The sequence below is a fragment of the Scyliorhinus canicula genome, chromosome 7, assembly GCF_902713615.1.
Source record: "Scyliorhinus canicula chromosome 7, sScyCan1.1, whole genome shotgun sequence".
NCBI lineage: Eukaryota > Metazoa > Chordata > Chondrichthyes > Carcharhiniformes > Scyliorhinidae > Scyliorhinus > Scyliorhinus canicula.
In genome coordinates this window covers 42,138,750-42,254,977 of record NC_052152.1, presented here as the reverse complement: position 1 = coordinate 42,254,977, position 116,228 = coordinate 42,138,750, and the positions used below count along the sequence as shown (strand labels likewise).

Here is a 116,228-nt window from a genome sequence, read left to right as displayed (position 1 = left end):
AGTGAGAACAAACCAAGTTTATTCAACCTTTCATCATAGCAAAGGCCCTCTATACCAGGCAACATCCTGGTAAATCTCTTCTGCACCCTCTCTAAAGCCTTCACATCCTTCTGGTAGTGTGGCGACCAGAATTGAACACTGCACTCCAAGTGTGGCCTAACTAAGGTTCTATACAGCTGCAACATGACTTGCCAATTTTTATACTCAACGCCCTGGCCAATGAAGGCAAGGCTGCTGTATGCCTTCTTGACTACCTTCTCCACCTGTGTTGGGCTAGAGGTGGGGGAATCGGGCAGAGTTTGTGTTCCTGATCTTTGTACGGTGACTCCTGGAGGTGTACTTTTATGGTGGTGGTTGAGGATAGGTTAGACCTCTGTTGTGATGCTTTGTTAGTCAATTATTAATAAGCATTTTTACTAAATATTGCAAACTCCAATTATTACTAGGTATTTCTCACTTTCATGGCTGAAGTAGGTGGATAAGATAATGCTTAGCACCTATGGAATAATCCAGAGAGGAAGCAACAATTTTAACAAAGGGGTTAAAAAAAACTCAAAGTCAGCAATATTATTATTTTCAATGGGGTGACACATTTTGTAGCTTTAATTCAGATAATATTTGGATCGTGTCATACTTTCTTCGAATCTCTGAAGTTTCATGTTTTCTGATCATAGATGGAACGTTTATCATGTTCTGAGATCTGTAATGCAACCTCAGAATCTGGTGGGATCACTACTCCATCAAGAAAGTGTGTGTTCCAGCACCACCCTTCATTAGATGGTGAATGACTGCCTAAATCTGGAGGAGGGTTATGTGCAATGTTACATTTGTTTCAAGTACTGTTCTTTATAAAGGTTAAGCACTTTCCAAGAGAAGTGAGTCATCTAAATATTTATGTGTAATTAATGAATATGGTGCAACAGAAGACTGGACATTGAGAGAACCAATTGAAAGTAAAATGATTGTAATTTTCTGTGCAACGTAATAGTTTCACAGAAAGGTTTTATTTAATAATGATAATAATAATAATCTTTTATTGTCACATGTATGAAGTTATTGTGAAAAGCCCCTAGTCGCCACATTCCGGCGCCTGTTCGGGTAAGCTGGTACGGGAATTGAACCCGCACAGCTGGCCTTGTTCTGCATCTGAAATCAGCTGTTTAGCCCACTGAGCTAAACCAGCCTTGATTTCATCATTTTCATCATTTCATCATTCATTGATCCCAATTTTGTCATTTGGAATGATGAAATAGCAGACGGTATCAGCTAAAAAAAAAATCACAGAGATGTGCAAGGGCTGCAGAGTCGGGATTCAGGCGACTTTAATTCCCTGAATATTAATTCGGACAACATTAGAAAAAAGGAGAAGGAGGGGGAGAAATTTCTGAAATCAATTTAGCGGAACCTTCTTGGCCAGTCCTCATCCAACTGGAAGAGGCATTGATGGATTTGGTGCTGAGAAATGAGGTGGGCCAAGTTGACCAAGTGTATGTGTGGGGAACACTTGGGTAAAAGTGCTCATTATATCCTATGATTTAGACGAGCAGTGAAGAAGAGCAATGAGCAGTATAAAGTGGAACTTGTAGAATTTTCAAGAGGGTCTAAAGCGGAGATCTAGCTAAGGTAAAATGGAACCAAAGGCTGAAAGGCGAAACACAGTGCTGGAGAAATGAGCCATCTTTAGGGCAAAAGAAGAGTTTACAATGAAACACATTGTGCCAAGGCACAGGGCCCCAACCAATGGGGGAGGGTGGTGGAGGTGGGAAGTGGGGGGGGATTACCCTTACCAGCTGGACTCTGGTCTCTATGGGTTTCAGACAGAGCCGAATAGCTCTGCATTGGCTGATAGACTCAACAGAAACAAATAAACCTACCAGCAGGCAATGCAGGGCAACCTCAGATTCTGATTTGTCGAGTCCCCTTAGAGTGGGAAAACACTGGTGAAGATTGAGGTGACTAGGAAGGAGAGAGGCAGCAGTCAAGATGAATATTTCCTGTTTACTGGCGAGTTTGAGGAAATTACCAAACAGGAGCATAAGGAAATGAAAGATTTATTGATGTAGAATGAAGACTCCATGTACACTGGTCCCAGAAGGGCCTACCCACACCCAGCCTACACTTGCGCCGGGTTTTTAAGTCCTGATTTGCTCCCCTGCTGATGAGGGAGCTCCAGCCCTCAGCGGTGAAGTTTATACTCTATGACACTCATGGGGAGCCTAATCGACTAGGCCCCATGGGTCTCATGTATGTTACAACATTTACATAATGAACTTTTTGGCAAATTGTCAAAAAAAGCCACAAGGGAGGGACGTGGTGAGCCAGCGAACTGGTCTGGACACGGAAGCAAGCCATTGTCAAGTCTTGACCCAGTGGCGTGCAGAGGGGGGGGGGGGGGGGGGGCGACGGTGCATTGGCCCCGGGCATCCATTGGATGGGGGCATCCAATCAGAGAAGGAAAAAAAAATTTTTAAAAAATTTAAAATTTAAAAAAAAAATTTTTTTTTTAATTTAGATTACCCAATTATTTTTTTCAATTAAGGGGCAATTTAGCGTGGCCAATCCACCTACTCTGCACATTTTTTGGGTTGTGGGGGCGAAAGCAACGCAGACACGGGGAGAATGTGCAAACTCCACACGGACATTGACCCAGAGCCGGGATCGAACCTGGGACCTCAGTTCCGTGAGGCGGTTGTGCTAACCACTAGGCCACCGTGCTGCCCCAGAGAAGGAAATAAGATAGTAATTTTAAAATTTCAGCGGTGATAAATCAATTTTTGGAGGCTCACCACACTGCAGAGGCAGTTGTTAGCCCTTTATTCCTTTAACATGGTGTACCCTTTCTGTCTAGAGAAAATGGTCCTTCTCCCCATCCCCCCCACACGCATGCGCCTGATGTACGTGGTGCAACCATCAAAAGCAACAAGCAGACGTGGCTGTTCGTTCCAATTTTTTTCAATTAAGGGGCAATTTAGCGTGGCCAATCCACCTACTCTGCACATTTTTTGGGTTGTGGGGGCGAAAGCAACGCAGACACGGGGAGAATGTGCAAACTCCACACGGACATTGACCCAGAGCCGGGATCGAACCTGGGACCTCAGTTCCGTGAGGCGGTTGTGCTAACCACTAGGCCACCGTGCTGCCCCAGAGAAGGAAATAAGATAGTAATTTTAAAATTTCAGCGGTGATAAATCAATTTTTGGAGGCTCACCACACTGCAGAGGCAGTTGTTAGCCCTTTATTCCTTTAACATGGTGTACCCTTTCTGTCTAGAGAAAATGGTCCTTCTCCCCATCCCCCCCACACGCATGCGCCTGATGTACGTGGTGCAACCATCAAAAGCAACAAGCAGACGTGGCTGTTCGTTCCTGCGTTTCCTCGAGTCATAACTCGTCTTTTCTTCAGCTTTTTGTGCATCTAGATTAGTTCTTTTACCTACTCAGGTCAGTGAATAGCTCTAGAACAGGTGCAACTACGGTTTTTATAGGTTTTTTGGCGATATTTAATGAAATATTTACGTGGGATGTAGTAAGAGTGAAGCCTGGATGATCAGAGGACTGCTATGGCATTTAATCTCGGAATAGGAGACATTTATTCCTTAACATGCTAATATTCGAATACAGATACCACTAATTTGCAAGTCTATGATATAAATTGCACAAAATTATCAGTGGAGAATCAGTGTGAAATAATTTGATACGAAGGAACAAAGAAATGAAATATGGTTTATCCGTCTGCAACTGACCGATTGTTTACCATTTTCTTCCCATTTTCTCATGCGTCTTACGGTTTTTGAGATAGAAAATGAAATGTTACGAGTATTTCGTGTACAACCGAGTGGAGCACAGAACAGGAAAAAAAGAGGGCCAGAGTCGAAGAAGAGTCCCATCAAAGAGGGGCATTAGATGCATGGATAAAAAGAAGTAAAGAAGAAGTAGGAGAACCTGGAGAAGTAAAAGATGGTGTGGGTGCAGAGAAGGATTTTTCTGATACGGATTCAGCTCGGTCAGAACATAATACTCTCTCTCCTCAGTCTCGTTGTCAGGATGATGATCCATGTGAAGAAAATAAAGAAGATATTTGCATATTTTTGCAAAGAAGCGATTTTCGCTGTTTGAAGAAACCGATTCCAGATCATTTGAAGATGACAATATTACAACATGGCCCTGAAAGATATCAGAATAAAAGTGGTCCATTTGCTGAGAAGGATGGGAGATCATTTTCCAAACAGTGGTTTGATAAAGTTTCCACAAACTGAGAAATTGTGGAGAGAAAATGGTTGTTATACTCTCCATATCGGAGCGCATGCTACTGTTTTGTTTGCTTTTTGTTTTCAAAGGAGCATTTGTTGTCTGTGTCAAACTTTGGAAAGGAAGACGGTTTCTCCACTTGGAGAAAATTAAATCCAACAATACCTGACCATGAGAAAAGCCCTTCTCATAGAGCTCACATGAGGGAATACCTGAACCTTGTAGTTCGACTCCATCATTCAACTACGATAGATGCTGAACTTCAACAGCAAATGTCTGCTGAAAAGAAAAGATGGAAATCTATAACTGAACGGATTGTCGAGGTTATATCCTTTCTGGCAAAACAGAATCTGGCCTATCGTGGACATCGAGGAGAAGGAATATCTGGGTTATCAGAGCCAGGGGAGACAGTCAGTGAAAATACAGGAAACTTTCTAGCAACAATCAGACTTTTGGCCAAATATGATGACATCTTAGCAAAACACTTGCAGAGAGGGAAAGAGAAACCAAAAAGTGTCACCTACTTGTCCAACAGAATTCAAAACGAAATAATCAATCTTCTTGGTGAAACTGTCAAGAAAAATATAATTTCCGAAATTAAGGACGCAAAATATTTTAGCATAATGCTGGATTCAACTCCAGATATTGCCCATGAAGATCAGGTTTCTGAAATTCTGCGTTACGTTCATATTGATGAAAACAGAAAAGTAGAAATAAAGGAGACATTTCTGGGATTTTTTCAAGTCAACAAGAAAGATGCAGTCAGCCTGGTAAATAAAATTCAGGAAAAATTGGAAGAAGACAAAATTTCCATGAATGACTGTCGTGGTCAAGCATATGATAACGCAGCAGTTATGGCTGGAGTGAGAGGAGTTGTTCAACAAAAAATTCTTGAAGTTAACCCAAAAGCTGTGTTTGTGAACTGCGAGAACCACAGCCTCAATTTGTCCTGTGTCCATGCAAGTGAGGTGCAACCTGTTGTTGTTACATTTTTTGGCATTCTAGAAAAACTCTACTTTTTTTTCTTCATCTACTTCTCGTTGGGAAGTGTTAAAATCATTTGTCACTCGGACTGTGAAAAGACAGTGTGACACAAGATGGAGTTCCAGCCATGATGCTGTGCAAGTAATCCACGAAGAGTGTGACAACGTTATTGCAAGCCTTCAACACCTGCTGGAAGGAGAATTTTCAAGGGAAACTAAATCTGATGCAGGATCGCTACTGAACTCTATTCAACAGTTCCCGTTTATAGCTTTATTAAATTTTTGGTACTCAGTTTTATCATCAGTGGATAAAGTCTCAAAACGTTTGCAGGATCCGAAAATGGGGTTCCATGAAGCTTCTTGTGATCTGAGAGGACTTATTCATATCTTGAATTTGAAGAATGACGAAATTATCCACAATGCAATAGATTTAGCCAATGAATATTGTCAAAATTGGGGAATACCAATTGCACGAACAAGGAGAAGAAGAATAATGCCTGGAGAGTCAGCAAGAGATAGTGGACTGACGGCACAAGAAGAAATGAATAGAGTAATGGTAGAGATTGTGAATAGATTAAAAACTGAAATTGAAGACCGCAGTGTCCGTCTTCAAAGACTCAGTGACCGATTTTCTTTTCTTCTGAACTTGAATTCAGGAGTGATTGAAGATGAACAAGAAAGAGAGAAATTAAAAAAGGAATGTTCAGACTTTGCAAATTATTATGACAATGATGTGGTTGCAATTCAGTTATATGACAAAATTATTGATTTTGTGATGCTCCTTCGAGCTGGAGGGAATAGAGTTCCCCCTGATCCTAAAGATGCTCTGGAGTCTTTACTGCAGTACGGGAGGGATGTCTTTCCGATGCTGTGTGTTTCATACAGATTACTGCTTACAATCGCATTTTCAGTCGCAAGCTGTGAAAGGTCATTTTCAAAACTGAAATTAATAAAAACATATCTGAGGTCTTCTATGTCACAGGAGCGACTGACCAACCTGGCTTTAATAAGCATTGAAAAAGAATTTCTCACAGCTGATGTAAAAAGTGAAGTAGTTCAGGTGTTTTGTGACAGGAGGTATCATTTGGGGAAAAGAACTTAATAAATTTGATTGATTTATATTAAAATCGAATAAAGCGTTTATTTCATGTTTCATCTGTGTTTATATATTCAAAATGTTTTCCTTTCTCATAATATTTCTCAGTATATTAGGCCTTATACTTGAGTCTTTGGGGCATACAATCAAGATTTGCCCCGGGCATCACCAGACCTCTGCACGCCACTGTCTTGACCTAACCCCTAGGCTAGGACTCTGAAAGGCTGGGCAGGCCAAAGCCAGGTAGCAGGTTGTTGAGGTGAGGTGCAAGCCAACACCAGGGTCGGATGAATTGGCGAAAAAAGTCACGAGGGAGGCGGTGAGTGAGCCAGTCAGCCGGTCGAGATTCAGGGTAGCTGTCACTGAGCAATGAGGGGAACAGGAGTGACTCAACCCCCGAGACTGAGGAGGGCAAAAAAAGCCTGCTCTTTCAGAAAATTCATATTAATTAATATCAAGAAAGATCAGTTAATATGAAGCGACATGATTAATCTGGCAGCCAAATATGCTGAACATTGAAGGCGAGGCAAGAGGACGAAATTAGGCAAAAAGACAGTTTGGTCATTTTACTTTAAAAAGTTTGAATTATTGAACAGTGCACAAAATGCACATTCATCCTCATCCACCAAAAGTTTGGGTGAATTATCTGATGACATAGACTTGCCGATTCCAGAGAAACCACATCGCCTGAAAATGTGGATCAAGAAGTGGACTCTGAAATGGCAATGGAACTACAAGATATTTCTTTTGTTGAAGTGAGGAAAGAAACTTACTCTGAAGACTTTGCCTTTAGGCTAAAATCTATTCCACTGGGTATGATAGAACGTTTTGTAGTAAATAGACCAGTAAGCATGGGTAATATGGAAAATTTGAGAAAAGAGTTTGAGGTTGGAAGCCGAAGGCAGTTAGAAATCTTCATAAGTCCCATTTTCTGAGGGCAAGGAGAAACTGGAGGCCGGAAATTAGAAACTGGTTGATTTATTCGGAAATTTCTGAGGCAGTCTACTGTTATCTTTTCAAATTATTCCCTGACTCTAGAAAAGGGAAACAAGTATTCATCGATGGGTATTTGTTATGGGCCAGGGTTTAGAGAACCCCAAAGTGTATCATGGAGTTCATCTGACCCACAACTTTTAATAGATTGTGGTCATGGGGAGCACATAGGCCTACTTTACAGGTGTAGTGCAACAAAGAGTTACAGTACTTTTAAACTAAAACAATGCTTATATATGAAACCAGTTAACACTTTATAAACCCATAGTAAACATCTTAACAAATATCAACACCAATCATCCCCACAGATACAATATTCTATAAGTAACCCTTAATCACGCCTTGTAACATCCATAAGACAAAACACCCTTTTAACACAGAGATCAGGTTTAAATTCTCTACTGAGAGCAGTTATCACTTTGAAATCATCCAAATGATCTGGAGACAGTGTTTAGATTGCAGAGAGATCCTTATACAGCTACTTGCTTTTCCTGCAGCTATCCAGCTCTCAAAACGAAACTAAAAACACCTTGTAGCTGCCTGCTCAAAACCAAAAGTGAAAGACAGACAGCCCAGCTCCACCCACTCTCTGACATCACTGCAGCTATTCGACAAACACCCATTTCTTAAAGGTACTCGCACATGACATATTCTAACTGGAGAAATGTTGGAAGAGATATTGCTGATCATGAAGCTTCCAAAGCTCACATTAAAGCTATGGGTGTGTTCGTTCAAAGATGGAAATTAGCAATTGATTCTGCGTTATTGGCTCAGTTTGAAGAGGAGTGTTCTTACTGGAAGAGAGTGCTGAGATGTGTTGTTGTCACGGTCAAACTACTGTCTTCTTTGGGACTGCCTCAAAGAGGACATGATGAGTCATAATTATCAAGAGGTACTTTGATGAACTTTTCTCAGAAAATTTGATGAGCGTTTCAAGGAGCATTTGAAAAGTTATCAATATTGTGGCCCACGGAAGACCAACTTTTTAACGCACAGAATCTATGATAACTTCATCACTATAATCGCAGAGCGGCTCAGAAACCAATTCACTAATGAAGTCAAAGATATCAAATACTATCCCATAATAATTGATGTGAGTCATGTGGATCACTTAACATTAATTTTAAGATATGTGACCAGCAATGGTGAAGTTGTAGAGCGATTTATTTGTTTTGTCTGGCTACAAATCCACACTTCTGAGTATCTGGCGACAACGGTTTTGGAAATCTAGGTTTGGACATCAAAAATTGTTTTGGGCACACGGGGGAGGTCCGGGTGGGGATGGTCTGGGAGGCTCTGAAAGCAGTGATCCAGGGGGAGCTGATCTCCATACGGACCCATAGGGAAAGGAGGGAGAGGAAGGAGAGGGAGAGACTGGTGGGGGAGCTCCTGGATGTGGACAGGAGATACGCGGAGGCACCGGAGGAGGGGTTGCTGGGGGAACAGCGTAGTTTGCAGGCCAAATTTGACTTGTTGACCACCAGAAAGGCAGAGACACAGTGGAGGAGGTCGCAGGGCGCGGTATATGAGTATGGGGAGAAGGCGAGCAGGATGTTGGCGCATCAGCTCCGCAGGCGGGATGCGGCTAGGGAAATTGGTGGAGTGACGGATAGGGGTGGGAATGTAATGCAGAAGGGGACAGAAGTAAATGGGGTCTTTAGGGACTTCTACGAGGAACTGTACCGGTCAGAACCTCCGATGGGGAGAGGGGGGATGGAGAGCTTCATGAACAGGCTATGCTTCCCAAGGGTTCAAGAGGAGCTGGTAGAGGGGCTGGGGGCGCCGATAGAGTTGGAGGAGCTAGTCAGGGGGATCGGGCAAATGCAGTCAGGTAAGGCGCCGGGGCCGGACGGGTTCCCGGTGGAATTTTATAAAAAGTATGCGGATCTGGTGGGCCCCCTGTTGGTGCGAGCCTTCAATGAGGCATGGGAGGGGGGGGCTTTGCCCCCGACGATGTCGCGGGCACTGATCTCTCTGATCCTGAAGCGGGATAAGGACCCCTTGCAGTGTGGATCATACAGGCCTATCTCGCTCCTCAATGTTGACGCTAAGTTGCTGGCGAAGATCCTGGCCACCAGGATAGAGGACTGTGTGCCAGGGGTGATACATGAGGATCAGACAGGATTTGTCAAGGGACGGCAGCTCAACACGAATGTGCGGAGACTACTAAATGTTATTATGATGCCGGCAGTGGAGGGGGAGGCTGAGATAGTGGTGGCGCTGGATGCGGAGAAAGCATTTGATAGAGTTGAGTGGGGGTACCTGTGGGAGGTGCTGGAGCGGTTCGGATTCGGGGAGGGATTCATCAAATGGGTGAGGCTGCTCTACGCGGCTCCGATGGCGAGTGTAGTTACCAATGGAAGGAGATCGGAGTACTTTAGGCTCTACCGTGGGACCAGGCAGGGGTGCCCCCTGTCCTCCTTGCTCTTTGCACTGGCGATTGAACCTTTGGCTATGGCGTTGAGGGAGTCAGGGAGATGGAGGGGTCTGGTGCGGGGTGGGGAGGAACATCGTGTATCGCTGTATGCGGACGACCTGCTGTTGTATGTGGCGGATCCAGAAGGGGGAATGCCGGGGGTGATGGAGCTGTTAGCGGAATTTGGGGGCTTCTCGGGCTATAAGTTAAATTTAGGCAAGAGTGAGGTATTTGTAGTACACCCGGGTGATCAGGAGGAGGGAATAGGGAGACTCCCATTTAAGAGGGCAGTGAAGAGTTTCAGATACCTGGGGGTGCAGGTGGCCAGGAGTTGGGGGACTCTCCATAAGCTTAATTTTACCAGGCTGGTGGAGCAGATGGAAGAGGAATTTAAAAGGTGGGACATGGTGCTGCTATCGTTGGCGGGTAGAGTGCAGTCCGTCAAAATGACGGTTCTCCCGAGGTTCTTGTTCCTTTTTCAGTGTTTGCCCATCTTTATCCCTAGGGCCTTTTTTAGAAGGGTGACTAGCAGCATCATGAGCTTTGTTTGGGCGCATGGGACCCCGAGGGTGAAGAGGGTCTTCTTGGAGCGGGGTAGAGATGGTGGGGGGCTGGCATTACCCAATCTCTCGGGGTATTATTGGGCGGCCAATGTGTCGATGGTGCGCAAGTGGGTAATGGAGGGGGAGGGGGCAGCATGGAAACGGATGGAGAGGGCGTCCTGTGGCGATACAAGCCTGGGGGCCCTGGTAACGGCGCCGTGGCCGTTCCCTCCTTCGAGGTATACCACGAGTCCGGTGGTGGCGGCTACCCTCAAGATTTGGGGGCAGTGGAGGCGACATAGGGGAGAAGTGGGGGGCTCGATGGAGGCTCCGTTAAGGGGGAACCATAGGTTCGTCCCGGGGAACATTGATGGGGGATTTCAGGGTTGGCACAGAGCGGGCATCAGACAGCTGAGGGACCTGTTTATTGATGGGAGGTTTGCGAGCCTGGGGGAGTTGGAGGAGAAATTTGGGCTCCCCCCGGGGAACATGTTCAGGTATCTGCAGGTAAAGGCATTTGCTAGGCGGCAGGTGGAGGGATTCCCTTCGCTTCCCGCGAGGGGGGTGAGCGACAGGGTGCTTTCGGGGGTCTGGGTCGGAGAGGGGAAGATATCTGATATCTACAAGGTTATGCAGGAGGCGGAGGAGGCGTCAGTAGAGGAGCTGAAAACGAAGTGGGAGGGGGAACTGGAGGAACAGATCGAAGACGGGACATGGGCTGATGCCCTGGAGAGGGTTAATTCTTCCTCCTCGTGTGCGCGGCTTAGCCTCATCCAATTCAAGGTGCTGCACCGGGCCCACATGACTGGGACGAGGATGAGTAGGTTCTTTGGGGGTGAGGACAGGTGTGTCAGGTGCTCGGGGAGTCCAGCGAACCATGCCCATATGTTCTGGGCATGCCCGGCACTGGAGGAGTTCTGGAAGGGGGTGGCGAGGACGGTGTCGAGGGTGGTGGGATCCAGGGTCAAGCCAGGATGGGGACTCGCGATTTTTGGGGTTGGGGTGGAGCCGGGAGTGCAGGAGGCGAAAGAGGCCGGTGTGCTGGCCTTTGCGTCCCTAGTAGCCCGGCGAAGGATCTTGCTACAATGGAAGGATGCGAGGCCCCCAAGCGTGGAGACCTGGATCAATGACATGGCGGGTTTCATTAAGCTAGAGAAGGTCAAATTCGCCCTGAGAGGGTCGGTACAAGGGTTCTTTAGGCGGTGGCAGCCTTTTCTCGACTTTCTGGCTCAACGATAGGGCACGGGGACAGCAGCAGCAGCAACCCGGGGAGGGAAAAGGGGAGGGAAAAGGGGGGGGGGCCGACAATGACTATGTTTGTTTATTTAATTTTAATATTTTTAAAGTTATTTTGTTGTTCATTAGGGTTGGGGGATGGGGGGATGTGATACATGCGCCGATACGGTCTGGGGGTGTCACAGTTATTATGGGTTATTTTGTTGCATTTCATTGTTTGTCGTTATGTTTTATATTTTCTGTAAAAAATTCCAATAAAAATTATATAAAAAAAAAAAAAAATTGTTGTGGGCGTAGCTTCGATAATGCCAGAAATATGGTAGGAAACTGTTCAGGTCTACTAGCAAGACTGAACAATGCAAGACCCTGTGCATTATTCGTCCCATGTTCCAGGCACTCCTTGAATTCAATGTGCAATGCTGCAGCTGAATCCTGTGAGGGTGATGTGTATTTTTTTGACTTTGTTCAAAATATGTATGCCTTTTTTTCGGTTGCCTCGCATCGTTGGATTATGTTGCAATCACTCTTGGAGCAGGCAAGTGCAGAGCATTTGACGGTCAAACGAATTTGTGACACCAGGTGGTCTGCTCATGCAGATGCAGTTTTCACTGTGAAAATGAACTTTGTTGGTATAAAGGAAACCTTATCAGCTACATAAAATTTATGCAAATCATGTGTGAAAGTTGAAGCAGACTCCTTATCAAAGAAGTTTGAAAAGCATACAATTTCTGTTTTTACTGTTATGTGGAACCATTTACTTCAAAGAATTAATGCCATCTGCAAATTGCTGAAAAATGTTGATACAACTTTATTGAATGCTGCACAATTGTTAGCCTCCGTTAAAAGTTGTGTCATGAAAGTTAGAAATGACGACAACTCAGGGGCACTAACATTAACAAAATATATAGATCCCTCTGATGATGAGAAGCGTACAGGACACAGGAAGTTATTTTTTGATGAAACTAGAGACAATGAAATCACTTTAAAATGGAAAAAGAAGACCATCGTTGAGAATGGCAAGGATATTTGTGACACACTAATGGTGCAATTGCAGAGTAGAAGTGAATCTCTGAAGAAAACTGTTGATTTATTTTACATGCTTTTTGACAAAAGTTTGGATGAGGATGTTAAGAGCCATTGCAGTAAGAAATTAAGTGAATTCTACTAGGTGGACATAGACAGAAATAATTTTGAAGAAAAAGTGAAACAATTAGTTTATTTAATCGATAATGGTGAGCTCTATGCTTTGAGATCACCAACTGATTTGTACAAGATTATAAATGATGGTTTGCAGGCAACTTTCCAAATGTGGAAATCATTCTGATTTTAACAATACCTGTCACAAATGCTTCCAGTGAATGCCCTTTGTCTGCCTTGAAAAGACTTTGAAATTATTTGTGAAGTTTGATGAGTCAGGAACATTTGACAAGTTCAGAAATATTGACAATTGAAATTGCGTCTTTACAAGATTTTACCTACGATGATGCAATTGGTGATTTTGTGAAGAAAACGTATAGAAAAAAAGCTATCTAAATTGCCATGCCAACAAGGATTGAAGCAAGAAAATCTTAAAAATCTGTTCCTCTTCCATATTCTCGTGTTTAAATTTTGTTTTTCTAAATGGGCCATTGCTGGTCTGATATAATGGCTGCAACTGGTCACATGCTGATAGTTCTAACCACCGTCACTCTCAAGCCTGGCCTTCAGACAGTCTCGACAAGGCAAAGGACAGAATATCTTGCAGAAAGAGCCACTGAGAAAGGACTTGGGTTCACGGGACACTCCACTCACATGAATTTATGGCAATAATGGGCTGGATTCTCTGCCATTGTGATGCTCCATTTTGCCGGCAGCATGGGAGTTTCTTGACGGAGCGGGGCTGCCCCACAATGGGAAACCCCATTGACTAGCCGGCAAAAGGGAGCATCCCGCTGGCATGCTGAACCAGAAATCAGGTGCGGCGGGACGGAGAATCCAGCCCTATGTCTTTGATTTTGTCAGAGGAAGTTGGAGTAGTTTAAGTTAATTAAGGAGAGCCAGCACAGATTTCTAAAAGGTAGATTGTGCTTGATGAACCTGATTGCAGTTTGTGATGCAGTAACAGAGAAGGTTATTAAATGAATGTTGTCTATGTGGATTTTCAGAAAGTATTTGATAATGTGCCACATGGGTGGGTTAACAAAATTGAGACTCTTGGAATAAATGCCATTATCAGCTTGGATGAAAAAACTATTGACTTAAAGGGCAAAGCAGCAAGTCATGGTAAATGGTGCTTTGGCGGACTGGAGTATGGTTGAACATATAAACTTTGAGCAGGATTAGGCCTCTCAGCCCCTTGAACCTGCCCCGCCATTTAATAAGATCTTACGGCCCATCAAATTGATATTCAGATACTTAGCTACTGTGATCAGTCAATGACTATTTGCATTTCATGTAAAACAAAATGCAACAAGGCACACCTCAAGTGGTAAGTTAAATGCAAGCCACAGAAGTGCCAGGCAATGACCATTTCCGATAAGACAGGATCTAACCATCGCCCCTTGACATTCAATGGTGTTGCCATCGCTGAATCCACATCAACATCCTGAGGGTTACCATTGGTCAGAAACTGAACTGGACTAGCCATATTAATATTCTGGCTGCCAGAGCAGGTCAGAGGTTCGGAACCCTCGAGGCGCGTAACTCACCTCCAGACTCCCCAAAGCTGTCCACCATCTACAAAGCACAAATCAGGAATGTAATGCAATACTGTCCACTTGCCTGGATGAGTGCAGCTCCAACAACACTCAAGAAGCTGGACACCATTCAGGACAAAGCCCGCTTGATGGTTCCTCCTTCCACAAACATTCAATTCCTCCACCACTGACGAACAGTGGCAGCCGTGTGTACCATCTACAAGATGCACTACAGTAACTCACCAAGGCTCCTTATGCAGCACCTTCCAAACTCTTAACCATTACCATCTAGAAGGACAAGAGCAGCAGATACCTGGAAACCCTACCTCATGGACGTTCCCCCCCAAGTCACTCACCACCCCAACTTGGAAATCTATCGCTGTACCTTCACAGTCGCTGGGGGAAAATCCCTAACAGCACCGTGGCTGTACCTACATCCCAGGGACTGCAGCGGTTCAAGACCACAACACCTATAATCATTTGGACAAGAGTAATCTGGGTAAGATAAATGACTCATGCAAATGTCTGCACACTCCGACTTTTCTCCAGGATTAATTGAACAGCAAGCAGGTGCAGGAACTTTGCCTAATTTGCTATCTTGATCTCTCAACCAGTACTTAGACCAGAATTTTGTGCCACCACAGCCGTTTGTTGTGATTAACAAACTCAACATAGATTAATTAAATCCTCGACTCTGTATGGCTAATTACCACAGTGTACATTGCTGGCTTGTTTTAAAGTAATATTCATTCCTTCAAAGGCTATTACTTAAAATATATTGAATCTATAAGGGCATCACCTCCTAACCCAACCAATTCTGGCTTCTTCCAATCCGCCACCAAGTCAGGAACAGTAACAGAGGTGGAAATGACAGATCACTGGACAGGTTAGAGTCACCCATTCACATAAAAAATGGAGTATAAGGGATGGTACCTGTCATAATATACACATCAGTATATAATGGTGCAGACACACACTGACTGACACACTGCAAGATCAATCAACACACACAACACAGCAGCCAATCACCAGTTAGAGCACGCTCACTATAAAGACAGAGGGCACTAGTTTTCCCGCTCAATCGGGATGCAGCCTCTGAGAAGGAAAGAGCTCACAGGTCAGGATAGGCATAGGTCTTCAGTTTAATCTAACATAGTGTCGACCCACAGTGAAAGTATGTTCAACAGTTCCTAGCTTAATAAAATAGTGTTGTACTATTTCAAGTGTTGGTAGCCTGTATATGTTACTGCTAAGGTAATCACAGTCTCCACAGATCTAGAGTACCCAACACATCATGGTACCAGTACGTGATGTTAGAATTCGACCAGCAATCAGCCATCCTGCAAAATGGACAGCGTCTGCCCCCCCACCACCGCTCCGCATCACCGGAAACCTCGGGGCCAACTGGAAAATCTTTAAACAACGATTCCAGCTTTACCTTGAAGCCACAGACCTGGAAGCTGCTTCAGCCGCCAGGAAGATTGCTCTCTTCCTCTCCACGGCCGGGGACCACGCCATCCACATCTTCAACTCTCTCACTTTTAGGGCAGCACGTGGCGCAGTGGGTTAGCCCTGTTGCCTCACGGCGCCGAGGTCCCAGGTTCAATCCCGGCTCTGGGTCACTGTCCGTGTGGAGTTTGCACATTCTCCCCGTGTTTGCGTGGGTTTGGCCCCCACAACCCAAAGATGTGCAAGTAGGTGGATTGGCCAGGCTAAATTGCCCCTTAATTGGAAAAAATGAATTGGGCACTCTAAATTTATAAAAAAAAACTCTCTCACTTTTGCTGATGGTGAAGACAAATCAAAATTCAAGATGGTCCTCCTCAAATTTGACAGTCACTGCGACATCGAGGTGTGGTGAATGTGATTCACACGGGATTATAATCTGTGTCTATATTGTAAGTGCAGTTGCACTACCTGACCACCAGGGGGAGTAGCTCTGGGAATACTCGAGAGTTTGTACTGGGCTTCTCCCTTGGCTCCGCCCAGGATTCCTCCCCCGGGAGCTGCTGTATAAAGATCAGTGCCACAGGGTCAGCCGGCCAGTTCACCGAAAGTTCAACGGCTAACAGGCTGGCTCTGTTGTAAGTATATTAAAACCGCTATTCTAATCCTACAAGCACGTGCCCGTAGAATTGTTGGTTCCAACACGAGGTAAATGAAAGTTTCGAGCGCTATGTCTTCCAACAGCATTTGCAGGGTAAGGATGAACCTTTTCAATCCTTTCTCACCCACCTTCACATCCTTGCGCAGTCCTGTAATTACGGGTCCACCTCGGGATTTGAAACATGCATTTGACAACTTACTGTTGATTGAATGAAAATTCCGCCTGAATTGGATTGAGAATTGCAACAAATGGCTAATATTTTCAGAGACAGCCGAGGTAGCAGTGACTGCGCAGCTGAACATTTATATGTCATAAACTGATGCATTTTAATTATTTTACTGGTTATCTTCCATTTCTATGTGTCACATACACATAATTCAATAGTGGGCCGCTTGCCGTTCATTGGCGGCGGGATTCTATCTTCCCGCCGATTGTCAATGGGATTTCTCATTGTAACCGCCTCACGCCGCCGTGAATCCTGCTGGCAGGGGTCCGCTGCCGAAGGAAAAATTGAATCGCAATGACCAGGGATTTCCGGCCAATATTTTTATCACTAATAAAGTTAATAACATGGGATAAAGCAAAACAATTGACCGCATAAAACTATGGGAGAATTAAGTTCATGTAAAATAATACAAGAAAGTCACCATTGTCCCAGAGGACCAGAGGCTGCTCTCCCCTTTGAGAGCTAACAGGTGGTGGTTTAATCTGAAGGTCACCACAACTCAGGCAAGAGGCAAGGTTGAGAAGGCAGGGCCTTTATGGATAACCTCAGCCTGTACGGGAATTGAACCCTTGCTGTTGGCATTGCTCCGCATCATGAACCATGTAACCGACCACACAAAATAACAGCATTAACAACAGCAGATTTTCTGGCCATCCAATTGTTCGTTATCTTTGAGGCATCCAGTGTTTGCAAATTGGCTGCCCTGTTTACCTACATTAATGGTTTCTACAATTCAGAAAATGAATACATTGTTGTAAAATATTTTTGGACCTCCATAGGGCGCAATAGGGTTCTAATAATTGCATGTTCTTTTTTTCAGCTCATTAATAGTTGGTGAGCTACACTGGGCTGGTACTGTCCCAGGATTTCATAGAATCATAGAATTTACAGTGCAGAAGGAGGCCATTCAGCCCATCGAGTCTGCACCGGCTCTTGGAAAGAGCACCCTACCCAAGGTCAACAACTCCACCCTATCCCAATAACCCAGTAACCCCACCCAACACTAAGGGCAATTTTGGACACTAAGGGCAATTTATCATGGCCAATCCACCTAACCTGCACATCTTTGGACTGTGGGAGGAAACCGGAGCACCCGGAGGAAACCCACGCACACACGGGGAGGATGTGCAGACTCCGCACAGACAGTGACCCAAGCCGGAATCGAACCTGGGACCCTGGAGCTGTGAAGCCATTGTGCTATCCACAATGCTACCATGCTGCCCAAATTTCTCCTAGCTCCAATCTCCCCAGCTACATCAAGCTGTGAATGGCGATTGGGGCTTGTTCTGAGTCCTAACCCTTTCCAGGTTGGAGGCAGTGACCTTCTTCCACCTTCCCACCCCACACCCGACACACCCTGCCACAACAAGGCCGGGGCTGGGTGGGCCGTGCTCACCGGTCCACAGAACTTGCACCCCAGACACCCGGACACAACATTGCCAGATCAGGACGCGGACTTGTGCCCGGGGCTGGGGCCATCCCCTGGATGTTCGGATGTTGGCTTCTGCTTCTGTAGTGCTGACTCCCGCTGTGTTCAGGCACAGTGTCCATGCATCAAGGTGTGATTGGGATGCTGGACAATGAGCCCCACATGCTACATGGCCCACCCACCCACGGGGATCTACTTGAGCTGTGTGAAGTGCTCACTTAACCACGATTGCCAATTTCCTATGAGCGATAGCCTTCAGACACATGGCCAGAGGCCTCTGTGGTCAGTAGGATATATGGATGGGGCCAGATAGGCAGGGACTAGGGTTCCCCCCAGAATGGGAACATGCGATCCGGGGATTGGCATGGAGGACCCCCATACGGTTGTCCCCCCTCACCCCAGCATAGCCCCACCCCCGATACCCCAGCCCATAGGGGCCCAGTCCCAACCGGGGTTGCACGCCTTCCCTCCCCTGGTAGCCCCCGCCCGGCTATGAGGACAGGGACAGCAAGCCCAGTGCCCCTGGACGCGTTCTCTCTGAGCAGAGATGGCTACCCACCTCCTCGACTCCTCACAGAAACCCTACCGCCAGGTCACGTTTTTCAAGAGGAGTACTAATCGGTGCCAGCGTGACCACTTGCTGGGGAGGCCGCTGAATGACGGGAGACCGTTGGATAAGGGGTGGCTCCCGTCAATTGTATGGAAATAGGGCTAAAGTGATGATTATTGGTTTCTCGCCACGCTGCAGTGGAATTCCAATTCCGCCTATGGAAGCGGGATGCTTGCATCATAAACAGTTTGGCACCTGGCGCGGTTCTCGTTTATGGCCTCTCCCGCTATTCATGGCCTCGTCGCGCTCTCACTCGAGCAAAACAAGGCCATTGAATCCCGCCCCTTGTGTTCTGGCTTCAGTCCCCGTTCCCTCTCAGTGATTCTCGGCATGCTGGCCTTCCTTGCTCTACCTGTGGTGCTGACTGCAAGACGGAGGGGTTGAACTCGAGGGTGTGGGTGGTTACTGTCTCCAAACCATAGGACGGGTCTGGGTTGTCACCCTGCGCACCCTCCTCCCGGTCAGTGCCCATAGGGCCCTGGGGTTCACCTCAGAATGGAGGGCAGCTGGATTGAGCCCTGGCTGCCCCTGTGTCATCTGGCTCTGCCAACCCTGGCAGCTCCCCGATGTCTGCACCACGGTGTTGATGCCCTCGGCGATGCTCCTCAGTGATTGGGCCATGCTCTGCAGTGCCTCGGCAATGCCCACCTGCGACTGGGACAAGCTCTGCAGAGACACGGCCATTCCCACCTAAGAGCGGGACATGTATACAGCATCTCATCAAGGTCAGCCATGTACTGGGTCACGTCCCCCAGCGAGTTGGACTGTTGGCCGAGGCCCTCAGCCATGGCCGTCACTCAAGATTGTTGGCCTCGGCGCCACGCATTGCCGGCGGCATCTACTGCACCCGTATCCTCTGGGATTCTACCAATCAGCTGTGGACCTACTGGAGAGTCGCTGACATCTCCCTTAGCATGTCATGGCCATGCCCTAACGTCCTCATCAACACCAGGTAACCCTGTTCCAGAGGCTCAGCATCTGGCTAGGATCCAGCTGGGTCCTGGGAACCAACCGACCTCCAAATGCTGCCTCGTCTGGGGGGTTCCTGCCTCCAGCTGATGTGCATCAGCAACTATTTGCTGCTCACTAGAATGTGCCCCAGAAGCCTGACCACTAACATCGCTCAGTGACGTGCACTGGTGGAGGGTGGGGATGACAGCTGTGATCCATTGATGGATGCATCCTCAAAGCTCTCGTCCAAGGTGTTCTCCTGGAGGCGGGGCGGTGGAACCACCCTGGATGTGCATTGGTGGAACCACCCTGGATGTGCGTTGTCGTCGGCTGGAGGTCCTGTGGGGGAATGGACAGGTGGTCAGTGGGAGGGATGGGTCAGTCAGTATGGCAATAACAACTCACCTTTGACAGGTCTTCTGGGTGGGGCCTGGTGGATCCGCATCTCTCCGGTGTGCGCAGACCTCCACGTTGGTGACCACTCTGTCCTCGGCCATACCAGTCACCTCCAGAGCTCATTCTTCGAAGGAGATGAGGATTCTTATAATAATAATAATATTCTTTATTGTCACAAGTAGGCTTACATTAACACTCCAATGAAGTTACTGTGAAAAGCCCCCAGTCGCCACATTCCGGCGCCCGTTCGGGTACACTGAGGGAGAATTCAGAATGTCCCTGCCGCCAGTACGGGCCTTCTCCCGGCGATTGTGCGAGAGCTTCTCCTGCAAAGACACAGAGAGGGCATCATTAGCCACAAGCGTGGTTCACAGTGGTTTGGGGGGGGGAGCGTGCACGTGGAGGGAGGGAGGGTGAAGGGAGAGGGTTGTTCGTGCGGGGGCGGGAAGGTTTGGGGGGGGGGCGAGGTGTCAATTCACGCATGTGGCCCGGTTTAGGTCAGTAACCTTCTTGCGGCACTAGAGGTCTGCCCACCTGGTCGTGCCGCCCGAGCTTACACCCGCTGCCACCTCATCCCAGGCAGCACTGGATGCCCTGTGGCTTACCCTTCAGGACCCTTGAGGGAACAGGACATCCCTACTGGCCTCGACTGCATCTAGGAGCATCCCCAGGTCCGCGCCTTCAAATCTTGGGGCCGCTCGCCTCGATGCCATGGCTGCGGGCTGAGTGGGGTTAGTGCAAGTGCGGTTTATGTGCTGCTCGACCTTGTTAACTGGCGAATCGGCTGGCGAACTTTCATTTATGGCGTGATGCCTGTGGGGCTTCGTTAAGTGGACCAATTAACATTGTATTATGTTCTGAGGGCAGCACGGTGGTGCAGTGGTTAGCACTGCTGCCTATGACGCTGAGGTCCCAGGTTCGACCCCGAGCCCAAGTCATTGTCTGTGTAGAGTTTGGACATTCTCCCCATGCCTGTGTGGGTTTCGCCACCACAACCCAAAGATGTGCAGGTTCAGTGGATTGGCCACACTAAATGCCCCTTAACTGGAAAAAAATAATCGGGTACTCTAAATTAAAGAAAAACATTGTTTTACGTTCTCATCGATGTTCCAGAAACCTCCAGCTCCATCCCTGTACCAGCAACAGGACAGACCCACTAGAAAGGGTGACACTGTGATATACACGGCACAGTAGCACTGTGGTTAACACAGTTGCTTCACAGCTCCAGGGTCCCAGGTTTGATTCTCGACATGGTCACTGTTTGTGCGGAGTCTGCACGTTCTCCCTGTATCTACATGGGTTTTCTCCGGGTGCTCTGGTTTCCTCCCACAGTCCAAAGATTTGCAAGTTAGGGGGATTGGCCATGCTAAACTGCCTTTAGTGTCCAAAAATCTTAGGTGGCGTTACTGAGTTACGGGGATAGGGTGGAGTTGTGGGCTTAAGTACGGTGCTCTTTCCAAGGGCTGATGCAGACTCAATGGGCCGAATAGCCTCCTTCTGCAATGTAGATTCTATGATTCTATGATAGAGTCAGGGAGAATGCTCTGGGTGTGCTCAACATTGATCCCAGACCCCATGAAGTTTCATAACATCTGGTCAAACCTGGCCAAAGAATTAACCTGCTGATTATCACCGACCATCTCACTCAACTGATGAATCAGTACTCCTCCATGTTGAACACCGCTTTGAAGATGCACTGAGGGTGGCAAGACCACAGTACATACTCTGGGTGGGAACCTTCAATATTCATCACCAAGCGTATCTCAATAACACCACTACTGACCAATTTGGCTGAATCCTGAGGGAAAACATATGTTGGACTGGACCTGCAGCAGGGGGCGAGACAAGAAACAAGAGGGAAAATCCTCCCTGACCTTGTTTTCAACAGTTTATCTGTCACAAATGTTTCTGTCCATGAGACCATTGGTAGGAGTGACCACCACACAGTCTTGCTTCTTCACACTGTAAGGGCCCTTCATGTTGGTTCCCTTACTTCCCATTTCTATACATTTGGTGTTTTCATTTTGATTCATGGATGCTTAATTGACATATACCTTTAAGTCGAGCAAGGTAAGAAAGGAACTCAAAAGTTACAAAAGAGAACACTGCAAACTTTTGAAAAGCAGAACTCAGACTTTTCGGCATCCAAGAGATAGGTGGAACTCGGTTCGAGTGGTTGGCTAGTGGCCAATGAAATGGCCGAAAGGCTGTATCCTGCCCAGTAACAGGCCTTGATTGGCTCCAGTCTAAGTGGGATGATTTTCAGAGAGCCAGGAGAGGTACAATTGGGTCCTGGAATCTCAGAGGAAAGAAGCTTCTCGTGCTTTCTCCAGAAAAACTGCATAGTTGTACAGTGAAAACCTTGAACTGAAAACCTAGTTTGAAGGAAGGTGTGCTATGAGACAACCATCTAAAATAAAGACTTTTACCCATTTACTTATTATTTCACACCCCTCTTTTGCCCTCTGTGTTTGTCTCTCTAGTGTGTGTGTAGAGGGTGTGTAGTGGGGGGGGGTTAAGAATTGGATAATTCTCTGCCCAATCACGTTTTGTGAGTTCAGCATCAGACAATGGCGAATCCCCCCCCCCCCCCCTCAATCCCCGGAAATTGGTGCAGGTGTTCCACCACCATGTTCTCTTGGAAAATTAGGGATGGCAACAAATGTTGGTTTTGCCAGTGAGGCTCACATTCCATGAATACATTTTTAAAAACTTCTTTGCGTTGGGATTATTCCAGGCTGCAGCAGGTAACATCTCCGACATCTCACACTTCTCTGTACATTGTTGCACAAGGGAGCGTTCTGTGTGTAAAGAGAGGGAAATACTTCCAGAGAGAAGCAGGCGGAGTGAGCATGTGGCTTTACCTGGATAACTGTTGTATTTCTGCTGCAGGGTGCATCCTGTATCCAATTCCATTCCTGCCATGAAAAGGCTGTTATCCAAGTAACAAGTGACAGTGACAAAGATAAACTATCCCTCCTTGCCCTTCTTGACTTTCTGGAGCCTTTGATATGATTGACCACACCATCCTCCTCCAACATCTCTCCATCGTCATCCTGAGTGGGTCTGCACTCAACTGTTTCCATTCCTATCTACATAATCAGAACCAGAGTAACATCTGCAATGGCGTCTGTCCATCCCATTACCTCACGTGTCACTAAGCACTTATCCTTGGCCCCTCCTCTTTCTCATCGATATGCTGCCCCTCAATGACATCATCCAAAAAACACAGTGCCAGTTTTCATATGTATGCTAATGGCACCTAGCTTTGCCTCACCACCACTTCTCTCAACTCCTTCACTATTGTTAAATTGAAAGACTACATATCCGGCGTCTAGTGGTTGACGAGGAAGTATTTCTTCCAAAGAAATATTGGGAAGTCCAAACTCCATCCCCTGGCTACCAGATTATTCCCTTTCCCTGGCAACTAGATGATCTTCAGACATATATCCACGTTATCTTTAACACCATCTATTTCCAATTTCCTAATCTTCTAACTCCATGCCTGCCTCAGCTCATCTGCAGATGAAGCCCTCATACAAATTCTTTTTACCTCCAGGCTCAGCTATTCCAACAGACCAGTCTCCTATCTTCCGTGAACTCTCATCCGTGTTTTCAAATATCTCCATCTTCTCATCTGTCTCTATTTTTGTAATCTTCACCCCGCTCACAATCCTCGGCAATATCTGTGGTCCTCTTATTCTGGCTTCTTGTTCCTGATTTGAACTGCTCCACCATTGGCAAGCATGCACTCAATTGCCCAAGTTTTGTAATTCCTCTCCTAAGCCTCTCTTCCTACCTTTAAGGAGCCCCTTTAAACCTACCTCTTTTATTAAGCTTTCAATCATCTGCCGTAACATCGTCCTATGTGGTTTGCTGCCAAATGTGTTCAATAGCGGTCCTGTGAAGTGCCTTGAGAAGTGTTATTATATTGTGGGTGCTATAGAAATACAAGTTATTGCTGTAAAACTAATGGCTGGGGGTGGATTAGAGTGAGCTGTATCTGTATATTGAAGATTTGCTAAAGCAATCGGCATAAATGTGGGAAACACAATTTATATTTATTCGTTTCCTTATTTTAAGATTTAAGCTTTTTCTGGGCACTTGATTGTGCAATCTCCCCCATAACAGATCATTTCAATTTTCAACATTTAATACCCTTTATGTTGCTTGCCCCTCACAGTCTTGCTTTCATTCTGTTTTTCTTCACGGACTATGATTCATGTTTTACAACATTGATTTGTATGCAAAAACACCAAATTCATCGTTTATAACACACAAGTGGTCTTACTAAAAGTGACAGTGCCTAGCATTTCAAAGCGCAAAAACAAGAATAGAACACTTGTTTTAGAAGGGGCCGTCGAATAGAACAATATTTAAAGGTATTAATCAATGATTGTTGGCAGTATTAAAATACAGCCCAAATGGAACTTGTAGGACACGTCTGGTAATGTCTGGTAAAGGTTTGGTAATGCCAAATAGTGATGCTGTGACAAAGCAGGTTTTCAGTATTATGTTTATTCAGGTTAAATATAAACATTTGATCTTAACTTAGAAGAAATAATTACTTTAATAAAAATCACTAATTTCAAAATGTGATTAATAGAAATGGTCAGGTAATATACAGCAGAAAGAACTAATTTCACTTGAAAGACAAGCAGAGAGGAGCTCTCAATACGTTTTAGACTCAGAAACTTGGACTAGGTGGATCGAAGCAAATAGAAGGATTGTTGCTTTATCTCTAAGATCTCTGCACAGTTCTGTTTGGTGTACCACACCTAAAGAGGTAGCTCTGAGGTTTTGGTAAAGCGCATGATTTTCTTTTTCCCCTCGACTTTTCTCAGCTAAAAAGTGGAGGAGATGACTCATCCTGGGTTACAATTAATCAAATACTGATTTCCATCAGGACTCAGCTTGAACCCCATTGAAAACCTATAGAAGCAGATTATTAATTAATGAGTGGCATCATCGCCAAGTTCTGTTCTTTCCCCAAAAGTAAAATTGTCAACTTTAGGAATTTGGAACAAGATCAGAAAGTGCTGAAAACACTCAGCATATCTGGCAGTTTCTGGGGGTGGGGGGCGGGGCAGGGCGCGGGGGGGGGGGGGGGGGGGGGGGGGGGGGGGGGAAGGGGAAGAGTAGGAAACGGGTGGAAATTAAGTCAACAATTTGGGTGTTGATCTTCCTTCAGAAGCCATCTCAGCAGCAAACTGTGGAGAGCAATTGTGCAAAAACTTTTCACATGGACGATAGGAAAGGCACAATTTGATCACTGCTAAATAGCCCCACTTTCTTCCATTACGTAGCAGAAGTTTAATTGAGAGGAACTCCACTACGAGATCCTGAGCACAGGGGAAGACAGGGTACAGCAGTTTGATCCAGCTGCTTCTCCAGTAGTGCCACCATTGCTACTTCATAACTGTTCTGACAGCTGGACTTACTCTTCTTCACACAAACCCTCTAACGAACCTGACTAAGAACTGGAGAAGCTTGCTCACTCAGTTTTCCAAGTTTCAGTATTACAAAGACTAGTACAGGGGCAGTGCAACATTCTATACCAAGACCAATACTACACAGTAATCTGAAAAGTCATCACACTAGTTTTTAGAAATAAAATGTGGTTTGGAGGTTTTCAAAGTACAAATCTTTACAGGAAAAGCTTTTAGTTCAAAGATCATCTTTGGTGATTTTACTATTTTACTCTTCCAACACTGATTGCCGAATCCATTCCAATATGTGACAGTTCAGAAAGACGGATTTTAATTTTTCAGCCTTCGCTCAGGACCTTACTTGGATCTTCAAATAACCCACAACAAACAACTGGGATTCAATGTAATCTTCTTCATAATGAGCTGCTGTTGTTAGCAAGCCTGCTTCTACAAAAAAAAATAGAACATTGGCAGGATTTTGCTGCTTTGGGTCTCTGAGTAGCAACTAAGCGTCAGTAAACATTCTGAGGAGTGCCTCATTATATCCAAACAGTTTTCCCAATTAGACAATGACCATTGATAGAAATGTGTGGAATGTTTTTTCAACATCAACCACATTTAAAATCTTAATACAAAAACATGCAACTATACAGATAAAATGTCTAAATGTACAATATTCCACGGCATTTTACTATACATAGACACACAAAAGTTGTATCAGAACATTAACCTAAAAGACTGAAATTACAGTCTATGTTATAAACCTTCACAGCATTCCTGACAAAGTAAATTTTTCAAAAATTAGATGACTTCACACTGAGATCCTTAGAATTCTTAAAGTCTCATTCAGAGACTGTTCCACGTGCACCTCTAATTTGTGACCATTCTGTTGTTGACAAATTGAACCATAACATATTTGAAATGCAGCTTGACCACAAATAGTGCTGTATTGCTGCACATACTGTGTCAAGAAACATGTCGGAAAAATTTAGGAATAGTTTTACACCCTGGGGCTGCAGTGGTTCAAGAAGGCAGCTCACCACCATCTTCTCAAGAGCAATTTGGGATGGGCTGTAAATGCTCGCTTAGTCAGCAACCCCCACATCTCTTAAATGAATTGTTAAAATGCTACACAATTGTTAAGAATAAGCTGCCTGGATTGAGCTTGAAAATATTCTAAAGACAGCTCAGGAACACTTAAATGTATTGCTATTAAACAAAAGCTCTCATTTAACTTTATGCTCCTTTCCACCTTAAAGTATGGTACATTTTGCGGCGCAGGTCTCACAGTGTTATATTCATAACATTTCTATGATTATTCTTCAAGAAATAATTGGTGCTTTAACATTTTTAAAGGACCTCAAGGCCAATAATTGTGCTCTGGCGGAAGAAGTGGTTGCTGTCATCTCGAAATATTCTAAGGTTAACAGAATAGGTTTGTCTTGGTAAATCGTGAGTTATGAATTTTGATGCCTTGAAAGTAACAAGTAAGTAAATGTTTTTTGCTTTTGTAAACAGTCCAAGAAATGCAGATTTGCAAGGACTAAGAACAACTCTAACTATAGTATCTGAAAGCAAACTGCTGCGGATGCATGGAATCTGAGACAAAAACAGAAAATGCTGGACAATGAAAGTAGGCCTGAGAGTATCTGTGGAAGGAGAAGGGAACTAACGTTTTGAGACTGGATGGCAACGAGTTATCCAGACTCGGAGCATTAGCTCCCTTCTCTAGTTTCTGAACAATGAATTTCAGTCTTAGAAACTGGATTGGAGAAACTTTCATTTTCTTCAAATGATATTCTTCACACACCAATAAATTAGGGACATTTCTGAGGGAAAGTTCCACTTCAGATGCTTTCACCTCATTATATCAGTCATTTGATTTTCCTTCTCCTACATTATCTATGAACCCCACTCTGGGGTACTCAGAGACTTTTATTCCTGTCAGCTTCAGTTGCACTGTGACGATGATTCAAAATCAGATAAAGCATTTTATTGATTTTGAATTTGGTGGTTTACTTCATGAAAGTTGCTTTTCTTTTGCCAGTTAGCACCAATAAATAGTTTTGTTTTACTATCCAGTTTGCGGCTCGACATTTATCCTTTCGTTAGAATAGTAAAATATTTGGTCAGCGTATCACTCAATTCATGTACATGGCTTAATTCATACAGGCATTCAAATTTTTATTCAAAATCCTACATTTGCTCCATGCTCATTACATTTTTCTCACAACAGGTGTAGCCTGACACTTCATTCCGTTGTGGGTGGTCACACCTTTCAAACGAGAGGCCTTGAATTGAACCCTCATCCACATATGCCTCTCAACATTCGTTCCTCAATTAACAATAAAAATAGATGATTTGCTCCTTTAACTTAGCGGTGTTGGGACTTCACAGCCCACATTAGGAGAGTGACTACACATCAAAGAGCAAATCATTGGCTGTGAAATGTTATGGGAAATTCTAAGGGATGAATAGTATTCAAAGCACATTCATTCATTTTGTGAATGCCTAAAGCTGCAAAGGCAATGATTATAGGATTAACATTGAACTTCGGTTGAGATGTGTTCCAACACAACAAGTTACTTTTAAATAATGTCTTGGGCATAATAAAACATCCCAAGGTACTTCAGAGGAGCATTATAAAACAATGTATGACATCGCGCTGTGTAAGGACACGTTAGGTCACATGACCAGAGGTTTGGTCAAAGAGGTAGGCTTTATGGAGTATCGGAAAGGAGGAAAGTGAGGTAGCAGGGCAAAGACGTCTCGGGAGGGAATTCCAGATCCTGGGCCCTCAGTATCTGAAGAAACGGCCTCCTGTTGAGGAACGCTTAAAACTGGAGATGGGAGGGCAGCAGAGTGTGCAGTGGTTATCACTGCAGCCTCAGAGCGCCGAGGTCCCAGGTTCAATCCCGGCTTTGGGTCATTGCCCATGTGGAGTTTGCAAATTCTCTCCGTGTTTGCGTGGGTTTTGCCCCCACAACCCAAAGATGTTCAGGCTGGGAGGATTGGCCATGCTAAATTGCCCCTTAATTGGAAAAAATGAATTGGGTACTTTCAGTTTATAAAAAGAAAAAAAAACTGGAGATGGGCAGAGGTCAGAATCCGATGAGCTCAGACATCGCCGAAAGTTGTGGGATTTGAGCATGTTATAGGAATTGGGAGGATTGGACTAAGGATGGTACAGTAGCACAATGGTTAGCACTGTTGCTTCACAGCTCCAGGGTCCCAGATTCGATTCCCGGCTTGGGTTACTGTCGGTGTGGTCTGCACGTTCGCCCCATGTCTGCGTGGGTTTCCTCCGGGTACTCCGGTTTCCTCCCACAAATCCCGAAAGATGTGCTGTTAGGTCATTTGGACATTCTGAATTCTCCTTCCGTGTACCTGAACAGGAGGTAGAATGTGGCGACTGGGGGACTTTTCACAGTAACTTCATTGCAGTGTTAATTTAAGCCTACTTGTGACAATAAAGATTATTATTATTATTGTGTTATGGAAGAATTTGAAAACAAAGGTGAGAATTTTAATACCAAGGAACCAGTGTACGCCAATGAGCATTGGGGTGATGCGTGAACGGGACTTACTGCAAGTTAGGACACGGGTAACAATGTTTTGAATGGCCTCAAGTTAACTGAGGGTATAACATGGCAGCCAGCCAGGAGTGCATTGGGATAGTCAAATTTCACGGTAACAGAGGTACGAACGAGGGCGTCAGCCTTCCCTCCTGATTATATGGCCACCTGCCTCCTTCACCCCACCTCACAGCCTATTTCTGAGGGAGCGAGGGAGAAATTAATTCCACCCAAATAGACAGCAGCCATTTTCATTTCTCTGGCCCAGAAAGTGAAGGAGTAATTCACCATTTTCAGTAGCATTGAACGGTGCAACATTTATAGTGAATGCTGCATTCTGCAATTCCAACTTTTTTGTTTTGGTGTCAAGTGATGATATATCTACAGGACAAATGAATTAAGAACCTAGTGAGTTGAAATATCACAAAATATATTTGATATATATATTAACAGGTCGTAGTTAGATGTTCCTCCATGTATCCTCTGCCTGAAGCCAGGTCCTTGGCTTATTGTCCACTGATGCTTCATCCTCAGTCATTCACAGAACAGGGACTGTATTCTCCGATTCTGGGACTGTCCCCACCCTGGCATGGGAATGGTGGCCAGAAAAAATGGTGCAAAACGGCCACCGATTCCCTGTTTTGCTGGGGGCTAGCACGCCTGCAGCGGCCACGCCGTGCTACATGGCAGAGACCGCTTGCGGACCCGGCCCGCGAAATAGTGCCCCCCCTTTGGCCGGCTCGCGTGCCCCGGACCACTCCCCGCAGTGGCCCAGCCCCAAATAATGGCCCCCCACCCCTGCCTGCGGATCGGCCCTCCTGCGACTGTGGTGGTGCTGGACTGAGTCCACAGCTGTCAGGCCGGGTTCCCGACAGGCTGGGACCACATATGACCCATGCCATTTGGAACTCAGCCGGTCAGGGGTGGACATTGGGGGACGGGCCTCAGGCAATGTCCTGAACCCGTCGATACGTCATGTGGCATACATCTAGAGCATGCCGCTTTGGAGGGGGCGGAGCATCGGGAAAGCGGAGCCACCCCAATTTGGTCGGAAACTTGGATTCTCCGACCAATCGCCGAACGCGATTTCGGCGTCAGTGACCGGAGAATCAAACCCCAGGAATTGAAATGGGGTGGGTTTGTCATTATTCTGAACCACACACAAGGGGCGGGATTCTCTCAGCCCGGGGCTGGGCTGGAGAATCATCCGGGCCACGCCGCTCCGACGCCAGCACGTGATTCTCAATCGGCGCCATTGGCACCAGCGTGCTTGCCGTGGCACCGATTGGGGGCCAATCTATGTGGCAGGCCCGCTGATTCTCGGCCCGGCATGGGCCGAGCGGCCGTAGTGAAAACGCTGAGGCGCGTCGCGCCGTCCACACCTGCTTGCAGCCGGCGGGAACTCTGCGAGGAAGGGTCGTGTAGCGGCCTGTGGACGGGGGGTGGGCTCCTACCCCGGGGGGGGGTGGGGGGGGGGCCTCCGATGCGGCCTGGCCCGCGATCGGGGCCCACCAATCGGCAGGCAGGCCTCTCAGTCCCCCGTCCTCTTTTCTTCCGCGCCGGCCCCTGTACTCCTGCGCCATGTTGCGTTAGGGCCGGCACGTTAAAGGAGGCCACAGCGCATGCGTGCGTGGGTGCTGGCGCCACTGCACATGTGCGTGTTGGCGCCAGTGCCACTGCGCATGCGTGGATCCCGCGGCACCTAGTTCGTGCAGGGATTGGCAGCTGGAGCTGTGTGAACTGCTCCAGCGCCGTGCTGACCCCCTGTCGGGACCAAAATTACTCCTGTCAGCGGCCCGTTCACACTGTCGTAAAATGTGACAGCGTTTACGACAGCATGGACACTCTGCCGCGGGATGGGAGAATCCCACCCAAGCTATCTAACCAACTGAGCTAAATGGCCCTCTTTGAGACGTTGATGACTCCATTGCATTTTCATTTAATTTCAGTGAACTTTATGTATATCAAGCTTCGAGCTTTATCTCTTTGTTGGAATTTCCATGTTAGCCATAGCATTGTTTAAAATTCTTCGCCCACCAACTAGCAGAAGTAAATATTGAAGAGGTGAACCATCTGGGCTATGATAGAATATCTGAGTCACTTTTCTTTTGAAGATCTGGAGTTATACAGAGATTAACCTACTTTGTTTCTTATGAAGATAAGGCAATAGGCAAATGTGATGCAAAACAGTTCGCTAAATGGTTTGTGGCAAATACGTCAACGTATTATCCCCAGGCTGATATAAGGACTCTCTTTGGAAAAAAGACATTGAGGTGGCCAGAGATTTTCAACGTCATGCATTAATATCTAAAGTCCTTGGGCAGTATCAGGTTAGGAGCAACCAAGAGGAATCATCATACTTTCCTCAAATATTATTATGTGAACTAATCTGCTGAAGAAAATGGAAGTCCTAGATCTGGATTAAATGATGAATCTTCCTCTTAAAATTCTACTGTTAGCATTCACTTGTTAGCCATCGGATGACACCATCATTTTTTGGGTTGATACCTTCCACATGTCCAATGCTTTCTCATTAACTAGACAACATTGTATTATATATGCTGGCACCTTAGTTTCTTAATGGGATTTGCATATGTAGTATTGATCAACTGAGGTCGCATAAAGTAATTGTGATTGGCCTCCATAGAAGTTTGAGTATAATTCATTGGTGTGTGAAGAATAATATATTTCCAAGAATGAGAACAACCTAATTTTGCGTCCTCACTTGTCTCATATCACTCTTTCCTACGTTCATGTCTTCGTATATCAATGAGTCTCTCTGTGTTTCTCTTGATCTTCTTTTGCAAATCTGTTTATTTCAAAAGAAAACAAACTCATTATAAAATGTTATCCATAGCCTATAAATGTTTTAGCATTTCAGAAGGTATTTGTTCATGTGATAATTATAAATAGAACTAATTTAATATCTAATAAGAGTATTAATAAGAGCACTTTCCAACAGCACTTTGGGTGTACCTGCATCAGATGGACTGCAATGGTTCAAGAAGGCAGCTCACCACCATCTTTTCAAGGACAATTAAGGATGAGCAACAAATCCGGGCCTTGCCAGCAATGCTCACATGACATGACAGAATCATTTAGTGTTCTATTCTAATTTTTATTAACTTAATTAATGAGTAAAATACCACTCGGCAGTCCTGGTGACTGTAATGTTATTTCAATGTGTCAAACTAATTCTCAAAATTACCCATCCTTTCTAGTGATTCAGATGGAACTAATGATCATGATATTATCAACTGACAAGACTTTTCTATCATTAAAATTTCAGTATAAATACTCCATAATCTGGATATGTAAAATGAAGATAGTACAAACCAACTTACCCAGCAAACTAATATAAGGACAGTCATAATCAAAGCATATATCACAAGATTCACAATTATCGTAATAAGGACATTTTCACTGATGCTATGTTGGTGCAGACATGTTGCATTTCCAGCTCCTAAAAAAATAAAATAAATAACAAGTCTTAATTGTTTACTGAGTAAAGTAAATGAATGTACATCTGTAAAGCATTGCTTCTATTTTGTTGTATGGAAAACAAATGAAGGCCCACGTTGGCGCAAAATATATTTAATTCCAATAGTATTTACAATTATTGCAGCTCAATCAAAAGCTCTTGATTTTAGGAGCATATATAGGTACCATGTGCAGTAATTACAGTAGACGTGCTGTGTTTCAATGACTGGTGACCAAGGACTTATAACAACAATAGTTTATTCAGCACTTTGAGCAGTTCTTACGCGTTTCTACTCCAGGGAAAATCCCAGCGCTTCCAATGCGTGACCCTTTAAGTAGTTGTGTCATCATGTACCATTCGGTCTACATATTCCCTGTTGAGATGGGACATCTGGTGGCACTGAGGTGTAACAATGTGCGTGAACAGTAACTATGCAAACCATTTCATAACATACAGATTGAACAGGCGAACAATACATAACTATTTACACAGGGTGAAATATGGATTAAGCTGTTGTATATGGCCCATAGCCCATCATGTGGCCTTGTCCCTGTTTCCCCCCCTCCCCCACCACCATTTTGTTGTTTAAAAGAAGAACTATGAAGGCTAGTTGTAGACTTGATGGTGACGTAGCCCTGGAAACTTGTCTTTGGTTTGTTTGTATGCCTTGGGCATATGATTCTGCCTGTTGCCTGTGCTGTTCTCGGGCTGGTGTCCTCATTGTGGATGACCTGGGGTCTTTCTTTGGTGTGCCCAGTGGGTGCAGGGCTTTCTGCGTTCTCCTTTGGAAGAGCCTCTAGTGTAGGGACCTGTAATGTAGGCTGGATGGCTGGGGTACTGTGGCATTTGCTCTGTAGGTTCTGATACCTGTAGTAGGTGATGCTGGTTTTGTACATAGTAGGTACCATCTGAGGCTGCCACGTAACTGTTTGGCTGCAGGGCACGGCTGTGTACCACCAACAACTTGCCATTCCCGCATGTCGTCTGGATCCTGACCGATTGACAAAGTGTTAGAGGGCTGAGTCAGCGGGCATTGCAATCATTGCATTTTCCCTCGTGATCAGCGTTGCATGACTCACATTGGCTTCGAGTTTGGGCTGCAAAAGAGCCTTGGCAATAGGAATTGTAGTTCAGGTGCACCTGGAGAATAGTGGATGCTCTGATGAGGGCAGAACCTGTCACAGCATGTTTCACAGGCTGAGGAGTGCAGCACAGTTACCTGTGTGGTCCGGGGCACACTACTCTAGAAGATACCTAGCTAACTGTCCTGCCCATTCTGCCAGGCCCTTGGACTGTGAGTATAGGGGGTTGCTTGTGACACACTCAAAATCCCATGTGTGCAAAGTTTTAAAATTCAGTGGAGACGAATTGGTGAGTGTTGTCTGACATGAGTCTATGTGGGATGTCGTGTGTGGCAAAATATCTCCTGAGCTTGATGATGATTGTGCTACTCATCACGTTTGGCAGGTAGTCAAGTTCAAACCACCCAGAATAAAAGTGGAATAAAAGTCCACCAAGACCAAATATTGTTTACCATTCCAGTCAAAGGTTTCAGAGCTGGAGACTTCCGATGGCGGCCATGGAGTGAGTGGTCGCATATTTGGCAGCTCCTGCTCGAAGTTTTCGGACCGTTTCCTCGATTGTAGGGTGGATGTTTTATTGAAAAAAGGTGCAGGAGTGACTGGAGAAAGTTTAAGACCACTGGTGGTGCTGGTGGATAAATGCATGGACCAGAAGTGGGCTGAGAAGAAGGGAGCTGCTGGAGCTAGGGAATCTTCATGTGACACAGGTCAAGATGGCGAAGGGTAAAGGGTCTGCCTTGACTGCCCAGTGGTCGATGGAGCAGCTGGCGGTGGAAACGTTAAAAGTGGGAATTGACCGCGTGGAACAGACGCTGGAGTTCCAGGGCCAGGCGGTGGGGGAGCATGAGGAGCAGCTCACCTTATTGGCTGCTGAAGTTGGTCGGATGTGAGAGACCCAGAAACGGCTCAAGGAGAAGTGGAGGACCTGGAGAATCGCTCCCGGAGACAGAATCTAAGAATCGTGAGGATAGGGTGAAGGCATTGAGGTAGCAGACACTGGCTCATATATAGCCAAGATTCTGGAAAAGGTGATGGGGGAGGGGGACCTTTGGTCGGCCCTTGAAGGTCGATCGAGTGGACAGGGCACTGATGAGGAAACCGCAGGCTAATGAGCGGCCGAGGGCGATGGTGGTGTGTCTTCACCGGTTCCTGGTTAAAGAGAAGGTATTGAAACGTGTGAGGCAGATGAGGTGCCCTCCGACCAGTTTGGTCAAATGGAACAAGATGGGGCTGAATGGGCCAGTTAAACGGTCATGTGTTTTCACGCACCTGAGGAGCTTGAAGGCAGACATAGCCTTTTTGCAAGAAACACATTTTTAAAAATAAATTTAGAGTACCCAATTCATTTTTTCCAATTAAGCGGCAATTTAGCATGGCCAATCCACCTACCCTGCACACCTTCGGGTTGTGGGGGTGAAATCCACTCAAACACGGGGAGAATGTGCAAACTCCACACGGACAGTGATCCAGAGCCGGGATCAAACCTGGAACCTCGGCGTCGTGAGACAGCAGGGCTTACCCACTGCACCACCGTGCTGCCGATTAGGGGACATCTTGACAAATACATGAATAAGATGGGAATAGAGGTATACGGACCCCGGAAGTGTATAAGATTTTATTTTAGATGGGCAGCATGGTCGGCGCAGGCTTGGAGGGCCGAAGGGCCTGTTCCTGTTCTGTACTTTTCTTTGTTCTTTGTTTTTTGAGAGTTCAAGATAAATAAAGCTCAACTGTTTTGGTTAACATAGGAAATTCATTACAGAGCAGGTTCTGAAGCAGGGCTCTTCTTGGTCTGTTGTACTAAATATTAAAAACACTAGATTGTGCTTTAAAAGATGTGACCTGTGCGTAGACATTGGGTTGCTACACACAGACAGTGACCCAGAGCCGGGATCGAACCTGGGACCTCGGCGCCGTGAGGCAACAGGGCTAACCCACTGCGCCACCCTGCTGCCCTGCAAGATACACATTTGAAGATTGGGGATCGGACAAGGCTAAGGAAAGGATGGGTAGGGAAATTCTTCCATTCGGGATTAGACATGAAGACATGGGGGTTGGTGGTGTTGGTAAATAAATGAGTGGCATTTGAGGTGGGGACGATAGTAGCAGATTCGTGGGGAAGGTTTGTGATGGTGAGTGGGAAGCTGGAGGGGATGCCAGTGGTCCTGGTAAATGTTTAAGCCCCAAATTATGGGGGGGGGGGGGGTGTGGGGAAACACTTTAACACGGTCATTGTCCATGGTTGGACCGTTCAAGCCCGAGGTCGAGGAGGATATCGGAGGTGGCAAAGGAGCTGAAGGGGCTTATGAAGCACAAACCTCCAAGGATGGACCCGTGGAGGTTTGGGAGACCGAGGACGAAGGAGTTCTCGTACTTCTCCCATGCGTACTCTTGGATTGATTCTTCTGTGGTGGGCAAGACGTTATTGGCGGGGGTCGTCGACTCGGGGTACTCGGCGATTGTGGTTTCAGACCACGTACCGCATTGGGATGGGCTTGCAAGTGGCCTGGGGGGTGGGGGGTGGGGGCAGCGCCCACAGTGGAGGCTAGATGTAGCGTTGTTAGCGGATAAGATGGTGCGTGAGCGGGTGAGAGTCAAGGGCTGCCATCGGGGGGGGGGGGGATCTGGAACAAAACGCTACAGGTGAGGACTCAGCCGCCATGCTATGGGGGGCGCTCAACGCTGTGGTTAGGGGGGAGTTCATATCAATTTGGGCCCATAGGGAGAAGGAGGAGCGAGCAGAGATGGCAAGGCTGGTGGACGAAATTCTGCGTGTGGACAGAGGTACTTGGTGCCTCGGAGGTGGGCTTGTTGAAGGAGAGGCAGAAGCTCCAGATGGAGTTCGGGCTGGTGTCCACGGGGATGGCGGTAGGGCAGCTGCAGAGGGCCAGAGGGGCAGTGGATGAATACAGGGAGAAGGCAGGTAGGGTGCTGGCCCACCAACTCAGGAAACAGGAGGCGGCGAGGGAGATTGGAAAGGTGAAGGACGAGAAAGGAAGAGTGGTACTGGACCCGGTGTGAGTGAACGGGGTATTTGAGGAGTTTTACAGGAGGCTTTATGCATCGGAGCGCCGACCGAGGAGGGCGGGGGGGGAGGGAATACGGCGATTCCTGGACGGGTTGGAGTTCCCCAGGGTGGAGGAGGGCCTGATAGAGGGGCTGGGAGCTCCCATTGGATTGGTGGAGGTGCTGGAGTGTATGGGGGCAATGCAGGCAGGGTAGACCCCGGGCCTGGACGGCTCTCCAATGGAACTTTATAAAGTTTTTGGGAGACCTGGGGCCCCTGAAGGCATTTAATGAGGCGAGGGAGAAGGGGGAGCTCTCCCCTACGTTACTGCAGGCCTCAATATCTTTAATTTTGAAGAAGGATAAGGACCCGGAGCAGTGTAGGTCCAACTGTCCGATATCACTGTTGAATGTAGACGCCAAGCTGTTGGCGAAGATCTTGGCCTTGCGGATTGAGGACTGTGTTCCGGGGGTGACAGGAGAATACCAGACTGTGTTTGTAAAGGGGAGGTATCTGTCGGCTAATGTTAGGCGTTTGTTGAACGTTATAATGATGACCTTGGAGTGACGGAATGTGGAGGTGGCGGTCGCTATGGACATGGAGAAGGCCTTTAATAGGGTAGAATGGAAATATTTGCGGGAGGTACTGGGCGGTTTGGGTTCGGACAGGGGTTTATGGGTTGGTTCCGGTTGTCTTGCACCAGCAGTGAGTGTAAGGATGAACTGGGTGAGTTTGGGGTATTTCGGGCTGCATTGTGGGACATGGCAGTGTTACCCACTCTCCCCGTTGCTCTTTGCCTTGGTGACAGAGCCACTGGCAATGGCGCTTAGAGCGTCAACTGGGTTGGAAAGGGATAGTGCGGAGGGGGTGGAGCACAGACTTCTATATGCGGACGATCTGTTGCTTTACATATCGGTCCCATTAGGAGATATTCGGGGGGGGAGGGTCATAAACATTTTGGAGGAATTTCACGCCCATTGTCCTTGAGTAAGTGACCCGTGTAGGGAACGTGGTGGTTGACCCTAAATCTGAGGGAGGTGGGGGGAAGCCACTGACTGGAGAAATGGGGCATGGCATTGGTGCTCGGCCCACATTGTGCCAGAGACATCATATTGGTCAAGGTCTGCCCCACTCTCCCGATGGTGCCGCCCACTCTCCCCTGCCCCTCCCAGACCGTCCCCCTCAGTGCCCTCTCAGTGATCCTCGACATGATTAGCCTTCCATGCTCCACTGCTGCTTCTAGGTGGTGTCCCCAGGATGCACGTCAGAGATGGAGGCAGCCAGCTGCTTACCACGTCCCGTGGCCCTCGATGCCCTTGGTGGGTGTCCTCTGGGGGCTCTGGGCCAGAGGCACATGCTCTGCCGTGTCGCACTGTACTGGGTGCTGACTGTGAGACATGCCATTGTCAGGGGGATGGAACACAGGGGAGCCCGTGGTTGCCGTCGCCACTCTGTAAGATGGCTCCAGGTTGACACCCAGTGCCCACTCCTCCTGGTTGGTTACCATAGGGTCCTGGAGTTCACCTCGGGCTGGAGGGGCAGCAGGATCGAGTCCAGCTGCCTGGCTCTGCCAGCCTGAAGGCTCCCCGATGTCTGCAGCACAGTGTCGATGCCTTCGGCGATGAACCTCAGTGATTGGGAAATTCTCTGGAGCATCCCGGCTATTCCCACCTGTGACTGGAACGTCCCCCAGTGACCAGGACATGCTCTGCAGTGCCGATGCCGCGCACCAGGCCCTCCACTGCTGTCGCTATCTTAGCAGTGTTGGCCTCGGCGTGACATATTGCCGGCGACATCTCCTGCACCCGTAGCCTCTGGGACTCCTCAATCGACTATGGACCTGCTGGAGTGTCGCTGGCATCCCCCTCAGAATGTCCCGGCCGAACCCTAAAGTTTGCATTAGTTCCGAGTAATCCTGTTCCTGAGGCTCAACATCTGACTGGGACCCAGCTGGGTCCTGGGATCCGGCAGACCTCGGACTGCTGTCTCATCTGAACATTTCTGCCTCCACCTGATGTGCATCAGCAATGATGTGGTGCTCTCCAGAATGTACCCCAGAAGCCTCTCCACTACTGTTTCCCACCAAAACTGGCCTCTACCGCTTCCAGTAGTCTGCCGGGTCGGCATTGCTGAATCATGGGGCTGGTTATCTCGATGGCAAGGCTTCGAGCTGAGTGGGTGTGGTGATAACCACTGTAGATATGCATACTCGCAGTAGGGGGATGTATGGCTGTACCTGTAATACAGGTTCCTCTGGTAAGCCCCTGCCGGCTAGCTCCGCCCACAGGGAGCTTGTGTATAAATATGCGTGTGAGTCACTCAGACCCTAGTCTACAGTTGCAGCCGGAGGAATAGCATCACACAGCAATAAAGCCTCAATTGTACATGTCTCTCGTCTTTGAGTGCAATTGTTAGCGCCACAGTGGGGTTGGCTGTGCAGGAGCTGTTTAAGTGCTGCTCTCCCTTGTTAGCAGGGGGCTGGCGAGCGCAGTCCCAGTGAATCAGCCATGCAGGACCAGACGTGAGAAGTCCCTGGGGCCTTGTTCAGTGGACCAATTAACATTTTATCGGGGTGACGGCCTTGCTTTGCCAAGCGTGGGGAAACTCACAGCAGTTCCCGCTCACTGCCACACTTATAAACATTTCCATTAAATCACACCCTAAATCTAGCGGGCCCTGAGGCCATCAAGAAATTTGAGGGTGCGATTCAACTAAATGGGAACAAAGTCCCATGGCGAGTGCGTTTAGCCGCGTGTTTCCCGACGCTCGCAGCGCCGCAACACACACATCGCTATAAAACGTGCCTTGTGTTGTATAAGGGGCCTCAGCGCGGAACACTCAGCTGAGACTGCACAGAGCCCCATTTTGTACACTGGGGAGTGTACACCTGATCTTCGAGGCCCCCGAAGTGGCCCCCGACCCCCACAGCCTGAAAACACTATGAGAGGGCCCCCCCCCCCCCCCTCCCAGCACCACTCCACCACCCACACACCCCCAGCCCAATTGCACTCACTGAAAAATGCCAGCTTGGCAGTGCAAACTTGCTACCCTGGAAGTGCCTACGCCACGTGGCAGTGCCACCTGGGCCTCTTGACAGTGCCATGCTGACACCCAGGTGGCACTGCTAAGGTGCCAGGTGGCACCAGCAGTGCCAGGGCACCATCCTGCCCAAAGGTCATGCAGCTGGGAGCCTCCAATCTCTTGGGATACCTCCCCGAGTGCCGTCCCGTCTGGTCCCTGTCTGTGGGGACCAGTACCAAACAGCAATCGTCCAAGGTCTCCGAGGCGAAGCAGATGTATCCCAAAGCTTCAGATACTCGGGAATCTGCACATTAGAGTAAGGCTGTCTTGGTCTAATATGCAGATCTACCAAAAGGTGATCCTGCCCACAATGAGCGGAATTTACATTACAACGTCTCGGGCGATCGCGTCGGATCCCGCAAGGCATTGTGAGCCGGGTAGATCCTGGAAGCGGAGTGTCCCGTCTTCTATCAGCCACACTGTGCCGTAGCGAGCTGCTTTTCTGGTGCAGCGTGGTCATTGGATCGCGCCCTGAATCATTTGTCTTTCAAATGGAGGAGGAGACAGAGGATCCCAAAATTATTCCAAAAATGTTTAAAACCATTTGCCTGCCTCCGGCCCAAGTGGACGCCCGCCTGGGGCATCTGCTTGGTCTGCAAGGAGGACCACTGATGGAGAGGATATAGATCTCGGAGAGAGTAAGTCAGGAGTATTGGGTGTGGATGGATCAGGGAGCCCGAGGAGGGGAGTGAGGCGGGCTGGTGTATGTGGTCTTGGAGGCCAGGCGGAGACGTATCACCTTGGGTTGGGGTGTCCCTGAAGCCCCGTGAAGGATGTACCCTCAGCAGTCTCATCTTTAAATGAGTTTCCTTCAAAAAATCTTGCCCATGTGTCTGTTTTATGGCGTGGGCAGTGTATTATTCCAGTTAATTGGTTATTTATGTAAAAGCGGTGGGCAGGCTGCTGATTCCGGCATCCACACACTTACTGTGTTATGGGGGCAGCTCGGGGGTGGGCGGGAAGGAACAAGATTGTCACCCCTCATAATTTACATGCCCCTCGTCTGAAAGCAGGCCCAGCGCGGGGCCGTAAATTCCAGCCCCATCATTTTAAATTCCACTGAGGTAAATTCTGGAATTAAATGGAAAATTGTGGGATGGTGCCAGAACAAATCACTGTGAGAGCTGCGAGAACCATATATAAAAAAAAGCCTGCCTCACAATGTCCTTAACAGAGGGAACCGACCACCCACACTTGTTCTGAACTGCATGTGACTTGAGTCACAAACTGTGGTTGATTCTTAATGTTCTCCGAAGTGCCAACTGCTCAGTGTTAAGAAAACACGTACTTGGAAGAAGGCCCACCACCCTGTTCTCGGGCACGTAGGAATGGAAAATAAATTACATCTTGCGAGCACTACCCAAATTCCGGGAATAAATGAAAACTGTGTTGATTCTCTGGCATTGAATCTGACTGTGTGCTATTTGTGTGGAAATGATCATTGCAAAGAATTAAAAAAGGTTCTTTACCACAAAGTATAAAATTGCCCCACGAACTCATTAAATGGTAAACGACAGAGATTTGAATATATTTCAGCAATCGTTATAACTTGAATGGAGATCTGAATTAACTGTAACCTACTATCAGATAGAAAAGGCGAGATCGAAGCAAACAAAGAGCTGCCACTTCATAAAGTCGAGGGCACAGGGAGGTCAAAGAGAACTGTGAGATGTAGAGGAGCAGATCTCAAAGTGTAGAATGGAACTGAATCAGATAAAATTGATCAGGGATAAGAATACACTATTCAACTCTGTAACCGTGGTTTGCAGGCACAGGTTAGTCACAATGATTAGAAGTAGGCTCCAAGACAATAACTCCTACATAGCTCTATGATTAATAGTAGTGTTTTTACACTGTTGAAACAGCTGTGCCATTCGATGATCACTGGGAATTATCTGTCATCTCTGCAGTGCGCTCGTTTGAAATCTGTAACGGCATTGTTGATCTTGTTTACCTAATTCTCCCATGAGATTTCTGCATGCTGAAAGTAAATAAATAAGAAACTACAAAAGTAGTCACGGAAAATTTAGATCGCGAGCACTAAAAATAATCGAACAGATTTCTTAAACTTTAAGTTTTTGTTGGATATTGGGGCTGAAATCCTCAGACCCTGGGACTCTACAAGTGACTGCGGGAGGTGCTGCATTCAGGGCTTAATATGCATGCACAACTTTCCTTCGTTTGCTGTTTTAAAATAATAATTTTCTCAGTTAATTGAAATAAATTAACACCACCATTAAAACAACCAAGAAAAGTCAGAAATTCTCCAAGTGTGCTCCGTCATTATTGTCATTTCTGAAGTTTGAACATTTACAGGTAATACACAGGAACTTTACATTCTCATGAAATATTTCCAAATATGACTTTTATCTGAAAGCTTTTCTTTCCCATATGATATATTTACCTGATCTGGGAGAGGATTTCCTGTGTTCTGAAAAACAAAATGCAATTTTCAATGTGATTTGACTTGAAGTAGCTCTCAAGTGGGAAGAATGTTAATCAATAGTTGGCTCTAGTATCAACGGTCATAGCCCTAATTCACAGACAGGGCACGCTGTTCCCAAAAGGGAAGAAAGTCCCCTGGTGAGCGCGTTTAGCCCCGTGTTCCTTGCCACTCGTAGTGCCGAGAAACACATGGTTCTTCAACGTGACTCGCATTGAATCGTTGAAAAAGGGGCCTGATAGGGGAACGCACGGCCGTGGCCACACATTGTCCCGATTTGTACATTGGGGAGCTCTGCTCGCCAGAACACTCCCCATTGTAGCGAGAGATCGGGTTGTCATTTTTAAATGGCGTCCCGATCACCAAACCCCACAAAACAATCCCCAACCTCCCCACCCCCAACACCCACACCGGGCAACCTTGGCCTATCGGGTGCACGCATAAAATGCCAGCTTGTCACTGCCAACCTGGCAGTGCCACATGGGCACCTTGGCAGTGCCAGGCTGGCACCCAGGTGGCACTGCCAGGGTGCCCAAGTGCCACCAGCAGTGCAGGACATCACCCTTGCCAAAGGGCAGGCAGCTTGGGGCCTCTGACCCCTTGGTGACCCCACGGGTGCAGTTCCGTCTGGTCTCTGTATGTGGGGACCAGTGTGGAACGGTGCTCACCCGCGGTCTCTGAGGCAAATGGGTTGAATCCCGAAGCAGAGGGGTTAAATCCCAAAGCCTCAGGTACCTCGGGAATCTGAAGATTAGATTGAGGCTTACTGTCTCGCTCGAATATGCAGATTTGCAAACAGTGATCTTGCCCATATTAACATCTCGTGAGTTTGCTCTGAATCTCGTGAGGCGTTGCGAGCCGGGTATATCCCGTGAGCGGGGTCTCCAGGCTTTCAAGGGCCATGCTGCGCCACAGTGAGATGCTTATCCGGTGTAGTGAGGCTGTTGGTTCGAGCCCACAGTGAAAACTGTTCAGATGGTTCGCAGTAATACAGTTCAATAATATGTAACTGCTGGGTACTTCTTGAATTCTAACATGTTTGAACATTTTTCAGTGTTTCTGCCTTGATTACACATGGGTCTCTCCAATCTGTCATGTACTTTGCTGTTTTATTAATAATGTGGTTTACTAATCAACTCTGCCGAAATGTGTGTGATAAGCTGCTTTGGAGTTTCAATATTATTTGTTATAGTAAAATGAACATAAAATGAACTTTCCACATAAACAAAGGTCAACGCTGTCATCTTCATAAGCAGGAAGTTTCAGTACCACAAATAAGAATATAAGTTTTTTAAGATGATTTAACCACATATCAGTAGCACCATGGTTAGCAGTTCTGCCTCACAGCGCCAGGGATCCGTGTTCAATTCCGGCCTTGGGTGACCGTCTGTGTGGAGTTTGTACGCTCTCCCCGTGACTGCGCGAGTTTCCTCAGAGTGCTCCGGTTTCCTCCCACAATCCAAAAATGTGCAGATTAGGTGGATTGGGCATGCTAAATCGCCCTTAGTGTCCAAAGATGTGAATGTTAGGTGGGGCTACAGAGATAGGGTGGAGGGGTGGGCTCAGGTAGGATGCACTTTTAGAGGGATAGTGCAGACTCGATGGGCCGAATGACCTCCTTCTGCACTGTAGGAATTCTATGATGAGCCGGAATGTCCCTTTCTCTGCTGTCAAGTTCTGTGACTCTATGACATGGTAGAAAACATTTTTAAGAAAGGTGATAACAAAAATAAAATGGTTTCATAATTTTCACTCGTACTTCTTGGTACTACTGATATTTAACGGTACCATTCTCACTTTTATGTCAGAAGGTTTTAAGTACTGTTGTATCAGCTCAAGCACAAAATCTAATACTGAGGCAGTGGGCGAAATTCTCTGGGCTGGATACTCCCAAAATGGGACTATGTCCCCACGCCGGTGTAAAAACGCTGGCGTTTCACTCCCGAGTTTCCGTTAAAAAGATCAGCTAGTTCATTCGCCTGCAGGGGGCTAGCAGGGACCCAGAGTAATTCACGCAGCTTTAGCTGCGGATACGGCCCCCCGCACTTCTAGTTTCGGGTCCGCGCATGCGCACGCGGATAATCTAGCTCTCTGCCTCTGCCGCTGGTAGTGAAGCTCTTGGTGAGGCGGAGAATCATGCAGTAGTGAAATCCATTTCTAGTGCTCCAGGTTGGCACTGCCAAGCTTACATTTATTGTTTGCTGGTGATCAGGCCCGGGCTGCCCTATGCGGGTGTTGGGGGGTGTGGGGAGGGACCGGGGACCCACCCATAGTGCGTTGAGCCTTGGGTGTTTGCGTAGGAGGCCTCAGAGATCGGACGCCATTTAAAAATGGTGTCCCAATCTCTCGCTACACTGAGGAGTTCCGACGAGTGGAGCTTCTCGGTGTAGAAAACGGGCCTATGTGCAGCCTCGGGTGTGCGTTCTGCACTGAGGCCCCGTATTTAACGCGAGTGGCATTGTTTAGCTTTGTGTTTTCCAGTGCCGCGAGCACCAGGAAACACGCGGCTAAACGTGCTCTCTATGGGACTTTGTTCCCATTTAGTTGAATCGTGCCCGATATTTCAAGAGTACTTCACTGCCTGTGAAGCGCTTTTGGATGTGCTACAGATGTTAAAGGTGCTATATAAATACAAGTTCAAACTGGATAACATGGGCAGGATTCTCCGGCCCTCTAGCTGCGTGTTTCTCCGCGGCGCACTGTTCGCCGGCGGTGGGAGTCTCTTTTACCGCTTGTCAATGGGAATTCCCATTGAAGCCACCCCACACCGGAAACCGACGGACGATGGGAAAATGGCCGGAAAGTCCTGGCACATATCTACTGCTCGTAAGACAATTGGGCGCTTTGCAAAGGATGTTACAATATGAAAACCACAAGGAATCAATACACTGCTAAATAAATTAGATACGATTTTAATCAAGTGTGGTTGTTACATTAGCCCATAATTTCCTATCAAAGTATTTGTGAGGCTAATAACACTCATTTTTATTTCTGCACAAATAACTTTGCAAGCATGATTAAATGCTGATATGCACAAATTGTGTACAAGTCACTCTGTTCCACTGCCAGCTTTATAAAAACAGCGTCTATCTGTCTGCCTCACCAATGAAATGTATTGAACAGTGTGAACTTGTTATATTTGCACTGTAGGTACAATCTAAACTCGGCAGCATATGATAAATCATGCCAATTTCAATCTAAATACTCTTTTGATTCTTAGTCACTGCAAAATAACTTCCTTCCCCCCTGGAAATTAATAATTAAAAGTGTGGAGTTCCATTCCTTCAGTTAATAATTGGAAATTTAAAAAATGTCAAATTTAATTATTTTTACATTTCCTTTTGTTTTTCTTGTTTCTCTCTCAATGTGCCTGATTTGGTTTTGCATGTACCTTCCCTCAATTCCCCCTCCTTTCTCATTTTCAATTTCACAATCCTTCAATCTGATTGCCTAAACAGCCACACAGTTGTTTGCCCTGTTCACTCAGATGGGCTGATTCCATTGCAGTGCCATGTTTGCATTTTCAGCAATTTGCCACGCAAAAATTATAAAGCCTAAATATGCAAGGGAGGCTGAGAGATGCCCTGCAGCTAATGATGGATGGCACAGTGTGTTCTTTCACCTTTGAGACAGGAGTTACAAAGGCAATCCAGACTAATGCAACAATGCAATAATCTCGACTGATTGTAAATTCCTACGTAAATACGTTTTGGACTGTCTCGACCTGATTAAAAAGGAAACGAGATGCCAACATTGCAGCACAGGCAGTATCATAGAGAGGCCAAAATATGTTCCAGGCAACAGAATTGTTGTTTTGGTGAAGTAGTTGTATAATTCCGTGGTTAGGTTTAAAAGCCTTCCCTTTTTTGATAGTTACGCCATATCTGGCTTACATCGTTCTCACAGCAGTTGATGCTGAGACCAGATATTAGGAGTGGTGAAGTATTCTATTCCTTAGCACAGACATCCGTCATCGTGATGAATAATTAATTTGCCTATATCTTATAAAACGGCATAATGCATAAGCATTCAAGTCAGGATAAACGTAAACTATAATTTGTAAATGTCGCACAGCAATATCCAAGATCTGGTATTTTTAATGAGCATTTGCTAGCTTATTTTCAAGTCGGAGACTTGAATTTTTGAAATCACAGTCCAGAATGGATTTATACAGAATATTTCTAATTAAATTTCTACTGTCACTCATTGTTCAACAAATACCACGCATTATGACTAATCTTCTCATGTTTAAAAATGAGGCACAATGTTGGGGTGGTAGAGAGTACCCTACATCAGTGATTTGCAAACATTATTCCCGGGACCCACTTTTGCCATCTGGCCGACCTTTGCGACCCACGCAGTCGACCTTCAAGACACACACCGGCCAACCATCAGGACCCACGCTGGCCGATCTTCAGGACCCACGCCTACCGACCATCAGCGCCCACGCTGGCCGACCATCAGGACCCACGCCAGCCAGCCTTCAGGACCCACGCCAGCCGACCATCAGGACCCACACCGACCGACCTTCAGGACCCACGCCAGCCGGCCTTCAGGGCCCACGCCAGCCGGCCTTCAGGACCCACGCCGGCCGGCCATCTGGAGCCACACCAGCCGGCCTTCAGGATCCATGCCAGCCGTCCATCAGGACCCACACCGACCGACCATCAGGACCCACGCCAGCTGACCATCTGGACCCACGCTGACCGACCTTCAAGACCCACGCTGGCCGACCTTCAAGACCCACGGCAGCCGACCTTCAGGACCCACGCCGTCCAACCTTCAGGACCCAGGCCAGCCGGCCTTCAGGACCCACGCCAGCCGACCATCAGGACCCACGCCAGCCGGCCATCAGGACCCACACCGACCGACCATCTGGACCCACGCCAGCCGACAATCAGGATCCACACCGACCGACCATCAGGACCCACGCCAGCCGACCATCAGGACCCACGCCAGCCGACCATCAGGACCCACGCCAGCCGACCATCAGGACCCACGCCAGCCGACCATCAGGACCCACGCCAGCCGACCATCAGGACCCACGCCAGCCGACCATCAGGACCCACGCCAGCCGACCTGCAGGACCCACACCGACCGACCATCAGGACCCACGCCAGCCGACCATCAGGATCCACGCCGGCCGACCTTCGTGACCCATGCCGGCCGACCTTCAGGACTCACATCGGCTGACCATCAGGATCTACGACAGCCGACCTTCAGGGCCCACAGCAGCCAACCATCAGGATTCATGTCTGCCGTTCTTCGGGACCCACGCCGGCCAACGTTGGCGGCCTACGTCTGCCGACCTTCAGGACTCACATCGGCCGACCTTCGGGACCCACGCCAGCCGGCCATCAGGACTCACTTCGGCCGACCTTCAGGACTCACATCGGCCGACCTTCGGGACTCACATCGGCTGACCTTCGGGACCCACGCCGGCCGACCTTCGGGACTCACATCGGCCGACCTTCTGGACTCACATTGGCCGACCTTCGGGACCCACGCCGGCCGACCTTCAGGACTCACATCGGCCGACCTTCGGGACCCACGTCGGCCGACCTTCAGGACTCACATCGGCCGACCTTCGGGACCCACGCCGGCCGACCTTCGGGACCCACGCCGGCCGACCTTCGGGACCCACGCCGGCCGACCTTCGGGACCCACGCCGGCCGACCTTCGGGACCCACGCCGGCCGACCTTCGGGACCTACGCCGGCCGACCTTCAGGACTCACCCAGCTGACCTGCTGGACCCACTCCACGTTCACTTATCCCGTCTGTCTTGAGCCATGGCAGTGTTTGGAGCACTAAAACTTTCATGCACCAGGCAAGGAAGGGAAAGAAAATCATCTTGTTTTCCTGTTCTTAATCACTATCTGGTAGCCCCGGTACATTAAATGTATGTCAGCAATGAGTGAGGACAGGCTAATTGAGCTAACCGACCCCCAGAATACAAAGTACCTGAATTTAAAACGAACAATACTGGAAATACTCAGCAGTGGGCAGCACCTGTAAAGTGGTCATAGTCCCAGATGACCATAGGCTGCTTTCCCCTTTGAGGGGGAGAGCTGACTGGTAGTGATTTAACCTGAGGATCACCACACTTCAGGCGAGGGGCGAGGTTGAGAAGGCAGGGCCTTCATGAATAACCCCAGGCGATACGGGAATTGAACTCTCACTGTTGGCCTCCCTCGGCATCGCAAAGTCCAGCCAACTGAGCAAAACCAGGAGCACCTGATGGCTGCGATGGAAGGCCATCGATATGAAATGCTCAGCCATTTCTTTCTTATCATTGAACATTGAAACGCAGCTCAAAGCTAAAATGAAGGGGAAGAAAAAGTAAAAGCTACATCCTTTGTTCAGACACCCCTCTCCTTTCTGAGTGCCACAGTGTCTTCCATACTTCTAAGTGTTGAGACCGCTGAGATTCATGTCAACAGGATGAGTTATGTGACTGAATACATCCGTGTTCGCAGACGTGTGAAATCAGCACAAGTGGGTAGGCATTTAATTAAAATAGAGAGAGAAGGGCCTGACAGTTTCTGTGGTCATTGGTGTTGGAGGGGTTAAAAACAGCCTTTGGGACCCACCCTGGGGTTATTTTAGCACAGTGGGCTAAACAGCTGGCTTGTAATGCAGAACAAGGCCAGCAGCGCGGGTTCAATTCCCGTACCGGCCTCCCCGAACAGGCGCCGGAATGTAGTTACTAGGGGCTTTACACAGTAACTTCATGGAAGCCTACTTTTACAATAAGCTATTATTATTAACAAATATGTGCAGAGTCACAAAACAGTCTGAATCCCATTTTATGATTTTTCTAAACAGTCCCAATGCTCAATTATATTCAGCAATGAAAACTGAATTCCAGCTTGGGCCATATAAATCTGCATCCAGGCCAATGTGTAATTTCACCCCGATCATTTAATGAAAATAGGTGACTCCCTCCCTTTGTCAAATGAATCGATTAACTTGGATATTTATGATCTTGTCAATCCTACCCTTCAATGCAGAAACTGGCTCCCACACTATAACAATTTGGTAGGTTAATCAAGTGCCACCTTAACACCCTTCACTCATCTGGGCCTGGCTTTATCACATATGGGCAGAAATGCTGAGCACAAATTAGGGAAGGATTTTAAGATAGAAAGCCCAGTTCTGTTCCCATCTACAGTGCTGCACACGCAGTCACTTCCCCTGAGTCACATTCACTCTATCGTGATCTCCCTGATAAATGTACATCATAGAATCACAAAATTTACACTGCAGAAGGAGGCCATTCAGCTCATCGAGTCTGCAGCAGCCCTTAGAAAGAGCACCCTATCCACGCCCACACCTCCACCCTAACCCTGCAACCCAACCAAACCTTTTTGGACACTAAGGGCAATTCAGCGTGGCCAGTCCACCTAACCTGCACATCTTTGGACTGTAGGAGGAAACTGGAGCACCCGGCGGAAACCCGCGCAGGCATGGGGAGATGGTGAAAACTCTGCACAGACAGTGACCCAAGCCGGGAATCAAACCCGAGACCCTGGAGCTGTGCTAACCACTGTGCTACCATGCCGCAACATCCATCAGCTCCTATGTCCCCGATCCCAAATACAGTGCACTGAAATTACTCATTTAAATAATTAAAGGAGAAATATTGATAAACATGAATCTGGTGCAATAAAACAGGATTCCTAACTGTAAAATCTGTCCACAATGTAATCCATTGTTTAAGGAGAGGACTGATCGGACATTTTTGGTAGGATTTTCCCTGCAGGCTTCTGAATTCTGCCATTGGGAAACTCTGCATTAGCGCCTGATGGGCGCAGTGAGAAGCAATCCGATCCTGCTTCCACAGCCCTTCTGAAACACGCCCGCGACCCACCTGTGGCTTGCAACCCACTTTGAAAAACACTGTCTTACATTACGGGCATCATCTAACAGCCACACTGCGCCTGAAAGTGCGACGTGGCTGGTAACTGCAGGGAGACCCCGCTCGCAGGATCTATCCGGCTCACCATGCCTCTTGCGATCTAATGCGATCTCACGAGACATCGCGATGTGAAGTCTGCCCATTGTGGGTAGGATCACTTTTCGGCAAATTTGCATATGAGAGCAAGACAGAGAGTCTCTCTCTAACATGCTGTTCCCTGAGGTAACCAAGGTGTTGGGATATATTCCCTTCGCCTTGGAGACCTTGGGCGAGTGCCGTTCAGCGCTGGTCTCCACAAGATGGAATGGCACTCGTGGGGATCTCCCAGGGGACTGGAAGCCCCCAGCTGCATGCCCTCTGGGCAGGGTGAACCCTGGCACTGCTGATGCCACCTGGACACCGTGGCAATGCCAGACTGACACTGCCAAGGTGCCCAGGTTGTGCAGGCAGGGGCATTGCCAGTGAGCCAAGCTGACACTTTTTGTGCGGCGACGATTGGGCCAGGGGTGCACTGCACAGGTGTGGGGGGTGGCCTGGGGCCCCCTGAAAAATGAGTTGAGGCTGGTGGGGGTTCAGGGGGTCACGTCGGGAGCTTGCGACCTCTCGCTGCACTGAGAGTTCCGATGAGCTGAGTTATTCAGTGCAGAAAATGGGACAGAGTGCGGCCTCGTGTCCGAGTTCCCTACTGAGGCCATATCTAACTGGATAGGTGTTAGATAGCGAGGTGTTTCTCGGCACTGCGAGCATCAGGAAACATGTGGCTACACACACGCGCTATGGCATTCTGTTCCCATTTGGTTAGTTTGTGCCTATATTTAAACATTTCTGCATTATCATGGGAATTCTAAATGAGATTAAAACTTCTCAAATTACTCTGCTGTAGTGACAAAAACAATGCCATAGTCTAACCAGGTTGGTATTCATTTGGATAAATACAAGTACTCAATAGTGAGAAAAAAAGTGACTCTTACCAACAATGTTGGTACCAATCCCTCTTCCTTCCATTGGTGGAGGGGGTATAGTTCTGGTTACTTTGCAGATGTACAAGCCAAAGTCTGTTTTTTGCATATTTGTAATTTCTAGAACAATTAAACCTTGTTTTAGATTCCCAGAGACATTGAAGGATCCTTCAGAAACGTTGTGAATGGCACTTGTATTCCATATGGGAAATCTCTTTGAAGAAATGTGGAGCAAAGCGTGTGTTTCACTTTGGTTTACTTGCTTCATCCAGTACACGTCAATCTCATCCTTATTTCCAGCACCAAGTTCAAAAGCACAAATGATGGTCGCTGAATGCCCAGCTTCAATGCTAAGATGCGAAGGATATTGTTTTATAGATATCTCTGTAGGGATAGAAGGCAAAGGAAAAAAACAATCACTCAAAGTGTTATTAACTTAGCGATAATCAAAAATCACATTTTTGTTTGATTGTGCGATCCATCCATCGGAAAGATCCCGGTTCCCAGAAGTTAAATCAGAACTCAATTCTTAAAAGTATATTGTGGTAGTATGACTGGAGGTATTACGGTAACTAGCAATGCCGAGACACCATTAGTGGAGAAGGCTCGCTGCTCATTGGCCCAATGGTATGTAACACTAGTCACCTATTGGTTAGAGGTGTAAGGTAGCTCCGCCCTGTAAGGCTGGGTATAAGAGCCCGTGTGTTCCACACAGCTTCCTTTCTGTACCTGAGCTGCTGGGGAAACATCTTGTCTATTAAAGCCTTCAGTTTCGGACTACAACTTCGCTTCTGTGGTCAATTGATAGTGCATCACATATATATTGAGGGCTTCCAGACATAAGCTTCAGGCATTAGGTAGTATCTTTTCTCATTGTGTTGTGACAGACCACATTCTAGCCTTGTACCCTTACTTCCTATGCTGATTTGCATTGTTCCATCCTGCCCTTTGTCAAGTACAAGGCTGGGACTATTACTTGGAGACTCTGACACCAAAGACCGCTTCCTCTATTGAGGACTATTTTTGATAATAAATTAAACCCCAAAGTCCAGATGGTGGCTGTGATACACACCTAGCACTGCCATTTTAGCAACTCATGAATTGTGAAATACAGGGTAGTCTTCAGTAAATTAAATGCTTAATTTTTGCAGATAAGATGGCGATGGACACATATGCAAAAGACAATTTGCACACAGTACACAATTATGTAAAAAGAATCCTTTTCTCTGGTAGTTTGTAATAACAATTGCACGTTAGGGTTTGAGTCAATTATCTTTTTTACTGGGAATCACTCAAATTTTAGTTAATATGAAAGGAGAGGCAATTAGGCAATAAAAATATTTTCACTGGTAGTTTCTAATAATAATTGCAAGTTAGGTTTTAAAGTCGGTCCGATTGCGACTCAGTCAAATATCAACCGAACTATGAATGCCGACGTTTTATTCCTTTCGTCATACTGATGGTTCTAACCATGGTTCGTCATTTTCACCAACATTGAAGTAACCAGCAAGAGCTTTGAACAGAAATATCTGAAGTTACTGCATTAGGAAAAGTTCATTCACATTTTGATGTGAAACCAACATCACACCTGAAGCATGATAGTATAACATGGAGAATGAAGTAAATACTTTAATGTCATAGTACTAAATATATTTGCTATCTTGCTTGTTTATGCTAATGCTGTTTTTGCTGTTGTGGGTAAGTTAACATCTGTCTGGGCAGCACAGTGGTGCAGTGGGTTAGCCCTGATGCCTCAGGGCGCCGAGGTCCCAGGTTCGATCCCGGCTCTGGGTCACTGTCTGCGTGGAGTTTGCACATTCCCCCCATGTTTGTGTGGGTTTCGCCCCCACAGCCCAAAGATGTGCAGGGTAGGTGGATTGGCCATGCTAAATTGCCCCTTAATTGGAAAAAATGAATTGGGTACTCAAAATTTTTTTTTTTAAATGAAAATAAAGTTAATATCGGTAAATTATAACCTTAAATATAACCTTAAATGAAAATGAAGAAATATTTTAATATTTCTTAAAGTTCAAACATTCTGTGTGTTATTTAGCATCAGAAGTTCACAGATTTTAGTCCAGAAATTATGTCATTGAAAGTTGGAAAACTACATATAGACAGACCCAAGTGAGGTCAGTAAGTTTCACTTGTGATTGACTAACACATTTTTAATTGGGGAACATGTTTTTTGCCGATTTTTATCTTTATTCCACATGTTATTGCAGATACCTATTTTACTCCTGTAGTTACAAAGGCAGTAAGATGTTTTTAATCAGCTAACAATCAGGTAACAACAGTAGTATTATGTAAATTATGAGGTGATTGCGGCAAAAATCTCTGGCTTTAATAGTCAATTTTTAAATCCACTGTTTAATAGGTTCTGAAGGTATAGGGTGAGAAATTGTAGTTCCTTTGCCCATTTATTTACCATGAAACAGCAGCAAAGAAGTCAAATTTCACAGGGCTTTATCCACGCCCCAAAGTGGCATGATATACACTCTATGCCACAATAAGCATTAAGCCACTGTCATATGCAGATAAGGTAGCTAACACTTATTTAAGGAACCCGCTCCAAAATCGGTCGAGAACCAAAACTTCCTGTTTGAACTCAGGATAAATCATAGAACTTTCGAGCATGGACGGAGGTTATTCAGTCCATTGTGTCTGAGTCAGCCGGCAAGTAGACATCCAGCCTAAGCTCATTTTCCAGCCCTTGATCCCTCGCTTTTTAGTGCATAACCAAGTGCTTTATAAATGTTATGAGGTTTGCTACCTCTACCATCCTTTCAGGCGGTAGGTTCCAGATCCACATTACCCACTGGGTGAAAAATCTTTCCCTCTATTCTCCTCTAAACCTCCAAACTCTTAACGGAAATCTATGCGTCTGGTTATGGAGCCCCCAACTAAGGTAAGTAGGACCTATCTATCCACTCTACCTAGACCCCTCATAATTATACACTTCAATTAGATTTCCCTTCAGCCTTCTTTGTTCCAAAAAAGCAAGCTTAGTCTCTCCATCTTCCCTCACAACTAAGGCAAGATCCTTACAAATTTTCTCTGCATCCTTTCTAATGGACTCATATCTTTCACATATTGTAGTGGCCAGAACTGCAGGTATTACTCCAGCTGCGGCCTGTCCAGGGTTTAAACAATAGTAGAGTAACTTCTTTATGGTCTATGTCTCGGGCAATAAGGGCAAATATTCCCATGTCTTCTTAATCATGTTATCTGTCTGTCCTGCCATGTTCAGGGATCTGTATACATGCACACACAGGTCCTCCTGTTCCTTTACACTTCTCGGCATACTGCCATTTAATTTGCCTTGTGAGCCAAATGCAGCACAGTCAATTTCAATACTATCCTCGCCCGATTTTAAGATACACACATCTACACTAAGGTTGTTCGCTGGGAATCAGAGGCAAAATCTAGCCAATTTCTCTCTCTTTGCCAGGGATACGGAGGACTAGCGTGGTATCCCACTGTCACTGAGGCCAAGACCAATTAACTCAGCACAGTTTGTATAATTAAGTTGCACCGTTTCTAGTTTAAATGGCTCAGCTACTAACAACCTTAACCAGCTCACACGTCAACGGTGTCCAAGTTATTTAAATCATTACCGTATGATTTTATTAAATGCATCAGTTTAACGTCTTGATTGCTTCAATCTAATTTGCTTTCTTTACAAAATTATTTGCACATTATCTATCTTAGTTTGCTTTAAATTGTGGCCATGTCCTGTGCTTTGCGCTACATTTAGTTCATTTTTAACTTGATGGAACTGCAGTGAAATTATGAAATCACTGGAAAAGGGGTTGTAAATTTCAAATCTAAACATTGAATTAAAAATTTGCTCTACATTTCAAGTGATCTCTTGACTAGCAATTAGTTAGTATTTATGTATTCAGAATTTATCAGTATTGTATTTCTTTTATCAGCTTTTGTCATACCTGATAAGAAATAGTAAGAAATCATGAGTAAACGATTTGTCATCTTTAAGATTTTAAAAAGCTACAGCATCTAACCTGCAGGGTACATGATAGTTATTAATGATACTGATCTCACAGCAAAGTGACCAGAGGCAGTCTTTTACTTATACCACTCTTGTCCTTTAGCCTTACTGCACATGCCAATTTTAAGCAAGTATTTTATACATTTTATCAAACAATCAGGGATCTCTGGTCATTCAGTTCTTTTTAAAAAGGACTTCAAGTAAATGCTACAGAAACAAAATGAGTGCAATTGTACAACAAATGAGCATGAGGTGCAGACAGAAAAACCTGTTATATCTAAACCTCCCCTGGCTGTGATTCGCTCCCTGCTCTGTAGATGCCAGCTATGCATAGGTACACTTAAATGGACATGAATGGTTCCAATAGAAAACATCCCAAACTAACACCCTCATCCCCCTGCACTTTAGAGATTAATTTATAATAGGAGCAAATTTTGACAGCTTCAGCAAGGACTGATTGCCTGCGCGCATTTAACACCCACCTGCAAACCAGTATAAAGCAATACCAGAGTCAGCGCTAAGCCTGAGTGGTGTGTGATGACCCACTGAAGGACTTCTCACACCGCTTTGCTGTGGTGTGCTTTGGGGTATGTCTGCTGAGATAACAGACATATTTGCATCAGCGAGGAATCCAAGTTGTCTTATAATGACACAAGGGTGATAGCATAACTGCAGGGTGAATATAAATTCAATAGCTAAGCTGCTGAGATAATATGTCAATAAATTCAAAGAGGCGCAATGTACCAAAACTTTAAAAGTTTTGCTAAATGAAAAATGTAAAATATATATAATTTCTGAAAAATCTGTTCCCTGGACACATGAATAACCATAATACCTAACTTTAGCCTAGGCAATTAAAATAAAGTTTAACACACTTTAAAAAAAAGTCCTTAATATGGATGTCGTCAAATATTGTTGCTAAAAATGAGAACTTTCTTTGTATTGTTATTTCATAAATAAACCTTGATAGTTTTGATTAATCCACTACAGTATTTTCAACAGAGAATATTCAAAATATTCAAGAACAGGATTTGGTAACTTTGGGATCAAGAATGTATGAAAATATGATTGAAACAATGAAATTATAGCAGGACTCATATTGAAATTTGATGCCCGCCAGTTACAGTCCTATCTCCATGACTTTAAATGGGAGACACTGACATTGAAAATAAAATAGCTTGAAAATCGCAAATGTGTGCACCAAAAGTAGGAAAAATCAAAGCAGTGGCAGATTCTCACTCTGAATCTGTATGTTTGGAATTATTTCCACCATGTTTTGGAGAAAATTTTGGGACATACCATGATCAGAAAAGTAAACATGATGAAACTGGAATTATTTATGTAGGAATGTTTTGAGAAAAATCAACGTGTATTTCTTCACCATAATAAACCTTGAAGGATTAATACAGTACTGAACTAATTTTATGACTGTTCAAAGAATATATGTTGATTTAGCTTTTTGGACCTTCCTTCTTCTCCACAAGTTTTATTTCTCTGTGGCTTTTACCACTTGAGATAATTGTGTGAAAAAATGTGCTCGGGTTCATGATATGAAACAATGAAGCTGTCAATAGTCATAGGCAGACCAATAATAACACTTTAACTGAGTAAGTTTAACAAATAATGAACAACACCATTCTTCGGTTGTATTTTTTGATACCATAGAGATCTAAGCCTACAGCTTCTCTATCACATTGCAGGAAATCATTTCAATTTGATAGTCTGCTCAGTCCTACCTTTGCAGTTGATAGGTTCACTCTCCATGGCCAAACAGAAAACAATAAAAGTTCCCAGAGATGTCATTCCAGTTAGATGCATTTTGAAAAATGTTGTAAGGGTTTTGCTGTTGGAGCTACTATTGCCACTGACTGTCACTCGTTTGTGACTGAAAGAGTTGAGGTTGTAAAGGGTCCCCAGCTCAGTTACATTGAAGGATCTTCATTCCTTTCAAAAGACGTTGTGATGTTCACTTTCCTGTTACTCCCGTTAGTTAATATGAAGGGTAACTATAGATTATAGATAAAACAGCAAACACACAAAGTACCAAAAGATTCTTATCTTTTGGTTTAAATTTCTATGCACTACAGGTGACAGGAAGTAAAAACGCATGGGGGCGTAACTAGGGTGCCGGCAGCGCTATAAACTCTCAGCGCAGGAACTGTGGTTACCCTCCCCACTATGAGTTGCAGTTTGTCCTTTTACAGAAAACACACAGACTAAAGCAGAGTCAAAGTCATTTAATTTTCAATACTTTAAAGATTGCATTAACTGAAATGGGGGTTCCTAGTAAGTAAAGTCACCATAGCCCCAGATGCCCATATGCTGCTTTCCCCTTTGAGTGGGAGAGGACCTCCACACCTCAGGCAAGGGGTAAGGGTGAGAAGGCAGGGCCTTCATGAATAACCTCAGCCAGTGCAGGAATTGAACACATGCTGTTGGTATTTCTCCACATCACAAACCAGCTAGCCAGCCAACTGAGCTAAACCAGTCCCACGTGTATATTTTGACAATAAAAGATAATTTCAGTTGAACTCCATCTTTAACATCACTAGATTACGTGTTACAGCAAAACTGTAATTAAAACCTCAGCACGTGTGAAACGGCTTTGAAGTATAGGGGCGCAATTCTCCGCACTCACGACGGTGCGGAGAATAGCGGGGTTCGTAAAATTTTACGGCCACGCTAGTCTGACGCCCTCCCGCTATTCCCCCCCCCCCCGCACGCCCGACTCCCGATACGAATCGCTGCCGCCGTTTTTTTACGGCCAGCAGCGATTCTCAGCTGGCCGATGGGCCGAAGTCCAAGCCCTTTACGGCTGTTTTTACGAACGGCAAACACACCTGGTCTGGCCGTTCGTAAAAACGGCCGTAAAGTGCCGATTTTTAAAACCATGGCACCGATTGGCACGGCAGTACCACGGCCGTGCCAAGGGTTCCATGAGCCCGCGATCGGTGCCCACCGATCGCGGGCAGCGGGTCCGATTCCCGCGCACTCTTTGTCCTTCCGCCGCCCCGCTGTATCACTTCGCGGGGCGGCTGAGGGGCAACCCGGCCCGCGCATGCGCGGGTTTCGCGCAAATGCGCAATGACGTCATCCGCGCATGCGCGGGTTGGAGTCTTCCAATCCGCGCATGCGCGGCTGACGTCATGTGACGCGTCAGCCGGCGCAAACTCTGGCAAGCGGGCTTAACGAAATTCATTAAGCCCGCGATGCCGGAGTTTACGGCGGCGGCATGCTAGCCCCGACCGGGGACCAGAATCGGTTCCCGGTCGAGGAGGGGGAGGCTGGCGTCAAACCCGCCCGGATTTGACGCCAGCCTTACGATTTCTCCCTGTTTGGGAGAATCGCGCCCAGTACGTTTGCAGACGACACAAAGGTTGGTGGAATTGCGGATAGCGATGAGGACTGTCAGAGGATACAGCAGAATTGAGATCGTTTGGAGACTTGGACGGAGAGATGGCAGATGGAGTTTAATCCGGACAAATGTGAGGTAATGCATTTTGGAAGGTCTAATGCAGGTGGGGAATATACAGTGAATGGTAGAACCTGCAAGAGTATTGAAAGTCAGAGAGATCTAGGTGTACAGGTCCACAGGTCACTGAAAGGGGCAACACAGGTGGAGAAGGTAGTCAAGAAGGCATACGGCATGCTTTCCTTCATTGGCCGAGGCATTGAGTATAAGAATTGGCAAGTCATGTTGCAGCTGTATAGAACCTTAGTTAGGCCACACTTGAAGTATAATGTTCAATTCTGGTCGCCACACTACCAGAAGGATGTGGAGGCTTTAGAGAGGGTGCAGAAGAGATTTACCAGGATGTTGCCTGGTATGGAGGGCATTAGCTATGAGGAGCGGTTGAATAAACTCAGTTTGTTCTCACTGGAACGACGGAGGTTGTGGGGCGACCTGAGAGAGGTCTACAAAATTATGGGGGGCACAGACAGAGTGGATAGTCAGAGGCTTTTCCCCAGGGTAGAGGGGTCAATTACTAGGGGGCATAGGTTTAAGGTGCAAGGGGCAAGGTTTAGAGGAGATGTACGAGGCAAGTTTTTTACACAGAGGGGAGTGGGTACCTGAAACTCGCTGCCGGAGGAGGTGGTGGAAGCAGGGACGATAGTGACATTTAAGGGGCATCTTGACAAATACATGAATAGGATGGGAATGGAGGGATACGGATCCAGGAAGTGTAGAAGATTTTAGTTTAGGCGGGCAGCATGGTCGGCACAGGCTTGGAGGGCCGAAGGGCCTGTTCTGTGCTGTACTTTTCTTTGTTCTTTGTTCTATAGTCTGAATTTGAGCTGCTTTTGAGAAAAGGTTCTACGAGGTTATGAGGTACTATCAACACATGAGTTGTCTCAAATAATGGCCTGCTGGGCAGTGTAGCCACCTGGGGTGGCCACGTCCCGATTCCAAAATGGACACTCGCAAAGAGCACAGGGAAAATTGGACAATGCTAGGAAAACAAGCAGGTGCAAGGTTTGCCTGTGGATTGGAACTTGCAGCTCCCAGACAGAACTGATACTACAAGCCATTAGCATAGTAATGAGCTATCTCCGGGGACAAAAGAGAAACATTTAAGCAATCGGTACCAGGATAGACTAAAACAAAGGCAGGCCAACGGTTACCTAGGGCCCGTCCAGTGATCGAGGAACGACCCCTTTATTGGAGAGAATCAATACAAATAATTGGGACATGGTCCAATTAATTGGGGCCAAGTTCGGGAACTGCCCAGAAGGGCGCGAAACCCTTTGGGGTATAAAGAAGAGTACCCAAAGTCAGATCGCTCTCTTCTTCTTCACCTTCATTTTGGCCTTGGCTCTCAGTGACGAGAGGCCCTCCAAGTAGCAGTCAAGTAAGTCTAAGGTCAACGCACGCTACGATATAGGCGCCCCTAGCTACTATTCTATACCTGTTCGAAGCCAGCAGTATCAGAACTGGACAACGGCCGCTGTTCCTCTGACTGAGTGGGCGCCCGAAGCTAAGTATAGGCTTTCAGTAGTAGTTGTCGTTTAGTGAGTAGAGTTTGTGCATGAGTAATAATTGAATGTGTGTGTAAATAAATGTGCATTGATTTCAAACTTACTAACTGGTGTATCGAGTCATTGATCAGTATTTGGTTTTGAACCTTGTGGTGGTATCATAAAAGATACCTGGCGACTCTTGAGCAAAGGTAATTAAAACAGAGCAAATTAAGGAAAGCCTAACGAGCAACAGCAGGCAAAAAGAATGATTTGCGTTTCAGTTGCTTCCTTTGTGCACTTCTACGCTTAGTAATTCACTTCTCTTGCAAGGTTTCCCTACTACAATGTTATTATGTTTTAAAATGAAGTCAATACTGAAATTCAGAGTGTGCATTGACATTTTATTCTTTATTCTTTCATGAGATGTGGGTGTCACTGGCAACGCCAGCGTTTGTTGCTCATCCCGAATTGTTCTTGAACTGGTGGCTTTGCTAGGCAGTTTCAGAGGGTAGTTAAGAGTCAACACCATTGCTGTGGGCCTGGATTATGTGGAGGCCAGACTGGTTAAAGATGGCAGATTTCATTCCCTGAAGGGACGAACTAGTGAACCAGATGGGTTTTTGCAACAATCAATAATAGTTTCCTGGTCACTATCAGCAACTTTAGAATTTCAGATTTTTAAAAAAAATGTAAATTTGATCGACTGCCATTTGAACCCATGCCCCCAGATCATTAGTTTGGGTTTCAAGATTACTAGTCTAGTAACATTACCATTCCACTACCATCACTCCTTAAATTCTAAGAGTCATGGGAGATTTTACTAGGCTGGAATTCTTCGGTCGTTGTGAATCACTTCTCGCACCGGCAGCTCACCCTCCCCCCTCACCCCCAGTAGGTTTCCCGGCAGCGTGGGTGGTCACAATGGAAAATCCCATTGACAATCGGCAGGAAGATAGAATCTCACCGCCAGTGAATGGAGTGCGGCCGAGAAACATGCAGCTGCCGGACTGGAAAATCCCGCCCATAATCACTGAATTGTTATGGTGCAGAAGGAGGTAATTTAGTCCATTGTGTTGGCACCAGCTCTTTGAATGAGCATTGTGATTTAATGACATTCGCCTACCTACCCCGCAACCCTGTACATTAATTCTATTCAAGTAATTTTCTAATGCCCCCTTGAATGCCTCAATGGAACCTGCCTCCACTGCACTTCACTAGACCGGTAAATCGCAGCCCTAATTTTAAAACCACCACATAAATATTAATGATGTGATAGACACACAGTGTTTGCAGGCACTTGAAAAGAAAAATAAATAATTAAAATTGTCACTACACAAAAGCCGTGACCAGGGAGCCAAACAACTTTATAGATACCTTGAAAAGACTGGCTGAACGCTGTGGATTTGGGAATTTGTTAAATTATGCCATCAGAGATGGATTAGTCTGTGGTTTAAGGAGCAAAGCTATTCAAAAGTGGTTGCTAAACGAAAGCAACCTGACCTTAAAGGAAGCTTTGTAAGTTGTTGTGTGCATGGAACTAGCAACCAAAGATGCTCAACAGAAGAGTTTAAACTAGTTTAGCAGGGGGAGGAGACACAGACTGATAGCAGAATAGGGACACAGTATAACATAGAAAAGCAATCAGGTCAGAGGGAATACAGTGGTAGTAAATTTCAAAGGAGTAAGACAAAGCTGGATGGCCTCTACTTTAATGCCAGAAGTACTAAAGATAAAATGGATGAGTTGAGGGTGATGATTGACACGTGTAATTATGATATAATAGCTGTCACAGAGGCATGGTTGAGTGAGGGGCAGGATTGGCAGCTCAACATCCCGGGATATAGAATCTTCAGGCAAGATGAGGAGGGAGTAGAAGAGGAGGAGGCACTGCATTAATAGTTAAGGAAGAAGTTACTGAGGTAAGGAGAGATGATATCCTGGAGGGGCCCATTAAGAGCCAAGGGGAAAATTGGTAGGTGTTGAACGAATATTTCACATCTGTCTTCACCAAAAAGAATGAGGAGGTAGTTATGGAACTCGGGGAAAGAGATTGTGAGGTACTTGAGCAAATTGTCATAGGGAGTGACAAAGTATTGGAGGTATTGGCGGACTTAAAAGTGGACAAATCTCCAGGTCCAGTTGAATTGCGTCCCAGGCTGCTGTGGGAGGCGAGGGAGGAGATAGCAGGCTCTGATCAAAATTTTTAATTCTTCTCTGGCCACAGGGGAGGTGCCAGAGGGCTGGAGAACAGCTAACGTGGTCCCACTATTTAAGAACGGATGTAGAAACAAGCCAGGGAACTACAGACCAGTGAGTCTCACGCCAGTGGTTGGGAAAGTACTGGAGAAGATTCTGAAGGAGAGAATCTATCTCCACTTGGAGAGGCAACGTTTGATCATGGATAATCAGCATGGCTTTCTCAGAGGGAAGTCGTGCCTCACAAATTTCATTGAATTTTTTCAGCATGTAACCAAGTGTATAGAGGAGGGTAGTTTACCTGGATCTCAGCAAAGCATTTGACAAGGTTCCACATGGGATACAGAGTGATTTGATAAGGTGGATTCATAATTGGCTTAGCAGTAGGAGACAGAGGGTGATAGATGGCTGCATTAGTGCCTGGAAGCCAGTGTCCACCTGCGTACCACAGGGATCAGTGCTATTGTTTGTGGTTTATATAAATGACTGTGAGGTGTAGGATCAGTACATTTGCAGATGACACAAAGATTGGCTGGGTGGTTAATAGTGAGGTTGAGTGTCTTAGGTTACTGGAAGATATAGACGGGCTGGTCAAATGGGTGGAGAAGAGGCAGATGGAATTTAACCCTGAAAAGTGTGAGGTGAAATACTTTGGAAGGAGTAATTTGACAAGGAAGTACACTGTGAAAGGTCTGACACTGGGGAGTTCCGAGGAACAAAGGGACCTTGGCGTGTTTGTCCATAGATCTCTGAAGGCAGAAAGGCAGGTTAAGAGGATGGTGAAAAAGGCATATGGGACACTCGCTTTTATCAATCGGGGTATAAATTACAAAAGCAGGGAGGTCATGTTGGGGTTGTATAGAACTTTGGTGAGGCCACAGCTGGAGTACTGTGTGCAATTCTGGTCGCCACATTATAGGAAGGATGTAATTGGACTGGAGGGGGTGCAGAGGCGATTCACCCGAATGTTGCCTGGGATGGAACATTTGCATTATAAAGAGAGGTTTGGGTTGTTTTCTCTGGAGCAGAGAAGACTGAGGTGTGACCTGATTAAGGTGTACAAGATTATGAGGGGCATGATCAGGGTGGATAGGGAGCAGCTGTACCCCTTAGTTCAAGGGTCAGTCACAAGGGGATAGAAGTTCAAAGTGAGGTGTGGGAGGTTTAGGGGGGGTTTGAGGAAAAACTCTTTTACCAGAGAGGGGTGAAGGTCTGGAATGCACTGCCTGAGAGGGTGGTAGAGGCGGGATGCCTCACATCCTTTAAAAAGTATCTGGATGAGCACTTGGCACGCCATAACATTCAAGGCTATGGGCTAAATGCTGGCAAGTGGGATTAGATGGGCAGGTCAGGGCCTTTCATGCAGACTCGATGGGCCAAAGAGCCTCTTCTGCACTGTAATATTCTGTGATTCTGAGTTGAGTTCGAGAACAAGAATTCACAAGATGTCAGGAGACACCTAAACACAGGCACAAACTCGCCCTTGCCTTAAGTGTGCAAAAACCGGGTACTGAGCAAGAGATCATTGGTGCAAAGACACCATGTGCAGGAACGAGGCGGGAAGGACCACACTGAATGTGTTGGAAAAATCAACACGTTTCAGGAAAAGGTTGCAAAAAGCAAGAAAGGAATAAATCAAATGGGAAACTGAATAAAGGAAAAAGTGTCCTTGTGGTACAAAAAGGAAGTGAGAAGAAACTCAATTCACAATCTGATGGTGAACTGTCAGTAAAAGTACTGGCTATTGTGGGTGAAACAAACCATTACTGGGTCACTCCATTACTAGATGGTCAGCCGGTAAAGATGGAGGTGGACACTGGGGCAACCCTCTCGTTGGTACCAGAAACTGTTTGTGAAGAAAAGCTCTGACCTATTGCTCTCAAACCCTCGAAGATAGTGTTAGAAACATATACTGGAGAAGTGGATCCGTTGAGGGGCCGTATTATTGTAACAGTGCAATTGTAACAGACTGCAGATTTGTCCTTGCACATCGGCAATGGAAATTATCCAGCACTAATGGAATTTGACTGGAAAAGATCAGATTAAATTGGGCTGAGATAAATCTCATTACAGATTCCAAATCAGGTCTACCCAAAATCTTGAAGAAACATGCCATTGTCTTCAAGGTGAGCTGAGAAGCATGATGGATATCTCAGTAAAGCTGAAGATCAAGGAAGAAAGTCAGTTGAGATGCTTAAAGGCTAGGTCAATGCCATACACAATCAGACCCAAGGCAGAGGCAGAATTAGAACGACTGGTTGTTCTGACTGGTTGCCAGTTAACGTGAGTGATTTGGTCACGCCAATCGTGCCTGTGATGAAAAAAGATTTTTAAGTCACTATTAATCCGGTACTGTGTGCAGAGCAATACCGACTGGCCTTGATTGATGGCTTATTTGCTGAATTGGGTGGATGCCAACACTTCAGCAAAATTGACCTCAGTCAGGTATATCTTCAAATGAACGTGAATCAGGATTCACAACAGATCTTGATGATTATGACACACAAAGGGTGAGTTCAATTTTAAAAAACTACTGTTTGGCACCACTTCCGCATTATCGTTGTTCCAAATAGCAATGGACCAAATTTCAAACGGATTAGCCCAGTGTTACTTCAATGACATCTTGGTTACTGGAAAAAATGAGGAAGAGCATCTCGGCAACCCAGATGCCACAGTCCAGAGATTAGAGGATTATCGATTAAGAGTCAGAAAAGACAAAGGTGAATTTTTCCAATCTTCAATGGAATATCTGGGACATGTCATCAACACCAAGGGACTGCATAAATCACCCTTGAAAGTCAAAGTCATTACCGAGCACCCGCACTGCTGTTGTGAAGCAACTTCGATCTTTCTTGGGTTTACTAAATTATTATGGAAGATTTATTGCTAATCTTGCTATTCTAAAACCCTTACAGAATTTACTGCGCCACAAAAAATGGACATGGGCGGATCAATGTGAGAGAGCATTCGTGCAAGCCAAAGACGTGCTCTTCAAGCCAGAGACATGACACATTTTGATCCAAATTTACCCTGTAACTGGCTTGTGGCACGTACCCTTATGGGGTTGGGGTGGTGGTTTCCTACATAGCGCCCACAGGTGAAAGGAAACCGATAGCCTTTCCGTCCAGGACCTTGATTTTGGCCGAAAGCAAGTATGCGCAGATAGAGAAAGAAGCCCGAGGAATCATTTTTAGCATAAAACAGTTCTACCAATTCCGATATGGGAGGAAATTCACTTTATTGATAGACCATCGTCCACAAACAATGATTCTAGGACCTCATACCAGGATTCCATTAATGGCAGAGAGCAGGATGCAGAGGTGGGCATTGCTCTTGTCAGCACGCACATACATGACCAAGTATCATCAGTCAACCCTTCATGGGACCGCAGATGGACTTCCCAACTGCTCCTACCAAATAGTTCGTCGATAAGCAGTTTGTGTGGAAACATTTTCTACTTCAAGCAAGTAGATGACACTCCTGTAACCACAGGACAAGTTAAGAAGCATACCAGAAATGATCCAGTAATGTCAGAGGTCATGGACATGGTGCTTTGAGGAAAGGCTTCAGGAGCAAACCCTGAGTTAAAGCCATATTCCACTCGAAGATGTGAATTATCTGTACAGGCACGTTGTCTCCTCTGGGGAATGAGAGCCATCATTTCACCATGACTAAGAAAACGTGCATTAAATCAATTAGACAAAGGCCACTGTGGTTTTGTGAGGATGAAGGAGATAGCCAGACACTATTTTTGGTTGCCGGGACTAGATGTTGAAATCGAGGAGGAGGTGGGAATGTATTTGTTGTGTGCAAAAGTGCGTAACTTGCTGCCATTAGCCCCACTACACCTGTGGGAAAGGAGGAGTGATCCAGAGATTTGCGACCGCCTGAGAGAAAACAATTCTCCTTATCTCCGTCTTAAATTGATTGATTGATTGATGTTTATTGTCACATGTACCGAAGTACAGTGAAAAGAGTTTTCCTGCGGCCAAGGGAACGTACACAGTGCGTACATAGTAGATAAAAGAATAATCGACAAAGTACATTAACAAATGGTATGTCAACAAGTAGTGAGTGGTTACAGTCGTTGAGGAATCTACTAGCTGTGGGGAAGATGCTGTTCCTATGTCTGGATGTGCGGGTCTTCAGGCTTCTATATCTTCTGCCTAATGGAAGGGTCTGGAAGAGGGCAAAGCCTGGGTGTGAGGGGTCTCTGACAATGCTGTCTGCCTTTCTGAGGCAGCGGGAGGTGTAGACAGAATCAATGGGAGGGTGGCAAGCTGGTGTGATGTGTTGGGCTGAGTTCTGCACACTCTGCAGTTTATTGCGATCTTGGGCTGAGCAGTTGCCATACCAAGCTGTCATGCAGCCGGATAGGATGCTCTCTATGACACATCTGTAGAAGTTAGTGAGAGTTGACGCAGACATGAACAACCCTTTATTTTTAAACAGTGACTCCAGTTCTATATTCTCCGACAAGAGGAAATATCCTCTTCACACCCACCCTGTCAATCCCCCTCAGGATCTTAAATGTTTCAATCAAGTCACCTCCTACTCTTCTAAACTTGAGTGGATACAAACCTACCCTCTCCAACCTTTCCTCATAAGACAACCCGCCCATTCCGGTTATTAGTTGAGTAAACCTTCACTGAACAGGTTCCAACACCTTTACATCTTTCCTTCAATACAGAGACCAATACTGTACACAGTACCCAGCTATGGTGTCACCAATGCCCTGTAACAACGAAACCTTTGTAATCAATTCTCCTGACAATTATCAATACCATTCTATTAGCTTTCCTAATCACTTGCTGTACCTACATATTCTCAGTGGGATAATTGAAATGTTGTAGATGAACTCAAAGCATGCCTGTTAACGCTCTGAAATCTTTGGGTGATGTGGCTACCTTAGTGGAATAGTTAGCTATGTACACAAGCTGTGGGATGTGGTTCTGACTCTTTCAAAATTGGTAAGTGTGTGATGGTATGTTGAAGTAGATGAATATTAGGTCTGTGTCCTGATTGATGGAGACAGTTGAGTGTTGGGGTGTGGTAAACAAAACTTGTGGCTGAGGTGAATACTGCACCTTCCCTGTCCATAAAACTCCAAAATCACTGTCTCCAATTTCCAGAAGAAGACCTGAGGGAGAAAGATCGGGAGGGTCTGGAAAACAAACCGGAACCTTGGCAGCACATTCACCTTTACCACCTGCACCTTCCCTGTCAGTGTCAGGTGTAACATATCCAACTCTTAAAATCCCCCCTAATCTCCTCCACCAACGTTGTCAATTTCCACCTGTGCATCGTAGCCCATTCCCTCATTACCTGAATCCCCAAATAGCTGAACCTGTCCCAAGCTACCTTGAATGGCAACACCTCCAAGTTGGACCCCAGAAACACCTCACTCTTCCCGGCATTTAACTTATACCCAGAGAGGGCCCCCAACCTCTCCAATATTCCCATGATCCTACCCATACTCTCCAGTGGGTCCGACACAAACAACAGTTCATCCTCATACAATGACACCGGGTGCTCCCTGCTCTCCCTCACAATCCCCTGCCACTCCACAGAACCCCTAAGAGCCATTGTCCAGGGCTCAGTCATCAACACGAACAACAACGGCGACAACAGACACCTCGGTCTCGTTCCCCTGTGCAGCCTAAAACTCTGTCAACTCATCTCATTTGTATGTACATGTGCCATTGTGGCTACATACAGCAGATGCACCTTATACACATGTGAGAAGAAGGAATACCCCCCCCCCCCTCCCCCCGTCACAGGGTGCTTAAACCTCCACGGATCAACCATTCCCATACGTTCCATAAACCCTCCCAGCACCTTCGCCATCCTCAACCTTCCCACTGACTTGGGGTTCAACCTGCCCACCCTCAGTTCCATCACATAATTAAAATCTCCACCCATAATCAGCTGGTGTGCATCTGGAATCATTCCCAGTAAACCCTTTACAAACCCCAAATCATCCCAATTTGGCGCATATCCATTGACTATAACCACCAGTGTCCCCTCCAACACCCCACTCACTGTCACATATCTACCCCCGGTCTCGCACTTCCTTGGCCCCCACAAAACCCGTCCTCTTGTTCAATAAAATGGCCACCACCCCGGCGACTTCAAGTCAAACCCCGAGTGGAATACTTGTCCCATCCGTCCCTTCCTCAACCTAACTTGATTCTTCATCCGGAGGTGCAACTCCTGTATAAAGATCACCTCCGCTTTCCAACTCCTCAGATGCGCAAAAACCCAGGATCTTTTAATCGGCTTGTTTAACCCTCAGATGTCTTACATTACAACTCTTACCGGAGGCTTACGCCTCCACTCCCATCTACCTTCCGGATGTGTTGGGTATGCTGGGTGTACAAGCACTGCGTTTACCACAGCAGTGAGAGAGACAGGCTACCAACACTTGTAGAAGTACAACTTAATCTTATTGAACTATGAGCTGTTAAACATACTTGCACTGTGGGTTGACACTATGTTGAGTTGACTGGAGACCTGAGGCTAACCTGACCAGACTATCCTGCTACCATATGGTAGATGTTCGTGTTGCTGATCACGGGCTCTGGCTGTCTCAGAGGCTGTATCCCAAGAGTGCGGGAAAACTAGTGCCCTCTGGCTTTATAGTGGCCGTGTCCTTCTGATGATTGGCTGCTGTGTTTTGTGTGTTGATTGGTCATTCAGTGTGTCAGTCAGTGTCTGTCTATGCACCATCATATACTTGTGTGTATATTATGACACTTCCGACATCATTCCCCTCCGGTTCTACATCCTTTAATCGGGCCCATTCAAATGGCTCCCCTCTCGGCCCATGACCACGCTCAGTCTCCAACTCTGTCACGTCACAATCTCCCCTCCCCCTCCCTTCCACCAACCCCCTCCTCCCTCCAAACATGGCTACCTCTCGCGGTTTCCTCCCCCACCTTAGCTCCATTCACTAGCATTGCCTGCCAGCGTCGCAACTCCTGCTCGAAAGCCCCCCTCCCAGCTTACCCCTCTTCCCACCAGTCCCTCCTTAGCCTGTGTAAACAGCCCCTCTACCCACCTGAATACTCCTCAGCCTGCAACCCCACCCAGTGGGCCTCACCATCCCTTACCCGTATAGAAAAAACAGCCAAAATTGCAAATTGCTCCCTGCAAAAAGAAAAACACCACAAATGGAAGGGGTGGGGTGGGATTATGCCCTTACAAACTTATAACTCCCGAAAGAAAAAATTAGCCACCCTCCAGCAACACAAAAGAGCCATAACATCCAATCTTTGCAGATATAAGGTCCTCCGTCTCTCAACAACTCTCAGTTCTCCCCCAGTTTATGGTCCCTTACAAAGTCATTGGCCACAGATTCGCCAGGTACAACACCCCAAACTGAATCTTCCTTCGGTATAACACCACCTTGGCCTTGTTGAATCCAGCACGCCTCTTCACTTGCTCCCCACCAAGGTCCTGGTATATTCGGACACGATTCCTCCCCCATTCATAGTCTCGCTTCTCCCTGGCCCACCTTAGGATCTTCTCCTTCTCCACGAACTTTGCTACCACACAATCACCGCCTACAACAGTTCCGCTGGTCTCGGATTCTGCCTTAAGGACCTGTGAGCTCGGTCCACCTCTGGGGCCTTGTCCAGCACCTTCCCTTGCACCAAATCGACCAGCATCCTCGATACATATTTCGTGGCGCTCGTTCCTTCCACACCTTCTGGCAGACCCACAATTTGCAGGTTCTGCCACTAGGAACTATTCTCTTGTTCCTCAACCTTCATCCGCAGCGACTTGCACAGATCCCCAGGATCCCCACCTCCGTCTCCAGGGATACAATCCGATCACACTGGTCGGACACCACCTTCTCCACCTCACATATCGTTGCCTTTGTGCCTCAAGGCACTTCACTCCACAGTCCACCGATCCTCACAGAGGTGCCACTGCTCCTTCAATGGCCTTTGACCAGTCGCCATGCATCTCCTTTATTTGCTGGTGAAATTCATCTTTAATGAACACTATCAACTGCTTCATCCGGGGCATTACCACTGGCAATGACCCTACCCCCTCCTCCATTCTTGCACTTGTTGCTGTGCGTCAGGTCTCCTCCAATTCCTTAGCCAGGTCTTCAACTGTTTTTAGCTGGGTCTGGTAGCCAGTCGACATGCCAATCTTGGGCATGACTCCGTGACCATGTTGTGCCTGGCGTGGATCCAGGCGTGCAGGTGAATAGTGGGAGAGGGCAAAATCGAGATTTGCGCCGGCTGCGAAACATTTTGTGATTCACCCGATCCATTCCCAATAGTAAGTTCCCCAAAATGGTGAGAATATCATTCACCCTCATTTGCATTCATTTTCATCTAATTATTGAGATTGCAGTCGATTGCAGCGATCTCCCAGGTATTACCCAACTCCCCAGCAAGAAATCACGCGGGTATCCTTTAGTACTCCTTTTCGAAAATGTGACCGAGGAGAGAGCACTCACTGACAATGAGGTTAGCCTTCACCAGAGAGAGGTGGGGATCCATTGCCCCTTCACCCAGATGACCTGTCTCAAGTGAGTAGTTCATGTTGATGTGTTATGTACTCTGGGATAACACGGGCTGCAACTGGATGCAGCTTTAACCAAAAGATACTCCAGACCTTGAAGTTAGTTCAATCTGATTTATTGAACCAGTAGCACAGTTAGCACAGTTCTCTGAGTTCGACTCTCTGCTAACCTAAGTGTGGTTACTCTGTCTGACTGAACCCAGACTAGCTCTTAGCCACATGCTGAAGATGTGGGACTGTAAATACACCCTGACTCACTCTGTAGATGTTCATCAGTGGAAAGAGGTGGAGTGTGAGTGCCTCGTGCCTTTTATAGTGAGATACCACCCCTGAGTGTCCTGCCTGCTCATTGGTCATGTCTTATTCTCTGTGTTCATTAGCTGCCTGTCTGTGCCTGTCTGTATATCATTACCTGCATGTCTGCACATCATGACACATGTCAGAAATACTAATCCTTCCCTCTCACAGACCATATGTCCATTGTCTCGCAGAACTCCATCTGATGAGGCCGGGCCATCCGGAGTCATTCCCCCCCCCCCCCCCCCCCCCCCCCCCCCCCCCCCCCCCCCCCCCGGTGACCCAAAAGGCGTCACAGCTGTCACCAGCACCTTCTATCAGCGCAACAACACACACCTCGGTGGGCGACACGAGTGGAAAAGCTTCTGGGGCACAATCCAGTGGTTGGTTGGGACTGGTTTAGTAGGGGCTGGTTTAGCTCACTGGGCTAAATCGCTGGCTTTTAAAGCAGACCAAGCAGGCCAGCAGCACGGTTCGATTCCCGTACCAGCCTCCCCGGACAGGTGCCGGAATGTGGTGACTAGGGGCTTTTCACAGTAACTTCATTGAAGCCTACTTGTGACAATAAGCGATTTTCATTTTTTCATTTCAGTGACCCTCAGAGTTAATGATGCACATTAGAGGCAGGAACATCCAAGGAAGACAGCAGCCGGAGATCCCAGGACACAGCCACCGAGTCTCTGGACAAGATGCTCCCAGAGCTGATGCAGATGAAAGGACACAGCCGTGAGAGTCAAGAGGGGGTATCAGCGACACTCCAGAGACTGCAAAGCTGATTGGAGGAGTCCCAAAGACTACGGGTGCAGGAGATGGTGCCGACAATGCCTGGTACCAAGGCCACCACTGCTAGGGTGACGACTGCAGTAGAAAACCTGGAACACGATGTCTGCGTCTTGAGTGCTGGTGTCCAAGACATGGCTCAGTCTGTGACGACTATGGCTGAGGGCCTCAACATCATGTCCCAATTGATGAGGGACATGTCTCAGATGCAGGTGGATGTTGCCAAGGCACTGCAGAGCTGGGCCCAGTCACTGAGGAGCATCGCTGAGGGCGTCGCTGCCATGGTGCAGACAAAGGGGAGTCTGCAGGATTGGCAGCGCCAGATGATGCAGAAGCCTCTGGAGATCACTTCAGCTGCCCCTCCATCCCAAGGAGTCCTCCAGGGCCTGATGGGCACCATAAGGGAGGAGGAAGCGTGAGTGGCCAACCCGGGGCCTGCCACCAAGGAGCCGACTGTGGTCTTCAGTTCTTTCGAATCCCCCCCCGACACCAGCGCATCCCAAGGGCAGCGGGCAGAACAGGGTGGCACGAGGATGCCAGTGACACTGGTAAGTCGGCCGGGGCCCCTTGGCTCCAGGCTCTCCAGAGGACATCCACCAAGGGCATCAAAGGCCACAGGGCGCGGAAGGCTGCCACTACCTCTGATGTGCATCCTGGGAACACACCTAGATGTAGTAGTAGACCACAGGAGATCAAGAAGATTGAGAAGCACTGAGTGGGCACAGGAGGGAGGGGGTGGGGTCACTCTCCGTAGCTAGGGGGAATGGAAATCTCAATTGTTTACTATTATGGAGTCTGCACTTTCTCCCCATGTCTGCGTGGGTTTCCTCCGGGTGCTCCGGGTTCCTCCCACAGTCCAAAGATGTACAGGTTAGGTGGATTGGCCAAGCTAAATTGCCCCTTAGTGGCCAAAAAAGGTCAAGTAGGGTTACTGGGTTACGGGGATAGGATGGAGGTGTGGGCTTAAGTAGAGTGCTCTGTTCAAGGGCCGGTGCAGACTCAATGGGCTGAATGGCCTCCTTCTGCACTGTACATTCTATGATTAAAACATGTCACAACTGATACATATGAAGTTTGTGTCGTGTTAATCTTCACAGCTGGCCAGCCACACCCTCACCAACTCCCTCCCTCCGGCACAGTGCTGCAAGACCTCAAGCACCCGATGCAGACCCCAGTCAGAGGATGGGTATGAGCTGCTGACAGCAGAAAGATAGGAACTGAGGAGCACCAGAGCTTTCCTCACAGCGAGTTATCAACACTCTCCTGCCTTGTATGGTGACCCACTGACAGTGCCGACACAGCCCCATCGCCCTGGAGTGATATTATACAGACCCTTCGAGGGGGGAATAGGGTGGTTAGGGAAGGGGTGGTGTGATGGGAAATTGGGAAATTTGGGGGAAGGGGTGATTGGTGGGAAGGGAAAGGGGGGAGTGGGGGGGAAGGGGCGGGCAGGGGATGGAAATAGGGGCTGAGCGAGGGAAATGGGGGCAGGGAAATGTGGATGTGGGCAGGGAGAGAAATGGGAAGGGGTTTGGGGGAAAGGGAAGGAAATGGGGCAGAGGGAAATTTGGGGAAGGAGGGAAATGGGAGGGTGTGCAGCTGCCGGACGCAGCCTCATCCTAGGAGAATGTGGAGCTGTTGGGGGCCTCCCTGGTCCACCTCGCATGTCAGAGTCTTGCCGTCACATGAGCTCCACCCTCCGGCATCTCCTCGGACATGTCCTCCAGCCCCTCCTGGATCGCCTCCTCAGATGAGGCTGCATGTCACTCCACCTCCTCCTCCTTCAGCATGTCGCCCCGCTGCTGTGCCAGACTGTGGCGGGCACAACAGACCTCCACTAAGTGGGAGACCATCTGGGGAGTTGTACTGCAGGGCACCACCAGGGATGTCCAGGCATCGGAACTGCATTTTCAGCAGCCTGCTGCACCGTACAATGACAGCATGAATAGCAGTGTGGGCCTCATTATATCAGGTCTCTGCCTCGGTCTCAGGCCTCCGCATTGATGTCAACAGCCATGACCTCAGCGAGTATCCTTTGCCCCTATGAGTCAATCCATCATCCTGGGACGGTCCTTGAAGACACCAGGGATCTGTGAGTGCTCCAGATTCTAGCTGTCATGCATGCTCCCAGGGTAGTGGGAACACACGTGCATGATTTGGAGGCGGTGAGTCCCACACGATCTGAACATCCAGGGAGTGGAAAACCTTCCAGTTAATATAGGCCTCTGTGCTCGCAAGGCGAATTGTGTGTCATCGATCGCCCCCTGGACCAGGGGCATCCTGGAGATGGCAGAAAAGCCATCCTGCAAGCCCTCCACAGGATGCCAAGTCCACAAGGATATGGCACAGGTGCCGCTGTGTCTCCCTGTTGAGATGCGTCCTTTGCGCACATGGTGTCCATCAGCTCTTTGGACGACCAACGACAATTGTACACCTTGGGATGTTACCGGCCTCCCCATCTGGGTTCCTACTCAGACTGAAAGGCAGCCAGATCGTAAGGGTGAGCGGCAGCCCCCTGCACGTGTGGTGCTGCCTCCAGTCTGCGGTCTCTGGCGTCCGCCTGCCTCATCTGCTTCAAGCAACATGAGGGCATGCTCCACAGGGTCCACCCCAGCAAACATCGTTTTATCTGGAAGGAATTGGGAGAAGGAGAGAGACCAACAATCATTTAGGGCTTCCATCCCGGGGCCCGCAAATATCTCAAGCCTCCCTCACCCTTACGTGTCCTGCCTTCTCTCAAGAGTGCCATCCAGTGAGCCAGTTGCGCTGGGCACAACGTGGGATAGAAATGCACCCAAGATATAACTTTAAGTGGGTTGTTTAAGTTCGAACTGTGTTATTATTGTGCTTAGAGAGGATTATGGTGTGAAAAATAAATAAGCATGTGGGTTTTGCTTAGCAACTGGGACCTTATAAGGTAGAGAAGCTTTTTAGTTTTTGTTTTAGCTGAACTTGTGGGCAGTTGGAGACAGGACACTGGGGAGTCAACAGCTCTCAGCTGGACAGGACAAGGGAGTTGCAAAGATGCAAACTTCCTCAGGAAAAGATACAATCCAGATAACCAGGGAATTCGGACTGAAATAATTTTTTGAGAACTGAAGTTAAGAAAACAAAGACCAAGGTGTTGTTCAGAAAAATTCAAGGAAGAGAAAACAATGTGTTTTGAGTTAAAGAGACAATTGCAGTAACTAGATTTAAAGTGGAGCAGCAGACTTCAGAGGTAGCTGAAATGTCTGATGCCATTTTAATACAAACAGTGAATCGACAGTTAAAGCAATTGTGAGCTGTTTGCACAGCAGCCAAGGCAAAGAAATCCTGAAGGGATTGGTGTAAATTCCTGGACTGGATTTGCTGTTAAAAGTGGAGTGGAAGCTTTGTCTAAAAATGTCATTTGGAAAACCTGGTCTGGGTTTCGGAATGCAAACCACTAAGGAAAAACATAATTATGAGAGAAGACTTTAAAGCCTGTTGTTGCAAGTGGAATTTGGAAACTCTCATGTGATAATCATCTGGCGGAATTCTGAGGAGACATCCACAAGCATTTGGGTTTCAGAATGGAAAGTGTATTTTGACACAGTCATCTTATATGCTTAAAAGGGACTTTGTATTATTGAGACGATTGTAGATTAAGATGTCCTTTGTAATTTTTGTTAATCACAAAACCTGTGTGATATAGTTAAGCTAAGGGGGAAGTAAAGGCATATGGTACCATAATCCATTTTTTTCATGCTCAAGAAACCATTTTAGCAGTCCTGTGACTCTGTTCCTCCACGATTTATTGGGCAGTGGGTGGGGGGATGGGAGAGGAAGGGGGCACAGTTAGGTTCTTTTGAGCCAGGGTTCCATTCTGGAATTTGCATGTCTGGTTATTACACTGGGATTGTAACAAAAGTAAGTCTTCCTGTATGAAAAAAATCATTTCAACAGCTCAAAAATCTGTTTTATGGAAAGCACAGAATAGCACTTTTATTACTGTTTTAATGGCATTTGCGTAGTTATGTAGTTTAGAGCAGTTGAAATATTTAATATTTTATGTGCTTTTTCGCTGAACTTGTAAAATCGAGGCCGATGCTAATATTTTACAACGTGATAACACAAGGTATAGGGATACATCACAATAAACACTATTAGGGTTATAAGTACAGGATAGGTTGCAGCATTTACAAATTCCACATATTCTGAAAGTAAGGTAAAGTTGCCATAGTCCTACATGACCATAAGTTGCTTTCCCCTTAGAGGGGGAGAGCTGACTGGTGGTGGTTTAACCTGAGGATCACCACACCTCAGGTGAGGGGCAAAGTTGAATAACCTCAGCTGAACCCACGCTGCTGGCCTCACTCTGCATCACAAACCAACTGACCAGCCGCGTGAGCTAAACTGGCCCCCATCCACCTATTCTAGTGGATCACGCGTGGTGTTACTGAAAGCAAAGCGGTCCAAATGTATAATAACAATAATAATCCTTATTATTGTCACAAGTAGGCTGCAATGAAGTTACTGTGAAAAACCCCTAGTCGCCTCATTCCGCGTCTGTTCGGGTACAGAGAATGAGAAATCAGAATGTCCAATTCACCTAACAGCACGTCTTTCGGGACTTGTGGGGGGGAAACTGGAGCACCCGGAGGAAACCCACACAAACACAAGGAGTATGTGCAGATACTGCACAGATTGTGACTCAAGCTGGGAATCAAACCTGGGGCCCTGGCACTGTGAAGCAACAGTGCTAACCACTGTGCTATGTATTATAACAGCAAAATGATGAAAGGTGTTGTCGCAAGTGCTGCCAAGCAGCACTTACTCAGCAATAACCTCCTCACGGACACTCAGTTTGGTTTCTGCGTGGGCCACTCAGCTCTTGACATCATTACAGCCTTGATATAAATATAGACAAAAGAGCTGAGCTTAATAAATTAGGCGAGATTGACTGTCCTTGACATCAGGGGCAGAATTCTCCGACCCCCCGCGGGGTCGGGGAATCGCCCGGGGCCGGCGTAAATCCCGCCCCCGCCGTGGCCGGAATTCTCCACCACCCGGGAATTGGCGGGAGCGGGAATCATGCCCCGCCAATCGGCGTGCCCCCCGTGGCGATTCTCCGGCCCGCGATGGGCCGAAGTCCCGCCGCTGACAGGCCAATCCAGCCGACGTGGTTTAAACCACCTCTGGTGCCAGCGGGATTGGCGGCGTGAGCAGGCCCCTGGGGCCCTGGGGGGTGCCCCCACGGTGGCCTGGCCCACGATCGGGACCCACCGATCTGCAGGCGGGCCAGTGCCATGGGGGCAATCTTTTTCTTCCACCGCCGCCACGGCCTCCACCATGGCGGAGGCAGAAGAGACCCCCCCACCGCGCATGCGCTGGTGGTGACGTCAGCGCCCGCTGACGCACCGGTGCATGCGCGGACTGGTGAAGGCCTTTCGGCCTGCCCCAACACCGGGCGGCGTAGCGCCAAAGGCCGTTGGCACCAGTTTTGGCGCCATCGGCGGAGCGGAAACCAATCCAACACGAGCCTAGCCCCTAAAGGTGCAGAGAATTCCACACCTTTGGGGAGGCCCGACGCCGGAGTGGTTGGCGCCACTCCGCTACGCTGGGACCCCCCGCCCCGCCGGGTAGGGGAGAATCCTGGCCCAGGTCTGCATTTGACTGAATGTGGCATCAAGGAGCCCTCACAAAACTGGAGTCAATGGGAACCAGGGAGAAAACTTTTTATTGGTTGCAGTCATACCTGGCACAAAGCAAGATGGTTATGGTTGTTGGAGGTCAATCATCTCAGTCACGGAACATCACAGCAGGAGTTCCTCAGGGTAGTGTCCTCAGCCCAACCATCTTCAGCCACTTTATCAATGGCCTCCCTTCCTTCATAAGGTCAGAAGTGGAGATGTTCACTGATGATTGCACAATATTCAGCACCATTCTCGATAACTTTCACAAACACTGGCGCTTTCTAGGAATTGCCACCTTCAACTGTGCTAACCACTGTGCTACCGTGCTGTCCTGAAATTTATTGTATGCATCTCAGCTCATTAGAATGGCCCTACTCCCAGCCTGAAGAGGGGGACAGGTGAGTTTGCTTCAATCATCTGGCTGCAACATTAAGCCTAAAATTGTAGATGTGACGAGAAACAAAGTCATTAATCTGGTTTTGTATTTTTTTGTACAATTTGTTTTCATGCATTTCCTGGCATCAGTACCAGCCACATGAAAATTAAAAAGCTTCCACAGTTGCATGTCCTATTCACGCAGCACCTAAGGTACGAATATTGGTTCAATTATGTGAAACTTTAAATTTGATATTTAAGCGAGACACTTTTTGCAGGCCTCAGTTGTTCCTCTCAATTTCGAATGTATGGCAATCCAATTCCATTGAAATTTGTGCGTAAATAGATGTTGGCGAATGGGCACACAATTGGCATTAATTGTGGTATTGGGGTAACTTTCGAATTACACCTCCACAGGAAGTTCCACCCAAAGTGTACTCGATAAAAGAGCAGTAGCTGGATGACTGCCAGTAAGTTCCTGATAAACAATGATACAGAATTACTGTAAAAGATGATTGGTTTCCACAGTGCTTCAAATGATTTGTCACAATCATTGCCTTGGGAGAGTAACAAATGTGTTCGCAATAGAAAATTTATTGCACTCCACAACCATTTGAAAAAAACTGCAAGCAATTTGTGACCTCGTATTTCTTGGTTTGAAAATAGGACTATGAAGCGCAAAGGATGTAAAATGTTTGTGAGGCGTTGAGGAAATGCTTTGTAAATGTTTTACAAGTTAATCCACGATTGTTTCATGATCTGTTTTCATCATTTATTAGACATCATTCCGTACTTTGTCAAATTTGCCCCTTGCTTTTTGCATTTATGTTGTCTGGGTTAGAATATTTTGTTGTTCTTAAGAATGACTTTAATGAAAAGGACAATTAAAATGTCAGATTCTACTTAAATTATCTTGCGAGAAATCGACTGAACAGATTGAAATGGCACAAGCTGCTTGTAACTCTCTGGAACAAAACTAAAACTTGTTAAGAGTTAACATTACTTCAACAGTATTTAATAATAGTTTAACAGCACAATCTTAAAACTTAAGTATCCGCAAATGAAATTTATTCTGTTCATCTTACACTATGTAGGATAACTTATGCTTTAAGGCATTTATTGTTGATTTGCCTAGATGGCTAATATGTGATTCAGAATTTTGCCAACAGTGCTATTGTAATGGTCGTTTGGTGCCTCATGGAGAGCTCTGGAAGCTTGTATCCTTGAACATTAAGTGTTTGTTAACAACCCATAATTATATACATCTCCAGGGTGTAGCCCTGCATGAGTGCTGTCTTTTTTCATTTCATTCCTTCTAGACTCTTCCACATCACTATATTGGTGGAATTGTTTCCTTAGTCCCATATTGACCCTTTCTCTGCCTGAACACTCTTTTACTCCAAGGTCAGATGGACTTCCGATGCAGTTTGAGGTCGGCTTGGGACCGGCCTCCTCACCCTGTCCGAGAGTGGAAGGCAGTAGCAAACCACCACTGACAAAAACGGCCAAAAACATAGCTCAAGATCAAGCATCAGCCGACACGGAGCCAAGGACCTGCTTTCAGGCAGAGCACTCATGGAATGGAACAGAAAGTGTTTATTATTTTTTAATTCATTTTTACGTGATGTGGGTTTTACTGGCTAAGCCAGCATTTGTTGCCTAAACCTTATTGCCCTTGAGAAGATGGTGGTGAGCTGCCTACTTGAACTGCTGCATTCCATTAACTCACAATGCTATTAGAGTGGGAGTTCCAGAAGGTTGCCCCTGTGACAGTGAAGGAACGGCCGATATATTTCCAAGTCAGGATGGTGAGTGACCTGGACGGGAACCTCCAGGTGGTGGTGTTCACAGGTACCTGCTATCCTTGTCCCTCTAGATGGTAGTGGTTGTGGGCTTGGAAGGTTGTGGGGAATTCACGGATTGGAACGATGTTGAATATCAAGAGGAGATTCTCTCTTGTTGGAGTTTGTCATTGCCTGGCAATTGTGAGGTGTGAATGTTACTTGCCACTTATCAGCCCAAGTCTAAAGTGTCCAAACCTTGTTGCATATGGACATAGACTGCTTCAGTGTCTGAGCAGTTATGAATGATACTGAACACTGCAATTATCTGTGAACATTCCCACTCCTGCCCTAATGATGGAGGGAAGGTCATTGATGATGCAGCTGAAGATGGTTGGGCCTCGGACACTACCCTGAGCAACACCTGCAGGGATGTCCCGGAGCTGAAAGTATTGACTTCAATAACCACAACCATGTTCCTTTACGCCAGGTACAACTCCCACCAGCGGAGAGTTCCCCCCGATTTTCATTGACTCCAGTTTTGTTCAGGCTCCTTGTTGCCAGAATTGGTCAAATACTGCCTTGATGTCAAGGGCAGTCACTCTCACCTCTTGATTTCAGCTCTTTTGACCAAGTTTGGTCCAAGGCTACAATGAGGTCATCCTAGTGGTTCTGGCAGAACCCAAACTGAGCATCAGTCAGCAGGTTATTGCTGAACAGGTACCGCTTGATGACACTGTTGATGACACCTTCCATCACTTCACTGGTGACTGATATAGACTGATGGGACGGTAATTGACCGGGTTGAATTTGTCCTTCTTTTTGTGGACAGGACATACAGGGAGTAATTTTCCACATTGTCATGTTAATACCATGTAAATGTACATGTACTGAAATAGCTTGACTTGGGGTGTGGCTAATCCTGGAGCACAAGTCTTCAGTACTGCAGCCAAGGATGTTGTCAGGTCTCATAGCCTTTGCAGTATACAGTGCCTTTGGTTGTTTCTTGACATATGTGGAGTCAATAGAATTGGCTGACGACAGGCATCTGTGATGTTGGGGTCTTGAAGAGGATGCCGAGATGGATCATCCACTTGGCAATTCTTGTTGAAGATGGCTGCAAGCGCTTCAGCCTTGTCCTTTGCACTGATATGCTGGGTCCACCCATCATTGAGGATGGGGATATGTGTGGACTTCCCTCCTTTGGTTCGTTGTTCAATTGTGTTGTAGCTTTACCAGCTTAGCACCTCAATTTTAGGTATCCCTGGTTCTGCCCCTGGCATGTCCTCCTGGACTCTTCATTGGTTAAAATTGGGGTTCATCAGGTCGCCCACTCACTTTATAGGACAGCTGGTAAATTCTTCACTTTCGGCATCACATCAATGTGGCAGAAAGATAAAGTCACCTAAGTTCATGGGATTGCTGGCTTCTCTAAGGTCCCATCTTGCGTTGTGTACTCCCACAGAAACCCCTTCAAATCCACCACCTCAATAGGAACGCCTATGACAGAGTAGAGGTTGTGGGATAATCCTGAGTTTGAAAAACAGTGTAACATGGGCGATAGCCAATCAGCAGCTCGCCTTACATCTCTGACGATTTTTGTTTCCTTCACTGCAATAGAACTTGTCACAATGTAATTAGCTTTCCAAATTTGACCTTCCCTGACCTCTATGGGGCCACTAGGTGACTTTTGGATGACATTACTGCCTCCACGCATGAATAAAGATCCTGTAAGAGTGGCCCAAATTGCAGCAAAGGAGTTCTCCATTTGGTCCTTAAAGGCAGACTTTCGGTGCCTCAAAAGGTCTCCAAGAAGCTTCAGATCATGTGTCATGAACAGTTATAGCCGGCTGTGCCTTCTCAACTTTGCTTTTCCAAAAAGGTTGGGCCTTGACTCTACTGATGAACAGGGCTGAACTCCATTGGAACCAGAACTAAATAAAGGGGAGCATCATGATGACTTACACCCAAATGACTATTGAAAGGATGTCAGAACACATCTTACCAATTATGTCACTGATGTAACACCATTGGCACAATCACTTTACTTCCTGCCTCACTTTCAAATCAAGGGAGCTCTCTTCAACCCACTACCCAATTTATTTTCAAATCAAGGGAGCTCTCTTCAACCCACTACCCAATTTACAATGTGACTGCCCTCTTTGTCTCTCTGTAATTGTTTCAGTAATTCTAACTTGAGTGAATAAGTCATCACTAAATAACTATCTCTTCCTGTATGACTCTAAACTCCATGAAAAACAAAACACAACATCAGAAGTGAATATGTTCTTTCAATAAAATACTGCCCAAAATGAATACAAATTGCTTACTCATCTGAATGTCACCCGTTGACTTGATGGCTAAGCATGCTTTCCTTTAAGCTAGTATAGTGTTTCTCCAAGCTGAAACCAGAGTCAATATCACGGGATTACATTCTACAAAGGGGCCATGGGACTGAGATGACCCTCCTCTCATGGCTGTTCCTAACTATGAATCATTGCTGCAAACACCGTTGGATTTTGTTCCTATGCAGCCAGGTGTTCGATTTTCCAGTGGAATGTTTTGAGGGGGGGAGGCAGAAGCCTGGTCTGTCCTACTATCCTGAGTGCGGTGAGTAGTGAGCAGGTTAATTCTCGTTAACACTATTGCAACGAGCCCTGGATCTGTATCCCCTATAATCAACAGAATGATGGATCAAATGGCAGCTGGCAGATCATCAAAGTTCAAGGAGATAGTGTCGTCATAGCCAGGGAGACATTGTGCATGCGTTTGTTTATTCTCTCCTGCTATTGTCACCAGTGCAGTCTATGTTTCTATGGAGATGAAAGCATCAGTTGATCTCTGGCAGATTCTTAGGCGGGGCACCTTCAGAAAGCTGCAATATGTTGTACTATCTGCAGCACGGTAGCACACTGGTTAACACTGCTGCCTTACAGTGCCAGGGAGCCAGGTTTGATTCCAGCCTCGGGTGACTGTCTGGCGTTTGCATGCTCTCCTCAAAAATCTATCAAACTCAGTTCTTACCTGTCATAATATACACCAGTATATCATGGTGCAGACACACACACTGATGGACATACACTGGGACCAATCAACATGCATAACACCGCAGCCAATCACCAGTTAGAACACACTCACTATAAAGACAGAGGGCATCAGTTTTCCCGCTCATTCGGGATGCAGCCTTCAGAAGCACAAGAGCTAATAGTTTACAGCACAGATTCTCACCATGTGCTGAGTGATCAGACTGGTTAGGACAGGCACAGGTCTTTAGTTAATCTAACATTGTGTAACCCACAGTAATAGTATGTTCAACAGTTCATAGTTTAATAAAATAGCATTGTACTATTTTAAGTGTTGGTGGCCTGTATGTGTTTCATGGATACAGAGCACCTAACACATCATTGCCCTTCGCTAAAAACAACTCTAGTATGTATTTGTTGTCCTTTGCAAGATTCCAACATAATTTTGGTCAAATCCAGCAATCTGTTTCTGATCAGTATTCTTGCTAAAAACAATGTTAAAATATAGTCAAGCAATCCCATCATGCCTTCAGCAAGTGCTTTTTCTTTACTAGCAACTAATATTAATGTATTCTCTAAGCGAGCAACTAATCCTCATTAATTTCCCTTCCACACTCAGTCTTAAATTATTTTTAAACTGTGCAACCTAGTTCAACATTTCCCATGAGGAGAAACGACCTCTCAGCAGCTACCCTGTCAAACCCCCTCAGGATCTTGAATGTTTCAATAAGATCACTGTGGTAGTCACCACTGTTGTATTGTTGTATTGTATATATCGTATATAAGGTGTATTACGGTAAGGCCCCTGTACTACAGGTACGGGGGTAGATCCCTGCCTGCTGGCTCTGCCCAGTAGGCGGAGTATAAATGTGTGTGCTCACCGAGCTACAGCCATTTCGGCAGCAGCTGCGGGAGGCTACACATCTCTGCGTAATAAAGCCTCGATTACACTCTACTCTCGTCTCGTCGAAATTGGTAGTGCATCAATTTATTGAGCAGAGATTTTACAACGTTGGACCTCCGCATCAAGCCTGATCGCCTGCAGCTGCACCCTCAAGCAGACAATGCCAAGTCGGCCTTCGTACATTGGCTAGCTTGCTTCGAGGCATACATCAGATCTGCAACAGAACCACCCTCAAAGGCACAGAAGCTCCAGATCCTTTACACGTGGCTGAGCACCAATATCTTTCCCCTCATCCGGGACACGCCTACCGATGCTGAGGCCATGACACTACTGAAGGAGAACTACGCTCAGCAGACCAACAAAATCTACGCCAGGCACCTCCTGTCCACGCGGCATCAACTCCCCGGTGAATCTGTGGAAGATTTCTGGTGTGCCCTGCACGCCCTGGTGAGGGTCTACGATTGCCAGGCTGTTTCGGCCGTTGAACATTCTGAACTTGTAATTAGAGACGCGTTTGTTACTGGCATAGGGTCAGCGTACATCTGTCAGCGCCTCTTAGAAGGGGCTACCCACGACCTTGCAGCGACCAAGAAGCTACCGATCTCACTCACGGTCGCCTCCCCCAATGTACAAGCATATGCCCCCGACCGCACGGCCCACCCCTCCTGGGCATCATGGACCCCACCAGCAAACACCGCATCGTGGACCCCACCAGCGGCCGCCCCCAGCCAACCCCAGGCCTGCGCCGCGCGGCAGCCAATCAATCCCGGGGGACCCAAGTGCTACTTCTGCGGACAGACAAAACACCCCCGGCAGCGCTGCCCGGCGTGGTGTGCACTCTGAAAGGCCTGCGGGAAGAAAGGACATTTTGCTGCTGTGTGCCAGGCCCGCTCAATCACCGCGATTGTCCCTGCACCACCCCACGTGCGACCCGTGGGCACGGCCATCTTCCTCGCTTCAGACCACGTGCTGCCCATGGGCGCCGCCATCTTGCTCGCCTCATAACACGTGTGGCCCGTGGGTGTTGTCATCTTGCCTCCCTCAGGACACGTGCAGCCCGTGGGCGCCGCCATCTTTAATGCCGCCCGCAACATGCGCCCTGTGGGCGCTACCATCTTCCCTGCCTCAGGACCATTGCTCATCGGGCACCTCATCTGGCCGCTCATCGCCTGCAACCACCGCCGACCAGCCGCATCTCGCCTCCATCATGATCGACTAGTCCTAACCGCACAACCTCGCGACCGTGTTGACGACAGTGAAGGTCGATGGGCACGAGACATCATGCCTTCTGGACGCCAGGAGCACTGAGAGCTTCAACCACCCCGGTACGGTAAGGCGCTGCTCCCTCACGGTCCACCCCATTAACCAGAAGGTAATTGGAGACATTACCTGGCCAGCAGGAGATTCACTCTCCTCACTGACCAACGGTCGGTTGCCTTCATGTTCAACAACACACAGCGGGGCAAGATCAAAAATGATAAGATCTTGAGGTGGAAGATCGAGCTCTCCACCTACAATTACATGATATTGTATCGCCCCGGTAAGCTCAATGAGCCCCCCGAAAGTCCGATCCCGAGGTACATGTGCCAGCGCACAAGTGGACTGACTCCAGACCCTGCACGACGATCTCTGCCACCCAGAGGTCACCCGTTTTTTTCACTTCATAAAGGCCCGCAAACTGCCCTACTCCATCGAGGAAGTCAGGGCTATCACCAGAGACTGCCAGGTCTGCGCGGAGTGTAAACCGCACTTCTACCAGCTGGACCGTGCGCTCAGCATGGATTTCAAAGGGCCTCTCCCCTCCACAGACCGAAACGCGTACTTTCTTAACGTGGTCGACGAATACTCCAGATTCCCCTTCGTCGTCCCATGCCCCGATATGATGTTTGCCACCGTCATCAAAGCCCTCAATACCATCTTCGCTCTGTTCGGTTCCCAGCCTACGTCCACAGCGACCGGAGATCCTCATTTATGAGCAATGAGCTGCGCCAGTAGCTGCTCAGCAGGGGCATCGCCTCGAGCAGGACGACCAGCTACAACCCCCGGGGAAACGGGCAAGTGGAGCGGGAGAATGGGACTGTCTGGAAGGCTGTTCAGCTGGCCCTACGGTCCAGAAATCTCCCACCCTCCCGCTGGCAGGAGGTCCTGCCCGACGCCCTTCACTCCATTCAGTCGCACCTTTGCTCTGCGACTAACAAAACTCCCCATGAACGTCTCTTTGCCTTCCCCAGGAAGTCCACCTCCGGGGTTTTGCTCCCAACGTGGTGGGCAGCTTCAGGACCTGTTCTCCTCCGTAAGCATGTGTGGCTCCACAAGGCGGACCCGTTGGTTGAGAGGGTACAGCTACTTCACGCGATCCAGCAATATGCCTATGTAGCGTACACCCGACAGCCGCCAAGACAGTCTCCCTCAGGGACCTGGCGCCAGCTGGGTCCCCACACACCCCCCACTGTGCCCCGGCGCCACCCCCCACCCCCCAGCGCACTCCACCACAGCCCCCACTCCAGGACGATCTGTTCTCCCCTTAGTCCCACCCGGGGATGAAGATGAGGTCGACACGCTTCCGGAGTCACCGACACCCGAACCGATGCCTGCATCGCCACCGGGACTGCGGCGCTCGCAACGACGGATCAAGGCGCCCGATCGTCTGAATTTGTAAACTTTCCTTAAAAGATATGTAAATAGCCTTCCACTACCCCCGCTGGACTCTTTTTTAACTAGGGGTGAATGTGGTCGTCACCACTGTTGTATTGTACATATCGTATATAAGGTGTATTACGGTAAGGCCCCTGTACTACAGGTACGGGGGTAGATCCCTGCCTGCTGGCTCCGCCCAGTAGGCGGAGTATAATTTCGGCAGCAGCTGTACGAGGCTACACATCTCTGCGTAATAAAGTCTCGATTACACTCTACTCTCGTCTTGTCGTAATTGATAGTGCATCAATCACCTCTCATTCTCATCCCCAACAATCAGCCACTCAACCTGCTCAACTTTTCTTCATAAAACAACACCTTCATTCCAGGAATCCCAGCCTAGTAAAGCTTCTATTAACTGCTTCAAATGAAGGTATATCCCCCCTTAAGTAAGAAGACCAGAACTGTCCACAATACTCAGACGGCACAGTGGCACAGGGGTTAGCACTGCTGCTTCACAGTGCCAGGGACCCGAGTTCAATTCCTGGGGGACTGTCTGTGTGGAGTTTGCACTTTTTCCCCGTGTCTGCGTAGGTTTTCTCCGGGTGCTCCAGTTTCCTCTCCTAAGTCCAAAGATGTGCAAGTTAGGTGGATTAGCCATGCTAAATTGCCCCTTAGTGTCCAAAACGTTAGGTGGGGTACTGGGATATAGTGGTGACATGGGCCTAGGTAGGGTGCTCTTTCGAAGGGTCGGTGCAGATGGGCTGAATGGCCGCCTTCTGCACTGTAGGGATTCTATGACTCCACCTTTGGTCTCACCAAAAGTTTGAGCAAGACTTCCCTATTCCATCCCCCTTGGAATGAAGGCCAATATTTCATTTGCCTTCCTAATTACTTGCTGTATATACTTACCCCTTGTGATATATGTACTTTAGCTCTTCTTTTCCTTTTCAAATACTTGTAAAAGCTTTTACTGTCTGATTTCACATTTCTTGTTAGTTTTCTCTCATACTCGAATTTTCCATTTTTTTAGTCATGTATTTCAGATTTCGAATATGTTCCCAACCTTACGGCCTATCACTAATCTTTGTAACATTCTTTCCCCTTTTTTGCAATTTATTACCACCCTTAACTTCCTTAGTTAGCCACCGATGATACATTCTTTCAATAGAGTCTTTCTTTTTCAATGGAATATATCATTGGCAAATTAATCAATCTTTTTAAAATAAATTTAGAGTACCCAATTATTTTTTTTCCAATTAAGGGGCAATTTAGTGCGGCCAATCCACCTACTGGCACATCTTTGGGTTGTGGGGGTGAAACCCATGCAGACATGGGGAGAATATGCAAACTCCACACGGACAGTGGCCGAGGGCAGGGATTCGAACGCGGGTCCTCAGCGTCACAAGCAGCAATGCTAACCACTGTGCCACGTGCCGCCCAAAATTAATCAGTCAGAAACTTTAGAACGCATTTATTATTTTGAACTTAAGTATGAGCAACTAATGTGGAAACTTTGTGTCACTAACAACTAGAACCACAAAGAATCAGAGATTTATCGTTTCCTGAAAAATACGGTTCTCACTTTTACCAACTATGATACAGGCTCTCACCAAAATGACTCATAGGTTAAGTGAGAAATGAGAAGTTTTTTATGTTTACCATTCGACAGTTAGTGATTTTATATAATCCTTTTTGCAAACACTTTTGCACATTTGCATCCATTTTAAAATGAGCATTCAAGTAAAATTGCTTATTAATACGAAGTACTGATTTCACTCATTAAAGTAATCATACATTTGCTTTTGCTGAAGTTTAATCTTTTTTTTCATTTTCAAGGGCCATATTGAAGTATTAATTGTACCGGGTGGAGTGGAGTTATCTGATTACAGCGTTGGAGGAGTTTGAGATTGGGCCTAAGTTTGTGGCATGGGAGCAGTTGCTGTATAAGGAGCCGATGGCGAGCGTGTGCACGAATTATATGAATTCAAGGTAGTTTTCGTTGCACCGGGGAACGTGGCAGTGTTGCCCCACGTCCCCCCTTCAGTTTGCATTCGTGATAGGGCCCTTGGGCATTGTGCTGAGGAACTTGGAGTTGTGGAAGGGGATAGTTGGGGGGGGGGGGGGGGGACACATAGGGTGTCCTTTTACGCGGATGATTTGTTGTTATATATTTAGGAGCTGGGCTCCTCGGTGAGGGACATAATGGGTTTGCTTCAAAGATTCAGGGTACAAGCTGAACTTGGGGAAAAGTGAGTATTTTGTGGTTTCAGCTCCAGGGACCGGGGATGGGGTAGTGGCCGTTGCCATTCCGTATGGCAGCATCTCATTTTGGGTATCTGGGGGTGCACATGGCTCGGGACTGGGCAAGTCTTCGGAAGTTGAAGTTAAATTTTTCAAATTTGAGGGGAGGGTGAAGGCAGATCTGTTGAGGTGGGATAATCTTCCTCTGCTGCTGGCAGGCTGGGTACAGGCAGTGAAAATTAACATTTTATTGCAGTTTTTGATTATATTTCAGTGCCTGCTGGTCTTTTTGCCTGAGGCCTTTTTCAAGGGGATGGATAGGCTGATTTCTTTCTTTGTGTGGGCGGAGAACGTGGTCAGGGTAAGGAAGGTGGTGCTGCAGTTGGTGGGTTTCGGCTTCCTGAATTTGACGTATTATTACTTGGCGGCGAATGCAGAGAAGACACGGGGATGAAAAAAGGAGGCGGAGGCTTTGTAGGTAAGGATGGAGATGGGCCCCATACAGGGGGTCAGGTTGTGGGCACTGGCAATGACACCACTTCCGCTGACTTCAGGGAAGTATTTGGAAACTCCAGTTGCAGTGGGCATGCTGAAGATTTGCACACAGTTCTAGCAGCACTTTAGGTTGGGAGTGGGGGCGAGGGTGATTCCAAATAGGGGGAATAACGGATTTAAGTTGGGGGAGGATGAATGCGAGGTTCCGGGGATGGGAGGAGAGGGGGATTAGGGAGACGAGGATCTATTTCTGGGAAGGTGGTTTGCGAGCTTGGAATAGTTGAATGGGAAATTTGAACTGGCGCCGGGGTAGAGCTTCCAGTACATAATAATAATAATAAAATAGTAATAATCTTTATTACTGTCATAAGTAGGCTAACATCAACATTGCAATGAAGTTACTGTGAAAAGCCCCTTGTCGCCACGTTCTGGCGCCTGTTCGGGTACACAGAGGGAGGATTCAGAATGTCCGGTTCACCAAACAGCACGTCTTTCGGGACTTGTGGGAAGAAACCAGAGCAGCTAGAGGAAACCCAGGCAGGCACAGGGAGAACGTGCAGACTCCAAACAGACAGTGACCCAAGCGGGAATCAAACCCGGGTCCCTGGCACTGTGAAGCAACTGTGCTAACCATTGTGCTACCATGCTGCCCGTATGCAGATGCGGGGCTATGCGAGGAAGGTCTTGTGACTACCACATTCCCAATAAAACCTGAAGTCAAGGATGAGCTGACTGTTTGAGGACGTAGAGGACATTTGTGAGTGGTGTGGGAGGGATCCTACTAATCATGTGCATTAGTTCTGGTCCTCTCCAAAGTTGGAAAGGTTATGGAGGTCAGTTTTCAGCACCATCTGGGAGGTTCTGTGTGTGGATGTGGAGCCCTGTCCCTGGAGGCTATATTCGGGGTATCAGACTGGCTGGAATTGCAGGCAGCTACAGGGGCACATGTTTAGCGTTCTCCTCGCTGAATGCTCACAGGCGGTTCTGTTGGAGTGGAGGTCAGCTTCTCTACCCTGTGCCTCGGCATGGTGGGGGGATCTATTGGAGTTCTTAGCCCTGGAAAAGGTGAAATTTGTCCTAAGTGGGGCAAGTGATGGGTTCCACAAGAGTTGGGATTTGTTCATACTGCATTTTGGTTACCGTCGACTGTTGAGGAGTGGGAGTGAGAGACGTGGGGAGTTCTCATTGGGTGGGGGGTTTGATATGTTTGGTGTGTTCTTTTTGTAAAATGTAAAATGTTGAAAATTGGAATTAAAATACCTTTTTAAAAAAGTATTAATTGTTTCTGCATGAGTGTAATATTCACAATTGAGTTAATACTGGTGTAAATGGGGGACAAAGGACCACTTTTGTTAGTTGTTATATATGATGGCCCCCCAAAAGCTCTGAGTGGATAGCTGGCAGGCAGGGAGGCTCAGGCTTTCAAATATCCCAGGCATCAAACTTAAATTTAAGGATGCAGGTGCCTTGGTTCCTCAGTTGTTTTCCCCATCACTGGGGAAAAATGAATCCTGAACTTGTTGGAACATAATGCCTCCACTCGCTATTATGTATCACTGTGATCTCACTGTGCTTAGCTGCATATGGAAAGTTAAACGGTGGCATTTTGACTCCTTTGATGGAAGAAGCCTGGTCATTTTTATTTTACGTGCATTGTCTCTTACATCACTTGGTTCACTTCATATTGAGGGCCAGTGACCAAAGAACATAGAACAAAGAAAACGTGCACCAAGTGCCTATGAACAAGGCAAGGTTGGCTTTCCAGGCTTCCTGAATGGTGAGCCCCCTGCCTGCCACTGGGTGTATACCAGCGGCGGCTAGATGGACATTCATTAGCAGTGGGGAGGGGAGGCTCGTGGATGTCCTTCCTGACCTGGACTTAATTCCTGTAGAGAGAGGAAGGACATTCCCCTCCCCCCTGCCACCAACAAACCCAACAGGACAAGGCATTGAATTTGCCCATGGTTCCCTTGTTAGTGTAACAATAAGCTTATACGATGAATAACTAAGCTACAGAAAACAGTAAAATTCTTGGTTCAATTCATGTCTCGGCAGATGTTGATTTTAGTGGGAACAACATTACTCAAACTACAATCAGCCTCTGTTTCTGGATTAAGAAGTAGAAAAATAATTAGCCTTACAACTCTCAATTGCAATTCAGTGAATTTCTGTAAACATCAAAGGGAAAGGTACAGGATTGAATCCAGCTATGACATTTGCACTGGACTAACCTGCTGATCTTTGCTGTTTAGGTTCATGCTGTTAAGTGCTCTGATTTCACGTTTTCACAGCAGGAAGCGCTTAGTTGCCTTTGATGTGGTGAGGGGCTGTCAATCATAGCAAGAGTGTTTAGAAACATTGTGATTAGCATCAAAGCAGGGTAATAGAGATGTAGTCAAGTGTGAATGGAAAGATCAACAAACAATCCACCAAGCAGCTGTCTCTGGAGTAATAAAGCTGTTAATAACTGACTAATTAAATGTATGGCTCTGTGAAATTGAGTGGAAGATTTCAAAGGTTGTCAAGGTATTTCAAGTTCTTTGAAGTGTACTGGGCTTTCGAGGAAGCTTCTGATATTTGTAAAAGTTACTGCTTTGAACAATTCTGTCTGAGGCAGCAGGTGCCAGGAAAGGGTAAATGAAAATGCAACGATTTTTCAACCTACTACCTGGATTGCTCCTCAGCTTTCCAGCAGGGGTCTCTGGTGGGGGAGATACAAAGAGTTAAAATCCAGATAATATCAATGAGTCGAGCAGGAGAGAAAATTGAGAAGTAATGGAAAATGTAGAAACAATCTGAGGTGTATCATCACCCAATCGTAAGAGGGGGTGCTTTTTCCCCTTAAATAGAAGTGTGTAGAATCTAGAGCACAGGCACAGGACATGGCACCCTATTGGTCTATGTCATTGTGTGTACCATATACATGTATCCCTCAACATGAAGTAGTTGAAGCTGATATAATTGATACATTTAATGAGAGGCTTTCCTCATTCCACCATATCTTCATATCACTCTATTCCTCTCTCTCTTCCCCCCTCCCCTCCCCCCTTCCACCCTCCGGCACCAAGTCTCTCATTAAATGCATCAATGATATCAACTTCAGCAACTACATGAGGCATCAAGTTCCACATTCTCCCCATTCCCTAAGTAAAGCAGTTTCTCCTAAATTCTTAATATGGCATATAAGTGGTTATCATGCATCCATTCCCTTTATTAGGGAGCAGTTTGAAATTAAACATAAAGTATAAGCATACATATAGGTTACAAGCATAGCAAAATACGGCAGACACTGGAAATCTGAAATAAAAGCAGAAAATGCAATAAATACCTAGCACATCAGATAGCATTTGTGGAGAGGGTGAACAAGTTAATGTTTAGGCTTAAATTCTTTGTCAGAACTCCTGTGTGTAAGACTGTCAAGTTAACTTGCTTGTTCTCCAAACAGACGCTGCCTAAACTGCTGAATGTTTCCGATACAGATAGAAACTGACTTCCCAAATGTTAAACTATTTCTTTTTCAAAGCTCCAGGGGAATTGTGCAGTGTTACAGGCTATTTTGAATGAATACTTGGTTATGAAATTAAAGCAAAGCCTCCTTGTCGCTAGAAAACCTTATACCTTGGAAGCCGGTGCAAGTAGAACGGTTTTAAATGCCATCAAAACGTTTCAGAATTGCTGAATGTGTGGTTTTTATGCTGAAAATGCCAATACAGTGGGTCAGGAGATAAACAAACGTGACAATTTATTGAGAGCAGGGGAATCCAACACAGCCATCAATACTGCAAACTGAAACAGAAATATACAGCAGACCCATCAGCATCTGAAGGAGAATCTATGATCATTTCAGGTGGTGTCAATTCATCACATAGGAACGTAGGAATTAGAAGCAAGAGGAGGCCATTCGGCACTTTGAGTCTGCCCCGCCATTTGATAATATCATGACCGAACTGACTGTGATCTGGGGCGGAATTCTCCGACCCCCTGCCGGGTCGGTGAATCACCGGGGAGCGGCGTGAATCCCGCCCCCGCCGTCCTCCGAATTCTCCAACCCCCCTCCAAAAATCGGAGAGGTGTGAATCGCGCCACCCGCCTTGGAGAATGGCGGGGACCGGCGCGACGCTATGGACCACGAGGCTGCCCGAATTCTCCCGGCCGGATCGGCTGAAGTCCCGCCGACATGACTACGGGTGAGGGGGGTGAGGGGGGGTGGAGGGGGGGTGGGAGGTGGAGGGGTGTGGGGGGTGGAGGGAGTGTAGGGGTGGAGGGGGGTGAAGGGGCGAATGCCGGGGAGGGGGCGAGTGCCGGGGTGAGGGGGCGAGTGCCGGGGAGGGCGAGTGCCGGGGAGGGTGGGGCGAGTGCCGGGGAGAGGGGGTGAGTTCCGGGGAGAGGGGTCGAGGGGAGGGGAGATATGAGGGAGGGGGTATATTGGGGGAGGGGGATATTGGGGGATATGGGGGAGGGGGGCTATGGGGGAGGGGGGATATGGGGGAGGGGGATATAGGGGAATGGGGATGGGCCGTGGGGGGTCTCACTTGGTGGTACGCCCCCGACCTCTGCATTGGCAACCTCCCGGTCCTTGGGTCCACCTACCAGTTCCAGGGCCCTCTCCTCATGAACGGTGAGTGGTATCTCATCAGCTGTGCCCCCTCCGGTCCTCTCACGCTCCATGTTGTTGTGTGCACGCTTCTCCTGTGGGGGGGGGGGGGGGGGGGCGGGTGGGTGGGTGACAAGGATAAAGGGCAAGAGTGTTAGGCATGGATATACATGCAGGCCAGCGGTTGTGCGTATATTGGCATAGGTACGCAGCACATTAGGGTTAGGGTTAGGGTTGGTTGAACCTGGGGGTGTACTCACCCTGGCTGCCCTGACGAGGTCATTTACCTTCTTGTGGCACTGGCCGCCTGTCCTCGGTGTTACATCCACAGCGCTGACGGCCTCTGCCACCTCTGTCCACTGGCACCGGCTGAGGCATGGGGCGACCCTGCGGCCGTGTCCGGGGTACAGGGCCTCCCTCCTCTGCTCTACTGCATCCAGGAGCGCCTCGATGTCGCGCTTCTGGAACCTTGGGGCTGCGCGGCGGGCGCCCATCTTGTCGGGTCTCCGGGGCGGCGTCTTTTGTGCTGTGACGCTGCGCATCCGCAGCGGGTAGCGCCGTCGCGAATGGCGTCACACTGCTACTATCCCATTCCGGGCCGGAGAATTTGCGCCGTTTGGGGGGGGGGGGGCAACGCGGAGTGATCTGTGCCATTTTTGCCGCCGGGTACCGGCCATCGCGCCGATTATCGGAGAATCCTGCCCCTGAATTCCAATTTTCTGTCTATTCGCCATAATTCTTAAAGCCCCTGTTGATCAAAAATCTAACTCAGTCTTGAATAAAATTGATGACCCAGCCTCTACTACTTTCTTGGGGGAGAGAATTCCTCTGAGAGAAAAAACATTCTCCTCGTTTCTGTCTAGAAAGGGAGACCTCCCATTCTTAAACTGTGTCCCCCAGCTCTAGTCTCACCAACAAGGGGCTGGTTTAGCTCACTGGGCTAAATCGCTGGCTTTTAAAGCAGACCAAGCAGGCCAGCAGCACGGTTCGATTCCTGTACTAGCCTCCCCGGACAGGCGCCGGAATGTGGCGACTAGGGGCTTTTCACAGCAACTTCATTGAAGCCTACTCGTGACAATAAACGATTTAAATTTTTCATTTTCAAGTGGAAAATTCCTCCCAATATCCACCCTGTCGAGTCCCCTCAGGTTCTTTTATTTTTCAATAAGATCGCCTCCCATTCCTCAACTTTTCTTCAATTGATATATCCTTCCTCACAAGAATGAGTTGAGTGAATATTCTCTATTCTCTGAAATGCTTCTAATGTAACTACATTTTCCTTTCAAATAAGGGCTTCAAAAACAGATGACCAAGGTCTTATTGTTCATTCAAGGGATGTGGATGTTGCTGTCTAGGTTGGTATTTATTGCCCATTCTGTACTAATGCAGTAAAATGTCTCCATTTTTATATTCCCCTCCCCTTGCCATAAACACCAACATTCGATTTGCCTTCCTAACCACTTGCGTATCTGTACACTAACTTCTTGTGAGTTCTAAAATTCTCATAATTATAAATAATAACCTCATAATAATATATAATACAGAAAACATTGACTAGGGTGCCGAATTCCACTTATCTAGATTGGTTGAAGAAGTTGGGGTTGGTCTCCTAGGAGGAGAGAAAATTAAAAGGAGGTTTATAGAGGTATTCAAAATCATGAGGAGTCTGAACAGAGTAGATTGAGAGATACTCTTCCCATTGGTAGAACACTCCAGGACCAGTGGATACCGATTTAAGTTGATTGGTAAAAGGAACAACTGTGATGTGAGGAAATTCTTCTATACCCAGGAGGTGATTGAGGGAAGATTCTCCATTGCCCGATACCAATGGCGGGTTTCTCGATCCGGCAGAGAATGGAGCACCGGCTGAAAAACAGGATTGGCTCCTTCCGATGCCCCGGTTCCCATCGGTGGCACTATGCAAACTGCGATTTACATACATTTAGAGATGATTAATGGGCTGGAAACCTGAATCTCCACCTCTCCCTCCCCCATGGTGCTCCAGCCCACTCAGCCGGCGGTCATGCGGGCATGATTTGGTTCCAGTATTTACTAGCAGGGCCTGAGCACTATGGCCATTGAGGGGGAACACGGAGGTAAGCAGATTTTTCAGGTTTGCTGGAGAGTGTATGCCTGGACCTCAGGGAGTAGCGGGGAGCGACGTTGGCAAGTGCCTGAACTCTGGGTGTCTCCCTCGGGATCGGGGTATCCTAGCCATTGCTGGATAAAATCATTTAAACCCACCACCTAGTTGCAACTTACAGGCTCCTGGGGCTGGATTCTCCACTGGCCGGATTCTCCGTTTTGCCGGCAGCCCGGGGGTTTCCCGACGGCGTGGGGCTGCCCCACAATGGGAAACCCCATTGACCAGCCGGCGAAAGAGAGCATCCCGCTGGCGGGGTGAAACAGAAATGTGGCGGGACGAAGAATCCAGCTCCTGGTTTTTGAGACTGCTGACTGCTGACAGAATCCTACAAATGTTCTGAGGGCTTCTGGCCATGTGGAAACTCACCCAGCATGCCCATCATATCCCAGCAATATCAAGGGGATGGGCTTGCCATGCTCAATCGCCAACCCACCAGGTGTTGGCACTCCCCATAAGCACACCTCCACAGCAGAGGAAGCAGGGGGTTAACAGAGCTCACCTCAAACAAAGGCCGCATGCACTGTGGCTGTTAGAACCGTCCCTGGCACACTGCCCCTCTTGGAGTAAAAGTCTCACCATTAACACTTTCAGCAAGTCCACCACTGAGGATCACTGGATTCCTCCAAGCCCGGCCTATCCATTGTGCACCTGATCCCATCCATCCTGCCCTTGGCCAGGAAACCTGACCAGCTCCCTGTAAGACAATGAGGATCAGCAGAGCTCATCTCACAGCGAGCCATCAACACCCTCCATCCTGTTGACAAGACCCTCTGAAACCCAACACCCTGTGATGATTCAGGTAGGACCCTCAGAGGGGGGAGGGGGAGCTGTGATAACGGGAAGGGGTCTAAGTCTATGGGGAATACAAAGAACAAAGAACAAAGAAAAGTACAGCACAGGAACAGGTCCTTCGGCCCTCCAAGCCTGCGCTGACCATGCTGCCCGTCTAAACTAAAATCTTCTACCCTTCTGGGGTCTGTATCCCTCTATTCCCGTCCTATTCATATATTTTTCAAGATGCCCCTTAAGCATCACTATCATCCCTGCTTCCACCACCTCCTCCGGCAGCGAGTTCCAGGCACCCACTACCCTCTGTGTAAAAGACTTGCCTCGTACATCTCCTCTAAACCTTGCCCCTCGCACCTTAAAGCTATGCTCCCTAGTAATTCACCCCCCTACCTTGGGAAAAAGTCTCTGACTATCCACTCTGTCTATGCCCCTCATAATTTTGTAGACCTCGATCAGGTCGCTCCTCAACCTTCTTCGTTCCAGTGAGAACAAACCAAGTTTATTCAACCTCGCCTCATAGCTAATGCCCTCCATACCAAGCATGCCGTATGCCTTCTTGACTAACTCCTTCACCTGTGTTGCCCCTTTCAGTGACCTGTGGACCTGTACACCTAGATCTCTCTGACTGTCAATACTCTTATGGGTTCTACCATTCACTGTATATATACCTGTATTAGACCTACCAAAATGCATTACCTCACATTAGTCCGGATTAAAGTCCATCTGCCATCTCTCTGCCCAAGTCTCCAACGATCTAAATCCTGCTTTATCCTCTGACAGTCCTCATCGCTATCCGCAATTCCACCAACCTTTGTGTCGTCTGCAAACTTACTAATCAGACCAGTTAAATTTTCCTCCAAATCATTTATATATACTTGGAACAGCAAAGGTCCCAGCACTGATCCCTGCGGAACACCACTAGTCACAGCTCTCCAATTAGAAAAGCACCCTTTCATTGCTACCCTCCGCCTTCTATGACCTAGCCAGTTCTGTATCCACCTTGCCAACTCACCCCTGATCCCGTGTGACTTCACCTTTTGTACCAGTCTACCATGAGGGACCTTGTCAAAGGTCTAATGTGGAGTGAAGGACTAAGAAAGAAGGAAGGGGTGGAAGGACTAAGGGAGGCGGAAGGGTTTAGAGTCTCTGGGGAAGATGGTTTTATTGTGGGTGGTGGTTTTGAAGTGGGAGGAGGGGGGAAAGAGGTGGCACAGGGTTGGCCAGTCCTCCTAGTTGCTAAGTCAGGAGGTGATTAGGTTGTCCCATGTGCGGCGGCCCTGGATGACATGATGGATGGCCTGCCATGCCAGATCCATGATCCCGAATCGTCCTGGACACCCTCCTCATCAGGTGAGGCCTGGCGTTATTCGTCCTCCTCCAGCATGTCACCCCTCTGCTGCACGATGTTATGCACAGCGGCGTGCAGAGGTCTGGTGATGCCCGGGGCAAATCTTGATTATATGCCCCAAAGACTCAAGTATAGGGCCTAATATACTGAGAAATATTATGAGAAAGGAAAACATTTTGAATATATAAACACAGATGAAACATGAAATAAACGCTTTATTCGATTTTAATATTAATCAATCAAATTTATTAAGTTATTTTCCCCAAATGATACCTCCTGTCACAAAACACCTGAACTACTTCACTTTTTACATCAGCTGTGAGAAATTCTTTTTCAATGCTTATTAAAGCCAGGTTGGTCAGTCGCTCCTGTGACATAGAAGACCTCAGATATGTTTCTATTAATTTCAGTTTTGAAAATGACCTTTCACAGCTTGCGACTGAAAATGCAATTGTAAGCAGTAATCTGTATGAAACACACAGCGTCGGAAAGACATCCCTCCCATACTGCAGTAAAGACTCCAGAGCATCTTTAGGATCAGGGGGAACTCTATTCCCTCCAGCTCGAAGGAGCATCACAAAATCAATAATTTCGTCATATAACTGAATTGCAACCACATCATTGTCATAATAATTTGCAAAGTCTGAACATTCCTTTTTTAATTTCTCTCTTTCTTGTTCATCTTCAATCACTACTGAATTCAAGTTCAGAAGAAAAGAAAATCGGTCACTGAGTCTTTGAAGACGGACACTGCGGTCTTCAATTTCAGTTTTTAGTCTGTTCACAATCTCTACCATTACTCTATTCATTTCTTCTTGTGCCGTCAGTCCACTATCTCTTGCTGACTCTCCAGGCATTCTTCTTCTTCTCCTTGTTCGTGCAATTGGTATTCCCCAATTTACACAATATTCATTGGCTAAATCTATTGCATTGTGGATAATTTCGTCATTCTTCAAATTCAAGATATGAATAAGTCCTCTCAGATCACAAGAAGCTTCACGGAACCCCATTTTCGGATCCTGCAAACGTTTTGAGACTTTCTCCACTGATGATAAAACTGAGTACCAAAAATGTAATAAAGCTATAAACGGGAACTGTTGAATAGAGTTAAGTAGCGATCCTGCATCAGATTTAGTTTCCCTTGAAAATTCTCCTTCCAGCAGGTGTTGAAGGCTTGCAATAACGTTGTCACACACTTTGTGGATTACTTGCACAGCATCATGGCTGGAACTCCATCTTGTGTCACACTGTCTTTTCACAGTCCGAGTGACAAATGATTTTAACACTTCCCAACGAGAAGTAGATGAAGAAAAAAAAGTAAAGAGTTTTTCTAGAATGCCAAAAAATGTAACAACAACAGGTTGCACCTCACTTGCATGGACACAGGCCAAATTGAGGCTGTGGTTCTCGCAGTTCACAAACACAGCTTTTGGGTTAACTTCAAGAATTTTTTGTTGAACACCTCCTCTCACTCCAGCCATAACTGCTGCGTTATCATATGCTTGACCACGGCAGTCATTCATGGAAATTTTGTCTTCTTCCAATTTTTCCTGAATTTTATTTACCAGGCTGACTGCATCTTTCTTGTTGACTTGAAAAAATCCCAGAAATGTCTCCTTTATTTCTACTTTTCTGTTTTTATCAATATGAACGTAACGCAGAATTTCAGAAACCTGATCTTCATGGGCAATATCTGGAGTTGAATCCAGCATTATGCTAAAATATTTTGCGTCCTTAATTTCGGAAATTATATTTTTCTTGACAGTTTCACCAAGAAGATTGATTATTTCGTTTTGAATTCTGTTGGACAAGTAGGTGACACTTTTTGGTTTCTCTTTCCCTCTCTGCAAGTGTTTTGCTAAGATGTCATCATATTTGGCCAAAAGTCTGATTGTTGCTAGAAAGCTTCCTGTATTTTCACTGACTGTCTCCCCTGGCTCTGATAACCCAGATATTCCTTCTCCTCGATGTCCACGATAGGCCAGATTCTGTTTTGCCAGAAAGGATATAACCTCGACAATCCGTTCAGTTATAGCTTTCCATCTTTTCTTTTCAGCAGACATTTGCTGTTGAAGTTCAGCATCTATCGTAGTTGAACGATGGAGTCTAACTACAAGGTTCAGGTATTCCCTCATGTGAGCTCTATGAGAAGGGCTTTTCTCATGGTCAGGTATTGTTGGATTTAATTTTCTCCAAGTGGAGAAACCGTCTTCCTTTCCAAAGTTTGACACAGACGACAAATGCTCCTTTGAAAACAAAAAGCAAACAAAACAGTAGCATGCTTTCCGATATGGAGAGTATAACAACCATTTTCTCTCCACAATTTCTCCGTTTGTGGAAACTTTATCAAACCACTGTTTGGAAAATGATCTCCCATCCTTCTCAGCAAATGGACCACTTTTATTCTGATATCTTTCAGGGCCATGTTGTAATATTGTCATCTTCAAATGATCTGGAATCGGTTTCTTCAAACAGCCAAAATCGCTTCTTTGCAAAAATATGCAAATATCTTCTTTATTTTCTTCACATGGATCATCATCCTGACAACGAGACTGAGGAGAGAGAGTATTATGTTCTGACTGAGCTGAATCCGTATCAGAAAAATCCTTCTCTGCACCCACATCATCTTTTACTTCTCCAGGTTCTCCTACTTCTTCTTTACTTCTTTTTATCCATGCATCTAATGCCCCTCTTTGATGGGACTCTTCTTCGACTCTGGCCCTCTTTTTTTTCCTGTTCTGTGCTCCACTTGGTTGTACACGAAATACTCGTAACATTTCATTTTCTATCTCAAAAACCGTAAGACGCATGAGAAAATGGGAAGAAAATGGTAAACAATCGGGCAGTTGCAGACGGATAAATCATATTTCATTTCTTTCTTCCTTCGTATCAAATTATTTCACACTGATTCTCCACTGATAATTTTGTGCAATTTATATCATAGACTTGCAAATTAGTGGTATCTGTATTCGAATATTAGCATGTTAAGGAATAAATGTCTCCTATTCCGAGATTAAATGCCATAGCAGTCCTCTGATCATCCAGGCTTCACTCTTACTACATCCCACGTAAATATTTCATTAAATATCGCCAAAAACCTATACAAAACCGTAGTTGCACCTGTTCTAGAGCTATTCACTGACCTGAGTAGGTAAAAGAACTAATCTAGATGCACAAAAAGCTGAAGAAAAGACGAGTTATGACTCGAGGAAACGCAGGAACAAACAGCCACGTCTGCTTGTTGCTTTTGATGGTTGCACCACGTATATCATCCGCATGCGTGTGGGGGGATGGGGAGAAGGACCATTTTCTCTAGACAGAAAGGGTACACCATGTTAAAGGAATAAAGGGCTAACAACTGCCTCTGCAGTGTGGTGAGCCTCCAAAAATTGATTTATCACCGCTGAAATTTTAAAATTACTATCTTATTTCCTTCTCTGGGGCAGCACGGTGGCCTAGTGGTTAGCACAACCGCCTCACGGAACTGAGGTCCCAGGTTCGATCCCGGCTCTGGGTCAATGTCCGTGTGGAGTTTGCACATTCTCCCCGTGTCTGCGTTGGTTTCGTCCCCACAACCCAAAAAATGTGCAGAGTAGGTGGATTGGCCACGCTAAATTGCCCCTTAATTGAAAAAAATAATTGGGTAATCTAAATTTTTAAAAGAAAATTAAAAAAAAAAAAAAAAATTTTTTTTTTTTCCTTCTCTGATTGGATGCCCCCATCCAATGGATACCCGGGGCCAATGCACCGTCGCCCCCCCCCACCCCCCCCTCTGTACGCCACTGGTTATGCAGGAAGCAGCTGACCAACTGAGACTATATTGGAGAGCTTCACCAGAGTGGACCAGGCATTGGAAGGGCATCGCGAACTTACCGATGCACCGCTCGATGACGCTCCTGGTTGCTGTGTGAGCATTGTTATAATGATTCTCCGCCTCAGTCTGGACTTCTGCAGAGGAGTCATTCATCATAACCTTAGCTTTGCCGTCGACTAGTCAACCCCTCACTTGAGGGAGGGGCTCAAAGGTGCCGGGAACTGTCGGGTATGCCAGGATATACGCATTGTCCACTCTGCCTAGGTATCGGTGCAGACGTGCATGATGTACAGCTGGTGTCGCGCACCAACTGCATATTCAGGGAGAAGAAGCTCTTCCTATTGATGATGGACACCCCATGTCAAACCAGTGCTCGGAGAGCTACAGTCATGCCACCGATCGCCCCCGGACCTGGGGCATGCCAGTGATTGTGGCAAATCCGGCTGCTCAGGCATCTTGCTGAGCGAAGTCCAGGTTGAAGGTGATGTAGTCTGATGTTCGGGCACATAGGGCTCCCATGACAGCGGATATGCACCTGTGTGCGGATGGCTGTGGGATCCACACAGGTTCCCGCTGTAGCCCTGGAATGAGCAAGAGGCATAACAGTTCAGGGCGACTGTCACCTTGATGGCCACCGAGAGTGGAAGTTCTTCACCATACCCCCATGTTGCCAGGTGTGCCACCATCTGGCACAGGTGGCACACGGTCAGCAGTGTGAGCCGGAGTCGACAGTGGCACATGCAGTCTGGCAGCTCCTCAAAGGACAGGCGGCGATGGTCCCTGATGGGCCGAATTCCCGACAGCGACGGTCATGTGTGGTCTCATCCGTCGGGAACTCGGCGTGGCGACTGCGGTCTCAGTCCAGCGCCGCCTCAGTCGGGGGAGGGCCTAGCCGCGGGCAGGCACTGTGGGGGGTTGGTCCGGGGTGCGCTATCCAGCCAAAGGGGGGGGGCACTATTTCGCCGGCCAAGTTCGCGAGCGGCCCCTGCCATGTAGCACGGCGAGGCCGCTGCAGGCCGCCGCCATGTGCATGCGCGGCCACGGACCCGCCAATTCTCCGGGCCGTATCGGCAGCTGGAGCCGGCTGCTCTATGCTGCCGGCATGCTAGCCCTCAGCAAAATGGGGAATTGGTGGTCGTTTTACGCTATGTTTTCTGATGTAAAACTCCGTTCCCACGCCGGTGTGGGGACATTGCCCCAGAATTGGAGAATCCAAACCTGTGTCTTCCACTGACTGATCTGGGATTGAGTTCAGAATAACATCTCTGAGCAAAGTGATCTTTTCCTTCTCATTTGGTACAAAACTGGCCAAACGCTGGACACTCCCTTCATTTGTGCCTTTGGCCACATATTTTACACAGAAATACTTTGTCCTGATCTGTAACCTGTTGGTGTGTGAGGAGCTGTTGGAACTTTCCAGCTTTTTTTGGACATTCCCCACCTTTTTGGAAAAAGGGCAGCAACCGGAGTGCTTTCCTCCAAGAAGACGGTGCCATTACTGAGAAACATTTTAGAATGCTGTGCTGCTACCTCGTTACGCTGACAAATCTGAACTGTGTATTCCAAAGGCAGGTCCTATTCCCTCAGCAGCCATTCCCTCAGCTTATTTTCATTCACACCAAACACAATTTGATCCCGAATCATGGAAGATTCCACCACAGAAATATTACAGGTTTTAGCTTTTAACTTTAAATCAGTGCTCTGCGGACTCTTGTGTTCTGTAAACGTGATCTAAATACATCGCGCTCATAAATGTAATTCTTTCTGGGATGCAATGTACATCAAATCTTCGAATTACGTCCTTAAAATATTTACTATCTGCATCGTTCGCAAATTTAAAAATATTAAACACAGCAATTGCTTTGGTCCCCTGCTGTTGTTTGGAGCATCCCTACCTTATGTGAATCTGATTGATCTTCCAAATTTACTGCAGCAAGAAATAGATTAAATTGTTGTTTAAACACACGCTAGTTGCTGTCCACATGACCATGAAATCTGAGACTCATTGGTGGCTTCAAAGACTCCATATAGTTCATTAATGCAGGATGAAAAATCTTCAAATCTCTGTGGACCTCGTGGCAAGCTTCCAGGGGTCAGCTGCACTACCCCCTGCACCCACTCTTCTAGTTTCCCCTCTGTCTCCTCCTCACCCTCTCCTGCACTCTGCTTCTTTTGTCCCCTCCTTTCTGTGACTAGTTCTACGCTTCAGAATGAGGTGATACAGTCCCACGCAAATTGTCTTTTAACTTTCTCTGTCTCTCCGGTGTCTGCCTCAATCCTGCCTCCCCCGCTGTTTATCTAGTCCGCTTTTTTGGACGGACTCATTCCCACTTGCAAGGGCGGTAAAATAATATTCCCTGCCCTGGTATGTTGCCCAATGTTTGGCTGGGTACGACATCCCAAACTTGATTCTGTTGCTGTAAGGGGCCGACTTTGCCCTCTCTTGGTCCACCGTGATCCTGTGTCCCTCCCAGCTGCTGGCCTTTGTTTGCCTGGCTCGATGTAGGATTCATTCCCGGTCCTGCTACCAGTGTAACATGGCGATAATCGCTCCCAGCTGTTCCTCCGCCAGTGCGGTGCCACCAATGAGTCCTGTCAATCTCTGGTGGGTTGGGGAAGCTGTCTCTCCTCACCAGGTTTCCAACATCTGGACCATGTAGTTTGTTGGGTCCCTGTCCTTGGTTATTTCTGGCAGGCTCTCTATTATAATGTTTTGGCACCTCGATTGTTTCTCTTGGTCCTCCACCTTCATCTTCAGGTTCCCCTGGATTGCCACAAACCTCTTTAAGGGGCTGGGGTTTAGCACAGGGCTAAAGAGCTGGCTTTTAAAAGCAGACCATAGCAGGCCAGCAGCGCAGGTTCAATTCCCGAACCAGCCTCCCCGAACAGCGCTGGAATGTGGTGACTCGGGGCTTCTCACAGTAACTTCACTTGAAGCCTATTTGTGGCAATAAGCAATTTTCATTTCATTTTCATTTCAGCATCTGGAGCGATGGTTTGGTTGCTCTGGTCCTTCGAGGCTTTCTCCAGTTCTTTGATTCTATTTCCCTAGGACTATTCTTTTTCCCACTTTGACGAGGGCCACCTGCATGATGGCCAACGCTTCCGTTGCTGCCACCCTAACCGCCGTCTTGACTTTTATTTCCCCCTTCAGTTCTTTTGTGAGGAACGTCTTCCAACCATCCGGTGTGGGTGGGGGGTTGGGCGGGGGAGGGATGCATTTTTCGGGTCGCTGGTCTCCCTCTCTTGGGAGTGGCCGGAGGCACTCCTGCCCTCGTGGGTCCACTGACCCGCTCGCTCGCTGCTCCTGTCCTTTACCGCCGTGTTTTGTTTCTCTGCGGCCTCTGGAACTGCTGCTTCCTGCCATTCCTGCTAATATTTGTGTCGTTGAGGGTGAGTGGGGTATGTAAGTCTGTTTTTTTGCAGGCTAATTTTGACTGAAAGAGCCTATTTCCTTGTCCTTCGGAGGAGAGCCACCTTATGTGTGACTGCTCAGCACATCCCCGTCACCAGAAATCCTTCATTCTTATTTCTGTATGTATGCCAGATTTACAATGACTAAAATTGCCCTTCGATGAGTACAAAGGGTCTCAAATTATACTTGATGAAAAAAATGAATTTAAGTCAGTGGAAAATGCACAGTTAGAGATTGACATTTCCACCCCTACATTCTGTCTGCCTTTAATCTCGTTGTACATGGTGCTTTGACAAAGTATAATTCTGGTTAATTTCCTTTCAAAGTATAAATTTAGCTGACAAAGATAAAATAGGTCACTTACACACCATTTCCTTCAGTTAGAAATGAATCTTCTACTCCACAAGAACTTCTGAACCTGCAGAGACAACTCATGAATACCTGATCAATGGTAGTTTAGAGAGGGAGTAAAAAGAAATTAAAACTGGGATAAATCTGTAATCTCACAGTAATTTCTTTGACATATTTTCTGTCATGTGAGAAAGGAAGTCAAAGTGATGAATCATATATGACATTTTGGAAATTCTGAGATTGTTTAAGCAACGGATTTGGATTTGTTTATTGTCACATGTACCGAGATACAGTGAAAAGTAGTTTTCTGCGAGCAGATCAAACAGATCATTTAGTGTATGAAAAGAAAATACGTAACAAGGCAACACAAGGTACACAATGTAAATACAGAGACATGGATGAAGCACACAGGAGTGCAGTATTAATCAGATCAGTCTATAAGAGGGTCTTTTAGGAGTCTTGTGACAGCGGGGAAGAAGCTGTTTTTGAATCTGTTGGTGGCGTGTTTTCAGACTTTTGTATCTCCTGCCCCTTTGGAAGAAGTTAGGAGAGTGAGTAAGCCGGGTGAGAGGGGTCTTTGATTATGTTACCCGCTTTCCCAAGGCAGCAGGAGGTGTAGACAGAGTCAATGGATGGGAGGAGAGTTTGTGTGATAGACTGGGCTGTGTTCACAATTCTCTGAAGTTTCTTGCGGTCTTGGGCTGAGCAGTTGCCATAGCAGGTTGTTAATCAGCCAGATAGGATGCTTTCTATGGTGCACCTGTAAAAGTTGGTAAGAGTTAATGTGGACATGCCAAATTTCCTTAGCTTCCCGAGGAAGTATAGGCGCTGTTGTGCTTTCTTGGTGGTAGCGTCGACGTGGGTGAACCAGGACAGATTGTTGGTAATGTGCGCACCTAGGAATTGCAGCTGTCAACCATCTCCACCTTGGCCCTGTTGATTCAGACAGAGGTGTGTACAGTACTTTGCTTCCTGAAGTCAAGGACCAGTTCTTTAGTTTTGATGGCATTGAGGGAGAGATTGTTGTCATTACACACTCCATCAGGCTCTCTATCTCCCTCTTGTATTCTGACTCGTCGTTGTTCGAGATCCGACCCACTACGGTCGTGTCGTCAGCAAACTTGTAGATGGAGTTGGAGCCAAACTTTGCAACAATCGTGTGTGTAAAGTGAGTATAGGAGGGAGCTAAGTATGCAGCCTTGCGAGCTACAGGTATCATAGCATTTACAGTGTTGAAGGAAGCCAATCAGCCCATCGATTCTGCATGGCTATTGGAAAGAGAACCCTATTCAAGCCCATACCTTCACCCTATCCCTGTAACCCAGTAATCCCACTTAACCTTTTTGGACACTAAGGGCAATTTATCATGGCCAATCCACCTAACCTGCACATCTGTGGACTGTGGGAGGAAACCCAGAGCACCCGGAGGAAACCCATGAAGCCACGGGGAGAACGTGCAAACTCCGCACAGACAGTGACCCAGCGGGGAATCGAACCTGGGACCCTTGAGTTGTGAAGCAACTGTGCTAACCACTGTGCCACCGTGCTGCCCTAGTTCCAGAAGTATTTAAGAAAAGCCTGGGGACTATCCGGGAACTGACGGCAAGATTTCCGTATACCCATCGGCACAACCGCGGTATTTCTGCGGCCTGCCCGTTTCCTACGCCCTGAAACCTCCAGCTAGACCACTGGAGCAGTTGGGCATCATCCGCCCAGTACAGTTTGCAAATTGGGCAGCATCAATAGCTTCAGACTTGAAACCTGATGGCATCATCAGGTTATGTGGGGACTACAAGATGATGATAAACCGCACCTCCCGTTTAGACCTTTACCCGGTACTCCGGATAGAAGACCTGTACTCACAGCTCAGTGGCTGGCGCACCTTCACAAAGCTCAACGTGAGTCATGCAAACTTGCAGTTGATTTTGGATCTGGATTCATGGAGGTTTGTGACGGTGAACACGCACTGCGGCTTATACAAGTACACCAGGTTTCCCTTTGGAGTGTCATCCGCCTGTGCCATTTTCCAATGGGTCATGGAGAATATACTTCAGGGGCTACCACGATCCAGGGGTCCACCTGGATAACATTTGATCACTGACTAGGTGACAAGTGTGAGAAGGGAAGTGGTCATTGCAGGATTGAGGGTGTTGTACCTTAATGCGCGCAGTATACGGAACAAGGTAACTGAGCTTGTTGCACACATTGAAATTGGCCGGTACAATGTTGTGGGAATCACTGCAACATGGCTGCAAGGGATCAGGACTGGGATCTAAATATGCAAGGATATGTGTCCTATTGAAAGGACAGGCAGATGGGCAAAGGGGGCAGTGTTGCATTGTTAGTAAGGAATGAAGTTAAATCGATAGCAAGGAGCAATATAGGATCAGAAGGCATAGAATCAATTTAGGTAGAGTTGAGGAATCGCAAAGGTAAAAAGACCCTGATGGGTGTTATGTACAGGCCCCCTAGCAATAGGCAGGATGTGGGGCAGAAAATTAATTATGAGATAGAGAAAGCATATAAAAAAGGCAACATCACAATAATCATGGGGGATTTCAATATGCAGGTAGACTGGGAAAATCAGGTTGGTAGTGGATCTCAAGTAAAGGAATTTGTGGAATGATTCAGAGATTTTTTTTGGAGCAGCTTGTGGTAGAGCCTACTAGGGAACAGGAAATTCTGGATTTGGTGATGTGTAATGAGGCAGACTTGATTAGGGAACTTAGGGAGCAGTGACCACAATATGATAGAATTTACCCTGAAGTTTGAGAGGGAGAAGCTAGAATCAGGTGTAACGGTATTACAATTAAATAAGGGTAACTACAAAGACATGAGGGAGGAACTGGCCAGAGTTGATTGAAAAAGGAGCCGAGCAGGGAAGACAGTGGAACAGCAATGGCAGGGGTTTTGGGGGTAATTCGGGAGGCCCAAGGAGGAGAAAACAGGCTAAGGGGAGGACAAGGCATCCATGGCTGACGAGGGATGTCAAGGACAGCATAAAAATTAAAGAAAAAGCATACAAAGTGGCGAGTATTAGTGGGAATCCAGAGGATTGGGAATCCTTTAAAAACAAGCAGAGGACAACTAAAAAAGCAATAAGGGAGAGAAGATGAAGTATGAGTGTAAGCTAGCTAGTAATATAAGAGAAGATAGAAAGAGCTTTTTTTCAATATATAAAAAAGTAAGAGAGAGGCAAAAATAGACATTGGACCACTGGAAAATGTGGCTGGAGAAGTAATAATAGGAAACAAATAAATGGCAGACAAACTGAATAGTTACTTTGCATCAGTCTTCACGGTGGAAGACACCAGTGGGCTGCCAGAGCTCCAGGAGAAACAGGGGGCAGAGGTAAGTGCAGTGGTCATCACTAAAGAGAAGGTCCTAGGGAAACTGAAAGGTCTGAAGGTGGATAAGTCACCTGGACCGGATGGACTACACCCCAGGGTTCTAAAAGAGATAGCTGAAGAGACTGTGGCGGCATTTGTGGTTATCTTTCAGGAATTACTGGAGGCAGGAAGGGTCCCAGAGGACTGGAAAGTGGCTAATGTAACACCACTGTTTAAGATGGGAGGGAGGCAGAAGACAGGAAATTATAGGCCGGTTAGCCTGGCTTCGGTCATTGGTAAGATTTTAGAGTCCATTATTGAAGATGAAATCGCGGAGTACTTGGAAGTGCATGATAAAATAGGACTGAGTCAGCACTTTCTCAAAGGGAAGTCATGTCTGACAAATCTGTTAGAGTTCTTTGAGAAGTACAAGAAGTACGAGGACGAGATGGCACTTTGAGGGGGGTTACAAGGGCAAGTATGAGCCGGCTGTTTGAGGGGGTAGAAGATGTGTGTGAACGTCGCGGGGTCAGCCCTGCAAACCATGTTCGTATGATTTGCTCTTGTCCAAAGCTGGAGGATTACTGGAAGGAGGTTTTAGGGTAATCTCTAAAGTGGTGCATGTGCCCTTGGGAGGCCATATTCGGGGTGTGGGACCAGCAGGGGTTGGAAACGGGTAAAGAGGCAGATGTAGCCTTTTCCTCGTTGTACGCCCGAAGGTGGACCCTGATGCGTTGGAGAGCAACCTCTCCACCCTGTGCCCTGGCGTGGCGGGGGGACCTGTTGGAATTCCTGACTCTTGAGAAGGTCAAATCTGAACTGAGGGGCAGGATGGAGGGGTTTAACAATTCATGGGCGTTATTCATTATGCACTTTAAGAATTGGATTACATCGAACATTGGAGGTGGGGGGCTGGGAGGATTGTGGGGAGGGGGACTGTGTGTGTTAATGGTGACTATGGGTGATTCCTGATTCCTTTTTGTCATTTTTTTATGTTAACATGCGGGCTAATGTTTGGGGGTTTGGTGGGAGGATGAGATAGTTGTTATTGATGTGGGGATTGACATTGCATTCGTTCCTGATTATTGTTTCTTGTTGGGTGTAAATTGGGGAGAAAATGTGAGAAAGGTGGAGAATAAAAATATTTTTAAAAAAAAAGATCTTTGAGAAGGTAACAAGGAAGTGAGACAAAGGAGAACCAGTGGACATGATTTATTTAGATTTCCAGAAGGCCTTTGACAAGGTGCCACATAGGAGATTGTTAAATAAGTTAAAAGCCCATGGTGTTAAGGGTAAGATCCTGGCATGGATAGAGGATTGGTTGATAGAGTTTGCAGATGATACAAAGATCTGGATTGGTTGACTGACAGAAGGCAGAGAGTGGGGATAAAGGGGTCTTTTTCAAGATGGCAGCCGGTCACTAGTGGTGTGCCTCAGGGATCTGTGCTGGGACCACAACCTTCCACAATATACATTAACGATCTGAAAGAAGGAACTGAAGGCACTATTGCTAAGTTTGCAGATGATACAAAAATCTGTAGAGGGACAGGTAGTATTGAGGAAGCAGGGCGGCTGCAGAAGGATTTTGACAGGCTAGGAGAGTGGGCAATGAAGTGGCACATGAAATACAATGTGGAAAAGTTTGAGGTTATGCACTTTGGAAGGAGGAATTTAGGCATAGACTATTTTCTAAATGGGGGAATGCTAAGGAAATCAGAATCATAAAGGGACTTGGGAGTCCTTGTTCATAATTGTTAATGTGTAGGTTCAGTTGGCAGTTAGGAAGGCAAATGCAATGTTAGTATTCATGTCAAGAGATCCAGAATACAGGACCAAGGATGCACTTCTGAGGCTGGCTGAGCTTCCGACACACGCCGGCCGACCTTTGTGAACCGCGCCAGCTGATCTTTGCAATCCATTTACGAAACGAACCATTTAAAATTCCTCAGTCCTGTTGCCTGTTTGTTGCTAACAAAATTTGAGGAATCTCTCTTCAGCCCAGGGCATGTGACATCAGTATAGGCAGCATGTGGCCTGCTCTCTGCCGCTGCTCCAGCAGAAATTCTCCATTGATTTACTTCAGGAGGAGGCAGTCTGCCACACTGGGCTCTGGGCCTGAGCACTGCTGAGGGGGCATGCACGCGCGGGTTGGCCAACATTCTGAAACCTGGTCGCAGCCATTGGGCACTACTTCCTGTGATCAGGAACGCTGCAACGCATGGCCCCACAACCCTCCCACTCACCAGGACACTCGGGACATCTCCCAATGTCCCATATTGTCAGTCCGCCCTATTTTGAAGTGATGTTTAGTTCTGTTCAAGGAAACAGATATGCTCTAGACTGGAAGCTTTAACTCGGCATTACCGTTGAAAATAATAATTTATTGGTTGAACTATGACTTGATTGTTTAGCTTAAGTATTAGAGGTTAGGGTATAGTCATGACTTCAGGGCTACTAGAGGAATGGAATACAACAGGCTGAATTCTCCATTTGGGAGACCAAGGGGGCGACTTACCCGAACGGGAACAGCGTCCCATAGTGCACTCGATGGGTTGGGTGTTTCTGGCGCTCAGAGCTCTGAGGCACACCATGCTATCGAACGAAAATTCGGGTAGATCAGGGACCTCAGCATGGAACGCACGTCCAAGGCCGCACTTAGTCCCATTTCCTGCACTGACAAGCTTCACTCAGTGACCATCCCCCGAAGTGACCCCTGAACCCAACTCACGGACAAGGGGGTTCTTGGCCCACCCCGCACTCACACAGGGCACCTCCAAAGATGCCACTGCTCGCTGGTTGGGGCACTTCCAGGGTGCCAAGCTGCCAAGAGGAGGAGGGCTTCCAATCCCCTGGGAGACCCCTATGAGTGCCGTTCCGTCTAGTTTGGTTGTGGGGACCAGTGCTGAACGGTGCTCGCCCAAGTCCAAACTTCCAGTTAACAGCATATTTGCTTCATTGAACTGAACTAGCTGTCTGACTCCAACACATAAATTTTCCAGAAAGTGATCCCGTCCACAATGAGTGGGAATCACAACCCAACATTGTGCTGGATCACATTAGATCTCGCGACGCATGAAGCGCCAGGTAGATCCTGGAAGAGGAATCTCCTGACATCTACCGGCTGCGCCGCACTGTTTTTCGGGCACAACACGGGCCGTAGATCTTGCCCAAAGTGTTCCTGCCAGAACTGAACCGTGTGCAATTTGCCTTCCCATTGGGAGTGCTGTTTGTTCTGTGATTCAGGACATGCAAATGGGCCAGCAGTCTGCCCACATGAATTGCGAGCAATTCAATTCTCGCTGGTGTCTGCTTTGCTGGGGTCAGAATGAGTTACTGAGCCTGACCAGAATGTTGGACATAATTGAGGAGGAGAGGGACACCCTCTTCCCCAGGTGGGGGAACTGACTGAATCCCAACATTGTAAACAGCGTCTGGGAAGAGGTGGTTAGGGCTGCCAGTCTCACGAGAAGAACCGGAAAACAATGCTGGAAAAAGCTGAATCACCTCCTCGGGACAGACCGGATGAGTCACCTCTGTGCTCCTGACATCACTCCCATCTCTCGTTTCCCCCCAATCCCCAGGAGACCAACAACAAACACCCCACCTGCCTGCATCTCCCTTACAACCCACCCTTCAACAAACCCCAACACATGTATTGTCCTCTTTGGCCAGGAGACTTGCACACGCATGCCACCAGCTACAGACCCCCCGCAGAACTCGCCTCACACTGTCTCACTATGTCCTTTCTGTGTCTCCCAGAATGAGGTGGCCCATAACATACGAGAGCGACAGAAGACTGGAGGGGACATCTCAGGCTTGCAGGTCCACACCTCTGCGGAGGCCGAGAAAAAGGTAGTGGCTGGCATGGAGCAGCCAGGAGCCTGTAAGTAGCACCAAAGGGGGGTGTTTAAGTAACATACTGTAGCAATGGCGACTGAGCCAGGCCACCCCGATCCACAGGGAGATATCCCAAATCCACAGACTTGCCACCAAGTCACTGCCCGCTACTCCCGCAGTCCAGGCAGCCACCCCCCAGCTCGCCTGACAATTTGGGAGAGTTTTTAAAAGTTTACTTACCGTCTTGCTGCCCCTCAGCAGCCACGGCCCTGCTAATAAATGCCTTGCACCAATTCATGCCTGCGTGACTCCTGCCTGACAAGGGTGGAACATCATGGAGGGGTGGAGCAACATGGAGGGGTGGAGAATCAGGGAGGGGTGGAGCAACATGGAGGGGTGGAGCAACATGGAGGGGTGGAGCATCATGGAGGGGTGGAGTATCACAGAGGGGTGTAGCATCGCGGAGGGGTGGAGCATCGCAGAGGGGTGGAGCAGCATGGAGGGGTGGAGAATCAGGGAGGGGTGGAGCATCATGGAGGGGTGGAGCAACATGGAGGGGTGGAGAATCAGGGAGGGGTGGAGCAACATGGAGGGGTGGAGAATCAGGGAGGGGTGGAGCATCATGGAGGGGTGGAGCAACATGGAGGGGTGGAGAATCAGGGAGGGGTGGAGCAACATGGAGGGGTGGAGAATCAGGGAGGGGTGGAGCATCGCGGAGGGGTGGAGCATCGCGGAGGGGTGGAGCATCATGGAGGGGTGGAGCATCACGGAGGGGTGGAGCATCGCAGAGGGGTGGAGCAGCATGGAGGGGTGGAGCAGCATGGAGGGGTGGAGCATCACGGAGGGGTGGAGCATCACGGAGGGGTGGAGCATCGCAGAGGGGTGGAGCAGCATGGAGGGGTGGAGCATCACGGAGGGGTGGAGCATTGCGGAGGGGTGGAGCAGCATGGAGGGGTGGAGAATCAGGGAGGGGTGGAGCAGCATGGAGGGGTGGAGCATCACGGAGGGGTGGAGCATCGCGGAGGGGTGGAGCATCGTGGAGGGGTGGAGCATCATGGAGGGGTGGAGCATCGTAGAGGGGTGGAGCATCGTAGAGGGGTGGAGCATCGTGGAGGGGTGGAGCATCAGGGAGGGGTGGAGCATCATGGAGGGGTGGAGCATTGTGGAGGGGTGGAGCATCAGGGAGGGGTGGAGCATCATTGAGGGTTGGAGCATCACAGAGGGGTGGAGCATCACCGAGGGGTGGAGCATCGCAGAGGGGTGGAGCATCGCGGAGGGGTGGAGCATCACAGAGGGGTGGAGCATCACCGAGGGGTGGAGCATCGCAGAGGGGTGGAGCATCGTGGAGGGGTGGAGTATAACGGAGGGATGAAGCATCACAGAGGGGTGGAGCAGCATGGAGGGGTGGAGCATCGCGGAGGGGTGGAGAATCGTGGAGGGGTGGAGCATCACGGAGGGTGGAGAATCACGGAGGGGTGGAGCATCGCGGAGGGGTGGAGAATCGTGGAGGGGTGGAGCATCGCGGAGGGGTGGAGCATCATGGAGGGGTGGAGCATCACGGAGGGGTGGAGCATCACGGAGGGGTGGAGCATCACGGAGGGGTGGAGCATCATGGAGGGGTGGAGCATCGCGGAGGGGTGGAGCATCACGGAGGGTGGAGAATCACGGAGGGGTGGAGCATCACAGAGGGGTGGAGAATCGTGGAGGGGTGGAGCATCACGGAGGGGTGGAGCATCACGGAGGGGTGGAGCATTGCGGAGGGGTGGAGAATCACGGAGGGGTGGAGCATCGCGGAGGGGTGGAGCATCATGGAGGGGTGGAGCATCGCGGAGGGGTGGAGCATCATAGAGGGGTGGAGCAGCATGGAGGGGTGGAGCATCAGGGAGGGGTGGAGCATCGCGGAGGGGTGAAGCATCACCGAGGGCTGGAGCATCACAGAGGGGCGGAGCATCACGGAAGGGCGGAGCATCACAGAGGGGTGGAGCATCGCGGAGGGGTGAAGCATCACCGAGGGGTGGAGCATCGCGGAGGGGTGAAGCATCACCGAGGGGTGGAGCATCGCGGAGGGGTGGAGCATCATGGAGGGGTGGAGCATCGCGGAGGGGTGAAGCATCACCGAGGGGTGGAGCATCGCAGAGGGGCGGAGCATCACGGAGGGGTGAAGCATCACCGAGGGGTGGAGCATCGCGGAGGGGTGAAGCATCACCGAGGGGTGGAGCATCGCGGAGGGGTGGAGCATCACGGAGGGATTGAGCATCGCGGAGGGGTGAAACATCACGGAGGGGTGGAGCAACATGGAGGGGTGAAACATCACGGAGGGGTGGAGCATCACAGAGGGGTGGAGCATCGCGGAGGGGTGGAGCATCACAGAGGGGTGGAGCATCGCGGAGGGGTGAAGCATCACCGAGGGGTGGAGCATCGCGGAGGGGTGGAGCATCATGGAGGGGTGGAGCATCGCGGAGGGGTGAAGCATCACCGAGGGGTGGAGCATCGCAGAGGGGCGGAGCATCACGGAGGGGTGAAGCATCACCGGGGGGTGGAGCATCGCGGAGGGGTGAAGCATCACCGAGGGGTGGAGCATCGTGGAGGGGTGAAGCATCACCGAGGGGTGGAGCAGCATAGAGGGGTGGAGCATCATGGAGGGGTGGAGCATCGTGGAGGGGTGGAGCATCACGGAGGGCTGGAGCATGCAGTGTTCAAACCGCTAATAACATTCAAATCCATGCAAAAGATGGATTTGCATGAGGTGTGAACTTCGCTAACGTCTCCAGCGGGGGACTGGAGCATCACAACGGAATCGGCGCCAGCCGTAAATTGCTATTTTTAAACTATCCGCTGTCCTCCACCCAAACGCAATTCCAGCTGCACGTGTTGGGTGGACGGGAATCCAGCCCAACGCCTTTACAACATGATGTCGTTTAAAGTAACCCTTTAACATATAACATTAGGAAGGGTTTCGGTCGAATTGTTCCCAGTGGCAGTAAGGTCAGCAGCTAGAGGTCACAGATTTAACAGACCAGGCAAAAAATCCAAAGAGTAAATGATGAGAATTACTCTTCAGCAAGTGAGTTACAAAACTCACTACATGTGGTGGTGGAAGTAGTTTGAATAGTAATTTTCAAAGGGAAATTTTATGAAGAGCCAGCGCAGTGTCTATGGCCATATGACGTCCTTCTATGCTGTACAATTCTATGATTCAATGCTATGTTTCTGTGATGAACATCTAAGGTTATAAATCTTGCAGTGTACAATTAGATTATCTCTTGTTCTAAGTGACTAACTGATCATTCTTTAATTTGCAGTCTTCATGGAGGAAACTGCCCTAGATCTAAACTTTCACTGTGAATATTTAAACTTTCAGAAGTTCTCATTTTATCTGACAACTGAGTAAATCTGCAATTCGCTGCCCAGATAGACAAAAAAACATTCTTTTTTAGACAGCGCGGGTTTGCCACAGGATATGAACTGGTTGTTTATGGACCGAGGGCTGTATTAGCAGTTATCTGATCAAAGTGGCAAACACAGCATTTCCTGTCTGTTTGATATTGATGAGGGTAATGAGCATTGCTGCTGATTTATTTCACACTGCTAATGGGCAAAATGAAACTGGAGGTGAAAACCAATGGTAAACTCTGACAAAGATTGAATAACAAAGCAAATAGGAAATCTTCAGTGCCACTGAGTCAAAGTCTGAAATGACTTTACTTTCAAACACAAAAATCACTGCACTTGATTGGCAAATGAAAAAATGTACGCTAAACCTTTTGAAATCACCGACCTACGAACTTATGAATATTAGAGTTAGGAGCAGGAATAGGACATTCAAC

General features: G+C 47.3%; 1 protein-coding gene across 2 annotated transcripts; it reads right to left on the bottom strand.

Annotated features, from left to right (window-relative positions):
• Positions 1-25,064: 25,064 nt before the first annotated feature.
• Positions 25,065-91,548, bottom strand: LOC119968896 (T-cell-specific surface glycoprotein CD28-like). Of its 2 annotated transcripts, XM_038801863.1 has the most exons (6): positions 91,010-91,548; positions 50,896-51,267; positions 41,967-41,993; positions 32,256-32,374; positions 31,637-31,720; positions 25,065-25,783 (listed from the first exon to the last, which is right to left on the bottom strand). In XM_038801863.1, the coding sequence occupies exons 2-6, from the start codon at positions 51,149-51,151 to the stop codon at positions 25,769-25,771; spliced, it is 501 nt and encodes a 166-aa protein (XP_038657791.1). In that variant the 5' UTR covers positions 51,152-51,267; positions 91,010-91,548; the 3' UTR covers positions 25,065-25,768. The 2 variants fall into 2 exon arrangements, with proteins under 2 accessions (XP_038657791.1, XP_038657790.1); XM_038801862.1 differs by lacking the exon at positions 25,065-25,783 and having other exon boundaries at positions 31,558-31,720.
• Between the last annotated feature and the right edge of the window lie 24,680 nt (positions 91,549-116,228).

Excerpts from the sequence above, each read along its gene's own strand:
- LOC119968896 (XM_038801862.1), bottom strand. The coding sequence starts at position 51,151 with ATGAAGCAAGTAAACCAAAGTGAAACACACGCTTTGCTCCACATTTCT. Across the intron at positions 41,994-50,895 it reads GATTGGTACCAACATTGTTG|AACACAGGAAATCCTCTCCC; the intron begins GTAAGAGTCACT and ends TTTGTTTTTCAG. Across the intron at positions 32,375-41,966 it reads GAAATCCTCTCCCAGATCAG|GAGCTGGAAATGCAACATGT; the intron begins GTAAATATATCA and ends TTATTTTTTTAG.